Below are 144179 nucleotides of genomic sequence, written 5' to 3'. Positions count from 1 at the left end.
TGCCGTTTGAAAGTTGTCTGACTTGATCGAGTGAGCTGATAGAAAACAGTCATTGAGATTGTTTTTTCATTAATATCACACATCACTCATGGGAATTAGGTTGAGAAATGGTGGTTGAAGTCATGTCAACCAGCATTCACTGTGGTGGATGGCATTTGCAGTTTTAATTCTGCTTTTCTAGATTGAGTGCAAAATTCCACTCTGAAGAAGGAGATTATGAAGAAAACGTACATACATAGAAAAATATACTGATGCTAAAGAGAACATGCAGAAATAATTTCTATGATGCTTTGCTATTCCAAAGAAAATAATACACTAGAGTGATAAAATACAAGAAAAAGAAACATGGCCAAAAGCAACTGAGCATTACATTTTGTGGAGCCTCAGTCCATCACCACTGCAGGATGCATGACAATGATACACCATTTATTCCTTACCAAAAATTATCTTTACTCAGCAGGACATCTGTTGTGAATGAAACTCACATTAATACTCATGGAAGAGCCATGTATTTTGGCCTCCCAAGGCTGAGGCACTTTTGTCTCTCAACAATTTACTGACATGATTAGAATATTTCATGCATTTGCTGATGGTTTTGTGCCAGAGTTACTCTGATGTAACTCTTTACACACTGACCATTCTGATGCAGACTGATTTCCTGCAGAAAAAGTGGTGTGTTGTAAAATGAATTTATAGCATAGTGAGAACTCTTCGTTTAGATCACATACGGACGTCCTTTCTGGGCATGTAAGTCCCAGATTCCAGCTATTGATCATTTAGCTGTCTACATAATTTATTCCACTTTTAAAGAGAGACAACATGGGTGGAATGGGATAGATTCCCATAATAACCTAATACATATTTTCTCATGTAGACAAGCCTTCAGGCAGACAGAGTGGATGTGGAACAATGAATGAGAAATCCTGCGGGTGGATTTCATCCAGAATAAAGAGCTACCAGGTCTTCTTTCATAGGGAAACAAACAAAATATAGAAACAAAAAAACTTATCTTCAGAACAACTATTTGTCATTCTAACATTCTTAGAAACCTATGCCAAGGCCAGTTAGACTTGTAGCAAAGCCTGTACTTGGCTTGAGACTTGGCTTTGTTTTTCATTCAGTACTCAATTCACGTTTGCTAGAGTACATCTATGAAAAGTTGAACTAAGCAGTAACAATTTCCCATTCAAGATCCCCAAAAACTATTTTATGTTCTTTACCAAATTCTCAAAGCAGAAATAATAGAAAGCAGGTAGTTATTAGAATGTTCACCAGACAGCTAACCTGCCCCCATCTCAAAGCAGTTCAGTTAAACTTTTGATGTCCTATAAAAAATAGGAGCAAATTATAGGAAGATGAAATCCCATGCAGGTTATCCCCCTACCACTGTCTTTCTGCACCAGGTTGTTGCACAACTACAGAGCACAAAAACTGCTGTTTCAATGACTAATGTTATTAAAAACAGCAAGGAGATGGCTGTTTTGATTATTCTCTTGTTAAACATATATGAAAAGAAATCTAAATCAGAAAGCAGTATAGCACAAAGGTCAAACTGTCTTTCTTCCACTAGATATTGCATGGAATATTAAACAATGGAAAATTTAGATAATTTATGCTCAAGACAAAGGTTGTAACAAAAATGAGAAACTGAAGCAACTAATTCTTCATATGGGAAACAGTAAAATTATAATTCATTGTAACCACTGCCTTTAGATTATAATTTTCTGGTTCCCTTGGGTTCCACAGTAGGAGAAATGAAAGGAATATGTAGAAGGACTTTAAAAAAAAATTATATCAGTGAAAGAAATTAACTCATAAATAGTTATGGAATATATCATAAGTTCTTCAGCAGAGCTGCTGTAACCAAAGCAGAAAGTCTTGTCTAGCTTGTCAGATTTTTTTACACTTGGTCTTTTCAATTAAAAACTCAATAAATATATAATTGAAAACATTTTCAGTAAACAAACTTGTGTAAGGTGCTGATGAAAAAAAACACGCCAACACTTCTTGCATCCTATCAGTTTTACTCTCCAATTTTACGTAACTTTGATCCGATCTTTATCTGAAACAAGGAAACAGAAAGCATCACCAGCCCACCACTAGGAAGCACAGCATGTCATATGAAGTCTGGCTTCCTGCCTGCACAAAGCAGGAACACTGCCCTGTCAATGTCCAGCAGTTACACCACAGAAAGCTTATATGTTCTGCCCTTTCTCTCCAAAATGTAGTTCGTAATGATGGCAGGAGAGACCATGGAGCCAGATAGATTTTTGAACTTGCAATTCGGGTAGAATTTTTGTGTTCATGCACACAAAAGTCACACTTGGTCTGCGATTGGTGGCTGTGGATGAAGGGAAGGAAGTGAAAAGAAGTGAGTGACACAACACCTTTGAATTCCTAACACTGCAAAATAACACCATTTTTCAACTTCACCCTTTCTATCGTCTTCCCTGCACTAAAAAGTAAAGACTATTTGGCAAAAGCTGCTTTGGTTGTTGAAGTCAATTTCCCAAGAACAATCTGCAGTTTTGAAGCCAAATGAATCATCATTCACCTCAATGAGCATCCTTTTTACTCGTAGGCAAGACGGTTGCCTTTCAAAGCACTTGGCAGCATCCCAAGGAAATTCAGAATAGACACTGTGTAATTCAAAGTCTTGCTATGGGGGCAGAACTCACAAGTGCTCTGCCATGAAATGCTGCTTTGCTGCTTGCAGGGGGTCTGGTTTCATCAGAAGGCAGTGGGAAAGACACTTTTGTTTTATTCATATACAGAGCAGGATTCATTAACATTTTTAGCCAAAAAAAAAAAAAAAAAAAAAAGAGAGAGAGAGAGAGAGAGAGAGAGAGAGAGAGAGAGATTTTAGTAAAAATCAATTCCGTTTCATTACTTATTACCAAAGCTCATTAATTAAATACCTGTTCACTCCTGGGGAACAACATGGAAGTTGTTTGGCCTGAAAGGGCTGCAATCTCTAAGGAAAGCCATGCACAGTCAGAACGAAGATGAGCATGCTCAGAAGCACACTCTCCCAGAAGTCTCCCAATGCCTTGGACTGCATGCCATGGTCTTCTCCACAATTAACAAAATAGATTCATGAAAAGAAGAGACAGCAGGTTTGCTTTGGGTACCATCAGTGTCAGAGCAGGATGACTGCCCTCAGGAAGGAATGGAGTATTAAATACCTATGTTGAGAGGGAGCAGCATCCAGCTTCTTCTCTTTCTAATAAAGTCAGATTTTCAGTTAAGAATCTACATAACACATTTCTGCTCTGCCATCCAAAATGTTCCTAACGACATCCATTCTGTCCTTAACACCCATGAAATGAAAGGAAATATTTGAGCTTCTACTGCAGTATGCTCTAATAGCAGTTTATCAGCTCCTTAGCCAGCAGAAAGGAGAAAGGCATCCAGGTGGTCTGAAGCCTTCCTGTTCCACGTTTCCTTTTCATTGCAGCCCACCTTAGTTTGTCTGACAGGCAGACACCTATTGCACCAGCCAGCACAGCTGATGAAAACAAAGCCATCCAGAAGCACTTGAGAGAATGTGTAAATGCATTCTATTTGCTGAGCAGAGAGAAAGATGGTTGTTGTTGGGAGGGTAGATTTCTGGATTAAAAATGTGTTTTTCTCTCTCATGCTTGAGCTAGCGGGGAAAATGGAAAAAAAAATCATTTAGCTCTGTCTTTACTGGTTGGTTTTTTTTTTTTCTTTTCACTGCAGATTCTTGATCATGCTTTGCTGAAACTGGTTTTTTAGCAAATCTGTCTAATAAACAGTAGTAGAGTAGTTTTTATATCATCTCTTTGTGTGTGTGTGTGTATGCATTGGATAAAATCACATTTTATGCAATTTCAAACAACTCCACAAAACTGAACTCATCTTTCTGTACTTTTACTTTACTGTATAGCAACTCCATGTAGCATATAGCGGGCTGCCTAGGTGACTTAAAACCAGGTAGGTCTCCCTGATTCCATCCTGTTACCCCATGACACAGCTGGGCTGAGCAGAGCACCATTGAATCACAAAATCACAGAATTTCCTGAGCTGGAAGGGGATCCACAAGTGTGGAGTCCAACTCCCATCCCCTCACAGGATCACCAAAACCCCAAACCCTATGTCTGAGAGCAGTGACCCAATGCTCTGTGACCTCTGGCAGCTCAGGGCCTGGGAGCCTGCTCCGTGCTCACCACCCTCTGGTGCAGATCTTTTTCCCAATGCACACCCTGATGCAGCTCCATGCTATAGTTCTATGCAGTTTTCTCTCTCTCTGCAAGAAGCTACAGAGCTTGTTTCCCTCCCTGTATCAATCACTGCAGCAAACCATAATTTGCATCAAGTTCAAATGAACAATATTGTTTATTCCACAATATTGTTTCACTTTAAAGATGTACATATTTAATAATTATCATAGCATTAAAAAAGCCATGAAAGTAAATTCATGCTCTTTTCCAAAATATTGTGGCATGTTTATCTCTGTCAACACATTGCAACATTATAGTCAGTTCTTAACCTGCAGTATTGTCTGTTGCCCAGCATGAGTGTTACCTGATAAGTTGTAGGCAAAAACTATTTATTTTTATGCATAGAGAGGATAGTTTGTATTCAGATGTGGACTTCTAGACACTTCATCTCTGAGGCTAAATATTAGCACCAAGAAAAAAGGATGGAACCAATACACAAGACTATACACCTTCTTGAAAAATCATCCCGATTAGGTAATCATTTACTGCTACCCATAGACAGATTGGAGTTATTTTCTATAATACAGTACATAGTGGAGTTATTTTCTATAATACAGTACATAGAAAAGAAGTTTCTTTTTCATGTTTCAATTTGCACTGATATAAGGATACATCTTTGTTTTAAAAAAAAACCTTATTTTCCTACTTCAAACAAATCCTTTTATCTAAGGGTGAGCCCAGGTTGTTACTTGAGATTGTTTGCATAAAATCTCATTAGCCTATTGATTCTACTTCTAACACCTAAGGTAATACTTCATTACCATGCAAATAAAGACAGACTTTTTACTTGTAGCTTAATACGGGACTGATTGTTCTCTTTTACATAGCTGAACAACAAAGCACTGTTAATGAAAGTCATCAATAATTGTTCAACAGGTGGAAAAGATTAGAGTCAAACAGAACCTTTCTTAACAGCAGGAACTTCCCTTTCCCCTCTAAAATACAAATTCTGTTGATTACCACCCTTCAGAAACTGCATGACTCAAAGTTTCATCTTTTTTCTCCCCCAGACAGATGCACTGCTCTAACAGCATTAGATATTCTAAAATTCACAAAGTGAAATCCCGACCCCAGTGAAGGCAGTGAGATTCTCAGCTCCAAGTTACTCCTCAAAATCCCAGCCTTTCAGTCTAGGTATGGCTCTATACACCACTTTTGCTTCTAATTTAGAGGTTTTTGATGTGGAAGGTCACTGCTTTAATGCAGCACACAGTCACAGAATTACATTGCCTGCGTACTCACAAAGTCTTGTGATTTAGTCTATAATAATAATAGCCAAACAGTCTGTTACAGAGATTTTGAGTCCTTACAAATAAAATTACCATGTGACTCAGAGCAGAGAGCATGTCCAGAGAAATGAGAAGAGGCTGAGATTTTGGATAGCGTGCTACAAATCTTATTTTATATAGGAAGTCTTCAGATACTCTAGGGATAATGCCTTTAACAATGTTATCTATTTACTTCTCTATTTATTTACTCTTTTTACACAATCTGGTAAATGCTAAGGAGAGAGCAAAGCCTATAACAGACTATTGCTTCTCTTCTGAGAAAAGACAGGCAGGGAGAGAGCTGCAAAATAGGGACATTTTAACTACTTAAAATTACGTGCATGTGAAGCTAAACTGTTAAATGGTAACTTAACATTTGTGCTGTTAACACACAGACCTTGACGGAGATCTTCCACTGCCCCTGTCCTATAAAAAGGTATTTCCTATACTGTAGGATCCTAAGCTATATTAAATTTAAGCATAACTACCCTCCAGGAGGTAATCAAAATGTCACTGTGGCACCCCTTGAGACACATATTGTGAGTGCACGAGCACATAAGGAGAACAGATGAGGGCAAAAGTCTCCTTTCAGATCACATGAGCAAAGGTGTTTCTGCAAGCAGGCTTGCTCAAACTAAACCAGCTGTTCTTCAGAAAGCCTTCAACACAGATCCTGCAGTTAGCAGGAAAGAAACCAGACTGGAATGGCAGTAAAATACAACTGGGTTCAGTGGAGCAAAAATGTCTGGAGAGAAAACCCTGCACAAAGTGTGTAAACTGCTAGATCTGCTCAAGAGGTAACTTTATTGCTTTCTCTTTGGTGTGAATGGACATGAGAGAAACACGCTGCCATTTCAGACACAACAAACAGGATTAATAGGGATGGACGCTGTTAATGAGATAAAATGTGAGCAAAGCTAAAGTCTAAAATCTCTTCAATTCTCCATCTGCATAAGGAACCACAGGTAGATGGCTACAAAAAGAAAAAAAAAAAAAGCAAAAAAAAAAAGCAGTTGGACCCACACCACAAAGCTTACATGTGAACAAGGTCAAGTAGAAGCAGAGGTACATGGAGAAGAAAAGTAGGTGCCCAACAAAAATGCTAGAAGTAGCTTCCAGCAAGTTTCTGGTATCCTGTACAAATGCATGCACAAAGCAGAGACAGACTGCAGCAGTACCAGCATGGGAAACGTGGTCATAAGAGATAGTAAAAGGGACTTCTTTTTGAGCAGAATGCTAACTGGGAAAAGAAAAGGAAAAATAAAGAAGGAGAAAAAAAAAAAGAAAAAACACTCCCTAGCTATTTTTTGTGAAGTTAAAGGCAACCGTACCTCCTGAGTAAGCAGACAGGACCTGCTATCAGTTTCTCTTGCAAAACCATATTCAAAGTAGAAAACATCAAACAATTGGACAAATCAAAAAGAGAAAACAATTTTGGCCTCATAGTTATCCACTGTATTTTGTTGTTGGTGTTTTTGTGTTGTTTTTTTTCTAACAAGTGCAATACATTGTTCATTATATCTACTTCTTATTACCCCTGGAAATGTAATCTAAGGAACAGCAAGATGTTGGCACTTATTGTATTTGTTTGTGCACTCTCCATCCCACCTAGTTCTTCTTCAATCTCCTGCAGCCCAGCAGAAATTCTAGTAATTACCTGATTTTCAGGATGAACTTGTCCTTTAATTAAGGATAAGAGACACACAGTATTTTGGGAATAAGTTTATGAAAGAAAAAAAAATGAAGGAAATTTCAATTAGATGTACATACAGTGTATAATGAGTTGAGCTCAATTTCTGTAGCAATTGCTAGCTGAAAGCCAAGGCTTTATTATAATTCAGGTTGATTACTGTTGTTGATTTCTTTTTCATTACTTTTTTCAAAAGAGACAGTTTCTATTTAGAAGCAGCAGCAAAAGCTAAGAACTGATTATCCGAAAGTACAGCAAAGGGGAAGGACTGAATCCATGAAATAACAAAAAAGTTGAGTCTTTTGAGCAGAATCTCCTGCTTGAAAGAAAAGGATTTTACTGTACAGGCAAATGGTGCTTAATTGACTAGAAATAACAAGCAAAAGGGTAAAAAAGAAATATGAAAGAAAGGCTGTTCTGCGCAGTTAAAAGCAAAGCCAATCAATTGTGTAAGTATTTATAAAATACTGATATTATACAGCTCAAGCAAAAGCAGCTAATGAATGCCACTGACTACAAATGCCTAGTTCAGCCATTAGCATTCCAGTCACAGCCACCACTACTTCCACTTACACAGTCAGAAAACAGAGAAGGCATTGAAAAAATCCACATCTTAGTAATGCATGTATCATATTTACTAATCACCAAAATTCATAAAGATTTAAGTATTCATATGCCTTGCAATACCAAGTATCATCTGCAAGGTTTTAATATGCTTGAAGACCCTTACTGTCCTTTGCCTTTGCCTTGAAAATGTTATAGACAGGATTATGTTTTCTTGTTGGTTTTTTTTTCCCCACAAAAACTATAATAATATAATAACATATTAATGTAATATGTTAATATATATAATAGCATATAATATGTAACAATAATACTGGATGATGAACACAGATCAGAGATGAGCAATAACATTACTGCTGCAAAATCAGCATGCAATTCCTATATAAGATAGGAAAGAAATGTTGCATTCCTTCTATTATAAAGCGACTGGCTGCAGTTTATGTATTCTGTCTGTCATACATTACACCTGATTGATAGACATCAAAGAACACGCACCACTCTCTTTAATAAAAGAGATGCTAATGTTTTTATCATTAATAAATCCTGACCCCACATCATCCAAACATAAATTTGCTCTGCTGCTGATTCAAGCAGACGCTGCTGTTCGTCTCAGCCAACCTTCTCCATACTCACCTCTTTGATGCACATTAGCAAACAAGAAAAAACAAGCAAACAGATGAAAAATGCAGTTCTAGAGGTTATTGCAAAAGGTGGGGAGGCTCTTGTTGTTTTAATTTGTTTTCTATTTTTTCAGAGCTGCAACTCGTGTATTTTTATTTGATTAGTCAAAACCCAACTCATATTTTTGAATATTGTTACCAAAGGGTCACAGAATCCCAGAATCACAGGGGTTGGAAGGGACCTCAAGAGATCATTAAGTCCAACCTCCCTGCTAAAGCAGGTTCCCTACAGCAGATCACATAGGTAGGTGTCCAGATGGGTCTTGAATATCTTCATAGGAGACTCCACCATCTGTCTGGGCAGCCTGTTCAGTGCTCTGTCACCCTGACTGTAATGAAGTTCATCTGCATGTTAGTATGGAACTTCCTGTGTTCAAGGTTTAGGCCATTATTCCTTGTCACTACACACCACTGAGAAAGGCCTGGCCTCATCCTTTTGCCTCCCACCTCTTTTTAGATATCTACCAACACTGATCAGATCCTCTCTCAGTCTTCTTTTCTCTGAGCTGAACAGACCCAGGTTACTCAGCCTTTCCTCACACAGGAGGTGCTCCAGGCCCTTCATCATCTTTGTGTCTCTCCACTGGACTCCTTCTTGGAGGTCCCTGTCTGTTTTGTACAGGGGAGCCCAGAACTGGATGCAGTAGTCTAACTGTGGCCTCACCAGGACAGAGCAGAGGGGGAGAATCACCTCCCTCAACCTGCTGGCCACGCTCTTTTTAATGCCCCCAGCCTGTACTGATACATGTGATTATTCCTTCCCAGGTACAAAACTCTACACTTGCTCTTCATCTGGTTCCACCCTGCCAGCACTCCAGTCTGTCCAGGTCTTCTTGAATGATAGTACAGCCTCTTTTTGATGGAAAGAAAGGAAAAAGGAGCCCACAGATTCCGATAGCTGAAGGTAGTTCCTTGTCTTTGTAAGTGTAATAGTCCTCTCTTGGTGCAACTAGGTGTATGGTAAGCTTAGTTGTTTCTTTTACATGTCACTTTTGAAGCTATTAGGCTAAACCAAATCACTACAAATTGTGAGACAATTTGCATTCCTGTTTAAAAAAATCTATAGTCTGAGTAAATCACCCTCTCATTTAAACTAAAATATAAGACAACAGTAAAGAGCAAAACTTATCTGTTGACAGCAGTGATAGACCATCTTTGCTTAAAACACATTGTTTAATTAAAAACAAATGGAGTTAACATGAATTAAACCTACCAGTGCAAGTACAATCAACAGTCAAGTCAATCTAAGAATGGTCTGACCTTTAAAAGAGAATGTTTTCACTCTTCAAACACATTGCTGACTTTTTGGAAAGAAACAAAGTGGTGGAAAAGAAGGAGAGTAGAGAATGTTAATAGGCTGTTAGAAAAGAATCTAAAGAAATGTAGCCTTACATTTTGTGTTTCTGAGTTAAGGCAAAGAACTATACTTTTAATGAATATTTTGTGTATGCTTTCACTTATCTCCTCTCTAGGTGAAGAAAAAACAAGAAGAGCTTAACAAAAATGCAGATAAAGTACTATTATCCATATGGACAGCACAACTGCTAAGAAAAAAAGAAAATTGGGGAACATTAATAAGAAAATCAGATCCAACCAAGCTAGAAAGTCTCACTTTCCTGTGTAAAATGGGAATGTTGCTGCTCAGGACTCTCAGAGGCATTTAGTGATAGGCTGAACTAGAAAGTAATTTTCCACCCTGCGAGGCTCCATGTCAGAAGAATTAGCAAACGAGCTCCATTCCTCTGCACCAACACCTACTGACACCCTGGAGCTGAGCTCGGAGTACAGCAGGAAAATGTTCCTGGAGCAGGGTGCAAAGGTGTCCTACAGACCAGCTCTGACTCCCCTCAGACACCACCACCTGACCTGAAGCAGAGCAGCAAGTGCTAGTCCACTCTAGGTGTGCAGGCATGCTACTTCTTTATTTCTGCTATTCTATTTCATTTTGTGGAAAAGAAGTGGTGTCCCTGTAAAGTATCGTTCCTATCTTTATTTCACTCCCCAAGCTTTTTTTTTGTTTTAAATCTTTCTTTGCCCCCATGACCTGCTGAAGAGTGGAGACTGAGAGGGCAGGTCAGTGAGCACCTTGCCGCACCACACACCATTTAGCCTCAATAATTCCAAAATGCCTGGAAGAAGGCTATTTCCCTCCTTTCTGAGAACTGCTAATAAAAGAGCCAAACAGAGACATGGTTCTGCCCATTTGGGAACTCTTGTTAGGACCAAGACAAAGGTCTTTGAGAATCTTCCCATGCAGTGAATAGAATTATAATATTGATCTCTGCAGAAAAGTTATCTTTTGTTTTAGAACTGTCTTGACTGCTTTTCCCTATCACTGTTACAAAGTCATTCCAGGACCTCATTTCCTCTATCTGTGAGCAAACTTCCAAAGTCCAGCTTGAATTTATGAGTTTGAAACCACTCATTCTTATGCTAACATTTTCCTATAACTTTCTCCATTTATTACATTTTTCTCTCAAGTACTTCTAAAGAGAAAGTATATCACCTGTCAACCTTAATTTCACAAGGTATCATCATATAAAATAGATCTCTATTTCTTTGGTCAATCTAATCACTTTAGAAAAATATGAGGCATTTTGCAAGATAAATGTTGGAGAGTTAGGATTTAATGTGAGTAATAGGGCTTTGAGTCAGAGAGCCTGGAGGCAGGAGGCCTTTTTGTCCTCAGTCCCTCTCTCTCCCTTCTTAAAGTGATATCTCCACGTGATACTTTAATGAGCCCGAAATATGCAGCAGCACTGTACATGTCACCTACAAATAAAATAAAGTGGGAGATGTCCCCACTAACCCAGGAATTTTCATGAGGCTGAAGTGTACAATTCTTTCATCGTAGTTTCAATAGCTTCTGCCCCCACTTTTTACTTCTTTTTTTCACTCTTCCTACATTTGAACTTGCTCTCAAATATTTGAACATGGGCAAAAAGTCTCATCCAGCTTTCTTGATGAAATTCTACTCTCCAGAGTACCCTTGCTACCTTTAGCAAGATCATCTTAGTTGCAGATAGAAAGTCATCTTTCCCTTTCCCAGAAAGTACATGGGCTACCCCAAGTACAGCAGCCAAAACAAGGGTATATGTGCATTTTTCCTTTCTCTGTTAAAGAATAACTCAAGATTGTTTTCCAAGGAATACGAAAGGCTTCAAGGTTAATTTTCTCTAAAATATTAATATATTTGTCAGCAACATGGACAGTGAGACTCAGCAAGTTTACAGACAGCACCAAACTGAGTGGTGTGGTAGACATGCTGAAAGGAAATGGTTGCCATCCAGAGAGACCTAGACAGGCATGAGGTGGGTCTGAGCAAACGCCATTAATCTGGTTTGCACAGCTTTATGAAATGCATGCACTTGGCCAAGTGCAAGGTCAGGACAGTCTGGGTAAGGACAATCCCTAGCATAAATACAAGACAGGTGGAGAGTGCATTGAGAGGAGTGCCCTCTACTTTGCCCTCATGAGAGTCCTCAGTACTGTGTGTAGGCCTGGACCTCCCAGCACAAGGAAGACATGGAGCTGTTCAAGTAGGTCCAGAGGAGGGCCATGAAAATGCTCAGAGAGCTAGAGCACCTCTCCAATGACAAAAGGTTGAGGGAGCTGAGCTTGATTAGCTTGGAAAAGGATGGTTCAGGAGAGGTCTCACTGCAGCCTTCCAGTACTTACACGGAACTTATAAACAGGAGGGAGAACAATGTTTTACACAGTCTGATAGTGAAAGGGCAAGGAATGGATTTATACTAAAAGTGGGAAGATTTAGGTTAGATGTTAAGAAGAAATTCTTTACTCAAAGGGCAGTGAGGCCCTGAAGAAGCAGCAGATGCTCCATCCCTGCAGGTGCTCAAGGCTAGGTTGGATGTGCTCCTGGGCAGCCTGATTCAGTCTGGATGGCAACCAGCCAACAGCAGGGCTGGATGGGCTTTGAGGTCCCTTCCAACCCAAACCATTCTATAATTCTATTCTTCTCAGGAAAGTTCCCAAAGTCACGGACTGAAAATTGAATGAGCTAAGTCAGACTGATCAGTCTCAGTTCCCAAAGCAAGAAAAAAAAGAAGGAGAAAGAGTACTCTGTCTACACAGTATAGAGGGGGAAAAAGAAAAAAAAAGAAAAAAAAAATCATTTATGTACAACTTCAGAAGACAAGCGTGTAAAAAGAAGGTCTGATTAATACACAAAGAATTCTAGGAAAAATTACTGACTCTAAAATGCTAAACAGATTTCGATGAGGCATAGATTTTTCCATGTATTTTTTTCATTTATTTTGTATTCCTTTCCTATGTCTGGTTTCTATGAAGAAGGTTCAAATTAAAAATAGAAAACAAAACCATAATCCTACACATTTGCAGGATCCTACCAGCAACTTTTGTGCTCTTGAACCTGGAACACACTGAAAACACAGTTCCATACCTTCCCACCAAAGGTAACATGCTGGTCCTATGGAGTGCACAAAGGCTCATGATTATGATATTAGGGGATGAATGAGACAAGAACAGCAGCTCCACACATATGGACTGCTTTGGAAAACTACAGAACTCTCCAACTGAAGCTAACATTGAAAAAAATACATTTCACAAGTGCTTTGGAGCTGCAGTAAAACAAGGGAAACAGTGAGTAGTGTAGTGTCTCATGGATGGTCACACAAGTTTGTGACAGATGAGAATACAAACCATTTCTTCCAGGTCACAGAAACAAGGCCATTCTTCCTTCTCTTCTTCTGCTTCTCCATATGAAACTCATTTACCTAATCATGTCCTACTTCTAGACAGAGATCATTTTCTCAATCATTTGTTCAAAATTAGATTCAAGTTAGACAATGAGGCTGCACAAACTGTTCCCTTGGAGGTACTCGGTGATTCAGTGTCTTCTAAATTCTCCCTGATGCGAGGAGCTAGAATTCATTTACTGTCTTGCCTGGTGTAAACTAAGTATAAACTAGAGTGTTTGGTATGACCTGAAATGTGCTACTTTCCCTTCCATCTTTTTTTTTTTTCAGGCATGTATTATATGTTTCAGAGAAATAATATTGAGGAAGAAAGCCACAAAGTGACACAAAGAATAGCTTACTCAACCAGAGGGATTCACATCTCCCTTGATTTTAACACAACAACAGTAGCTTTCACTGCCTATAAAAAGAAAACCAAGGAGCTCAGCACTATACAATGGCCAGGTTTAAAGCTCTCTGTAGATGCTTGCAGTTTCTTTGAAGAGAGTATGTGAAAAGAAAGCAAGCAACTGCATTGAGTCAGGACCAGGAGCCAGAGATTTAACAGAAACTACCAAAAGGAATAAATAAGCACCAAATACTCCTGTGTGGAGTCAGAGTTGAAATAAGGAATTTAAAAGAAGCACTTGCTGCTGACAGTTTCAACAAATCTGACAGGACAGCTCTGCTGAACCTGGGGCTCAGCTGGACTTTGGGGCACCAGGAGGAAATCCAGGCTCCTAAAACCAGCCTGCCTACCTTCCCCTTCCTGCTTTGAAAATGTTTTGAAGCACTTACTTCACTGAGGTGCTTGGCTCTGAACTGCTTCCCCAACAAGCATCTCCCACAGCTGGGAGAGCTTCTACCCTTTGTGAGTATTGCGGTTAGCAGTGGTGCTCATTAACCTTCTCTCTGCCAGGAGAAGAGGAGGAGGAAAACAACATCTGAGAGTGTTGGTCAGCACAGCACAGGGGAAGATCATACTTTGAATTGAATACAGGCCTGTTTTGCAAGGTCAGATGTGTACTGAGATTCCCTCTAGAGACCAGCAGTGTCAGCAGCAGCAGCCTGCCGTCTCCCACAACTCTCTCATAACAAAGAAAATGGCATGTGATTTACTGGTGTTATTGTTTTTGCCCTGAGCACTGATAAAAAGTTAGCCAGGAAACAGTATCAGTAAAGGAAATAGAAATAAAATATTATGGGTGTTTTTATTATCATCACCCTTATTTTAAAGGAAGTCAAGAGAGAGATCTTCCACAAAACACTGGCTTTGTTAAAGACCTACTGATATCATATTGAAACTACATCAAATCATCACCACTATGAGACTACAAAGAAAGCAAGGGGTGTAAGGAAATTGCGGCACTCATGGACACTTCAGCTTTACTGTTACAACCTTCTCATCAGGTAGGAAGGAAATGCTTGGTTTTCTGGTCATTGCTCTCACAGCACTAATGCAGGAAAAACTTGCAGGAAAAGTCAATGTCTCTGGTATTACTGGGACAAAAAGTGCTTTAAGGATGATCTTGTGTATAGCGTGGGATTACATACTTTCCTTTGGCAAGTTGGAAGTCTACTAAATTGGTGGAAGAATATGTGCCTGGCGTGTTGTCATTACTAATCCTCACTTTAGTGAACTAGCTTAGTCTATAGGTAATACAGGATGAGTGGAAACAGAGTGCAAACGCTCGCACCTTCCTGCTACTCAATAACAGAATTAATAAAATCTGTTACAGGGGCAAAGAGGACAACTGAACAGCAAAATCTTAATTTGTTACACCAAGGTCTTGACGCCCTAACACAAACCTTTTCCCAAAGAATATCTTGCACCAGAGAAAAATAAAACAGAATTTCAAATAAGATGGGGAAAACACTGTGTTTAAAGCCTATTTAATGCATTGGTAACAGGGCTTTGTGATGGAGTAGCCATAGCAACATAATGTACTAGAGCTGTTATAAGGAAAACAACATGAAATATCACATAAGTCTGGATAAAGGCTGGCACTCTTTTACAGGACTGGGATGTCAGGAGGCTCTGGTGCCACTCGCTGAGTATATTCCATTTGAAAACGTGTCCACCTAAATGCATATTTTAATTTTTAGTATTTTAAATAATCAAATAATAGTTTGATCACAAGTATGAATATTCCAGCTTAATGCATGTAAATGAATTAACACTGAACTTGTCTACGTGTACACAGAGTAAGCATTATCTATGTTACACATGAGACAACTAGTTAGCAAACTGCTTTCCTTCTGTGAGTAATAATTTCTGTCACTGTACTTCCCAGATCAATGCAAGGAAACTGTAGCCAAATCAGAAGCTCTCCAAATCATAAAGGATATAATTAATATTAGTTCATAGCTAATCAATATTAGCTTGCCCGGAATGCAGACAGAAGCTTGCTGAAATAGTGTGATCTGTTGTAGATATGTATTTTGTAACACTGTGAAGATGTAGCCAGGCACAAAACATAAGAATCTGAGCAATGTGACCATGGAAAGTGTAAAGAGATGGGTGCAGCTGCAAACCTTGTTGGGAGAAGGACAGGAGGTGCACAGGGGGGATTCAAACTGCTGAATGCGAACAAGGATGACTGACAATACAGCAGATAAGCTGCATCAGCAGCATGTTCTCCTTTGCAGGAGGAAAAATGTAGCATAAACACATCGGGTGTAAGCAAGGAAAAGGGGAGAACAAAGACAAGTCACTGTAGTTTGGCCTTTCCTCTTGGGTGAGCGCTCCGGCCTGCTGGCCTAGACCTCAGCCACCAGCACCAGCAGGCATCATGGCCGCCAGCGCAAGAGAGCACTGCCTCCTGCTCCTTTGTAATCACAGCCAGCTCAGAGATTAATTGTGAAGACGTGGCTTTGTCTGCATAGCACTAACAGTTAATGTTGTTCAAAAAAGTGACTGCTAGCCAGGAATGTGCATTTAATGAACGAATTTAGTAATGTCCTGCTTTGTCAGTGTTTGAAGCAGTAATCCCTAATTGCCTAATTTAAATCTGTGTGCAACAAAAGTTGTTGATCTCTTACCAAAACACTGTACTTAGGAAATATTTTGCACTCAGTCCCTCCCTACCTCCTTCCTCCTCTCCACAGTGAGGAGTAAAGAATCTCCATTTTTCCACTGCTCGTACATCTCATCCATTTTGATTTGAACTTTTTCTTACAAAGTGTGTGCTAGCCACAGTGCTTTTGAGTTGAATATGCAAAATAGTCATGCTGAAGTAGCAGCCCAGTGTAATTTCAATATACCACTGAAATTAGAGTTAATAGACAGTAGGAGTCCTTCTGAGGCAGCTTAGAAACTCCATCTAAGAAATGACAATGGGATATTATTATCTCTTGGTAAAGATAAAAGCCGGGCTCATGCTGTGGTCATCATAAAATCTTTCTCTCTTTTGGTTTCTGATGTTATTCCACACATTTCTAAAGAAATTTTCTAACAGTTTTTCATCTCTCAGTTTCCTCTTGGTTTCCTCTCCAAGTTTTATTTATCTAAATTTTATCACAGAGGGACATGAATGACATTTCTAGCTGAGTAGCAATCTTTCTGGATACGTGCTGCCAGATAAATGAGCACATAAATGTGCTCTCTGAGGCTGCTGAAAATCCAGGTGAATTCCTCATGGGTAATTTGCACATGCATCACAGAGTGACATGCTGGAGGTGCATCTAAAGCCGTATTTAAGAGTAAGAAAGGAGCTGGTAGACCACCTACGGAAACAGTGGCAAGCAATTTAAATGCTAGTGCCTGCAGCTTGTTGAGGAAACTTTCAATTAAAACAGTTGTAATAAAATGATGTTCTTTACTTCAAGACTAAATAAAATATCATACTAAGACTTACAAAATCAGCTGCAGAATGTAGGCCTATGTCATCTGTTTCTTTCAGTGAAAAAGTTATGTCTGTGTTTTGCAGTATAGTCTGAAAATCTGTAGAGTGTCTGAAAATAGTAGAGTGACATCAGCTTGTGCAAGAGTGTGCATCCAGATGCACTCATGGTCTAGAAATCCATCCATGAAAGGGATGGCTATTGGCAAAGAACAATATATAAAAACCATCATAGAAAAAAGAGTTGAGATGTCATGTTTGAAGGCCACTACATTTCTCACTGCAACTTTCTGACATCCTTTACAGTGACATTTATTTGACTGTAGTGCCCCGCTCCCCAGTTCTGTCTGTATGGCCTGGTAGGAAACAAACTTCCCATGCATGCAAGAGAAAGGTCAAATCAACTACTGCATATGAAGTTATGTTCATAATTGCAGCATTTTTGAAGGAGCTGGAGGTCTGAGAACTTGTCAAAGACAAACCTACCTGACAAGAGCAGGTGATTTGTGTAGTGAAAATTGTCACCTGTTTAAACGTAATTATGGCCCACTAAAAAGAAGCTTCAAAGTCAAACCACCCTCCAGTGGAGTAAACTGGAGTGATTAAAACAGATTTATTGCCTATTTATACTGACTCCAGCACTAGCTGTCAAAAAAATAAAAGCAGAGGTGGTGGAACGATGTAATTTCGCAAAAAGCAGTTCATTAATAGTGATGTGTTGAGAGTGAAATATCTAATTATCCGGTGGTGTAGTTACCTCCTTGCTCACAAGAGGTCAGAGTGTGAAAGGGAAGCAGCACATCCGGCACAGTGAGATGTTCCCTGAGCCCTTATCAATGTGGAATGTTATCAGCTGCCTCTAGCAGACAACATTTCAGTTTGCTGTGAAGGTTCTGCTCTGTAAAAATCCCCAGAAATGTTAACCAGAGGTTTCTGCAGCAAAACTATGTAATGGCAGAAATATTTTAGAGCAGGGAAAAACAGAAAGAGCTTCAGCTGCTTGAGCACAAGTTAAGATAACCCAAAACCCAAGGTAACCCAGACTGCTGAGATGAGGAAGCTCTAACTCAATCGCCTCTCCTGTGTCCAGACTCCAATACACTGAATCTTAAGTAATCTTTCTCTTCCTGTATTTCCTGAGGGAAAAGAATTTTGACTTTGTGTGCTAAAAGTCATTCACAAGAACCTGGGATTACCTTAACTGGTCAAGACATAGGCCTTGTCAATTTCTTGACTATTAGCAACAATTCTATAATTCCAATATTTTATTGAGATTTGAGGACAGGACTTGATGTAGGTTTTTTTGTTGTTTTTTTTTTTTTAATTAAACAAGCAGACAATCTGCCCTTACTCTGTAATTTCTGCCTACTGGCTTTGTATTACAATTGCTTCTTCCAGTTTTCTCCAATTTGCCTGTGAACCCAAAGCTGACTTTCCTTTATTGCTGACAAAGTGAACTTGAGCAGTGGGAGGCCAGTAAATCTCTAACAGCAGTGACGCTTTATGTACCTTAAGTACTGCAAGATTAAAAATGTGTTTTTATCACAGTATGATACCAATGTTAATAACTAGTCTGGAGCAAAAATTCAAGAATTCAAAGCTTTCAATATTCTGTAATTGAAAGTAACATGGCTGCAGCTGGATCCTAGCATTGAAGCTGCTCAGATCTTTGCCAGTATTTCATGTAAGCACCAACCCTGAGCAGGGCAGTGAAGCCTCCCATCCCTCAGCTGTGTGTTATCAGCACCAGCACACCAAACTTGGCTCTTGCTTTTGCCAGTGAAGCTACATGCAAGTGACAGTCTGACACCGTCTGATTACAAAGAAAGTCAGGCATACAGAAAGAATTATTCATGCCACTTGGTGAAAGCAGAGCAAGAACTAAAATTCTATAATTTCAGCCCTCCAACCATGATCTTACCTAGAGTTACATCATCAGTTGTCATAGTACTGAGCAATTCTTTTCTTTCAGCTCCTTTATTGTTTCTCCTTTCCGATATGTTTTTGTTAAAGACAATAATTTCATAAATGTTAATTGTTGTTTCATTTTAAATTTTGACTGAAATAAAGAGCTAATAACTACACCGTGTTATGGACTGCCCATCCCTCACAGAAACAGATGCTGTGTATTGTGCTACGGAGCTGGCCTGCAGCTGAATTACTTGCATGTCTAATGCAAAGTGATCAGAGGAACGGGAGCAAGGGATACCTGAAAAACCATGCAGTAAGACAAAGGCCACCTGCCTCATGTGTACACACGGCCAGGCAAGCTTGAGGAGGAAATATAGCCCCTGTGTGCAGGCACAGAACTGTAGCACCAGCAAAACAACAGGGACAGGCTAGAATATTGTGAGAGGTGGACCAGCTTATCAGTGAAGGGGTGATGAGAAAGGGAAGGAGTTCTGGCCCCACCACACTGTACAACATCCATACGAATGGCACTGGTATTGTGTCTCTTTTTAAGAAACTGCTGTTACTAAATTCAGTACAAAAGAGCATCTGAAATGATTTCCACAAAAACAACATTTTGGTTTCTGCCTGTAATTGCATTAAATTGTAGCCACTTTCAGTGATGGAGACTGCAAGTTAATTCTTTTCTTTTTTGCTTAATTCCCTAACAGGTTGCAGCTAGAAAACAAGCTGTTCTCCACATGCCTTGTGTGCTGTGCTCAGCAGCATGCTCACGCTACTGTTCCAAAAACACTATCTCAGCCTGGCACATGTTTCTTCTTCAGACTTTTCTGGAACTCATACTGCTGTCATACATCTTTTGCTTCTTCCTCATTCTCTAGTTCTTGTGCTATAGGAGGAGAAATGAATCTCTTTTTATTTTTAAGGATTAACTAAAACAATTGGGAATCTAAACACTGTTATTTTGCAGCTGCAACCATCCGGAAGCTGTTGATTCTCTTTAAAAATCTCCTGTTGCGAACTATCACCATTTTGATTTTGTAAATCATCGATGCTTATGAACCTGTGTAAATGGCTCTGTGCACACACACTTCACTCCCCACATGGTTTTTCTGGTACTCCATTGCATTCGGTCAGAGAAGACTAAATGTGTGCTCTTGTTGCACATCAGTCTGCAGAGGAACAGGATGCAGACAGGAGAGCTTCAGCACAGAGGGGAAAAAGCAATTCAGTCTGCCCTCCTGAACTGTGATGAAACGAGACAGTTATAATGCAACAGAAACTCAGACAAATTCCAATATTTCTGACAAAAAAAAAAAGCCGAAGGGCATCAGCCAGAAATTTTCCAAAGATCCACAGCAATAAAAAATAAAAATAAAAGTCAACTTATGCAGACAGTTAGACTTCTTTTAAAATTCTGTAAAAATATTTAAACGAAGTGGGCAAAAGTCCTAAGGTGGAATTACAGGAATATCATCATTCAGCCATTATTTGAATACAGAGTCTCTCAGCTTTCATTTTACAGCTGCTGGAAATATCTTCAAACCAAAATACTACACACCATTTCTAGCTGTACGTGTTTATGGTTTATAGTTACTTTATCCTGAGGAATTGCCATAGATATAAAAAAAAGCAGTACTTTCAATTTCAAAACTGTTTAAGAGTTTATTCTCATTTTCTGTTAGAAGCATTTGACTTGGTTTATGAAAAGGCAGATGGAAAATTTTCAATCCTTTATGGGCAGGAAAAATATCTTCCTGAGTAGTTTTAGACCATGCGATAGATAATATTCAAAGCTTGGAATACCACTTCCATACAAAAGAACTGACTGTAGATGACACATGAAGTTCTAATGAACTCTGCAGCCTGCAGCAGGCTCACCTTTAGGGCAGATCGGGTTGGGCAAAATGTGGTCTCCTGGACCACAGATTCCAGAGGAATCCTTTCCTGCATGAACATCTCTTGGGAAGCTGCACGAGTTTTCAGCTTTCATTCTGCCCTCAGCCTCTGGCAGGCTCCTCCTCACAGCCACATTTTCCTTTCCAATGGTTAATATCTTTTCTTATGTCCATTTGAGATAACAATTCCCAACAGGGGTTGTGAGGAAAGGCGAACACATGTTCCAGACAAAATCTTTCTTCTTTAATAATGCTGATGGTTGTATAGATATTGAAGGCAGCTTCTGTGCGTTCAACAACAACAAAAAACTGATATGAAATCTTAGAAACATTCTCAGGTACTTTTACTACTGTACATTACACTTAGAGATCAACGTGTTTGCAAAGTAGACATAAAGAAATAACAGTCACGGTCACTCCTGCAAAAGAAAGCGAGAAGGATGGTGTAAAGCTCTCACCTGCTGGACTAAAAGGGAAAGCATTTAGTCAGCATGGCTGAAACATACAGATTTGTAGAAAAGCACAGGTACAGCAGATGAACTTGAATTTAGGTCAAGTTTAGCAGTTAGCTCTTTTGCTAAATCCACAGCACACCTGCTGTTAGTGCAGGTCAGGAGTCTGGAAAAGTTGCAAGGTATTGTCACAAAACAGTTCAGTCTGTGTTATTTGACCATTTTACGGCCTTAAAAGTTAAGAGAACTCAAAGCTATTTTACTTCCCTTTGCTCTTTCCTTTCAGAAATGCAACAATTAATTAAAGCTTTGAGTGAGTGGAAGTAAGAAAGAACAGAATCTCTCTGACCATCAATAAAACGCTTCCAAAATGTTAAAAAATGGCTCCTAATTCCTTATTATAGTTTGCCTGTGACCAAGTCCAGGGGTTAGCTACCTGCTGAGAGTGAGAGGCCAGGAGTACCTGGAACTGTCTATATATTCTCCATCTTTTTAAATGAAAGCACAGCAACCAAATCCAACAAGCCACTGATGCTATTTAGTGAGCAGTGTGGTATTATATATACATATATATAATTAAAAAAAAAAACAAAAGAACAACATGAAAAACAGAGCTGGATTTTTTTATTTGCCCACTGGAAAAAATAGGCTTGCTATCAAAATTAAACATCAGTCTTATTAAAAAACAAAACAAAACAAAACCAGGATGCTTAAAAATCCATCCCAGCTGCAAGGAGTATTCTCATCTCTCAACTCAGCATTGCATGGAAAAAAGATAAAATAAAATAACACAATCCTATCTCAGTACATCCTTAAATATGTAGCCCCTGACAGAACCAGCTGTGCTAGTGAGGTTACCACCTTTTGCTCTCCCCATCCCAACCTCCTGCAGGTGAAGAACAGTATCTCCAACACACAGACTTCTCACAATGGAGAGCTGCACTACAGATGATCCCACATTGAGAACAAGGTTGAAAAGTCACCTCCTCCTGTTTAAGCCATTAACTTGAAAATCAGCATCAAAATCAAATGACGCATGGCACAATTTGTGCAGGTATGGAAGGTACTGCCCTTGCAGTCATGAAGAAAGATGGCCCCCTCAAATACTGGTAGATAAAAGAATCCGGAAAAATATTTATAGATAATCTGCTTGTTTGTTTATTTGTTTGTTTTTGTAAGCAGTGACACTGTACACTACATTCTCATCATCTAAAAAACTGGAGAGAGAAATAAGGAACTTCTGCATTGCATGAAAGGAGAGAGTATTTTTCTAAGATTCTTCTTTAAATTGCTTTACTTTTAATGCACTGGGCTAAAATTAAAAAGCAAAATGTACGCTTGGAGAAGTATTTCATGAGCTTGAGGGATCTACTCTTTGACAGGTATAGCTTGGCTATTTGGAGAGGGGAGATGAAAAAGCGCTGAAGTGAAAAAGTTATTCTGACACTTTCTTCACTCGTTTTTGACAGTAGAATTCTTAAAGGACACAGGAAAAACTCAAATCCATAGTAATTTTGAAAGCCTGCAAGTCTCTGCAAACAGGCAGCAGTTACATACTTTAATATTATGGGTAAACTTTTAGCTTGTAGAAACCTGTAGCTTAGTAGGATTTCAAAGGCTATGTTGCACCTAAAGCCAAGGACAAATACTATAACCCATGGATTATAGCACTCTCACCAAAAATCCTCCTTTGTTAGAAAGTGCAGCCCTTCCTCTCCCATTCCTTGGGCACAACACTCAACACACATATTCCCACCTCACCAGTTTTGCACACTCACATATTATGGCATAAATATGCTGGGGAGGGAGACAAGGAAATAACCCCTCCCACTGAATGATCCAGAGACCTGCAGAAATCATTCATTTGGATTTCTTTTTTAATAAAACTGGAAACACTTGTGTTTTTATTACTTGCTTTCTGTTGCTGTCACTGCCAAGACAAACTTTCAGGGCTATCACCGCCAAAATACATCTGCCAACATTTAATCACAGTCACTTAATTGACAAAAAAAATCAAGATTTTAGAGACTAAGTCTAACATAGAATAAATTGAAGTAAACTTGCAAATATGGTTGGGCAAAAGGTACAGTTTGTCTCTTTATCCTACTTACATGTTTCTGGCATTTTCTGCACTGTTTCAATTACTGTTTTATGAGATGAGAAGCCAGCCATCAGAATCGTAATATAATTGCAGAATTTAAAGGTTACCATGCAAGTGTATTTTCATTTATCCTGTTTAACTTTGAAGGATACCACAAAGTTGCTAATATCTAATAATCCATTTATAGAAGCTGAATGTTATCTGTAAAAATTAGATTGTTTACAGTCACTATGTCATAAAGTAAATATAAATATCCATTATTTAAAATGTATGCCTCTTCACAGCGGATTTATATCGCTGCAAATTTTGTGTTTTCCCTGCTCAGCTGTGGCTAACCAATGCCGCAGACACATCAGCACCATCTTTTGGTTAAACTGTATCCAGGCCTACATTTATATCTTTTTATTACAAAATGACTTAGAAATAGGGTTTTTGTACGGGGCGGGAGTAGGAGTCTGCATACAAATTCTTGTTGCTGCCACAAGCATTTAGTAAGACTTGTGGAAAACTCTGGTAGCAAAGGTCCGTGTTTTCTCTCTTAATGGAGGATTTAACCTGGGCCTTGAAACAAGGAATGGTGTGGGAACAGCTATTTACCATAAAACCATCGGTATTTCCACCGGGATTATCTTTTGAACATGGAGAAGAGCCAAAATGAAAGGTGGAGCTGTTCTTTGTGGCATTGACCATTACGAAGCACTCCACTGAACCTCAGTGGGGAGCAATCCCCTCTTAGGAGGATCTCCAAAAACACCTAGGATTGTCTAAAGGATAATTTTTGTATAAATGGAAATCAGGTCCGCTTAATCAGATACGGATCCTTCCTTGTATCATATAATTTTCATAAACCACGTAATGTGGGCCTACTCTTGTGATTTGCTGTTAGTTTGCCATTCACTTCGCATTCCCTATTAATTAGTATGAATATGTCTAAATTCACACTTATAAAGCTGACTTATAAAAGCTGACTTATAAAAACTACTTTTCCTTCCATATTGTTATCTGCTGCTTAAAAAAAGTGTTTATGGAAATCGGTTAAAAAGGGAAATGAAAACATTTCCTATTTCAACAGAAAACTCCTGTCTTATATTAATATCATCTTTTTCTCAACATATCACATTATGAAAATGATCTGTAATATGTGATATCTCACTGACGGATCTATATCACATAACAGAATGGATACCTACTTGATAATGCACAATTTCAGGACTCTGGGACACTGTGCATGTGGAAATGATGGAATTTGCTATATTTTTTGAGCATATTCCAAAAGAGAGAAAATAAATGACTATTTTTAAAACAGTTTTTCCTCTTCCATACCTGGAGCGATTCTGGACAACATGCATTTTCCCAGCTCTAAAACTTAGAACTTCTGTAACAAAGACTGAAAAGCACAAAGAACATCATAAAATGCAAAATCTCCTTGCTGTCATGAAGGCAGAGAGCCGTCCCAGTCCAATCCTGGTATATCATCAGTGAGATGTAGCTTCTCATTCTGATGTGTTACCTGGAGTTTGCTCAGTGTAAAAATGTGTGGGCTAATCTGAACCTGCAAAACACAAGAATGGCTAAGGTCCTTAACTGCTTGATAAGGCTTGAAGAGTTCTATTCTCTGTATGTAGATGGAAAGAGTCCCTTATTCATCACCACATATCACCACATATACTCAACCAAATGTACCGCCTTTTGTGCGGAGGGAAGCACAATTTTAGAGCAAGGCACAGGCTATGAACTGCAAACATAGTTGATTTCTGGATAGACAAAGACAGAATTTGGCTTAGTGTTCTGCTGAGTTCATGTCATCTGCAGAGCCATTTATGCCATCAGAATCCCCTTTACCTCGCCTGCAAAAACAATATTCTCCCCGGGCAAAACAACATTAAGTGTTATGTCTTTTTACTATGATACTTTATATTCCAACTACTGCAATATGTAATCAATCTGGCATTCTGCTTTGCAAAGCAGTCATCATTCATTGCCATGCTGATCTGTGAGTGTAGATAAATCACGATTTGCCCATGGCATCAAGTATTGCAGCTTTGTTAATTTATAGCAGAAAGATAACTTAATGCATGACAGCAGAAATACCAGTGCAAAGCTTAAAATAAAAGTGATAGCACTTTGAGAATAAAACATGCTACTTATATATTTAATATGGCCCTATTAAGCATATACATTTGCCAGCATCTCTCACTGGCGCAAGGTCAGATTCTGGCAGCAGTGCTACTTGGGATTAGTGCCTTACCTCACTAAGGTAGACTAAATTGGACTTTTTATGCTGAATCATTGCAGTGAAATTGTTCTTTGTATGTTACTAATTGCAAGTCAAAGCATAGTCGTTGCCTAGGCAGCTTTGCCCCAGTCTGCAACATGGCTATGTTCGCAGTGAAGAACCATTTTACGTAAAACTGTCCAAAGCTGTCCAATCTAAAGGCACTTTACTTTCTCTAAGTTCTTCCTTTGGAGTTATTTAGAGACAATAATACAAAAATACAAGAAAAACAGTACATAATTTGGGAAATTATAAGCCTTGTGTATAACCATGCAATTTGATAATCTCCTTTACTTCTTTGGTCTTTTATAGGTGTGCTTGGAGGCAGTTACTGTAACCAAGCACAACAGAATAGGCAGGAAGCCTAGACAAGGGTTCTGTATTCAGTAAGGAGACTTAATAAATGCTGATAATTTTGCCACCACCAGCTGTCTGCTAATATATGAATAACAAGTACTTAGAAAGCTATTCTATGTATAATGACTCTATGTGGTACATATCTATAAAATACAACATATTTATATCAGAAGACAATCTTTTACCTCTGTTATATAATTCCATTTTTCAGGGCTAGGAAGTCTGGGGGACCTGAAACAAGAATGTACCCATGAACAAGAATGTTTTAAGGACGTATGGAACCACATTCGGAAAACCTAATAATGTAACTATACCTTAAAATAACATCAACTTGTATTGGAACAATAATATGTCAAAATGTATAGTTCACAGACAGACTGTCTAAGAAAAGGCACATTGATGGACAGTATCTTGAATGGATACGCTATCTGGGAGTTTTCTATAGCAAACCAGCTAATTGTGTAGGGAATCACATAAGAGCAAGTCCAAGACTGCTTCATGAGGTTGAATGTGTACAAATCCATGGGGCTGGAGGACACGTCCTAGGGTCCTGAAGTAACAGGCTGATGTGGTTGTCAAGACACTCTACATTATATTTGAAAAGTCGTGGCTGTCAAGTAGTGACTGTGAAGTCCCTCCTGTCTGGGAAAAGGGGAAACATCATTCTCACTTTCAAGAAAGGGAAAAAAGGAAAATCCAAGAAACCACACACCAAGAAGCCTCACATCTGTGCCCAGGAAGATCGTGAAGCAGATCCTCCTGGAAATTATGTTAAAGCACATGTGAGACAAGGAGGTGATCCAAGACAGTCACTGTGCCTCACCAAGGGCACTTCATGCCTGACCAATATGATGGCCTTCTATAAGTGATGTCGTTGATGGACAAACAAAGGATAACAGAAGTCGTCTACCTGGACTTGAGCAAGGCCTTTGACATGGTCCTGCTCCGCATACTTATTTCTAAATTGAAGAAACTTGTATTTGAAGGCTAAAGATAAAGAACTGGTGGATAAAGAATTGGTGTATCCTCAGCAAATTTGCTGACACCAAGCTGAATGGTGTGGTTGGCGCAACAGAAGGCAGGGATGCCATTCAGAGGGAACAGGACAGGCTTGAAAAGTGGGCCCATGAGAACCTAATGAAGTTCAACAAGGTCAAGTGCAAGGTGTTGCAGCTGGGTCAGGGCAGTCTCAGATCTTTGTACACACTGGGTTAAGAATTTCTTGAAAGCAACCTTGCAGAGGAGGACCTGGTTCTGGTGGATAAAAAGCAGGATATGAGCCAGCACTGCACTTGCAGCCCAGAAGGCCAATGGTATCCTGGGCTGCATCTAAAGAGAAATGGCCAGCAGGGAGAGGGAGGGAATTGTCCCTGTCTACTCTGCCCTTGTCAGGCCTCATCTGCAGTACTGCATCCAGTTCTGGGACCCCCAGCACAGGAAAGATGCGGGGCTGTTGGAGCAGGTCCAAAAGAGGGCCACAAAGATGATCAAAGGGCTGGAGCACCTCTCCTGTGACAAAAGGTTTTGAAAGTTGAGCTTGTTCAGCTTAGAGAAGAGAAGGCTCTGGGGAGATCTTGCTACAGCCTTCCAATTCTTAAGGGAGCTATTAAGCAGGAGGGAGACCAACTTTTTCCATGGGCAGACAGTGACAGGGCAAGAGAGGATGGCTTTAAACTAGCACAGGCTGCCCAGAGAAGCTATGGAAGCCCCATCCCTGAAAGTGTTCAAAGCCAGGTTGGATGGGGCTCTGGGTAGCTTGATTTTGTATAGGTGGTATCCCTGTCCGTGGCAAGGTATTGTAACTAGATGATCCTTCAGGTCTAACTTGTTTTCACAGAGTTGGAGAGGCAGAAGGGGTGACAAAGCTATCTCACACCAGTATGCATGTAAGTACTGCCTTGCAATGGAAATTTAAGTGAAATATATGTTGTTTTCCTGCATATGTATAGACTGCTTGTATGGTCTGGTTGCCATTTGGTGAGGCCATTAGATCTGGATGCTACAAGGAACTGTTCAGTCTTACCAAAGCCTGGCATCAGCCTTCTGTTTTTTGAGAACTTACATGAATTATCTGCAAGTGTGATACCAGGAGTGAAGCAGAAAGCAGACAAATCAGCAAGCTTGTTTCATTCTATCTGGCAGCAATTAAATTAATTGGGAATTGTAAAATACCATAACTAGAGATTAAGAGGATAAAAAAAAGAGTTTAATTTGAAATCCTAAAGGTGGAGGAGTTTTGATCTCCCATTATTCAGTAAATAAGGGCAAAGGGTGGCTACAGAGCCAGACTGTGTATATGCTTATGTTGCTTTTGTTTTTCACTAAAGAAAAAAAAAAAACTTCAACAGACAAGTAGCTTTCTGCTTGCCTGTTAAAGAACCAGCATACTGTAACTTTGCATCATTGACTCAAAATACAGTGTTCATAAAATGGTTATCAGGGGACCCAAACTAGCTGAATCTCATTCTAGTTTCTTTCAGCCACATCTAACAGAAAAGCTGCCCTAAAAACATACACAAATAATAAAATCCACCACTGCAAAATTTTATGTTAGAGAAGAACAAAAGTGAAGAAAAACGTTTATCATTATATGGCCAACATAGAGGCAAGACCTGAAATCACTTGAGGTGAGATAAAGCTGCTAGAAGTGAAAAATCAGGTTTTTCTGTGAATTTTGCAAGCCTCTAAATCTTTCATGATATACTGGTGAAACCACTTTATTGGAAGGTCTCCTTAAAATTGAGTGGAGTGGCATCTGGCATTTGAGAGCTAAAGCAGCATAGAGTAAAGCAAAGGCTTATTTATGTGAGAATGCTTAAGGAGAGATTTTGGAGAAATAAAAAGACATATTAAAACATACATGTTTAACGGTGCCACAAGTTGTTGCAAATAACTTAAATTGATTTAGAAACAGCTTTACTACATTAAAAAAAAAAAAAGATTTTATGTAGAAATATGCTGGAGTGAAGAGGAGAAATATTGTGAACTTACAGGAGAGATTTTCTTTCTCTGTTGCACTGACTTTACTGGTTATTTTTGAAAACTTCTGTGAGGCTTCTAAACCTATAGCTGTTAAATTTTTGTGTGAAAGCTTTGAAGGTACAAAACAGAACCTTTTTCACCTTCCCAGTTAATATTTGATAATTGGCTATGAAAGCATATATTTGAACCAAATCCAGGCAATCTCAAGTACTTTGGGTATCAGCACAAAAAGCAGTATTGTTTTGCAACTTAGAAATGGCAATTTTCCAATGCCAACAGCAAACTATTTTTAACAGTCATTTGGCACAGTGTGTCGGCTGTATCATTATCGTGGTAAATGTTTTGTTTATTGAAAACCCACTCTCTGAGAACAAGTAAGCCAGCTAATATTAGGAATTAAATAGCACTCTTTACATTGGTCCCTGAGCATTTGCTATTGCACTAATGTATTCAAATAGATAATTGCAAGCAGCAGAATATTTGCTACTGCCAAGCAGTTAAGTGTTCTTAAACCATCTCTGAGTATCTTGCAGGAGCTGTCCTGCCTGAAAAATGTGATGTCACTATTACTGTTGAGATGACGTGTCATTGCCACTGTCTCAAGGCCTAGAGAGACACAAAGCAAAGTCTGTGATTTGAGGTGCCACAGCTCTCTAAGAGTACACAGCCTTCAGCTGAGAGGGGCATTAATACAGAGGACTGACTTCATCCTCTGCTCACCATCATCCTTCCCAGACGCATTCAGCAAGAGAGAAAGATGGGAGAGGGAACTTATCTTTCCGGATAAGACAGAGGATTTTTCTTGTGCAGTGAGGGAGAGCTGGAAGAAGAGTTTGTCCTTCTACTACATTCTCGTCCATCAAAAGGACTGGAAAACCTTTAAAAAAAAACCCACAGGAATTGCTGCTTCCCTTCAGGCAAAAAGATCATTACAAACATCCCTACCAGACATGTTTCACCGCTGAACACTGGTTTTCTTACCATATAAAACCATCAACACAGTTCAGTGAAGACCTGTGAAAAGATGAAATACTAAGTGGGATGAGCTCTCCCAGCTTTTAAAAATCAAACTAAACATGAAGAAAGATATCAAACTGCTCACAACTCTGCATTTCACAGGCTTAAATGATAAATGTATTCAACCAAGACGGTCTTTGAAACTTTTCATTTAGCTCCGTGAAGATAAAGAGCAGATCAGCATTTTCATTAAAAAAAAATGTCATGGCTCATTCCTTTCTGTTATTGAAGAGGATGCAGCAACATCTTTCAAAACTCAAGAGAGAAACATATGTTTATAATAAAAAATACATAAAAATGTGATTGTTGTTCCATTAAATGTTTCAGTCTGTGATTATAATTACTTGCTCATTGGGAAGAATTCCCATGTTAAAAGCCTTCTGTAATAACAGGTAGAGTAGATCAAAAGAGAAATGACAGAGAACAGCCAGGGGTTGCTTGCCTAGAAAAGCTGCAGGAAAGGAAACTTAACTGCTCTTTACATGCTCTTTTTTCACAGCATCATATAATGGTTGAGGTTGGAAAGAACCTCTGGGAGATCATCTGGTCCACCCACCCACCAAGCAGGGACACTTGGAGCATGTTGCCTAGGACCGTGTCCAGGCAACACATTTTTATTTAAACTGTGCAACTGGAGACAATTTCATCCCCTGGAATATCTCCATGCTCCCTCTTCAGTCCACAACATTTAGCAAACTTGCAACAAAGCTACAAAGCTACGGATGGAGGCTGAAGAGAAAGTCCTTACACAGTAGGACTGACCAATACAGTGGACTCTTCAACTGGTTCAGTGGCACCAAAAATATCTCTTTCTGCCGACATCAGCAACAAACAGGTTGGAATGACTCAAAGATGAACAAGTCATCATCCACAAAGAAAACCATGTCAGAAAACAGGAGGCAGTGTCCCTGCAGCCCAGACACAGAGCTGTTTTGGAAGGCAGCATCCTGTGATTAAAAGCTACTAATATAAACAATGGAGCAAATCTAGGTTGAAGAAAATTTTAGGCTTTTTTGCTAAATGTATCATTTCACTGCACATTATTTGAGATCCCCTTCATTGGAAGGTGTAAGTTGCAAAGAATTTGCCTTGATGAAAAATGACCAATTCAAAGGGAGGACTGATAGAGAAAATGTAGGAAGGGGAAGGACAAAGCCTCCAGCAGCACCACATCTAGTTTTTTTTTTATCATGACTCCAAACTATAAGACATATGAAACATGAAAAGCAGGAAGTGTAGCACTCTGCCTCACAGATGACATATAACTGTTCCTCCGGTGTCCAGGGCAGGAAAACATAAAAGGGGATGTGGACAGATGGATTCAGCTTCCTTTCCCCACCCAGTCTCCAAAATGCAACCCCATGGGGTTTAGCAGCAGCAAATCTCTGTGCTGGTTGTCCAACACAGCCCAGGGCTGAAGAAGCACTTTGAGCTGCTGGATATCAAGTTGGACACTTTTGTTTCGCTTATTCAGAATGAAACACAGGGTCAAACAGCCAGGACTGATGGTCCACCTGGAAGCTATACAGAAGCTCCTAGTTGTGTGAGGTGTCACTAGAACAAGTCGGGAGGTACTGAAAGGAAACAGAAACCACAGCTTTAGATCGCTGGGAGGGAGAGGAGCAGTGGGACTATGATAGGTATTAGATGGAAGACTGAAAATAAACTCTCCGCTTGTTAAATCCGGCTTCTCAGAAAGCAGGACTCCTGGGAATTTGGGAATTCAAAACACACAGGAAATGTCTCAGTTTTTCTATCACTGAATGGATGCTCCCTGCTGAAACAAAGCCATCCAAATTCCTGTTCTTGAAAAGAAGTAAAACAGACGCTGGTTACTGATCAAGTACTGCAAAACTGGGATCATTCAGAGCAATCTCAAACCAGAAGGAAGTTTCTAGAGTCCGTAGTTTCTCACTGCTGCCCAAGGCTTCTTGCCCAAATAGTATATTTGCAGTTAAAAGCAGAAAGTATTAGTTATCTTCAGAAAGCCTCTTTTTGCAGGAGTTGGAGCCCACATTTGCAAAGCAAAGAGAAGGCATAAAAGAGTTTGGGATGTTTACAAAGGATTGTCCTCCAGCTCGTTAGTACAACAATGTAGCACAGTAGTAATTTAACATAAATATACAAATGTAAATAAAAGGTATCCACAGCGACACTCAAATAGCATTCAAAAAACTTAAAGACAAGGTATTGGAAACCTCTGGTGTTGATCATGACTGCTTTCTTTGTGTTAGCTTTAAAATAGTAATGACTTTCTTTTATCTTAAATACACGAACAATGAAATAAAACAATGTCAAGTCAGATGAGAAAATCCTGTCACTTCAAACAATTGAGATCTGATGCACGCTGTAAAGTACTGTTCTGCTTTCAACAGATTAGACTTTAAAGGACTCTCAGATCTATTTTTTGTCCTAGTCAAAGGAAGACACACTGCGTAAAACATCAGGGGGCTTTCTTTGATCAGATACATATCTTTACATTTCATGTTAAACAGTTATAAAAATAAAAAAACTTAGAGGTGTAAACTCAGGATACTTATACTTTCAGAATGGCATCTCAGTCGTGCTCTGGAATTTAGTACCACTCTCAATATGTGAAAATATTTAATTGTACAGTAAGTTTGGAGTTGAATCTCTAGAGGAGATAAAGAAATAATCAGCCGCTCTGTGCAAAACAAGGTCCACCTGGAAAGGGTCGTTACCTTCCTTGAAATAAACCTCTCAGTATCACTGGATTAGAATAGTGAGAGTTTCTGAGCATTAACAGGGCCTTTTTGTGCCACTCTGGAAGTTCACAGGAATGATAAAACTGTCTTAATTAAGCCTAAAGATTTCCTCGGCATAAGGGATTATCCCTCTGAGAGGCAGTCAAATAGTTCTTTGTCTTGTACAATTAGATCAGATCTTAGCTATGAACAGCAAAGCCCAGAACAGGAGCTTCTAAAAATAAAGCATGACAAGGATGGGGTGGATTTCATCCTTAGCCTATAGCCTCATTTATCATCTTTTTAAGGTTTTCCAAAACTAAGATTGAATTTGAGCCTTCAGGTTTTTTTCAACTGATTTTTCTCTGCAATATAAAAAAAGGTTAATCAACTGTTAAGCAATTGGAAAGAGATTAACCATAGAAAAGGACTTATAATACAAAGGAAAATGGGGCTGTAAAGACCATAATGCCTACACTGAGTTGAAGTATCTTGCTGCTTCATAGACCTCAGCACCCAGAAAATAAATCTAGCCACATAATGAAAGGCTGCCTTTCCTTGAACTGTATTTGTTTGTCAGAGCACTGAGTTACATGGAGCACCACAAATGCATCATAACAGTTTTCTTTTTCTGTGTTACCTAGGCAACTTAGTTTTAACAGCCAGTGGAAAGTGGAAAGAATCTCCTTAAAACATCAATCAAATAACATTCTAATAGATTAAAGAACTTTTATCCTCATTTATCTAAACTACTTGTCAGAGTACTTAAAGAGATGATGTAGGTCAGCTTGCTTTTCTGTCCTTTATTGAGTCATATCTGAAACCATGACAGCACCATCTCTTTGAACAGCATCTTCCCCATGTCTGCTTGTCAGTCCCGCCCCTCATCTTAGCAATTACATCTCTTAGCATTTGAGACATTTACAGATTTTTCATGAGGGCCCTAGTTTTTGTTTTAAAAGTGCTTTTCTTTCTTTCAACAGCAAGATGCTGACCACCAGATAGCACAGCTAAGGGCTTGATTTTTCAAGAAAATGCCTACTCCCTATGCAGCTCAAAAGCATACATTCTGGGTTGACAAAAAACAGAGAAATATATATCAATAAAAAATTTGTTCAGACTGCAGAAAGCAATTTTGTCATGATTTGAAAGACCACAGGTAAGAGCTATGTAGCTTCATTATGTTGGTCAACTCCCTGCATAATTTCTGCCTCTGTGTTAACATGTGTGAAAACATAATATCAGACCTATATGTTAGAAAAATTCCAAATATACATGTAGAGAAACTGCATACATGGACCACATACATGTAGTACAGCTAAAGCAATGCTGGAATTTTCAGATTTTCTTGAATTGACTGCAACTTCTGTACCTCAGGTAGGATTTCTATTAAGCTCATGTAAGAAGTAAGAAATTATTCCAGGTTGACTGTATGTGGCCATTATTCTCCATATCACTATAGGGCTGGAATTTGTACAGTCTACTAAAATTCACAGAGATATTGAATAGCCATAGGAAGATATTTTTTCTGTGCAGGTGAAGCTTTGAACTCTTAACCAAGGCTGTGGGTGGTCAGTTCATAGCATACATTGCTGTATATTTGTGTGTGTTATAAGGTGAAAATTTCATAAATGCCCACTGATACTTTTGATTCATCTTCCAATTGCATTTCAAGCATTTAATGGTAAGCAAATGCCTTCAGAAGCACAGCTTGGGAAAAAAAGCAGCTTCATCATTACAACGTCCAATATTAGACATTCTGTTTTCTCCACCTTTGTCCAAAATAATCTGCAAATACCAGGTACAAGGAGTAGAGGTGAATGATGAGGAAAACTCTTTTTTGCATTCATAGGCTTCAGTGTATTCTTTTCAAGTAGTTCAACATGGCTATGTGTTAAAATGCTAATGCCAACCATTTGCATATTCTTCTCTGAATAATAAATAGCAGAGACTCACTGAATAAGAATCAAAGAGTAAATTCCTTGTTTGCACAGACACGCCATTGATACTGCAGTTTCCTATGCCAATTTCAGGATATTTTGTTGTTTCTTCTCCTTCAAAAACCGTGAGTGATATTTTGCTTCTAATTTAATTCTTCTGTATCACGATATATTCCTTTCTGCAATGACTCCCACTACCTGTGTTTGCCTTGGAAAACGTTTTTCCATTCACTATGCCTTGATTTTCACACTGGGTTTGAGAGTTCTTTTACGAATCTCTGAAACAGTTCCATTTTTAAGTAGCAATAACTGCCCAAAGAAGAAATTCTGTCCAACACAGCCAGTGACCTCTGGAGGACACGAGGAAGAGCTGCCCTGCATCTTATGGGAATGCACGCATCCAGAGTGACAAATGAGAGCATTCTGGCAAATCATCCCATATTTGGACACAATAATTGTTTATAGCTAGTTCCCATTTTTGCCTGTTGGCTTTTTGGGACAGCTTTTTGACTACTTAGATCAAGGAAGTAGTCTAATCAGTTCTTCAATTACACAAAAACAAATCTTCACAGAAAAGTGAGTTTCCCTCTGGCTCCAATTTTGATGTCAGAATAAAATGATATGAAACCACGGTGGAGACAGAAAACCTAACATTATTTTGGAGGGATTTGAGGGTAAAAGAACTGCCTTTAGGATGATTAACATTTTATAGTTGCCTGTTTTCCAAACTAGCTGCTTTTGAGGCAATGCAAAATAAGAGTGCAAGGAAAGCAAATTGCACAGTGCTTTATTTTAGGTGCACCTTCAGTTTGTGCCCAGCCTCCAGTCCTGCACAATGCACATGGACACTCCTCGCACAGGAGGAGCCTGCCTGATTTCTGCAGGGCTTGTGGGATGTGGTCTCTCATAGCACCCTGCCAGAGGACATGCTGTTTTGCAGTGCTGGGCTTCTATCATGGAGAATCAGATTTCAGGAACACATTACAGGTCAGATACAAATTTGGGTCTCAACAGAAAAAACCTCACAGCTGCAACCACATAGCATAACCCAGAGCCAATTTAACTGTACTAATTACAGCTAATGAAGCAACTCAGATAAAAATCATTTAGACAACTGTTACACATACACACCCTCCAGCAAATCTTTGCATAAAGACTGAAACACAGTCTTAAATCTACAGCACAGCCTTCATAGATGTGAGTAAACCAGGACAGGGTATCATCCTGAATCTTTAGTCTTCACATCAAAAATATCATTGCAAAGTAAAGCTTGTGTCATGCCTCAAAACTATAGGAAGTATTGCTGCTCTGGAGGTTTTGTGGGGTGGAGAACTCCTTATTTTCTAAAGACAGTTCTTGTGTATGTCCACCAGCTTAGAGGAAGTTGTGGCCTCTAATCCAGGCTGATCAGCTCTCATTCCACTGATTATATATCAGAGAGTATGAAAGCACAGAAATAGGGATCTAAATTTAAGCAGAAAAAGAAGGAAAACAAAGAATGGAAATATTGAATTGTGAGGGTATTAAGTAGGAAGATTTAAAAAACATTTTTTTTTTTTGACTGGGAAATGAGACTGGACTCAAGAGGCTGAACATCCTGCTCCCACCTGCACACAGACTTCCCCTGCACTCAGACATCTTATCCTCAGCTTCCTCTTATCTGAAACTCAGCTGGCAATATTTATGCACTCCATAGGAGTGCTGGAAAATGCATTTGTAACTGAAGTATCCACATATTTCCCTTATCAGAAAGTTTTGATTAAGTACCACGTATGGCTTGATAAAGTAACTAGTACTACACAAAAATCACCACGCCAGCTGCCACATCACTACCTGGCAGCCCTTGAAATATGCCTTTAAAGGGGGAAGGACACTGAATTGAGCAGGAATGTTTTCAGCAGAATCCCACAAGGATGAATTCTTGCTTTTCATGTTTTTTAATAGTGATAGTGATTAGATTCACCAGTAGTATGATGAGAAGCCCTTACATCAAACCACTACAAGCATTTTCAGGAGAAATAAAGAACAGGATTGGGGGAAATCACTGAAGAGGAACAGTTACAGATAAAGAATGACTTTACAGGGTGAAACTCACAAGAAATGCTGTTCTTTCCTATTAAAAAATGTGGCTTATCTAACCTGGAGGTTGCAAATCTACTACTGTCACCATCTAAAATATTTTAAATATAAATATCCTCAAATTTTCCCTTTAAAATATGAGCAGGAATAGCAAGCTAGCCAAGACCATCAAGATACTTCAAAAGTGTTCTAAATGCAGAGCCAAGAGCTGCTGAAGTTTGCAGTCAAAGGTTTTAACTTCGGATGAGCTCAAGAAGAGGTGTCAGTAAAACCTAAACTGCTCATTTCAGGCAGAAACTGAGTTGTTATAAAAAGAAGGGGAAAGAAAATATAATAACACCTTGACTGACATTCAGATTGAACCCTAGTTAATTTATACACAGAGATATTACCTTTCAGAGGATATAAAAGTTATTTCTGACACTGACACATCAGAGCCAAATGTGCACACAAATCCCAAAACTGATAGGATGCTCAATATTGCCTGAATGAGGGAACAGAAATTACAAATGGCCAACACCTGCTATATCACTGATTTGGATTCTCCTCTAAGCCTGTGGGAATAATTTGAAATTTCAGTTCCATTTATTCTAGACAAAAATTTTCTGTCAAGGCACCATCTGCAGCGATGAAATTTTCATCCAATTCCAATTCCTAACACAAACCAAACCAAAGGAAAATTATATTTGTAAAACAGCTAGATGACAGTACACAACTTCAAAATGTCAAAATCCTTTCTCGTAAACAGAACATTATTCATCAGATCTTGTATTTACCCTGAATAAAATGCCCTCTGAGATTATTTGGAACAGCCACTTGCAGTAAAATCCTCCATTAAAGCCAAAGAAGAACAGTCTCCCATTCTGCATTCCCAAGGCACTGTCTCCAAAATATATATTTACCTTTGGGAGCAATTATGAATCTATTGGTCACTTCAGCAACTGTGAGACAAACAATTAGAGGATAAGACAAAAAAAAATTTCTGATGTAAAAGAGCATCTCTGACTTGTTCTCCTTCATTTTCTTCCATGATTTTCTGGAGGAAGTAAATGACTGCTGATGATGGGAATGAGATCCAGAAGTGCTGCATAGATTTTTCCTGGGAGCATTCAGAAAGGAACTGGATTCCCAGGCAGGTGACAAAACAGGAATGACTGTCTTAGCAAGGAAGAAATTGAAGGGCTTTCAACACTTTCCTTATTTTAAGAGGGAGCAAGGCATACCACAGGGTGGTGCCTAAACATAAAGTATAAGCAAAGAAACTTCCTCACATTTTTGGTTCTTGCTTATAGTGTTATGGTAGTAAGGAAGGAAAGATGTTATAACATGAATCTGAGTTCCTGTTGTGCAATGTTTCACTACAGGGCTGGAACCAGGAAGGGCTCTAACCAGAAGGGTCAGCTCAGTGCTCTCTCATCCAAGTAAATATTAAATATTTAGGGCTGGTAAGCCATTTGCATGTGCATCTTTCTGATGTTTTAAAAAGAATTCAAGAACTTAAATGCATATGAAATCGCCATGCTGGTGAACATTAGCTAATATTCATTTTCAGCTTCCAAGAAGAGAAGAGAGAAACAATGTACCAGTGTAGGCACTACTGCTCTTGGAAGCATGAGAACCTTTCAGATAGAAGAGGATGCTCTATGCATGTCTCCTGCACACCAGAGGAGCATGAATCCTCACACGTTTTTACACTGGATAAGTTCTACAGGAAAGAGATCCCACAGACCTCTCATAGCCAGACAGTTTAAGATTACGGTGCTGCTGTGACCCTTCCCTGCCCAGCACTGTGTAAGTGTTCCCAAGATGCTCCGCTTGCCTTCTACCTCTATCGTGGCCTCCACAGCCAAGACCAACCTGCCAAACCATCTGTCAGTTACCCCACACCCAATGTTTCCAGACATTATGTAGTTTCTGGTAAAGATACAGTTGTCTCGGTCAAGGCAATTTATTGGAATGTTAGTACAGATAGTGAAAAATGATGAGCAGCTTTGGATTAATTACATCGTTAGTAGACACCTTAAAATAAGGTGCACGGAAAAGAAATAATCACAGAATCACAGAATGGCCAGGGTTGGAAGGGACCTCAAGGATGATGAATCTCCAATCCTCCTGCCACAGGCAGGGCCACCAACCTCCTCATTTAATACTAGACCAGGCTGCCCAGGGCCCCATCCAACCTGGCCTTGAACACTTCCAGGGACGGGGCATCCACAGCCTCTCTGGGCAGCCTGTTCCAGCACCTCACCACTCTCTCTGTAATAAAATAACTAGGAATTGGAACAAAAGCCTCTAGAATTTTTCGTGAGTTATAAAGTTTTCTGTGGAAAGCATATACTAGGGACCCCAGGCTTTGCACCACATATATGTCATGGCTACTCTGAGAGTTTTTGTGGCTTTTGTTCTAAGTTGCTCTGAAACAACCACGATTCTCTGAAGACATGAATGAAGGTTTGGTGTACATGCCTTCTCTGGCCTTTGAAAAGAACATTCAAATTTGTGCAGAACCAGCTCTTGCACAACACAGGTTGTCTATCAATAATTAACACTGGTACCATGCTCAGTTGAGCACACAGGACTGTTTCCCTGGTGATAATGACACAGACAGGCTGGCACAGTGATTAACAAGAGAGTCTGGGCAAGCCTGAGGGCTGACACAGGAGTGCAATGCAGGCTGTAAGCAGTCAGACTGAGGCCAGCATCTCTCTGCACATCGAGGCCTGGAACAAGATGAGAACCCACTGCTGTGCCTTAGTGCTTTGGTTACAGAGCTAACCACGGATTTGTGATGCAAGTATGGGCAGTGCAACATCACTTTCCTGAGTTTGCAGAGAGCCAGAGCCCACCTCTGGGCTATTAAACAGGCTACGTGGAGAGATGATCCTTCCTAACACTTAACTGCAGTAGCAGTTTCACCGTGTTTCACTGAATAACTCCTGACCAGATAACTGGGTAAAAGTAAAGTTTGTGATGTAAGACTCAGGAAATAGGGTGAGATGGCTGAGCTGTCAGTATAGCGAGAACAGGCCCACTGCTTCCACCTTGCTCCTGGAGCTCCTTCCTGCTATTCCCAAGCATCGGCATTTCTTGGAGGCCAGGGGAGGACAAAATCCCACAGGAGGTGGGAGTTGGGATTCTGTCCCCCACCTCTGACTGTTTGTCTCATAACAAATTTCACTTCTTCAACAGAAAAATAGGGATAGGGTTGTTGGGTTTTTTTGTCTAGATTTGCAGAGTATTTTTCTTTCTTTGTATCGGGGTTGGTTTTGTTGTTTGGATTTTTTTAAGTGCTGTATTAATGAGTGAAGGATTGAAGCTGATGGAGTGTTGAGGCATGTCTGCACTGCAGTAAGTGGATAGGCTTGCACTAGCACTGCTCATGTGGCCATATTCTTACATGAGGAGAGAAAAGGAAATAAACACTGAAGAAAAGATAAAAAGACAAAAAGATAAAAAGATAAAAAGACAATTTTTTTTTTAAAAAAACAATTCTCCTAAGTTTCCTAACCAAACAAACAAACAAAAATTGCAAAATGTGATTATTTTTGACTTTTGATTGTCATGTTTTCAACTTTATATTTATTTCCCTACACCCTGTACTAATACAGAATTTAGTGATTTTTAGTAATCCTTTGCAGGATTGAAGCCACGGAGGAGTTAAAAAAGATATACTTAGTTTTTGTTGTTTTGCTCCTTAAAGCACTGCCATGTACTGGTTGCCTTTAATGTGCTTAGAAAAAGGGCAAAAAGGGTCTCCACAAGTAGGAGATTTAGAAGGAAATTGTCACTTTCTACTCTTAAGTGACAATTTTGTAAATTCTAGATGTGACAGTAACAATTGGAAAAGTAAATTATGGATGGGGAAGAGGTTGTAGGTGATGGGTAAAGGTTTGGTACAGAAAAAGCTACTCACATACAGTTACAGAGGTTGCTCAGGAATTTAGCAACTTATGTAATGTACTTCTACAGAGCAACAGTAGCATCTAGTGGACGTGGGGGAAACTTCCCCCAGCAGAATATTGCAGCTCTGCTCTCACCATTAGGAGTGGAAACAGAGTTAAGAAGAAACTCAGGCTATGCCCTTTTCCAGTTTTCCTTTTTCTTTTCCTTCTTCTTTTTTTTCCCTCTTTTCTCTTTCCTTTCTTCTCCTGCAAATACCACAGCATCTGGAGAAAGGACTGTGTCATCCTCAAATACTGTATGGAAAATGGGCAACATGACAGACCCTGGGACAAGCCCCTGCATTTGCTCCAAACTCTGCAACAAGCCCTGCAGCTGCTCCAAGTCCTGTGAAGGACCTGCAGGTGATCCAGTCCTTTTATGAACCCTGCTGTTGCTCTAAACCTTCTGACAGGCCCTGTAGTTGTTCAAAGCCTTGTAACAGGCTCTGTAGGCACTGTGACAAGTTCCACAGTTCACCAGAGAAGCAACCAGTGCTGGTACCACTTGCCCCTCTATACAAGAGGGACAGAATTGCTGCAAAATTCAGATTATTTAGAAAGGAAATAAACTCCTACTAAGATGGAAGAAAATGATGAAGTAGACAAAGCAGGATCATCACAAGAAAAGAAGGAGGGAGATTCAGAATTCAGAAAGGAGACAGAAACCATCTGACCACTAACCATGTGTAAGCTGCAAAATGTGCACAAAGTCATCAGCAGTCATCCAGGCACAGTGTCACCAGGCTGCTATGATGGTGGGACAGGTATCCAGTAGCTGTATGTGCATATCAAAAAGCTAGATAGGTGGTGATAATTAATGGGATTGTACAGGAAATTGTGGGATCTGAGCATGATGTAAAAGATGTGGAATAAGAGGTGGGTATTATCCTGGTTTCAGCTGGCATAGAGTTGCTTTTTCTTGTAGGAGACAGACAACATTGGTAACACACCGATGTTTCTAGTGGTTGCTGAGCAGTGCTGCATAGACACAAGCATGTGTCAGTTTTCTCAGCTTCCCCTACTGCCCTGGCAGTGAGGGGTCTGCAGAGCACAAGGAGCTGGGAGAGGACAGAACCAGGATGGATGACCCAAGCTGGCCAAAGGGAATATTCCATCCCATGTGGCGTCGTGCAAAAGAAACTTGAAAACGTTGGGGGAGTTGGCCAGTGCAGGCATTGAGTTGGTGGGTGGTGACCAACTGTTTGCGTATCAGTTATTTTGTATGCATACATATATACACATATAAATACATAAATATATATATTGTCCTTTTCTTCTTCCTTTTTCTGTCTTAGTAAGTTTTGTTTTTTTTTTTTAATCTCTGAATCTCTGAAAAATCTCTAAACCTCTTTTTATTCTCCTTTGTTTTTTGTTGGCTTTTTTGTTTGTTTTTTCTCAACAATCTCCCCACCCCACTGGGAGTGGGAGAGTGAGCAAATGATTGTGTGGTGCTCAGCTAGATGCCAGGTTAAACCACAACAAGTGCATATATACATATACCTATTGAAAGAATGCAAATCAATTCTCACTGCAGATTTACCAAAAGCAAATGGAAGAAACTGGCATTTCTGCTGGCAACAGAAATGAATTACCTACACACACACCAAACCAAAATGCAAACCCTACATCATCTGTATGATGACTGTATGCTTCAGGACAAGAGAGTTCAGAGGAGATGCTAAAATCAGTTCATTTACTACTATTAAGCATTACAAAACAAGATCATGGCTGCCACAACGCACAGCTAGGTGAACAGAATCACTCAGTCTTGCTCTGAGCTGCCATGACCCTATTGTGAAAACCAGCTAAACATCTCATTGTGTGAGCCAAAGGAACACGGTTGATAGGCAGGGCCAAGAATTTATTGATAGTCTAATTAAAGTCTTGACACTCTAATCTAAGATTTATTATTAGCACAATTACAAGGATATGAACCTTTATAGTAAAAAAAATCCAATTATAATGTCTCTTTTAGAATAATGATATGATTAAAACTGATACACACAAAGCTTTCAGATAGCTATCCCTTTCTTGATGCTATGCCTACCCTTCACCAAATGTTGTTAAATTTCCATCAGCATTCCATGCTCCTCTCACCAGTACAATTAGAAAGCTGATAATGAGATTTCTTCCTCTTCACTCTTGGATCTGCATCATTTATTTTTATGCCTTTCCTAGCATGGTTTTCTCAAGAGGAGTCACATAATGCACATTGGCACATAAATCCTATGTTATAACAAGAGATAGGCAGAGATACCTTGTGTAGGAAACTTGTTCTTCGCTATACCTAAAATCAGCTTTACCCAGTGTTCATGGTTACATCCTTTAAGGAACATTTATGACCTCTTATGGCATGTTTATAACTGTCAACATATGATGATAACATGTTTATAACTAGTTATCATCCTGTGCCACTCACTCTCAAGGCCTCTGTAGCATCTTGTGCCTGCATTTTTGGGGCCCTCTGCCATAGTCTCCTTTTTTTTCTTTTTTTTTTCCCACATCTAGTTAGTTTTCTTAGCACAAGCTACATACATATACGGCCTTGCTCACCTCATTTTTCAGACATAGGGTGGTGAGGCACTGGAACAGTTGCCCAAGGAGGCTGTGGATGCCCCATCCCTGGAGGCATTCAAGGCCAGGCTGGATGTGGGCAGTCAACTGATTTTGTCAGGAGTCAGTTTGTAGTTGGGATGTGTTACTTACTGGTAGTTTCTCACTGGAGAAGTTAGACCTCTGTATCCAGTGTCCCCTACAAGACTTCTAGGCAAGTGGACTGTCTAGAAAGCCAACAAAGGACATGCCACCAAATCCTTAACTTGTTCTCTCCTTACAATAGCAGTCTGAGGTCTGATGAGCTATTTGGGCTGGTTTTAATCAATGGGTAGTTTTCTCTCCTCCATTTTGCTTGAATTGAAAGCAATGAGAATGAAGACCAAAGGCACTTCACCCATTTACTTGACTTGTATCCTAGCAACTCCAGAATCCGATTTTTCTTTTGGACCAGGAAAATTTCATCTTTTTTTTTTTTTTTTTTTTTGCCTCTACATTTCCTTTCTGTGACAAAATGAACGCATTATCAACATTTTAGATAGTTCATCATACCTTCACTCTGATGCTTTCTACATAAATAACGTATTAAGTATCATCCCTTTCCCTTTGCTCTCTCCCTGCAAATATAGTAAACTAGCTCTGAATAAACTATTACTATTTTTTAAAATTTCCCAAGGGGGAAAAAAAACTCATTAAGTTGGCCATAAGGATTTTAACATCGGGATAAACAGGAAGTGGCATTCAGAAATAGCAATCAGCTGTGTCAGCAAGCAGGCCTTCAGGGAAAGTCCTGCTGTCATCCCAGCGTAATGTACTTGGTCACCATGTGTCTAGGAACACAAATGTTCCAGTCCTGGCAAGCTTCTGGGGACTGAGCTACCAAAAAAAGAGGTCAAGAACATCACTAAAGACTACCTGCAGTGAGAGACACCCAGAAGAGTCTGCACAGTCTTAGTTTCCACAGAAAAATCATGCTGCTGTGTGTTAGCCAAGGAAATTGCAACTAAATATGTTCCTATTGGGAATTTCTCTATAGCTCCATCAACTGGGAAAGTCATAAAACTTTATATCACCTTGGAGGCAGCCCCAGGTACTTCATGAAAACTTGGGCCTGACTGATAGTACGGCCTTGAAAGTAAAATTCCCTAACACTCTATTTGAGGACCATCCAACTTAATATTCAAAGGTTCTTCAGCTAAAACGCTCTAAAGCCCTGAAGGATAACGATGTGTCACATTTTACTCCTTTAGCTTTACAGATCGATGTGCTATCTAGGATAGGCTAAATTTTCATGCAGTGCAAGACCAATTTAGCAATCTGAAGGGCTCTGTGCAAATAAGAACTCCAATGGCATCAATATCCCAGTATTCAGGGCAGGCTTGAGAGGCCCCAGAGTGACATATTAGCATCATTCCCATCTCAGTCCCTCTGCCTCTGTCTACCTTCAAGAAATAAAAATTTTAAACAAGATGTTATGAATTGACATTACTGATAAAAAGTTCCTAAAAACAAGTCCTGATATTTGTTCCTCGTAAATATTTTATAATTATATAAACTCCATGCACTGTTCAAGAATGTGGCAATATATAGTCATCAATATGTTCATCAATATTCAATAATAAAAAAATTAAATTCATAAAGGTGGACAGTGTTCCCTTCAAACACGTCTGTGTTGATGAAAACCAGTCTGCAATCTATTCCTCAACGTTCAACACCAAACATAATCCATTCTCAGCAATTTTGCTTTTTACCAATGGAACAAATATGGTTGCTTAAATTATGACTGAATTGCAACAAAATGAATAAGATGGTTATAGAGTTCTTAGAACTTGAAATAATCCCTGTGCATGTTTGCAGAGGGAACAGGGACAGAGCACTGCTTTTCATTTCTTAAAGAAAAAAAATAGGATGAAAAATCAGAACTTTTCACTTTATTCCCCAGTGTTTTGATCTTACCGTGGTGGTGCTGCTGTACTACTTAGTTCAGGTAGTAATGAGAATAAATGATCAATAGACAGATGTACTGATTTCTGACTTTTTCTTTCTTAATGGCTGCGCTTTCTGGGCATACACTGAGTGAAGTGTATGGGTTCTGCTAAGCGCATTCTGAAAGAGAAATATCCCAGAAAGCATGGCTGTCACTGAATCACTGAATCACTGAATCACAGAGTGGCCAGGGTTGGAAGGGTCCTCAAGGATCAAGAATCTCCAACCCCCCTGCCACAGGCAGGGCCACCAACCTCCCCATTTAATACTAGACCAGGCTGCCCAGGGCCCCATCCAACCTGGCCTTGAACACCTGTTTGTAGGCTCCCTTTAGGTACTGAAATGCTGCAATGAGGTCACCCCGCAGCCTTCTTTTCTCCAGGCTGAACAAGCCCAGCTCCCTCCGCCTGTCCTCATAGGGGAGGTGCTCCAGTCCCCTGATCATCTTCGTGGCCCTCCTCTGGACCCTCTCCAACAGCTCCCTGTCTTTCTTGTACTGGGGGCTCCAGACCTGGACACAGTACTGCAGATGGGGCCTCACAGGAGCAGAGTAGAGAGGGACAATCACCTCCCTGTCCCTGCTGGCCACCCCTCTTCTGATGGAGCCCAGGATCCCATTTGCTTTCTGAGCTGCAAGAGCACACTGCTGGCTCATGTTTAGCTTTTCATCTGTTAGGACCCCCAGCTCCCTCTCTGCAGGGCTGCTCTCAAGGACCGCTCCTTCACTGCAAACCATGTATGTAGTGGTGGTCTGCTGCTGTGACATCCTGGCCCATTCTCAGGTGTGACAGGTGCTTAGACCTACCTCTGAGGAGAATGATGACTGCATGGGGACGAGGAACCTTTAAACTAGAATTTCACTGGTGGGTACTTCCTAATCCTGTTTTTTTTGCCTGTACTTTCCAACCTGCCTTTCAAAAATATGTCGGTCTTGCTCCAGGCATTTTGAGGTTTCTCTTGGTTCTTTTGATGTTTCTGTTAAGAAAGTCTGATGTGAAGGCATATCTGCGTGCTTATCCAAACCAACCCACTATCCCCTAGACTCATGTAGTTATTAGTTAAGGTGTTCTCACTTTACCTCCTGGCAATTAATATTGTCCCACACAGCTAGAGCCAAACTGCAAATAAAGAGGAGCATTAAAATGTCAAAGTCCTATTTATAACAAAATGCAATGTTGGCACCCCTTGTTACTGCAATTTATGGACTGCTTTTTATTTTTATCGTTTTATCTTCCTTTAATGGCAAAATCAGTTAATCCTGGGTGGCATCGTAAAATTCACAAACAGAGGCAGCCTGTAAGTCAACAAGTCATTTCTAGAGCTCTGCAGCACAAATCCCTGCTGTAAAAAGCAGCAACAGTTAACTCCTTCCATTTCTCTTGCTCTTTCAAGGCTGCAAAACTGTTATTTACCTAATTAGCACCACTGACAGTGCTGCAACCCCTGCTGCTGCGCCCTTCAATGGAGGAAAATGGTCTAAAGGCACAGGTCCCTTAATTAGTAAGGTAAGTGTGTTTCTTTTTAGAATGTGGAGGTGAAAATATTTGATGAGAAACTCAATGGCTCAGATCCTGTGACAGCTTGGATGCAGGGTTCTTATAAAACTAAAATAATTGTATGGCGTATAGTCCACCTTGCTGTAATTGTGGAGAATTCCTTCATTCGCAGTGCCTCATATAATGCCATGAAAATCACTCAAACACTCCACAGCAAGGAACTAACAAATGCGATTTTCATCCACATGCCATCATAGGGCCCCACGGGAAAGACACCTCCATCTGCTTTGCGTTCGCTCCACACGCCACCAGGGGCTCTCAGGCCCTTGTAGAAACGTTCAAACACACACCGTGATGGTGTGTTTCCATTTTCACAGCTCTGATTCTTCCACAGCTGCTGTATCGAAGCTTTTCTGAGCACAGATGAAGGACGCAACAAGATTAACCCCAATTAACAGCACAGGAAACATCCTGTAAACCCACCCCATGATTTTATCAAGGGAAAGGAGCTTAGGCTGAAGCAATTTTTGATAACTTTATTAAGCTTTTTTTGTCCTAATTCATAGCAGTCTTCCTGATCACTGTTTCATCCTGAAATAAATGAAAAAATGGAGGGTTCGCTGTATTTAAACATGCTTCTGAGCTAATCTCCAAAATTTCATCCTGTACAGAGCCCAGTGGACCATCTTCTCTTGGAGATCTATTTCCCTTGAAAAAAGAAAAAGAGCCCTAAAGGTTCCATGCTATATACACCTGCTTTAAAGCTGTGTTCCATCTGGAGTGCTGCAAGAGCTTTAATTAAGCTATTTTCATGGTATAATCGTAAGACAACAGCAGTGAAGCCAAATACAGCTTCTCTGTCTCCTTGCTCTTCAGATAATTCATATAATGCCTATAGTTTCTTTATAACCCCCAGCATAGTCTTTTTCTTTGTCTGCATGACATACATTTTTTTTCTTCCTTCTTCCCTTCTTTTGCTCTCTACTTAACAGCAGGACGGCAAGAGACTCAAAAGCCATTAGCATGGCAGGCAATCTTCTTGTGACTGTGGTAAAAACCAACACAGATATAAGTAGCTGCTTTGCCAGCAAGGTGCTGATTTAACTAGAAACTCTGCAAGCTAAAGAATATATTCATTCTTCCCATGAAGCTGGAAAATGCAGTTGAATTATTTAGCTTAAAGAGAGTCTTCAATGCATATATTAATACAGTTACAGCTTTTATATTATTCTATTCTTTATAGCATACTTTTTGGCTTATGTCTAAAGTCACCTCAAGCTGCTTTTGTAATTTGCTTGATCTTCTTACTGGTAAGCAAGTAAGTAAGAGTGGAAAACTCTGTTGCTTTTTATGCCTTCTACGTTTTTCTCCTAAGCATAAATTACTTCAGAAGAGCACTTTCCATCTTCACTATGAGATTTCAAGCACAGGAAAATTAGCCTCTCATACAACATAGTGCATGTTCTGTATTTATTTACACCATGTATTGTGAGTGCCGAGCAGTGCAGCAGATAAACAAATTTTTTCAAAGTACTTGCAGAAGTGACATTTGAATTTAAATGCTTCACCTACCAAGATAAAGAGTCTTTAGAGAGGCTTGAGTGATGGTGTTTCACCCTACAGAACCACCCCCATCTGTATTTCAGGGTCTGCCTTGTTTTTCCTATTACAGTGATTTAGATGACAACATCCAGTGGAGAGTAGAACACTTATGGAAAGGTCAACGGGATGGATTTTGGAGCTACATAGTATGACTGAATTATTTCGTTTAAGAGGAAAAGGAGCAAAATGGATGCACTGCTGCAAACACAGCATCTAGCAGAACTTACAAAGGAAAGAGAGTGAAAAAGTTGGACCTCTGGATAGATTTTCATTTCCACAGTGATGAACTACTTCAAGTGGGACTACATATGGCATGAGTAGCTGTTGGGAAAGCAGCAGTCTGCCCCCATGCAGCCCAAAAGAGGGGAAAGACCTGGGGCTCCAATCAGTGATATAGCAGCAACCCTTGTCTCATGAGATATAGGGCATGGCCCCAAATTCACCATGGGTCTAATCCCACTGATCTCTTGTTCCGTCCTCAACAAAAAATGATGAACAACACTTACAGGAGATGGTGACTTCTTTGCTAACCACAGGATCACAGAATGGTAGGGGTTGGAAAGGACCTCCAGAGGTCATTGAGTCCGACCTCTCTGCAGACTCCCTGCAGTCGGTTGTGCAGGTAAGCATCCAGATCAGTCCTGAATATTTCCATAGAAGGAGACTCCACAGCCTCCCTGGGCAGCCTGTTCCAGTGCTCTGTACTCAGACAGTGAAGAAGTTCTCCCTCATGTTAGTATGGAACTTCCTGTGTTCCAGTTTCTGCCAATGTTCCAGTGTCTCACCACCCACACAATGAAGAATTCCTTACTGGTGTCTAGTCTAAATCTACCCTCTTCCAGATTAAAACCACTTCCCCTCACCCTGTCACTACATGCTCTTTTAAAAAGTCTCATCCCAGGTTTCCTGCAGGCCCCTTCAGGTACTGAAAGGTCACTATAATTTCTCCTTGGAGCCTCCTCTTCTCCAGGATGAAAGCCTCTCTCAGCCTGTCCCCATAGGGGAGATGGTCTTGCCCTTTGATCATCTTCGTGGACCTCCTCTGGACCCACTCCAACAACTCCATGTCCTTCTCTTGAGTTGGAGGCTCCAGAACTGAATGCCTTCAAAGATGTTAGATAACACCAATCCCAACAACAATCCCTGAGAAACACCACTCAATACCTGCCTCCACTTGGACACTGAGATGTTGACCACAACTGAGTTTGACTGTCCAGCCAATTCCTTATCCAGTGAGTGGTCCATCCTGGACCATCAAATCCATTTTTCTCCAATTTGGCAATCAGGATGACAGTGTCAAATGCTTTGCACAAGTCAAGGTAGATGACATCTGTTGCTCTTCCTTTACCCACTGACTCTGTAACACCATCATAAAAGGCCACCAAGTTTGTCATGCATGATTTACCCCTGGTGAAGCTATGCTGGTTACCACCAATCACCTCATCTTTATTTTCCAAGTGCCTTGGTAGGGTCTTCAGGAGGATCTGCTCCATGATTTTACCAGACACAGAGGTGAGACTGAATGGCCTGTAGTTCTCTGGATCTTCTATTTTTTCCCTTCTTGAAAATGGGGGTTATGTTTCCCCTTTTCCAGTCAGTGGGGACTTTACCAGACTGCCATGACCTTTCAAATGTGATGGAAAGTGGCTTGGCAGTTTCATTCACCAGTTCCCTCAAAACCTGTGGATGAATCTCTTTGGATCCCATGGACTTGTTCACCTTCAGGTTCTTTAGATCATCTTATTCAGTGTATTCCAAAACAAATCAGGCTATTAAGACAAACAGTTTTGCATAGAAATACAGATCCCAGCGTGACTATCCTTGAACAGAAATCCAGATGAAAATGAGCTACAGTTTGATAGATATTTTATTGTCCTGCAGCCTCAGGATTTTGTAATTCATTGTCAGAAGGAGAAAATATAAGCAGGATACTATTACAAGACACCCTGGGAAATAATCACTGGCTTATTTTCATGGGTAAATATTAACTAAGAAGGAAGTGAACGTCTGTTTGGTTTTGGGTTGGAGACCTAAAACAATGCTATACACACCTGGAAATAACTTGATGGCAAATTAGTATTCCTGCTTGGCTGAGGAATTTTGATTTTGAAAGTGTTACTAGGTAGCAACCAGAAAAATATAGCAGGATTACTTTCTTTAGTTTTTCGGTGGACGTCCAGATACTGTAGATACTTAGGCAGGTACACAGACCAGTGAATATCCAAACACAGCACTTCATTCCTGTACGCACACATGTACCCTATGAAGTGTCCATGCAGGGCTTGAACAGCACTGAGTTAGGTTTGCTGCTGAAGAAACCTCTGCCTTATAAAGGGAGTTAAGGAGAACCACAGCAGCCAAATCCAGTCTGAAACTGAGCAGAAATCAGCTCTGTTTGAAGACAATATTTTCTAAGTTCTTTTACTCCTGTTTATGCCAGCTTGTTCCATATCCCTCTCATGATGTGCCAACAGGCTTATGGCAAAGCCTTGGTCATTTGGCCAACAGCTTGCTCCCCATACATGTGTGCTGCAACACGGTGACTAAATCCATGGCAGTTGTGCTGCCTGCTCACCTCACCACGGCCGGTGCTGTGGGAGCTGTTCTTGACATGCACCATGATAAGGAAATGCAACACCGGTAGACAGTCTTTGTGAACAGATGATCTGGTAACAGTCCATAATAGTGGATAATCCTTAAAGAATTCAGTAACAGTGATGTAGGATATGAATGCTTTTGTTTCTCAAAGCTACTGAATTTTACCTGAAATCTATTCTCCTTTGCTTGGTTGAAGTCCTTTGTTACAACTCTTCCTCCATCCTTGCATCTGTATGACTTACATCATTATGAGATTTGAAAAAAATAGAGATTTAACTAGATATTTCCTCCCATGGCTTATAAAATGTGAACTTTTCCAGAGGCCAGTAAGTGGTGTATTCAGTTTTCATAGCTGTGATGAGATTAGGAGCAGAAGAAGGTATACACAGAGAAAAGATGAGAAGAAAAATACTGGCTGGAATTTTTATTGCTGGTAAATAATAGTTTGGGATCAATCTTCCCATCTTATTAAAGGCATGTGCATTTCATAAAATCATAGAATTGTTTGCATTGGAAGGGGCCTTTAAAGGTCATCTAGTCCAACCCCCCTGTGATGAACAGGGACACAGTTGGACCAGGTGCTCAGAGCCCCATCCAGCCTGGCCTTGAATGTCTCCAAGGATGAGGCATCCACCACCTCACTGGGCAACATGTGCCAGTGCCTCACCATCATCTAATCTACACTTGAACTGCATCAACTGTCTTTTTTTTCCTTTCTTTTTTTTTTTTTTTTTTTTTTTTTACAACAAACCTATGAATTTTTTGTATGCAAATATGGCATGTCAGTGACTGCAGTTGAGGCTGTCACAAGCTGCAGTAAGATCATGCCCAAAAAGTATTGCTTGGGACACAAGTCAAAGAGCACAAATATCTGAGGATCTCTCCACCATCTGATATTTAATGTGACACACCTTGAATAGTGTTGGATCTATCCTTTCTAAAGAACATTTGCTATGTTTATATGAGTTTGCATGCATGTATATATATATATATATATATATATATATATATATAAACATAAAATTGCTATGGGTAAAAATTAACGAGTCCAGCTACCACCTCATTTTCTTTTTTGCCCACTCAAAAAGGAGTGATACCTAATAATGTATTTGCAATCTGGTAGTTCTTTACTGAAGATGAAAGACCTAAAAGCAAGAAAAGTGATAGGACACAAACCAAAATAGTAGCATGCCAGTGAAGGAAATCCTATTCTGCATGGTCTTGTTCCCCATTCATAACTTTTAAGATCAAATCCTCACTGGGGACTGATCATAGTAGTTGATTCGCTTGATGTACGGATGCCCCACATTTTTTTTTATTTTGTTGCCTATGGCTTAAATTCACCCTAAACTACTATACATAACAATGGCAGTGGCCTAAGAGTTTAGTAGACCTAAAACACCAGCACAAACCCCACATGATACAAATATCCTTCAGTAGCCTACACACAGATGTGGCAGAAACCTCAGACACGTGTACACTGACAGTCTCTAGGGAAAAAACACACAAGTGCCACAGGCTGCAGTTACCAACAGCACAGCCAAGGCCACGCTCCCATATGGACACCAACTCATCCTAGAGAAGAAAAACAGCTCACAGTTCTCCTTGATTTGTCAGTGCTGCAAAAAAATCTGAATTTTTCTACCTTTGTAGACAGAGGCTTATTGGGGTTTTCATTTCTTTTTTTTTTACATGCAGTTTTCCGTGAGTTATAGGATGACAGTATTTTTTTTTTACAGCTACTGACCACTAATGAAGCAAGTGGATTGACGTGTAAATTACTTGGCAAATAACTATAACTAACTAACTAGATAAACTATCTCCAACAGTTTTGGAGGTGGTAGAACATGGCTAAACTCAGAGTCTCAGTTTGTGGAGGCATTGTGAGTATCTTCTCCTTAAGCACATTTGAATTAGAAAAAAAACCCAAACACTGTTCAATAATTCATTCATGAATATCTCATACCTATGTAATAATCAGCCACACAAATAACTGGACTTATTGGAATTATTGTGATACCACTAAGAAGCACAAAATTTGAGGGGATAAGATTCCTGTAAAGGCAAGATGTGCCCTGCCATAGAAAGATGGAAAGCTGTTCGTTCTTTACTCTGAAATCATTTCTATTCCAAGAATAATTTTTCCCAGCTTCATGGATTGGCTGTGTGGCAGCCTGTTCTGGTGTCACAAGAAGGGCCCACTTGGGTACAGCAGGTTATTTCCTCCATACCTGAAGTGAACAGATCACTTGGAGGCAGTCAGCATTAATATCCTGCAGAAGTGTGTTTGTGCATCAAGGAGAAATTAAATCTTCATGTACCGAGCTAACAAATGACAGCACCTCATTCTGCCTATGGTTCCCTGCCTGGGGAAGGACTCCACCATGTCTGGATGGACAGACCTGCCAGGGATGTCCTCACCTTGTCACTCCCAGGATGGCCTCATCGTGCTGAGCGATATTGCTCTGCTGAAACCCTCAGCCCACAGCTGTGAGGAGAGGACACTGTAGTGATACAAACACCAAGGGAGTCGAAGATGGACTTGCAAAAGCACTCGAGCACTGTTTCCTCCTTCTGCTGGGAGCTGAAGTCTAGATTTCTATTACTTTCTTTTTCCTAAACTTTATCTAGCAGGACATCATTTGGGCATTACCTCTGGCCTTACGAGACAAAGTTTTGCATTTCACAAGACCTTTCCTCACTGTCCTGGCACACAGAGAACATGGGAATTATTAGCAAGGGATATTTTTCGCTGTGGTTTGCCATCAGAAAGTGGTGATTCAATTGCATCACATTTTGCTAAGCACATCTTTCAACATCACAGGCAATTATACAAAGACATTCTAGTGAAGTTGAATTTTTCATTCTGACATCTATTCAATTACACAACATAGTTGAAAAGCTGGCTTCCATCTTATTGTAACACATGAATGTTGAAATTTCTCATTTGAGTGCAATGTTAAAACTTTACCATTGGGAATGATTTAGTATTTCAGCTCCTGGAATCTGAATTCTCATTCTGATTTGAGAGAAAACCAAATCTAAAACATCAAATTCCCTTTTAGCTTTAGGTGCAGGATCAAGTTAGCAGCTCTCTGTGCATAGTTCTCATATTTTTCCTATTTAGCAGTCATACATTTTTGCAAGAACAATTTCCCCTCTTTCCATGCATGGAAGGAACTGATATGTTTTAATCTTCTTGTTGTTTGCTGTTTTGTGTTTTATTTTCTTGTATTTTTTTTTTATTATTTTGTTTTGTTTTGGTTCATTTGTTTGTTTGTTTTTGCATTCATTCCTTTGTGCTAACTCCTGTTTGAGGAAATAAGACAATGCCTGGCAAAAATTTAGATGACATACATTCCCTGATGACCAAATTGTGCTAATTGGTTGATTAAAGGTATGGACCTATGTTTTCTGGCAAGTTACATGCCCTCATGCACACATCAAACCCAGGCTGAAGATGAAAAACCATAGATCAAACACTGCTTTCGAGTTCTCATTTAAATTGAATGAAATTTGGATAGGCAGCCAGTTACAGTTGCTCATAAGGAAAACAGCTAAGGTACAGCATATGCTGTACAAAGCAGCTGAGGTTGCATATTCAGAGATGCTTTCTGCCTTGTTTTCCTGCATGAAACTGGCATAAGAAAAATCAATATTTCTGTTTACCTGTTTTTAACGTCATTTCAGTTTTAGCACTTTATTCAAACTAAAGCACAGTTTTCATCATATTTTGCTGCTCTTTTCACTACTGGTGCAGTATCAAATGATGCACAAGCAAAAAGCCAGACCCTGATCTCATCACTGCCACCTGCGTGAATGCACCAATGGGGCAATGATCATTTTCATTTTTAATGTTGCTTTTAGCTGAAACATGCTGTGTTCCATAGGTATGAGAAGTAAGCTTTGTTTGCTTCTGATCAACAGTTCAGTAAGTTGAATATAAATTTTAAATGTATATGTTTATTGGTACAAAAGTGCATCTCCTTTCTTCATCTAGGAGACAGTATTTCTTGACCAGATGGTAGAAGCCTATTTAGGATATCTTCTTGCTTCACTGCAGCTGAGTATAAAGGGAAAATTTCTATTATTCTGACATGGCTTAAAAGAAACAAATAAGTTGGGAAGAAATTGGATTTCCAAAAAATTCTCTTGCCCTCCGTGATGATTTACCTACCACCTTTTTCTCTCTGTTATTTATACTTGCTGATACGAATCTGCTTTTTCTTTTACACTTGGATGGAACTTTTGTCCATTGGTGACTTCACAAATCTTACTAATTACACAAATTTCACCGATCTAGGTGTCACTTCTATATCTAGTCTCAAAAGTGCCTAGAAAAGGAGTGAGGTAGAAAGAGTACAAATTTTACCCTTGGGGAACCAAGACCACCCAACACTCAGGAGCAGCCTCTGTATCTTGCTGTGCACAGCCCTGATGTGCCATCCTCCTGCCACTGCCATGCCATCATTCTGGAGCCACTGCCTGCTTTCTGCTGAGCAGCATTTACTGGACTTTGCACATGAAACACGGCTCAGCTCCAAAAGAGCAGTAATGCAGAGCATTATGCAAAGTACACTCAGAAAAAGAGCACTGAGCTCCAGTGCCAAAGTAAAGGAAGAGAAAGAAATGTCTGATACAGGTGTGCTCTGAACACCGGCCACCAAATGATTATCTGTCTGGCATTTGGCAGTCCCTTGTCACCTGAAAAAAGAAACCACAGAATGGGCACACAATAAGCGAAAGCAGTCTCTGGTGCAGTGGTTATTCAAACCTGCCTGAGGCCTGCTAGCATGAGGTGCACAGGCACTGCTGGCTCCTTGCTCCATGGCTTTGGATGGGGCTCAGACACGTTTTGCTTGCTCCCCTGGGGCTGCCAACAGCAGCATGTAGCCAAACAGCTGGACATTCATGTCTGTGTGTGCCAGCACAGAGGTTCTATCTTAGCCATGCAGGCTGTATCTATTTCTGCTGGCATCTAGCATCATTGATGGTTGGACTGGATGATCTTGTAGGTCTTTTCCAACCTTGGCGTGTTTCTGTGATCAGTTAAGTTAGTGTCATAAACAGTATTTGTCCGTAAGACATAAACGTCCTGCAGTAAATCCCCGGGATTTGGCAAAACTGGACCAGAAGGAAGCACTTGTATTAAATCTGAGCAGCTGCAAAGCATCAGTGTTTCTAGTTCCCAACCACACTGGCAAGATACTTGCCTCAATTTCTTTTAATGTCATCATCTCAATTCCACCTCATGCTTTCCATAACACACCCTAAACAATGAATTGGCAAACAAATGCTTGAACGTGTGATGGGGAACATGCCTCAGACATTACATCATCATCCCGAATGCTTACCAATCTGCCACGCTGCAGGGACAGGTGTTTGTGTTCCCATGGAGCAGGCGATGCCCCACCAACTGGTCCCATTAAACATCAGGTTAGGAACAGATACAGTGATAATGTAGAAAATGGGAAGAAGGAAACTGCAAAACTTCTGTATTCTGCAATGGTAGAAATTATTGTTTCATAGTGGATAAAAACATTGTCTCCTATTTTTCCCTGCTCAATCACCTAAATATATGTATCTGGTTGAGAATGAGAGGAACAGAAAAGCCAAAAATCATTCCAAAGTACTTGTGTTTCTGTTTCCAGCTCAGCCACAAGCTTCAAGGACATGGCACCAGAGAACTGCTCTGACACAGGGTGGCAGATTTTTAAGCAGCACGTTGTATCAGCATCTGTTCCCCAAGAAAATGGAAGAGCCTAAGGAAAACAAAGGCATGACAGCTTGATGCCGCTCTTTCCATCTCTTCTTCTGTTCCAACATTTCTTCTAACAAGACCTAGAGGGAGCAGGAGTCTTTTGGAACAGGCCTCCATCCCTAATTTCTGCTTGAGCCAAAATCGCAGCACAGGGATTAAATGGTTGCATAAGAAATTGCCAATTCTATTGCACTGAAAATTGTTGTTTTTTTGCTTAGCCAGAGGGGAATGGGTCACTCTGCCAACTGTATCTTTTCACTGCCTTTTCTTTGCATGCAAGCAATCTCGTGTTTTTGTTGTCATGGGGAATTCTTTGCTATGATGATCTTTTACCTAGCGTGAGAAGAGCCCGTGTATAACAGCTTAATTGGGTGAGTCAGATTAATACACAAATCTAACCCGCATGTGAAGTGAAAAGCATTAAGAGCAATGGTGAATTTACAGCTTCAGGAAATGTCTACATGCTTTTGGTTTGAGTGAGTATCAGCAAACATGTGGTATGTAAATGTCTGGTTGCACAACCTGCTTCTCCTTGCTGTTAAAATCATATCCATTTGTTTGTGCAGAACAGTTGAACCTCAGAAACAAGCCTGCTGGTCCTCCAAAAGCTGAGATCTGTGGGTGATCCAGTCTGTTAGAGAATCCCAGGCCCTGTTTACACTTCTCAAGTTGCAGCCTACAGACAAAATAAGCTGGATCAAAACAACGTATTTGCTGTGGCCCGGTTCCTTGCCAAAACTCATTTTCCCTTTGCTGGTGCAAACAATCTTGAGGTCAACATCTTTGCATCCTCATGCTTTCCACATGAATAGGATTTTTTTCTGAGCATTCACTTCCGTTGCTAAAAAGAATTAAAAAAGAAACTTTCCAGTGCCATTCCTCAAAATCACAGAACCACTAAATGGTTTGTGTTGGAAGGGACCTTCAAGATCACCCAGTTCCAACCCTCTACTATAGGCAGGGACACCTCCTATCAGACCAGGTTGCTCACAGCCCCATCCAGCCTGGCCTTGAGTGCTTCCAAGGAGGAGGCATCCACAACTCACTGGGCATCCTGTTCCAGTGCCTCACCACCCTCACAGTAAGGACTATCTTCCTAATACCTAGTCTAAATCTACCCTCTTCTTGTTTAAAGCCATTTCCCCTTGTCCTGTCACTACCTGTCCTTATAAAAAGTCCCTCCCCAGCTTCCCATCAGGTACTGGAAGACCACTAAAATGTCCCTCTGGAGCCTTCTCTTCTCCAGGATGAACCACCCCAACTCTCTCAGCCCGGGAATGTTTTTTTCCTCATTCTACAATCTAACGTCCACAGTTTTCTCAGTAGTTTTTGAGAGTCTGCCTCCAAACATACATACATTTGAGAAGAACCTCCTCCAAACACATACAGGAGTGCGAGGAAGAACAAGAAAGGCTTCTACAGGTACCTCGACAAGAAAAGGAAAGTCCAGGAAGGCGTAGCTCCACGGTGAGTGACACAGGCAAGCTGGTAATGATAGACAAGAAGGCTGAGGTACTCAACAACTTTTTTGCCTCTGTCTCTGGTAACTGCACATCTCACAGCCCTCGAAGGATTGGAAGGAGAGGATTGGGGAAGCCACATCCCTCTCAGAGTGAGCAAGGTCAGGTTCATGACCACTTTAGGAACCTGAACACATATCAATCTATGGGTCCGGATGAGATGCATCCCAGAGTCCTGAGGGAACTGGCTGATGTAGTCACCAAGCCACTCTCAGTGATATTTGAAAAGTCATGGCAATCAGGTGAAGTTCCTGGTGACTAGGAAAAAGGCAGCATCTTTTTTTTTTTTTTAAGAAGGTAAAAAGGATGATACTGGGAACTACTGACCTGTCAGTCTCACCTCTGTGCCAGGGAAGATCATGGAACGGATCCTCCTGGAAGCTATTGTAAGGCACATAGAAGGCAGGGAAGAGAAACAGGAAAGCCAGTTGAGTGCCCTTCTATGATAGTGTAACTGCATCAGTGGAGAAGAAAAGAGCTGCTGATGTTATCTAACTGGACTGCAGTAAGGCCTTTAAGACAGTACCTCACGACATCCTTCTCTCCAAATTGGAAAGACACGTATTTGATGGGAGGACTGTTCGATGAATGAAAAACCGGTTGCAGGATTGAGTCAGTGGTCAATGACTCCATGTTTGGATGGAGATCAGTGACGAGTGGTGTCCCCCAGGGGTCAGTGCTGGGATTGATACTCTTTAATATCTTCATCAGTGACATTGACAGTGGGGTCAAGTGCACCTTCAGTAAGTTTGCACATGACACCAAGCTGTGGGGTGCAGTCAACATGCCTGAGAGACAGGATGGCATCCAGAGAGACCTAGACAGTCTGACCAGTGGGCCAAAGAGTACCTCATGAACTTCCATAAATCCAAGTCTTGCACCTGGGTTGTAGCAACCCCCACTATCAGTACAAGTTGGGGGATGAAAGAACTGAGTCCTTTTTGACTTCCAAAAAGGACTTGGAGGTACTGGTGGAAGGCAGCTGGACATGAGCCAGCAATGTACCCTCACAGTCCAGAAAGCCAACCATATCCTGGGCTGCATCAGAAGAAGTGCGGCCAGTAGGGCGAGGGAGGTGATCCTGCCCCTCTGCTCTGCACTGTGAAACCTCACCTGGAGCACTGCATCCAGATGTGGACTCCTCAATACAGGAGAGATGTAGACCTGTTGGAGTGCATCCAGAGGAGGACCACAAAAATGATCCAAGGGATGGAACACCTCAGCTATGAGGACAGGCCAAGATAGCTGGGGCTGTTCAGCCTGGAGAAGGCTCCAGGGAGACCTGAGAGCAGCCTGTCAGTATCTAAAGGGGAGCTACAGGAAAGAAGTGGACAGAATCTTTAGCAGAGTCTGTGATGACAGGACAAGGGGAAATGGCTTCAAGCTTAAAGAAGAGAGATTTGATTAAAGGAAAAAGTCTTTTACAGTGATGGTGGTAAGGCACTGACGCAGGTTGCCCAGAGATGTGGTGAGAGCCCCATACCTGGAGACTTTCAAGGCCAGGCTAGACCACATTCTGAGCACCTGATGGAGCTGTGGAAGCTTCTGTTCATTGCAGGGGAGTTGGATGAAATGACCTTTAAAGATCCCTTCCAAGTATCACAGGGCTAAAACAGATCAAGAAGAGTTAGGAGAAGGAAGGGGAAGTGGCAAACAACTACACTTTTAGGGTAAGCAAAAAGTTGCATATGTTCTTGGTTTCACATCACTTGTCAGAAGTGGAAGAATTTTGTATGGTTTATTTTTTCACTTCTATTCCCCCTTCACATAATTTTTAATGTGCTGGGTAAAACTAGAAGTCTTATCTGTCTGCTGTACAGCTGACCTGAAATAGGTTTCAATCTGTAAACTGCTCATCATACCATGATGGATTTTTCTACTTGAAGTTTATGGGCATAAAATTAAAAGAGGTTTTATTGAGACTGCTGTGAAATTACAATTATGAACTTGGCTATGAGCTTCTGGGGAGTCAAAGACACTTCAAATGTTCGAAAATGTTGGAACAAGGGTTTGTTCTGATGACTTTAGGTTCAGCAGAGGCAGAGAAACCACCATCTTTGCAGGCAGACAACACGATCCCCAGTGAGAAAACAGTGTCCTTGTGTTTGTGAAGTACCTGCAGGTGAGGTGAGGTGCTCTCAGCTTTCAGCAAACAGAAGCAACAAACCAACAGCTATTTGATCTGACCAGGCTTGAAGGAATAAACATGTTGACTTTTGCCTGTTTTTTAAGGAATCTGAGATTAAAGACAGCAGAAATGCAGCATCCAAATCCATGCTGCAATCAAATATGCACACAACAGCACAAACTATCCAGTATTGTGGTGGTAGCAGAAACCAGCAGTAGGAAAACGATTGAAATGCTGTTTTTGCACATGGGACTGCTTGAGGAAGTTGTGTTTTTAACATAACTGAAAAGAAAGACTTAACAAGCAAAGCCTTGAATTTCTTGCATGTGAGCTATTCCAGGAGCTTCCAGATACAGAGCTGTTCCATAACCTTCACCAAAAAATAAAGTGAAAGCACCACATAAATGATCAAAGTCAAAACAGCAGGCGCCAAATACAGTTAAGTGTTACTTTTTGTCTGATAACACTGCAATAACATAAACCGTATAACGCGTGATAAAACACTGCCATAAAAACAGAGAATGTACATACTGTAAAATACAGAGTATAAAAACTATCATGTTAACAGAAGGAAAAAAATGCAATGAAAATATTACAATAAAAGCATGGTACCAGTTTCTTCCCGTCCTGCAAAATTTATTGGAAAAATGTTTAAATTATGCACTAAGATAAGTTACTTTTATTTTTGTTCTTGATTTTAAACATGCATTAACTCAAACAGAAACAAAACCTATTAATCAATGCAGAAAATGTTATTAATCACCAAGCATCGCACGCAGATTTAAGGAGGGATGATGCAGTACCTATTACACGTTATAATTACTTCCCTTCTCACAGGCTTAGAAATTTTAGCAATTAAAAAATCTCAGCTATTCACAATAAAATGAGCAGTCACTGAATTAGCACAAATTTTGATATATGAGCAGTTACTGTAAAAGCTGTTTTGTCAGAAAACTATCAAACAAGATCAGACCTGCTTCAAATAGTCTTTACTCAAAGTGATGCTATTCCTTGTGACAACTGCCTCTGTGTCTGCTAGGATACTGAAGGTCCTCTTAGAATGATAAGAGAGTCTGTTAGTGTCAACAGAAATCTTGAGATCAAAATCTCCCTCAAAGCTCTTGCAAGGAAACACTCGTGCCTTCTGACCACACTCTGCAAACAACTTCAATTACGTGCCTTGTTTTCACTGCAGTGAAATTCCTAAAGAGTGCTTTTCTTCTCCATCTGCTGATGGTCAAGCAACTCACAGCATAACTGAGGATGGTTTTTGTCGAAATCTCTAGAAATATCTTTTTATGTTCTTCACTAAGTCTCAGAGACAGTAAGTCCACCTTTAACCACACTGTTCAGTCCCTGTCACCTTCTCCAAACTCCACAAAAGAACAGCTGACAAAAAATTGCTGGGACTGCCAGGTACATCTGTTGAGTGTTAATCCCATGAAATTTAAGGAAAAAAGAGAAGCCAGCCAAGCACTCCTCAAATGCGCAGCTCTCGCTTCTTGCTCCCATACGTGCCACCAGTGGCCCCATCAGCTCCTTCTGCTCTTTTCTTTGTTACATACAAGCTGATTACATTATTTCGAAGGAGGCTGGAAGTCTTTCAAGTGTGACTCTATTTTTCTCTATATTTGCTTTTCAACTACAGTTACCAGGAAGACTTTCATCACTTTTTTAGATTGTACTCAAATAACCTATATCTAACTTGCAGTCTTTCATTATTGAAAAAACTAAAAATAGACTTTAAAACACATCCCTTAGCAGATTAACTACTTCACATTCTTACCTAGGAATATTTTATTTATCCCTAGTAAACATTGCCACTGTTCCCTTGCAGAAATGTTATGCTTTTAATCATGACATGCAAAATCATTTTTAATTTATCTGGAAACAATTTGTGCAGAAATATGTGAACTAACAACTACCTAACACACAGGTGCTACCAGCTAAAAAAACCTCAAGCAATGTAATTTTGTGGAACAAGAGAGAAAAAGGAAATGTAAAAAGCAGGCTTTTTTTTTCCCTTTCCTTGATGGATGCATATATTCTTAAATGTCAGTCAAGCAGACTTTGATTTTTGTGAACACATATGCAACTCAAAGATTCAAGAGCAGATCCTTTTAAATAACCCTTACAAAAGCTCTACTAACATTAATAACCAGCTGAACACCCTACTTATAATCTCAAAGTTGTATAGATCTTGCTTTTTTTGATAGGCATTTGTTATCAAATGTTTGCTGTTTGCCACTCAGTCAAGAAAAGCAACACATGAAAAACAGCTTGATGAGACGGAGTTTTGGCTACATCAACACATCCAATAACCATTGGATGGGTAAGCAAAACTCCTTCTAGCACAAGAAATCAATCTTAACAGTGATAACAAGCAGCCAGTTGACTTACATTCAAGAGAAGTGCACTGAATAGTAGTAGTAATTATTGACTTTTCAATGTAAAGCTGAAGGAAATCTCACTGATGCAATCTGAATGGAATCAGGGTCCATGGTAAGGAATTCATCTGTATTATCTCTGCTAGTAAACTTTTATTCTGTTGTGTTTCTAATTCCATCTCACATTTCAGGAGATGCCAGTTTATATCAATTAAAAATGAGACAATTGTCCTACTAAGAGAGACCAGTGTTTACACTTTCCTAAGATAAAAAATAAAGACAATAAACTCAGTGACTTTGTAGTCATACCAACCTAAGTACATAGCTTTTAAAATACGGATATCAATATACTGAAATGCTTTGAATGTTTAAAAAAAAAAAAAAAAAAGGAAATACAAAATAATATTGAAAATTCACAAGAAAATGTTTTCAGGAGTTGAGCACAGCCCTTTTTTTCAAGAGCAGTGTTGCTCTCATAATGTCTTTGTGAATCCAGTTATAAAGATAGAATCAGTTTCTTGAAGCAGCAGACCTACAATGCATTCTCTACGTATGGTTGTTGTTAAGATTGTTCTTGTTAAAGAATCTCCTTGCTTCAACACTGCTAAGTGACACAGAGCAGCGAGACGGGTTTTCCTTTCTGTATTCAATGCTTTCCATCATAGCCTGCTTGATCACCTGGAAAACATTTAACAACATGTCATTCAGGAAAATAACTAAGTTTCAATGATTTACTAATCGATAAATTTCATAGAAAAGACCTCTTCAGATCTTAATGTCTGCTACTCTGAATTTCATCTCTGCTCTAAATTTCAACAAAGTGATTGCTGAGTATCATTATGAATTCAATTTCTTTATTGCATAACACACTGATTGAAATGTAATTTATAGATCAAGCTACGATAGCATACCACCAATGTCAAAGAAGTCACTTAGGAACAAAAACCATTTGAAGTGAGTGTCAAAACAACCTTGAAGGGGAAATCAAAACAATGCAAAAATTCATTAAATAATGCATGAAATCATGATTATCTTGAAAGATTATATCCTTGCTTTTGCTTTCTTGGTCCCAACGTAGCAAGGTTTGCTCCCTACACTGAAAAAAAAATAATCCTTTCTTTACCACAGATGATACACCTGTGAGTATGGAAAGCTACTCTACAGAAAATGTGGGAATTGGGTTACCATTCATGATCCCATGTTACAGCTAGTATCAATTAAAAAGTATAATTAATTGCTGCCAAGTTAACTGGGAAATAAATTTCTTTACAAAAGAAGTTTCATGTCCTCCCCTTTTTTTTTTTTTTTTTTTTTTGAAAAACACTATACATAAAGGCCTAGGTAAAAAAATCTTGAACATAATACTGCATATCCTACACAATCACCTTTGCTCAGCTACCCTGCAGGGCTTTTGATCTTCAAATTACAAAAACATCACAGAAACCAAAGTAGAATGGAACATGAAGGGGAACAGCCTGACAAGCACAGGGTCAAGCGCACAGACTACACTTCAGAAGTTCTGTTTGGAAGACAGTCACGATATTAGGTTCACCTTCCTAGGCCTGAAATATTTAGACTTTTTTTATCTGCTTGCCAGCACCTCCTGACCTTTTCAGCAGCATATTTGCTTCACAGTTTATGAACAGAGGGTCATATACGGTAATGCTTCCTATAAAATTGGTAATTACAGTACTTCAGAAATAGAGGTCAGGTGAGAAGACCAAATTCCACTCATCCTGTTCTCACTATGCATCCCATCCAACTTTCTTCATGTAATTCCAGTCACTGTATTACCTACAGTGACCTGATTCTCCACTTTCCTTCTCATGCTAGAAGGACACAAGTCAATCATACCATAATTTGTTGTGTGTGCACCCATAATCAGAGCATTTCTACACAAGTTCACAACCTACCTTGAGTTTAGTCCAGCCCCCACTGGCTATAACGGGCTTTGATCCAGCCTCAATTTTGAGAATAACAAGGGGCACAACTAAATAGAGAAAGCACCTTATACGTCAAAATTATCCGATAAATACAGAAATAAAACCTTCAGTATGGCTGATAAAGGGCTTTACTCAGATCATCTGTTCCCTTCTTTCAACAATCTAGATTCCTTACGATCTTTCAACACTGGTATACATACATCTAAGTTATTGAGGGTGTTGAACTCCATTAAATCGTGAAGCCTCTTGAAAGCCTCATTGGGATACTGGAAGTTGAAGGTAGAGAATGGTGTATTAGGATCATCAAAAATGTCAAAGTCAGCAAAGTCCTTCTCTTCCTTTGTCTCTCTTGGAAGACCTGCATACAGAAGCAAAACACAAACACAATCTAAGACTTACCATCTTACTTTTTAAGGGTTCTTTTGAAATTCCTAACCATTAGCAGAATTAGGAGACATTTCAAAGACAAAAAATTTCAGGTCTAAAATCACTTTGTCATTAAACATTTTTAATGGAAAGCTAGATACAGCATCCCAAACTATTTGCTCACCTGGAGCTTTGTACTTTCGGAAGTTGATGTTTGCCAGTACAAAATGGATTATGGTTGGGCAATCCTTCTCTGAAGAGGTATCCTTTGGTTTAAAAACATAGCACTCCTTCAAGCCCTCTCGATCAAATACATTTGGATCTATTTTTGGGAAAGGAAGCTTGTTCATTTTGGCCCATTTTTCAGCAAGTAAAATTTCCTGAAAAGAAACAAGATGCATATAAGCACTCATTGAAAACTAGGATTTTTCTTTGGAAGGATACAGTTCAACAAGATGTCAGTACTAGAAACAATTTTTTTAACTCATACTTCTTTACTGGAGAAGAACTGATCAAGCTGATCTTTGCACAGAAGACTCAGTACAGCAAACTGAGCAACTAATTCAGTCTGCCCAATCTTCATCACCTGGGATGATTCACAGGAAGGAAAGAATTGGTCTGTCAAATAAATCTTCATGTGAATTTACAGAGTTGACAGGTAGAAAAAAAACATTTGTGATTTTACTCGCAATCTGAATATCAGCACTATGGAAACCAATGAGAGTTAATAAACACAAGTCCACGCATTGTTATGTTCCCAGTCACATCACAACACAGGGGAGCATTTGAAAGTATGCTAAGCAAAAGAATCTAGAAAACAGTCTTTTTTTCCTTCTAACAAGTCAGTAAACAAAATAATTTGCAAATAATGACTCAAAAGCATTTAATGAGGGTGTGCGAAAGGGAGGGGAAGGAAAGTCAACATATTCAATCTTGGTTTTAAATGAAATAGGACCTTTCTTGGAGCAAATGTTTTGGATACACAAGAGATTAAGAGATAGTGGGTATAAAATGATAAAATGATAAAACAAGTGTGGAGCCATTTGCCTTCAGCTGGCTGGTTTTCCAGTGTGGTAGAGTACTAAAAGTGTATCAGAGTGCTACTATAGACAGAACAAGCCCAACTGTTGAACTGACATCTCCTCTTTGTAGCACTATGCACAGCCAGTAAACAAAACTGGTTTCTGTCCTTTAGCCCATTATCATACAACCTCTGCCTGTGGGCCATACGTGCTTAACTAGAGGTACATCACTATTTTTATTATACACATATTTGTGCGTCAGGAACAAATGAACCATTCCCTTCAACGGTGGCTTTACAAAATCCCAAGGCATCATTTAATTTTCTCACCATCCTTTCTTGTGTAAAATGAGTTCGCCTTTTCAAACTTAGAGTTTATAGAAAAACTTTCAGGACACCATCCAGATATGTTCACCAAAATGGCACAGAAAACTGCAACGGATTGAGATAGAAAGTATAGGAAGAGTAATAGAAACAACTACGTATAGCCTTCTACATAGACCCCATGTGCGGAACATAAAAAAGAGTGTAATAAATGTTTCAGAGGAGAGGACAGAATTGTATCGGTAAATCCAGCTGACATGGAAGGTAGTCATGACAAAAAAGGAAAAAAAATTTTAAATGAATAAAAACTTAAGAGGAAGAAAGATGACTCTGGGATTGAATCAAGGAAAGATGAAAGGTCCTGGCACTACTCCAGTTCCTCTCTGTGAGTTCTACTCTTCTCAGCAGCCCCCAAGAGACCTGGAGATTATGGAAGTTATTCTTTTCTAGTCCTCTTGCTTTTCTTTGCATTTGAAAACAGTGATCTGGATTTCATTTTGCTACAGATGTTATTTTTTAATGTTGTTTTCAGGCTTTGTTCCTTGATAGTCAGAAGGAAAAATAAAGCTCTTTCTTTGTTCTAACTGAAAGTTACCTGTAAACCAACAAAGAACACCAGGTGTTTCTCAATTAGCATGCTTTCTTGGTTTCCTTAAAAATTATTTATTAAAATTCACTCAGGTTTCAAATAAATGTTCCCTCTTCTTTAAGAGCCTCACAATAGACTATGAAGTGCTACTATTTCTTTATCAGCTACCAAATCATTCAACATCAATCTTTTTTGATCAGCTGGAGCTGTCTGGATGCAGAACTTGTACAGACTGCGTGACCTAAGAGCCGTGCTTTCTACACCTGCTAAAGAAAGTAAGCAGATCATTTAATCTGTATTTTTCTGTGGTTTTTGCTTTGGCATGAACACATTTAGGAATACTACTTAAAACAGCACAGGGATTATCCTAAAGAGATGGAAATGAATGGTTAGTTTCATTTATAAAATGTTATATATTTAGCGATACCAGAGTAGCTGAGTGAAAACCTGTTTCGACAAGGCAATGACAGAAGAACATTAGTTTGTATCACAGAAGAGAACAGCTGTACAGAGCTAAAAGCACAACAGTAAACTTAACTATTAACTATTGATATAAAATCTGCAATTCAGCGTGACAGCAAGACTTTCATAAAAAGCAACACAGCTACTACTCTAAATAGTGGTTTGCAGAGATGCAAATTACATTCTTCTACTTTGTGTCACTTGTCTTGTGTGAGTCACGTAAACAGGAACTGAGGCAGAGTGGAATATTCTGCCTTGGTGTGGAAACAAGTTGTTTCAGTGCTGTAGACAGACAGAATGGCCAACTGTAACCATTAAGTGTGCAACCAGTCCAACTGGAAAAATAAAATTTAACTTAAATTTATTAATGCAAATAAGAGAATACCTTATCTTACTTACTTTGAAAGGTGGACTGGAATCACTTGGCCTTGCTGAAAAATCAAAAGAGATGATGAGATCAACTCCTCTTTGAGGTCTTAGGATAAGTGGATATGGAAGGTTAAATGTAAGACCACTGTCCACAATGTGAATCTTTTTGCTCTTCACATCTAGTGGCTCATATATCCTCTCAAACTCATCAGGATCTATGCAGAACAAATGAAAAGAAAACAAAACAGGAACACATCAATTAGAAACTGCAATTTTGATGGAGTTTTTAATGTTTCCCCAAGTAATGAAGAATCTACAAATTTTAAAATGCTCAGTATTCCAGCTAACCATTAAAAGAACACAAATATAATCTTAAATCTCATCTTAACAACTAGAGAAGGAGAAAAAGAAACAGAGGTGGGATGGGCCCAGTAGGTCACTTACAGCAACACCCTGCCTCAAGGCAGAAGCAGAAGTGGCTCAAGGTATAACTGATGAGGACATGCCCAGCTTTAACCCTGGCCTTACTAGCTTTATCCCTTAACCTGACAACAAAGACACAAAGGAAAGTGTTTGTGGGATGCCAAGATAGAATCCTAACCTACATCCCGTGCCCGACAATCCCTGCCTAACCTTCTCCCCAAGTTTCTCACCTAAACCTTCTGTTCTTCCCAGCTCCCCTTCACCCAAATAACTGGGATTCTCCCACAGAGCTTCGAAGTGGATCTGCTCTGGGGCACTGCTTGTCTATGTCTGTTCCTGACTGTTCGGGCTAACAAGTCAAACAACTTGCTTTTCAACCCACTCCAAACCTCATGACCTCATTACTGTAACCCATATTCACATTAAGCAGTGGACAGAATTAGCTACTTACTGTCATTATAAAATAGTTCCTATGCCTAATGTTTTCAAACTAGACGACCTAATTTAAGATTCCTTCCGAGTCAAGTCATTCCATCAATGTCCAAATGGAGGGCTGAGGAAGATGATATTTTCCTTTCAATCCCAATATTCCCTGGGTGCAACTCAGGAAAAATCAAATGAGTTTTGGTGAGTGTTTTTGTGTTTATCCAATCTCTGGATAATGTTAAACTATTTAAGTAGTTAAAAATTTGCTCCTGACAATTATTTCTAGCTCCAGATTTTAAGAATATTTCTGATTCCTGGTTTAGCTTTTTGACTAAAACCAAATGATAATATCTATAGAGGGCAGTGTAATCTAAGCAATGCTGAATAGAATGCTGTAACTATTTCTTGTATGATTAAATTCACTATCATCTACTTATTAGTGGTAGAAATTACCTGAAAGAAAGATATTTTAACTTGAAAAAAGAAGACAAATACTGATTCAAATTCCAGTTTGAAAGAACAAACTTCTTTCTTCATTTCAGGATCCATGAAAAAAACATACTGTTACGAGCAGCAAAACATCTCTGATCATATATTTTGTTAGTTCTGCTATTATTATTCACTAAACTGCACTTGGATAAAAAGATAAGAAATGATCCACCAGTTTCCTAATATTTGCTCCGATTCCTATAAGAAACATTTTCAAATTACTGCTTGGTGCTCAAAAGCTAAGTAAGAGACTTACTTTAAAAACAGGTGTATTTCATACCTGTCAATTAGCATAAATCAATGAAAATATATTAGCATTTATCAGATTCCTTATAATCAAAAATCTGCCATTAAAAAGATACACCTACTACACATACCTCTAGCACAATTAAAAAAGATCTGATCTCCCCCTCCTTTTTTCAAGACTGTATTTCAAACAATCTATTATTTATTTTAAACCTTTGTTCTTGATAGAATTTCCAAAAATTGAAAAAACATCTTTGGTCAAATTTTGTATTAGATTTCTTTATAAAACTTGAATTTGAGGCCAAAGTCAAATTAACAGTGATCTTTTAAATTAAGTTTGTACCACCTCTTGTATTTTTTATGCTACTGCATACATAAATCTACCAAAAATAAAACAGCTCTATGGAGACAGCGTTCATGATTCTATCTTCCAACTTATCATAACATAATTGTTAAGATACTTAATAGGATAAAGCATTGTAATATCATCATTGAATTTACAATGACCACATGGGTTGTCATCATCATTCATGGACTCCTGTAATAACAGGAGAAATTCAATTTTAGAGCTTTTTCTTTTTATCACAGAATCTTTTAGAAGTACATTTTGTTTTTGAACTGAGAAGAAAAGTTCCAAAACATAACCTACATCCATGTTGTGTGTCCAGAATTAAAAACGCAGTGAAGATTATCCAGTAGTTAGTTATTTTAACGTCCTGAACTTAAGTGCAGACTCAGCATGTAGTTTGGTTGGATTTACACAATGGAGATGGAGGCCAGCAGTAGAACCAGTGAGATAGAACAAGCAGCCAGACTGAACCATGCTGAATGAAGCACTGCTTACTTTATACCCTATGCTGCAGTTATTTTAAAGGGCTGGGTAAGAAACCTTTATTCTTTTTATATTTTACAACACATGCTCCCAGGACAATCACACTACATACTCCTGTAGCCTCACTATGTCAGCCTACCATTATGCACCAGAGTGAAGGCTGAAAGGAATGTTTATGTTTTGAGAGCCTGGGATGTGTATATTCAGATTAGGCAGATTGCTCTTCTGAAAGATGTATCTGTATGAAGAGAAGCTTTCAGATCATGGAACAGCCAACAGAGAGAAGCACGAAATGCTTGCCTGGTCTGCAGCAATCAGATACACAGCCAGCTTGGAAATAAACAAGAGCTGCTTGGAAATAAAAAAAGACTGTTCTAGAGACCAAACTTTGTCACAGATGGCAGCTTCAATGAAAGTAAGGGGGATGAAAAGGGCATTTGCTACTGACGTGCATCTACTATAGCAGAGTTTCCATAAATAATGAAGCAAGGAAGTGGAGATTATAAGTAAGGAAGTGGAGATTGTAAGTTGTTTTTTTTTTTTTTTTTCCTATTGTTATTCATATGGCATTTTCTCAAGGAATTTTGGTGTGTTGTAATATTAAGGCACAGAAATAAAACAATTCTGAGTTCACAATGAAACTGCTCAAGAAATGTAAACTTTTAAAGCATATTTGAAGTCAGTTAAGAAAACTCTCAGCACAAATGGAATCCATAGCAAAATGATGCCAAGTATTTTCATTATATAAGCTGGGAATGTATGCACCAACGAGACAGAATTCCCACACTACAGCACACACATGAAAAAAAACAAAATCACAATACAGTTCAAATACAGATGCTAGACTGGCATTTTCACCAATTTACAGCTCTTAATGAGCCCACTGCAAGAGCAGTTTTCTCATGTACACTCTCTGCTTCATTGCTTAAGGAGTTCGATGCTGGCCCTCTGACTTAGGCAGCAGTAATCCCACTGGTTGTCAGAAGAACAGAATCATCTGGTCTGTAGGAGTGTTTCCTTCCAAGCAGACTGCACACCCATGCTGAACTCCCAGAGCATGATTTGTGTCTGTGAAAGGTTTGAGATTACTGGAGATGTAAAACATTACTTATATCCATTTTAATTCATTTACTTTTCTGTTTGGGGTCTGCTAATAAAAGCAAAGTCCAAGTAATCCAGACTTCTTTCAAGCTGCTAGGAAAATTCTTACTGATAGGAATAAATATGCAGTGCTTAAATGCATCCAGTGCCATGGTAATACATGGTATTTCAAATTTATACCTAAGTTTCCTTTCTATCTATTTCTCTGGATTCCCAGGTTCTTACATCTATTAGCAAAATTCACCAGCAGCATTAAAATGTGGACACATTCTGCACTACTGAATGATTGATCTTTAGATTAACTGCTGACATTTTGTGCTTTGTTTTGGCTTTTTACTACTTCTGGCTACATTGGGGCCATTCACAGCTGTTAGATTTTAGTTGTCAATTCAGGTTTATGAGTCTGGGCTCCCAAAAACACTAAAAACTTGCAGCTATAGCAAACTTCCACCAGACATTTTAGCCCAAGAATTTTCAGGTGACAGACGGTCAAGTAATTGCCTCAGAGGAACAGACTCATTCTGTCAAGCCTGCATTTTACTTCAACTGAAATTAAAATCCAGGAAGCTGATAGTTGATGTTGAAGATTATCCACGTGTCTTAATTATGCAAAATTCTCCTTAACTGTCACTTTTTCCAACCATAAATTTACTACCCGCTTTCCTGCTTCTTTTAGAACCACTATAAATATTAAGATTACCCAGTTGTAAACACCTCTGAGATGGTAAAAATATTTAGAAAGTGGAGCACAGATGGAAATTACTATACAACCACTCAAAGGGATTTGTTACATTAACAAATACACATTAGACAGCGCCTGCTCCTTAAGCTTTTAAACGACATCTGGTATTTACTATTGCTTAATGACTGACTGGAACAATCTATTTCCTCTGGATAGAAAATAGGGGCTGAAGTGACTGCTAGAACATGGTAAGGTTGACAGTGCTGTGCTGCCACACAAGAACATGGAAGGAACAGAGAATGGCAGCTCCTTGACTTGAAAGGTGTCAACAATAATCCACAAGCATTGCAGTTTGTACTGCAAAAACTCCACACTGTATCTTGACTGTGACTTAATGTCTCTATAGGGAAAACCACATCCATAACGCAGTGCTCTGTTGTCTACTAAGGAAGAAAAAAGTGCACCAGAGACAAAAGGAAACTCAGAAATTCAGAGGCTTTCACTGAGCAGAGTGTAATTAACACTGCCTATAGGAAGTCTTCGAAATGCTAATTAAATGTGATACCTAATTCTCTGCACCTACTGTCCTGTTCACCACGCAGTTCATGCAGGGGGGTGGGGAAAGGCACTGAACAACTTCTGCAAATTGTTTTTTTTCTTAAATTCAAGTTTGCCACCAGCATGCTTGCTTCCCGCTTATGACAAGATGAAATTGGGCAGGAAGGACCCTAATGAGGTTTAACAAAAGCAAGCGTAGAGTCTTGCACCTGGGAAGGAATAATCACATGTATCAGTACAGGCTGGGGGCTGACCTGCTGGAGAGGAGCTCTGGAGAAGGGGCTGGGTGTCCTGCTGGACAACACGTTGGCCATGAGCCAGCAGTGTGCCCTGGTGGCCAAGAAGGCCAATGCTATCCTGCACTGCATTAAAAAGAGTGTGGCCAGCAGGTTGAGGGAGGTGATTCTCCCCCTCTGCTCTGTCCTGATGAGGACTACTGCGTCCAGGTCTGGGCTCCCCTCTACAAAATAGGGACCTCCGAGGAGTCTAGTAGAGCGCCACAAAGATGATGAAGGGCCTGGAGCATCTCTCCTGTGTGAGGAAATTCTGAAAGACTGGGGTCTGTTTAGCAAGGGGAAAAGAAGATTGGGGGGTGGGATCAGATGAATGTTAATAAATATCTAAAGGGAAGTGGAAGGAAAATGGATGAGGCCAGGCTCTTCTCAGTGGTGTGTAGTGATAGGACAAAGAGTAATGGCCTAAACCTTGAACTTGAAAGTTCTGTACTAACATGCAGACAAACTTCTTTGCAGTGATGGAGCACTGGAACTGGCTGCCCAGAGAGGTTGTGGAGTCTCCTTCTATGAAGCCCCTTCTATTCCAGCCCCATCTGGATGCTGACCTGTACCACCTATTGTAGGGTGCCTGTTTAGCAAGGGGTTTGGACTCTTGTGATCTCTTGAGGTCCCTTCCAACCCCTGTGATTCTCTGAAATGCAGATGCGTCTGGCAGATCAGTCACACTGGGAGGAACATGGAGTCAGGAAAGCAAGGATGTTCAACTAAAGAAGTACACTGCCTCGACAGGATTGTCAGAGGAAAACAGAGGTGTCAGAGAAGCTACAGAAAAGCACTGTAGAAGGATAAGGAGAGGTTCTATTTCCATCCAAAGGCTTAGAACATAGACCATCCCTCAGAGCAGCCCAAGTGAGTGAGAAGCAGCCTTAATGAAGGGTGCCATACACAAAAGCGGCTTGATCACCTCTGTCAGCATCTCCTTGAAAACAAAGCCAAAACGGTAGCCCTTGTGCTGTAGAGCTTGTCAGAGGATTCAGGAAGTAGGCAGTAGGCAGAAACTGATGTGCAGTGCCTTTTGTGACTCCCAGTCATCTGACAATCTTCAGTGCTGGTCAGTACTCATGATTGCTTATAGAGAAATGTTGTCCCACCTTTGTTCAAGAGCAGCTGTAAGCTTTGTAGTTTGAGTAAATGTTACCACACTGAGGGACACAGTTTAACCAATGAACATGCAGCAACACAGGCTTTCTGCAAACTAACCTGCAACAGCTGCATCTAGCTCATCTTCTTCCACAGATTCCTGAGTCAGGAGGTCTGCCAGAGGAGACAGTGGGTAACAGCTGTTGAGGTTCAATCCCAGCATGAAGTTGTGTACTTTCCCAGCACGCCCTTCCCTGGTATTGAAAAGGGCACTATCACCCACCAAAGCCATCAGCATTCGCTGCACCCAGCTTTCTTGGTTGCTGTTCTGATACTCTTCATTTGCCTCTGAATTTTCAGTGCCTTTAGAGGATGAAGAAAAAAATTCAGTGGTGAGATAATTAACATGTGAAGTATTAAACCAAAATTTCTGGGTCTTTTGAAATAAAAGACCAATTAAAATAAACAGAACTAGGCCATTGCCTTCTTTCAAAGAGCCACAGATTGAATGAAGGAGCTCTGCTGCAACAATTTTATGGAGAGAATAGATAGAAATCATCCTCTCACCATCACAAGCCAGCAAATAGCAGTATGGATATGTCCAACAGGAAAACATGCTGGGACTATGTTAGATGACCTGAGTTAGATTTTAGCTAGTCTGGATGGCAAAGGCAATGAAAACATGACTTTATCTGTCCTAGACTCAGGTGAGAAACTTGAGTCACCAATATCTGTATACTGTGGACTCAAATTCATTTGGATTTATACTGACATCCTCTCCTTCATCCTTTGCTGAGTGCTAGAAATCCACCTTTCCTTAAGGAACCAGAGCTAGGCCTCTGAATCTTCATAAAATCTTTGTTTGGTTCTCCTTAGCACATCCCCTTACTGTATCCTTGAAAAATACCACATTTAGATGGAGATACAGTATTTACACTGGCTCTGGGTGGCCTCTGCTTAAAAAGAGGTCATTCCTATTTTACTTAACTGCAGACAATCACAGAGTTAGATGTATTCTTCACAGTCATAGTGGATACAGAATTATGCATAAAGTTGTAGATATTAAATTCTGTGATATCTGCATAAATGAGAATGCTATCACACAGAAATTCTAAAACATTTGAAACATATAACTTCACTAGAGACAATAATCAATATTTAATTTTAATTAAGTAGGACAATAAAATGTCCAAACTTAGATATCTACAACTAGATGTTATAAACACTAAAATGACTTGGAGTGGTGTGACCATTTATAACCTGCCAAAACACAGCTTTTCCATTGCTTTATACATTGAGATAGCTCAAGCTCAGGCTCTTTATACAAGTAGAGAGAGAACAAACATCAAACACCATGGAGTTCTGAGGTCCAATACCCATAGAAAAATATCCTACAGAAGATAAGCAAGTGCACACAGAACAGATCTGTAGGTTGTCCTCCATTATGGCTACACTCTGTGAAAGAAATGTAGTGTTTCTTGCTGGCTTAAACAGAGCTTCTAGTACTTAAACAGGAAATCTGCAGCATAAAAAGTGGTATCACCCCTCCCTCCCAGGTTATTTTACATATAAGGGAAATGAAGAAGCAATCATTCAGCTCAGCTAATGACCCGATCAAAGGCTCATTTCACAAGATTTTCTTTTCTTCCTGCAGACTTTAAAATTACAAATGAGCACACAGAGACGCATTCCCATCCTTGCCTAAGTTATTAAAAAAAACTGAATTTTTCAGATGAAAATCACTATTATCCCTAAAAGTATCATCATGTACAGAAAATGTTATTAGGATGAGACCGGAACGTGGACTGAAATATCATACATCCTCAGGTGGTTCAGATGCCTGAATTTTTTCAGTAGGATCTTTTCTTACCACATGTGGTTGTGCCTGTTCTGGGAAACAGGATTTGGGCACTGTTTAAAGCACTACGCCAACCACTAGGAATTTCCTGTATCAGATATTGTTTGTACAGGTGCTGGAAGATATCTATGAATACTGGAAACACAAAGTAAACCATTCTCAAGTAAATATTTGATAAGGAGTCCTTCATAACAATGGGTAGTGCTAGTTTGCTATGCTGATAACAATTCAAGCACGCCTCTGAGCTGAGTAGCTTGCTGAACTTCAGGAGATCACTGGCTCAGAAAGTCTGATTTTTGGATGTATGTGAAAGTGCAGATCATTGTGAAGCCATGCTGGGTGGATGCTAAGACTGAAAGCATGCAAGAGAGTCGCTTACTCACTGATTTGAGCAGGAGACACAAGGTCAAGCCAAAGGCCTACCAAGGGCTTTCAATCAAGATATCTCTGTTTTCCTGAGTCACTGGCTCCTTTAAAACCCTTCTGCTAAATAGTTAAGTTTTACCACTGCTATCACTAGCAAGAGTGATAAGACTAAGGAAAATGGGATTTGACAACATCCACTAAATTTGAACATGTTACAAGAAAGCTGATCAAGAAAGTAAAGTATGAAATAAAATGTGGTGATTTCCTTACCTTTTGGATGCTGTGATTCATCTTCACTGTCAGAGCTGTCATTACTTACAAGGTGCTTTAGCCTAATATTTTCTGTTAAAAGAAATACAAAATTACTTTGAACTACTACAGCTTAATTGTCAGGATAGCTAAGAATTTCAAACCAATTTGAGGCATAAAACTTTGATATTTTTCATAATAGAGAACACAGCTAAGAGATTTAATCTGTTGTGGACATCTCTATGTTCAGAATCTGATCAGAATATATTGACGTTAGCTTGTAATTTTTGCCAAGCTCCTGAAATAAGCAGATTAACCAAAAGGTTGGAAAAAAAAAAAAAAACAACAAAAGGAAAACCTAAAGCAGTACACACTACCTGCTACTGCATCACACTTGACACATCTCATTCACCTGAAGTAAAATTCAGATGTATAGCCTCTATTGTCTCAGTAACTCCTACCAAACTAGGAAGATAACAGGAGATCCTTTAATCCACTGTTAATATTCAAACAGAGGAACACTGCTGCAGCTCAAAGAGCACCGGGACACTGCTCTCAGATGTAGGGTTTGGGTTTTGGGTGGTTCTGCGTGAAGCCAATGGTTGGACTCTGTGATCTGTGGGGGTCACTTCCAACTTGGAGTATTCTATCATCATATTCTATGATGGTACATTCATCTTTTAGGTTGTCATTTCCATCATATGTCGTATTAAAGCAATGGCAATATCACTCTGTTATTTTAGTTCAAGGTTAAAATCTCTTTCCTATAAGTGGATAGACTGAAAGGAGAGAGATTTACTGTAATGTCAACTGTAAAAACAGCTTTATTAATCTCTGTAAAGAATAACAAATACAGATGACTACCATTGTTGCTTTTTCTGAAGATATATATAGCTATATAAAATCACTTAACAAAACAAAAGAGCTCTTGTCATCATGTTTTTTTCCTTAAAGACTTTTTAATACTCAGGGATCCTCAATCACTATCCAAAAAATACCAATAACATACACACACATACCAAAGACAAACATTCTAATTCTAAAGCCATGTCATAGAAAACAGTTGAAAATTAACATCAGCAATCAAAAAGGAAGATAACAGAAATAACAAATCCAGTTTTAGGACATTACATCATCTCTTTAAAGCAAACCTTAAGAATAATTGCTTGTTTGCTGCTGCTAAGTATGACTAACAGATTCTCTGTACAACTCTGGCTCTTCTGATGCCCACTGGCATTTAGCCACACACTTTAGTGGTACTGAGATTTTACTGGGACATCTGCAGCTCTGGTAACAGATTGTGGTTCTCCTCTAATCAATATTTTAACATCTTAGAGTACACTTTTTAAATTACAGGTGAAATAAATACAGACATTAGCCAGGGATAAGAGATAAAAATCTGTATCTCAACATCATAAGCAATTACATAAACCCTTCTACTAGCTAATTTATTAACAGATACCCCCCATGGGTGTTAACACTCATGAGGGGTACAAGGTATATGAACCTGAAGCACAGGTCCCATTTTCTTTCATAAAGAAGTACAGTATCAAACAGCTGAGTAACATCTATTAGAAAAGAGACACAGCTGAGGGGCTTAAGGATTTGGTTTTTAATCATCTTCATCTGCATTCTAAAAAAAATCATCTCAATCATTCTCAAATAAAACACAGCAGTCTAACCCAAGCAAACTACAACTCATTTACAGTTATTTTGCCCTTTGTACATTAGGAATGGAAACAAAATCACCAAATTATTAAGCGAAGGATCAGAAACCAGCAGCTGAACTGTGATTAGAAATAAGTAGTCTAACAATTCAGAAATGATAAAATTTATGTTTACTTGACTAATTTCTAGAATAATACAGCACTGTGTCAAGAGATTATAAAAGTAACTAAAAAAAAAAAACTAAAAAAACATTTGTCATCTTTCAATCTGTAAAAACTAGCATAAGAAAGAGTGGTAGAATCTTACACCTCTATGAAAATATTAGGTAGATATATGCATGTGAGTTCATCTGATACTGGTCAGAAAAGAAAGAAAAGTTCTAGTTTTCTTTCCCTACCCCTACTAGGACCTAGCAATGTCAGCAGTTCAAATTGCTTGCATTACACATTCTTACAGTCACTACCAACAAAGTGCCATCTTTCAACAGAGAGTCCAGTGAATGTTGTTGGGAATTGTTCTGCTTAATAGTATAATTATTTACTAAAGTTACCTAGTTCTTCTTCCATAGTGGGACCTTTGTTTTGAGAATTGGAGACACCAAGCACCCTGTTAAATAATATAGAAAACGCGCTGCCCCAGACACCTGTAAAGTGAAAATAAAAAATGAATGGATGCTGGTAGAAGAAAAAAGAAATAATAAAAACAAAAACTAACCACATACTACAATATTTTAAATAGTTGCTTTCATTCTGAACAGACTTGTGATTATGGAACACGTCATGTCAAATTCAGATTTACCAGAAACCCAAAGCTAGGAAATGACAATCCATGTCTGTGAAATCTTCCAAATGTTTGTCTTCTCACCAACTAAAATGCTACTTCTTGCTTCCCATATTTTGTGCTTGTCTTTATAAGCACCTGTTAATGAACTATTAAAATTAGTTTCAAGTTTCCTTCCATCACATACTTACCCATTAAGAAATGCAAAGGATTTTCATTGTACTTCTTCACCACTGTTCCCATAAAAAATTTGCTTCCAAATAAATCAGGAGACATAAAAGTGCCATACTTTGCCATACCGATCTCATAGGGACTGAATTCCACCCAGTCTGCAAAATAAGAAATTTGCATTGCAATCTCAATCTGAATAGAAACAGAGGAAGTTCACACATCAATGGCTGAGGATCCCATCCAAGGAAATAAATATGAATTAAATTGGTTCTAAACCAACAGTAATGTCTCTTACATCGTGCAGACTTGAACATTTTGTTTGCAAATACAGAACAGCCTTACATCACAGCAAAGGAAGAACTGTCATTTCCATTCCCTCATCACAACAACATTTGGAGGAGAAATATAAGAACAAAAGGAAAAAAAACAGCAAACACAAACAAGAAAAACAAAATGACATCTTGTTTTCATCTCACGGCCCCATATGATTCCTTGTTACACAAAGCACCAATATGGGTCTTAGTTCTAGGTTAATTTTTCTTCACTCCCACCAAATATGCTATCCAAATTGTGGATAACAGCAACAAAGGCAGCAGAAAAATTATTTAACATGGCAAGAAAGAGTGTGATGTTGTGAAGGATTATAGCAGAGGCATTAAGGTTACACCAAAAATGTTTCCTGAGAAATGCAACAAGATAAGTCAAAGCTGAGAGGCACTTCAGAAAGTTATTAGTACCAAACTATGTTAATATATTTTTTAATGTACACACTAGCTTGACAAATAGAAAATTCATTCAAACACAAAGCAAAATATTCTAATGCATTTTCTGACCTCAGAAGAAAATTCCAGAAGTGATTTACATTCTACAGCTTATGTCTGTAGAAAATGTATTTTAGCTGATTTTGAACTACTGTTTTTCTACAAGTGGAACTGTTTCTACTAGAGAATTTCCTTCATCTTTGAGCAAAAGTGAATAAAAAATATCCTACATTTTCACTACTTTAGTCATCTGCTTTATCTTCCAGATTTTTAATATGACCGATTTGGCCACTTATGTAACTATAGATTAGAAATAACCCCGAAGCAAAAAGTCAAAAGAAAGAGTTTTCAGAAATCCCCACAGATCACAGGATGCCATCCACTCATGCAGGTATTCAACGTTTCATTTGAAACAGTAAGAGGAAAGTTAACCATCTGTCCCAAAATGGAAAGATTTAATCATGACTGCTATGAGTTTCATTTCATGGGGCAATGCTTAACTACATGAGTCAAATACAACATCCTACTTTCCAAATAAACCACCCACAAATAAATTTTCAGTTATTAGAACAGAAGGAAATTCCTTTAAAGATCCAGTCCAGGAAACTTAAACCTATTTGCCTTTTGTGTCATCAAAAGCTTTGGCAGGTACATATTTTAGAATCATGCTGATAGTGAAACAATTTAGAATTAGAATTAACTTAAATTTGTGATTGCCTGCTTTCATTTTTCTATTTGCACTAATGATAATGATTTCTGAAAACATACTCTATTCACAGAAATAAGGCAGCTGTCTTAAATGAAAGGACTTCTGCCTTAGCTTCTGCCATTCCTGAAGTTCCCTGAAACAGTAGCCATTCAAATCAGTGTCCCAAGAGAGGAGCCTCACACTGAAAGACAGAGTGAGAATGGAACCTTATACCATGCGAAACACTGAAGTGTTTCTAGGAGTTTCCATCCCTGTCAAGAGGGTTAGTTCCTCATCTGTGGCTTGTTCCAAAATGTACCAATGTCAGAAGTCTCTCCTCTCCTCTCTGGATATCACTCGATATCAGTATCTTTTTATCATTTAGGAAGATATCTTAACAAAAAAAATAGTAATAAAAAGTAATTTAAGAAGCAGTCTTCAACTAGAAGATTGTAATTATGTTCAGTTACAGCGATTACTGCAGTTCTGGGTACAGCCAGCGCCGCCAGGGTCAGGAGTACTGGCAAAGCATGCAGAGCCTGGGGCATGAGGGCAATTAGCAGCTGCAGGAAATCTTGCACCATCACTCCTCCAAGGAACGTTACCTGATGTAACTAATGCATCTCAACTCTGACACATGAAAGATCTCACCTATGTCTATAATCTAGTAAATAAGAAAGCAAAAATATTTTAGCTCAAAGCCTGCTCAGTTCTAAAAAGAGAAAGGAATCTTAGAATGGAAACAATCAAGATCATCCTCTACGATGACAAAGATGATAGTCTCAATAAAGGAAAAACAAGATCCACTGACAGAGGTAGTATTTTTTCTAACCTAATTAGGAAGGCTGGAGAAATCAACCAGCTGAGAAGGCTGCTCTTAATGAAAGATCATTTTATTTTTAGAAACAGTAAAGAAGAAACCAAACCAAAACTCCTCATAAAACAGAAAGTCATCAGAAAACAGAACACTTGTATGTTAAACTGATGAGCTTTCAAGTTTTTGAGGAGAAAAGCAGAAATTCTCCTATGAAAACTGTAAAGTTACAACCTCATTTTCTATTATGAACAAATTTTTGACAGTGAGTTTTCCAAATGCTTTTTGGGAAATGTGGATATAATGTCACTTCTAAACCTCTGCCAAGTCACTCAGGGCTTCCTTTCTCAGTCATGTAGGTACCTAGGCACAGACATCCCTTTACTTGTACAGCAGCTAGTGCCAGCAGACTTTCTCTCATATCAGGCTACAAGATGGGCCAAGAAGCTATGAATAAAAGTAAAAGCCTCTTTTAAGTCACCAACAGTACCATATACCATACAAGAAATAAAAAGGAGTACCTCTGTTGGAATAACTTTGCCTGACTGAAAATGTTTCCCTCTACCTTTTTGGAATTCCAATGTTGAGTGGCATTCTGCTGATGGAGAACCACCAGCTTTTACCTTGACTCCTTAAACTACTGAGCTACTACATGGATAAGTGATGTTCTTTTCAATTGGCAGGAAATCTTTTCTTTCTTTTTTTTTTTTTTTTTCTGCAGGAGATAGAGAACAGAATTTATGATTCCATAGAAGCCTGAAACAGTGGTAGAATTAATTCCATGGAACGAAAAAAAAAAAAGCAGTTGATTTAAAACTCACTCTATTTGTCTTTCTGATTTACTTGGTAATAGGGACAGGAAAAGATGCACCATAAAAGACAAGCAAAAGCTCAGCTCCAGGCTATGCCATGAGGAATAGAAGTATTCAACATCTCTTTTCAAAACTGCTTTGCTCTGATAGACTGCGTCCACATACTGCCCCAACCAACCAAGTGCACACATAAGGACGTGCTCACTGATCCTTGAAACATCTTGCAGATTCTACTGTCAGACTCCCAGCAGCCACTGAGCACAAACATGACTATTTCCTCATCATCTTTCCAAACAGTCAGAACTGTTTTGCTTTGGTACATTCTTTATCGCAGGTTTCTATTCTTGTTTTAAATGAGAGCTCCTTTTAGTCAGTTCATAGCACTGTGAATTTTGATAAACTCAGAAGAATGTTTAATAAAACGCCAGGTTCTTACCTAGTCCTTGCCACAAGGAAAATGAAGTGTAGTCAAGTTACACGACACAATTATTCTCAGAGGTTAGAAAAAAAAAAACAACAGGCTTTTCGTCTTTTCAATCATGCACTTCTCATTCCTTTTCACAAATGATTCCGCAGACAGATTGAAAACATACCTGCAAACATAAGCTCTGAGACATCTGGTTTGACATGGAGACATGTAAAGAGCGGAAGAGCACACTGTGCTTCATTGACTTTCTCCTTCATGTCACTCAGAGTGGTGTCCATTCTCTGTGTGAAAAGAAAGAAGTTACATCCAAAGAGATCCTGTGACAGCCTGCTGATACTTTGGAGACTACAAATTTCTCTCAAAAATGGACAAAATAATTCCAATAAAACAGAAGAACTTGTAAAAGGAAGCAATTTGAATGCCTTTTATCTGCACAACACAGAATCACAGAATAGCCCAGGTTGGAAGGGACCTCAAGGATCATGAATCTCCAACCCCCTTGCCACAGGCAGGGCCACCAACCTTCACATTTAATACTAGACCAGGCTACCCAGGGCCTGGCCTTGAACACCTCCAGGGATGGGGCATCCACAGCCTCTCTGGGCAGCCTGTTCCAGTACCTCACCACTCTCTCTTTAAAGAGCTTCCCCCTGACATCCAACCTAAATCTTCCCTCCCTCAATTCAAAAACATTTCCTCTTGTCCTGCTGTTATCTACCCTTTCAAAGAGTTGATAACTCAGGAGGGAAGGGATGGACAAAGAGTTGAAAGAAAGGTGATACAAGCATGAATTATATGAGGGCTACTCTGAAAGTAATGCCTCCTATGTTATGCTGTTGGTCCATCACATCAGATGAAGATGTTGGTGGGATGGCAATAGAGGTTGAACCTTCACACCAAAATCCTGTTATATGTTGTTGCTGTGTGACAGATGGCAGCAGAGAGGCAGTCTGACAGAATGGTGCCTGACATGGATGTATGTATGAAGCAAAGGAATGGAATTGAACTCCTCCATGCAGAAAAAAATGGCATCCACTGACATTCACTGACACTTGTGAACGTTTATGAAGACCAAACAGTGGATGTGAGCACAGTGAAGTGGTGGTGATAGAGACGTGAAAGATAAGTCATGTTCCAGACAGCCATGCAGATTTTTACCACTGTGGCACAGAGGCATCATTTCATCACTGGTAAAAATGCACAATAGTGGTGACATGCTGAAAAAGAGTGCTTTGTAGCTGAGAATTTGCTTGTCAAACAGTGCCATTGTGCTCTTTGTATCTGTTATAGATTCCTTGGAAATAAATAGGAGGCTTTAGTTTCACTGCAGTCTATGCAGAATCCAAGATAACATAATCACAAAGGAAACAGTATTGTTGGTCAATGCAGGCTCTTCCCCGCTGCTGCTGCAAACCATTAAATGAAAAACCCTCACTCAGAACAGACATTAACAATCATGTAATGTTTTTCAGTCTGTGCTGTTCCTAGGAACTCAGGAAAAGCTAGGAAAAGCAAACGGACCATTAAGAGGTTAACTAAGGGCCTGCATCTCCCCCAGACAGTATTCTGGAGACTGCGATCAAGAAAAGAATGAAAATAGTTATGGCACAATAGGATTAGGACTTGTTACCTGCAAAAAACCAAGAGCTTTATATTCTCTACTCAGATTTCAGCTAAACATCTGTGCATTTGCTTAACTCCTTAGCATACAAGGACTTCTAACCAGCCTCACAGGATCATCAACATTCCTTTGTTGTGTTGCCTGTTTTTCAGTATTTTAGTGTTTAAAACTAGCATATATACTTATGAAATGAACATGTGCATTAAAAAGTCTGCTAATCTATTAACACATTTCAATCTTACGATAAGATCAAATTCAAATTCTGCTTACTTGACTCATTTCAACTTGAAGTCTGTGCCTGATTCAGTCAAATAGGATTTGTCAATAATAAAATGCAACAGTATGAAACACTGCTATTGTCTCACTTCTCAGAAAAACAATTAGTATTAGAGATGTGGATCTGGTCTTTCACATTGAAAATAATATTTTGTTAAGTAACTGCTGCTTCTCTCATAGCAGAATATGTGCAAAGATGTTGAAACATTGTGTAACTGTTTGTTGAAAATGGTTGATCAGCAACTTTTATGGATGATATGCATGCTAAGAGCATGCTGCAATTATCCAGCAGTTGAGTTCATTTCCGTTGCACATGAATGTATGTTTTCCTAGCTCTTACTGAAATGAGAACCATTCCAAACATACCCCAGAGCACAGAAAGCATTTTACAATCTTCTTACCCAGTGTCTGTTCAGCAGTCACTTTGAATATTCCTACTGCTAAATATGCTTTGCAAAAAGTTACCACTGTCATTTAAAACAAACAAACAAACAAAAACAAAACAGCAACAGATCAAACGAGCAATAGTTTCACAGCTTTAATATTCATTAAAAAAAATGCACTCACATTATGAATAAGCGTTTCTCCTATTAACATTCCAAAGATATCAGTAAAGGTGACTGGCTGCCCTGAGCTTTTTTTATTCCACAGTGCTTCAATGTAGCGTTTGACTTTCTGAGGAGTGAGCAGCAGAAGGGGGTTGTGACTGACGGAGTTCATCAATTCTTGATTAATCTCCTTTGGTCCTTTTTCTGGAAAATCCGGGTGTGAATATAAAGTTGACATGTACCTGCAATGGAAAACAGTCTCTGTCAGTGCCAAATCCTTGTTCACTTGCTGATTACTTTACTCACTGTAAATCTTTTTGTTTTTTCTCCAAAGTATAGAAAGCTACACAATTTGTTGTAAGTGGAAACATACAAGCAAGTACTCAACAAACACTTCCATGATATTTACGATGTAAAATTCTAATGTGTTTATCATTTACCTGCTTAAGGGATACCGGAAAGAATTGTGGAAGACTGAAAAACAGGAGGACTGGATATTCTATGAGTATACACAGATTCAAAAAACCCTGAAATATACTAGTGTACTAGCATACTTTCCAGGACGTAGATGTTTTCATAATAGGGTGAAGCATAATAACTACAACCTGAGCAGGGATTTAACTGGGGATTTAATAAAGGCCTATCGGGCAAATTGTAATTTTGTCATTGAGTAACTCTGGAAACTGAGGTTTTGTTTACTCAAAACAAAGTTTAGATTCAGATGTAGACAACTGCGGTTTTTGCTTGGCTGGCTCAATTAAAACTATGGTTGAAGACTCTACATATGCCATCCAAACCTAGTAGAAGCTCCTTTCACTATTATTTATTCAATTAGCTAGATTATATATACATACCATGCTTCACGCATACTTCTGCATAGCAGTTTCACACACACTGTGTAATCTTGGCCCTGAGGTCACTACTCTGCAATTTAGCTGACGGCATGTTGAACTTCGTCACATGCAAGATGTAAGAACTTGATTCACTAAGCCCTTGTGCAGTCTCTAAAGCTCAGCATGCACGTCAGCCCGTGGGTGGAAGAAATATAGCAGCAAGCTTCCATCCGAGCAGAGAAAGGAAAACGCAGGATGAAGAATTCAGCACAAGGTTGAAGCAAGAAGACAGATGAAACAGTCAAGTAGGTAAATGCATTGCTCCAAGGTTCGTCACGCATCTGAGTAAACAAGCGAAAATCTGACACTCCGTCTAGGAAAGGGATACTCCACCCTTCAAGAAATACAGAAAGAAAAGAGCATTATTGCAAACTACCAGAATGCATGGAAAAAAAAGCATAGAAAGTGTGCCAAAGTGTCAATTTATTTATTCATCAAGCAAGGAAATTCTGAATAGGTGACATCACAAAGACAGCAAAAGCAAAATTGTTTAAATACAATTGCTTTCAAATATGGTTCTGACTGAATCAGTTCAGTAATCCTGCTATTTTAAAACATGTTCTATAGGTTTATATTGGGTGACCTTTGTATTCACAACTGGCTTTTCTAGAGAAAGGACCACATGCCCAGCTGCACACACAGTTCAACTGTTCGTCATACAGTCAAAGGAGACCTTCCCTTTTGCTGCAAATTGGAAAAGGTACATCCAGATCATTTAACAGAGATCAGTAATCTTTCACATCAACCAGAAAATCTAGCAGAAACAAATTCCAGCCTCTTACAGTTAAATCTGAATCACAAATTCTAATTTTTAGTTCAGAATCTGTTCTGGCATTTAAAAAGATTCAGAAACTTCCTGTATAATATGGGAGTGGGTTCAAGCTTCACCCCAAAGTTGAAAATAATTGAAAAAAATAACAAGAAATAGAACAAATTATTAATTATTTCAAATAGCAACTTTAAAAGTGTTTCCTTAGAACGTGTAACCAAAATTCATGTACTTGCTTAGAGTTAGACAAGTAGATAATCACAGAATCACCAAGGTTGGAAAAGAACTTCAAGATCACCCAGTCCAACCATCCACCTATCGCCAATAGATTGCACTAACCCATGTCCCTCAACACAAAATCCAAACGTTCCTTGAACACCTCCAGGGTCGGTGACTCCACCACCTCCCTGGGCAGCCCATTCCACTGCCTGACCATTCTTTCAGAGAAGTAGTATTTCCTAACGTCCAGCCTAAGTCCCTCCTGGTGCAGCTTGAAGCCATTCCCTCTAGTTCTATCACTGTTACACAAGAGAAGAGGCAGACCCCCAGCTCACTACAACCTCTTTTCAGGTAGTAATAGAGAACACTAAGGTCTCCCGTTAGCCTTCTCTTCAAATCTCATCTCAGATACGTCTCCCACTATTCCAAAAATAGCCATTTCCCCTCAGTCTTAAAGAAACAACTGGACATTCATATAATCGTGTGATTTAGACTGGAACTTTGAGGCCTCCAGTCCAAGCTTCTGCTCAATGCAGAGCCAGCTGAAAAGTCAGAGTCAAGTTGCTCATGGCTTTGTTCAGTCAAGTTGTCCTTCCACAGCAAGCATTCAGACATCCTGAGTCAGACATCCTATCCAGCCCAGTCAAGTAATGATGGAGCAATCCATTACATTGACCATTCTCACTGCAAAACAATTTTCCTAATAGCTAACAAAATTTCTCTTGCTGTAACTTACAGTCATTATTCTTGTTCCTCCTCTGTATCTCCAAAGAGCCTGTTTTCTTTACTCATTAGGTTGCTGAAGATAGCAGCAAGACCTCCCCATACCACTAACTTTGCCTTCCCTCCTCAAGTCTGAAAAAATCCATCCACCTCAGCTTTCCAAGAACTCGACTCCCCTAATTGCACAGGCAGTAATTTGGTGGAATTCATTTAACCTGTGGACACCTTTCTTATATTAGGTAGCCCTAAACTGATTCAGATTCAGTTCCAGTATTCAAAGTGGTACATACAAAAGGAACCAGTTATGTTAAAATAATTTATTGCAACATTTGGGATACTTCTTTGAAAAGTTCAAAATTTTCTTAAGATGCAACATCCTCTACTGCAAACTGACCAACTGACATTAAAACCGAGTTTTAGTTAGACAATAAAAAATGCAGTTTCCACTTAACAAAGAAAACGTAGTGCAAAGGAGGCCAAACAGTTAAGAAATTTGGCTTGTATTTGCCAGATGTCTTTGGCTGATGCAAATCACGCAGCCTTTTAAAATGTTACATCATTTCATTTAAGAAATGTGAAAACAAATAGTTTCAACATTTGTAATAAGTGTAATTTGGGATAACTTTTATAAAAGCCAAGAAGACAAAAGGCTGCAAATTCATAACACTGGTCAGGGAGAATAGCAACCCTCTTTTTAAGAAGACTGATCAAAGCAGAAGTAACACCAGGGTTCAAATTATTCTGCTGCCTAAAAAGCCCTGAGCCCATAACATCCAGAGAGTGCCTTTCATAGTGTTGTCAATCTGATTTTCTCCTGTTACTGGCATGAAGTATTCACTGAGTCAGAAGGACATCACAGCTACCTGATGAGGGCATTCTCAAATTGAGACATCTTGGAAGATCTTTTCTCCCGTCTGAATGACATATTTCGTTAAAAACAAAAAAACAAAAAAACACAACATATTTCCTGATACAATGCAATCAGTATCACCTGCAGCATGGCAAACTGTATCCTTTCCTAAAAGCTGAAATACATCTGCTCCGATTTCCTTATGCTATGAAATAATTCCCAATTAGGCGCAGGAAACACCAGTAACCACTATGAAAGAGAGCAGTGAGTCTAAAAATGGAGCAGAAGCCCTTTCAATGATTTTGAGAATTGCTGAGAAGTGCTCCAAGAGGATATTATATATATTTTATATATATATATTTTATATATATATATATATTTATATATATTTATATTATATATTATTTTTATATATTTATATTTATATATTTATATATATATATTATATATATATTTGGGGTTGAATGAGTTTTCATCTTCAAACTAAGATTTATTTTTATTTTTTTTCATTTAATCAGAGAAAGAAAACAAAAAATAAAATAGTTGGATTTATATCAACAGCATGAATTTTTTTTGTTCACCCATCAAGATGAAAAAAATTAGTTACACGGCTCTAATATATTCAGCATTGATGACAGATACAGAAATGTGGGTGCACATGTGTAGCACTTCTTTTCATCTGCTGCTGCTAGCAAAGCTCCCAGGAAGACCACCTGGAGACCAAGCTGTCTTTACCCTTCCAGGCATTCTGGAATACCTCCTCTAGAAGATCTGCTCTACTGACATGCTGACCTGTAAGACAATTGGCTCTGTGAGCCTCTTACCTTCTGATAGTGATGATTTGATACGAATAGCAGCCTTAGAAATAAGTTTACTTTCATGAAAATTTGTTCTCAAACTTCCTGAGGAAAAAAAGAAAAAGAAAAAGAAACATTTCTTACCACGTGGATCCAGAAAGACCAGCGATGTAAGTTGCACAGTCTAAAACTCCTGATTCATAAAGCGCTTTCATAACTCCAGCAAACCCAACCATGGCACGAAATCCACCTCCTGAACCCAATACTGCTATCACTGGTACCTGCAGAGATTAAAAGAGTAGTCTGTCATCACATCAGCTCAGTTACAGACTTAAGTAGTAAATAAATGTTATTCACTAATCACCAGCCAAACATCGTAACTTTGTGCAATTAATAAAGTCACCACACAGTAAACCTCACAGCAGACACAAGACCTACACTTATCTGTGTGTAACAAGTTCTAACAAGACAAATAGAAAGTATTTTGCAGTTTCTTAGTGGCACATGTGTAAGAGAGTGGAAAACAACTTTACTAAAGCGCTCTGAGATATGACATTTAAATAGGAAGAGTGCCACGAGTGCACCATGAGGCTGCCTACCTTCGCATTACCGGGATGAGGAGTGATGTACAGCTTTTGTACATAGTTTGCTTAGTCCTTCTGCTTCACCAAGAACTGTACAGCAGAAGTACTTACAGACTGCAGCACAAGTAAGAGCAACCAGGAATCAACCAGCAGCAAAAGATTCGAGGTTCTGCCATGGTGAAAACCTCATGCAAGGGCAGATTTCCTTTCAGTTTCCTATTTACCTGGTACCAAGGGACCACTGGTAACCAGGAGGCGCATGAAAGGCACCACCTGGTATGAAGGGATGTAAAAGGAGGCTACTTGGGCCTAGCTCCCAGGTGAGCAAGAAGACACAACTAAGGCAACACAAGGGTAGGAAGGAAGCTTGAGCTTCCAGATTGGCCAGTAGCAAACCTGCTACTTCAGGTGGTGAGGGAAATCCCCCGTCACCTCCAGCCCTTCGCCTTAGTTCAGACCTCTAGTGACAGAGAGGGATGAACAAATGCTGTCAGGGAGGATTTTGGACTGGTTACTCTCTTAGAAACAAGGTTACAAAGTTCCAAGCAGCTGGTTACTCCCTCCTCTCAGGGACACAGGCCAACCCGACAGCCAGACCAGCTTGTACAGGGGGGTCTGCTGCTCATTCTGACTCAGGATCCAGGACACATGCAGAGAAGGCCGGGTTTCATTTGGCCTTCCAGTTCCTCACCACTCACCCATGTGGCATTACTGATATAGATGAAGATGAGAAGGGCTTTGACTCCTCTTTAAAGAAGAATAAGGGGCACATGGCCCCAAGCCTGTGGCCTGTGGACTTGATCTTTTCAGTCTGGAAGAGGAATAGCTCAGGCTGATCTTGTCACACACAGGTGGTATCACAGAATGCCCCTGATTTTCTCTGTTGACAGATGAGTGAGTGTTTGCAATGTATCCATCCAAGCACAACTGAACTAGCTGATCTTCAGAGGTTCCTTCCAAGTAGTAACTCTGCAATTATTACATCTTAATTCTTATTCACTACTTGCTGACGGAGGGCAATATTATCACTATGCAAAATTCTTAATTTTAGGTTCCTTACTGGCACGGAAGGTGCCTGACTTTTCTGATTTCTTGGGTCAAACAGTAAAATAAGGTATGCATAGTGAAAGTCAAATACTACTGTTACAAGCCTCCTTCACTAATACAGACTCAAAGTACAATCAGTACATCTACAGACTGCCTGAATAAACCAAGGTAGGTCTTGGCAACGGTAAGCTGGTGGACCCACAATATCCTGTTACTTAGAACACTAATTGCCCAATATCTTAATAATCAGAATTTATTTGAAGAAGCCTCCACTTTTAGCAAGAATTTTTAATAAAAATATACTCCAAATTTCTTTAGACTGTTGGTTCTGATTTTGTATAAGCCAGGAAAATAAACAAAACAGAAAAGACATTAAATGCAGTTATTCAGTAACTTCTTAGTCACAAAGCCACAGAAATTTTTGAAGCAATCTGAAGAGCAGCTCTAATCCAAATGACATCTAAGTGACAGAGCCAAAGGCAGGAAGAGCTACTAATAAGAACCAGAAGACAAACAAATAATATTTTGGTTAGGAGATTAAAACCACATTTGATAATAATAAAATAAAAAAAAAAAAGAAAAAAAAAGATATTGCTACATAGCATGAAGCCAGTCTCAAATTTACACCAACCTTACAAAAGCTACTGGTGAGATAAGGAGAATTTATAGGCATCTCTTTACCTAATTAGCTACTGCATAGCTTCCCACAGTATTTGGAAAGCAGATAGAATAGAACACAAGCACAATTGCTACCAGTATCAAGAATTTTAGACTAAGCAAAAGTCCCACCTGGCTCCCGCTTTTAGAAATCTAGAATTTTCCACTGTTCAGTGTGATTAGGCAACTTCTTGGCTATTACTAAGTGTAAAAAACTCACACAGCTGAGTAGAAAGACTGTATCTGATCAAACTGGTAATCAGTCAGAAATGTCACTGAAACTCAAGCTGCCAATGGATGGGATGAGTTATAAGAAACAGAACCACGTGACTACTGAGTTCGGTTTCTTTCTGTAGACTCCATATTCCACGTAGTGAAGCTTCTGTTCAGAACAAAACTGTATAGCCCCATGGAAATGATCATGCATAATGACCAGTAAGTTGAGACATTTCCTGAGGCTTACATTCTGCAAAAACTACTTATTCCTGATGCAACCAGACTGTTCGATCATCTTCTTTGTAAGTGTTAAGTTTTAGTAATATAAACCACAGGTATTTACTGGCATCAGCATTCATCATGCACATCCACAGATAGCTATCTACCCAAAAATGACAAAGCAAAGGTAAAGATTTAGGACATGCCTTGTTTTGTTAAGCCAACACCTCAGTAACGGAGCATTAGCTTTGAACAGAAGAGCCATATTACTAATCAGAAATTTAATAACGTACGTTAGGCTTTGAAAGCTCTTTACAAACACTACCTAATTAACCTACATAGACAAATCCTGACAGGATAAAGAGGGTGGTTTGCAGGTGCAAGGCTGGAAAAAAGTATGTGAGGATACTTTCAAAGCACCACTGTTCAACAATCTATTCATCAGTAAAGTGGCAAGAGGACAAGGGAAAATTTGAGCTTCCTTCAGAATGCAGAGAAGTCTGCAAGTAGGATCAACAAAGAATGTCAAGAAGAGTCACTAGCATCTGAATGCAAATGTTTATATATACTTAATACACAGACATCCCGAGAATCAGAGTTACCTATACTGGAGAAAGAGGGGTATGCAAAGAGGTATGTGTCTGTATTGGAATCTCAATTTTCAATCAAAGCAGAACATGAAGAACTGAATTTACTACTTTATTTCCAGAAATGCACTGAAAGAGCTCTAGAGCAGAGGGCAATAGCTGAAGCAAGTGTCCCATGGTGAACAACTACTACAACAACTTACTACTAGTAAGAAGGTTTGTTAAAGCACCATTTCAGTTGGAATTCAGTTTCTAACAGGTTTAAGGGTAAGAAAGAAATGGCAAAATCTGAAATCACTTACAGCCATCCTACAAGTTCCACTCTAAGATAAGTAGGGCAGAAGCAGGGTCAAAGTAGCTGCAGACAGAGGACAAAGGGTGAAGAAGATGCCACCTCAGCACTGAGAAAGAACAGAGGAGACCAAGGCATGCATACACCTCCATGCACACAGACCGTTGCTAAGCACTCTGCTCTTTTGAGGGACTCTGTTCAAGCAAATCAGCAACCTAAACCAAAAAGGCAGGGGACTCACAAGGATGTCATGCAGTGAGACAATGGCAACATTGTGAAATCAAGAGTCCTGTTAACAAAAGCCCCTTACTCTGATCTTTGGCCATACTGCCACATCTACTTAGAATCACATGGCTTGGGTGGAAGGGACCTTAAAGATCACTGAGCTCCAACCCCCCTGTTGTGAGCAGGGTTGTCACCCACCAGATCAGGCTGCCCACGCCCCATCCAACCTGATCTTGAACGTCTACTTCTATAAGGTTGCACACTTCTCTGAACAAGCAAAAAGCTATACTGACTTGGGTTTCTTTTTCTTATTGTTGGTCTGCATGGCACCAAGCTAGTGCTGAAAAAAATTATATCATCCAAACTCCACTGAACAGGACTTCACAACTTTGATAAAGAGTTTCATCAATACACTCTTACTGCTTGTAGGAACCAGGTAGCAGCATGAAATGTGAACAGGCTCAGTGCAAAACTTCAATCACCAGGAATCTCATTTCAACAAGTGCTGGCTACTTTATCTCCTTAACTGGTCAAGAAAATGAAAAAGATCTGGGAAACTAGATATGATTTCAGGAAAACAAGCTCTGAAAAGGACCATCTCAGTCATATTTTTCAGTAACCTCGCAAAAAAAAAAAAAAAAGCTAAAATATTAAATATTAAATTATGTTTTGAGAATGACTGCTGCAGATGTTCTCATTCAACTGCCCTTGAAACACAGTGCACAAAGCCTGGACATAAAGGTCTGAAGTGTAAAAGTACTTGCTATGAGGTACACTGATGATTATTAAAAATTGTTCTGAAAATTTAGTCTCAGAATTATATTCCTTCTCTGATTTTGATATTTTTAGAAAACTGTTTAAGTGAAAACTATAAAAATAAGAAATAACACAGGTATGAGAAATCTCATCTTCTGTGTTTTTTGAATGTGCTTCTGAATTAACTAAGGAAACCTGGAAGTACACAATTATCTTCCATCCAGGGTGGTATAATTATTTCACAGGTATTCAAGTCTCCTAGCATCCTTGCAAAGCACATGTTGCCATTGACAGATGAAGAAACTTACATGAACTCTAAGTAGGTGAGTTGTTTAAAACCATAGGCAGCTAAGAACACACGTCTCTTGATTCCTGAAGCCATGTTAAGACTTCAAATACACCATAAATCCTCCTGCTATCTCATATTTCTAGCAATAGAAAGAGAAATGGCAAGCTATAAGGGCACAACTGTATTTTAATTTGAACAAAAATGATTTTTCATCCCTGGAAGCAGCTATAATATTTGACATGTCAGCTGAGAAATACATACTTGACAAATGAAAAGGAGGGTGACTGCATTACCTCAGTCCTTCTAGGGCTGATAAGAACACAAATACTCTTTGGTCTTGGTAGATGCAGCTTAACTGATGAACTTTGAGACAGCGAGGAATACCAAGGAAAGATGACAATAAAAAGAATATGAAAGCTTACCTAGCTTTTTCAGTAATGAGATTAACTTATGCACATATGCCACCTGCATAGAACTGATACTTCAGGCACTAGGCTTCGCTCCAATTTTACCTGGAACTTGGCAGAACATTTTTACATATTTTCTGACAAATATATGCCTGCTATAGAAGACCAGACCAATATCATTCATAGGTATCTACCCTGGTATGTGTGAACAGTAAAATAACTGCACCTCATTTAAAACAAAATAAAAATCCCATGTAATAAAAATATATTCCTATACTAAGTGTATGATATATATCACTACAAATAAAATATGCACAACACTTTCACATTTTCATCCTACTCAGTAAAATCATGCAAGCACACTTTGCTAAGTAAGAACAAGTTCAAAGCTATACATCAATAACACAGTCACTCCCTACTCAAAACTTCACAAAAATTTAGAAGGAAATTCTTCTGCATTGGTTCTGGTTTCTGCAAAATACTGTCACATTCTGCTTCTACTAAACAGCACAAATGGAATCAATATTTTAAAGTCAGATAAATTTACCAGTTCTGTTCATCATCATATTGCAAGCCTGGAAGCAAAACAGGACAGGGAACAAGCAGGGAAGAATGAAGAGTACGGATAAGCCAGAACAACGCAAATAACTGAATGTGTACTGAATATATCCTTCATTAACTGAAAATAAAGCACTGTTAAACAGAATCACAGTAAGGAGTGGTAAGATTCAGCACACTTTATATCTTCCATGTGACCCAAACCACCATCAATCCAACCAATCCATCTAGCTCTGCCCAGCTCACTTTTCTACTGGGCTCACTAGCACAGAGCACTAGTGAGTTAATGAAAGCTGCAGCTTCCATACTCTCAAAGAATTAAACTCCGTAAGTCCAGCTCTACAGAACAGGCTACAGTAAAAGAAAGAAACCATTTATAAACGCACTCTAACATTAACACCACTCTTTTTCTGCCTAGTCCTTTACACACAAAGGCCATAGAGCCAAGGCCAACTTAAGAGAGTGAAATGAAACGCACTGATACGTCTCCTCCTTTGCCCAATTCTAACCCAGACATTGCTTTCAAAAATTAAAACCAAGAACCAGGTTGGAACTCACACTGGATTTTTTAAGGTACACAGATAAAAAGCTGTGATTTCTACCCTAAAACAGCATTTCTGCAGTCCTGTCCTTTTGCATACAATTTTATTCAAGTGCAACTTCATTTTGGCACAGGATTTTGTCTCCTTAAACTTTTATCTATAAACTTAGGGCATGAGAAAAATCACTCCTCATCCTAAGCACAGAGGGAAAACAATTGTTTTGCTTTTGTCATCTCTCATTACATTGGACCATTCTACCTAATGCGTGTCACTCCTTCAACTGAGACACAAATACAGGACTCCACAGGGGATATTTATTTTTATGTGGATTCTGCAAACTTACGTCACGGGAAGTGGTCAAGTTCTTGCTGTTTTCCTCTCCTAGGAATGACTTCATACTCTGCATGATATTATCCTTCCGCTGCTGCCGGAATTTCTTCTCCTCGTCACACAGAGCCATGCTGAACCGGAGGTCAGTTGAAGAGCTGTTTATCAGAACAGACAGGAATTAGCGAAAACCCCTATTCAGAACAGAACTCTGAAGACCACCTATGAGATCAAAATAAAATAAAACAGAATAAAATAAACATATAGTCATGCAACAGCTGCATAACATGATTTGACACAGTGATGGAAGCACAAAACAATGACATCGTGTCGCTGAGATATGTATTTCATATAGAAACCTCACTGTTCACATTCTAGAATAAAAGAAGGCACAAAATAAGCAGCTTTTAGGGGTGTAGTCTCAGAAAGTAACATTAAGTTAATAAATGTGAGTGATGAAGCAACTACAAATCTTTAGTCTAGAAGTTTGAATTCTCTATTTATCCACCAAAAAAAAAAAACAACTACAGTGAAAAAACGTTCATATGTGCTACTGTATACTATTAAGGGGAGGAGAGGGCAATTTTGATGCCATATCCATACAGTCTTACTATCAAAGGCTGTATGGATCTCAGCAGAGATTGTACTGAATGGAGACAGAAAAAACAAAACCTCTTTTTCCAGCTGTTTTCCTACCCCACATGATCACAAGCATGCTCAGGGCTGTGTGAAGACCTCAATACCCTATCTGAATAACAGCCACAGCTTCAGCTCCCACTTCTCATTTCAGATAACAAGGCAGGAACTGAGTCAGCGTGCTACCCCATGGGTCTAAACTACAGCACTGCCAGTCTTCAGAGCCTGACAGACTTTTTCTCCCTTTAGAAAAAGGTCTTCAGAAAAAGCCTCACTACTGCCAGCCCAGAAGCCATCTCCTGCTTAAGCAGGATCCCTCTCATACACGGCCATGCGGGTGAGTGACAGACACTTGCACAGGAGCGACCTGCTGCAACACTGCCTCTGCCAGGTAGCAGTGAGGGTAAGCACAAAGATTCTTTCTTGCAGTTGCCTCAACGAAATTCCCATATTTTTGAAAAAAGGACTGTTTACAAGCCACATCCCATGAAAGTATATGACACCATGAACTGGAGAGCCCCACAGAACCCAAAGTCCGTGTGACTGTCAGTGCATAGCAGAGTAGAACTCAACTGGATCCTTCTGCTTTACTACTTCAGTGTCTACTGCCAATGCAACAGCCAGACACAGTCAAGCATCTTACGTTCATTTAAGTCTGAGATAATGAAATACTCGTAATTAAGAGCTCTGAATGTTTTAGGGGTGGTCTCAAGAACCACCCACATATCCACCTCTATTAGCATCAAATGACGAACAAAAATGATCCCTGGGGGCTGTCTGTCAGCCTTCAGAGTCATTACATACATTTAGTTACAGGCTCAGCACTGTTATTTATAGTTCCAGAAAAAAAAAAAAAAGACTCTTTAAACACCTTGTTCTCAGAAATTCATTTCTAGACTTAAAAGACATTTTTCTGATTATGCCTCAAGGTGATTTTTTGTCTTTCACCTGGATAGACCAAGATAGAGGGATAAAGACACTGAAAGAAAGAAGATTAAAATAAAACAAAAAAGCAGGTATCTGCTCAGCTTCATGGGAAATCCTAGCCAGAATGAGATATTCCATTTTTACCTCAGTACTACACTGAGGTGCACTTCAGGGCAGCTTTGTAATGACTACATACTCATAATGAAAGCTACCATGAGATGCAAAGTCACTACAGAAAGTAAAACAACAAGCTGAATCTGATGCCTAAGAGTTCATTAGGGAGAGCTCTTGAAAAGGAAAGTACTTAACACGAGCCAACATGAGAAGGCCAATAGCCTTGGCCCTCAAACATTTGGAAAAGGAAAACCTATTCAGAAAAGTAACACTGTTCAAGTCAATGAGACAACTGCTGTTCGAAAATAACCTTCAATTTTCAAGTCTTTGATTTACTTAGTCCTTGGTATTTCAATGTTAAAACTAAGAATTATTGTACTCTACATGGCATATCTAAAAGAAAACTACAACAAATGGAACAAATTTTAAATAAAGGTTTTTGTTGCTAGTATATTTTCCTTTTATTTATTTATTTCTGGGTTTCGATAGGAGATACTTACCACACTTCAAGAGACAGCTCCAAAGTCATTTCTGTAACCTACACAAAAGAGATTTAATTCAAATTACAACACTTTCAGCAGGAAAAAAACCCACACAGGCACCTGGAATACAAAATCACTAGTCTTAAGGGCTTTTTTAGATCACTTCATTGAAAAAAGAAGAAATTGCTAAAATGTGTCAGTGAGTTTACTTTTGGCATAGCACCAAAAACACAAGAAAATGCTGCTAGGTCAGCTAGGTGCTGGCTTTCACTGGTTAGATGGCATTATCTTCCATTTTTTCAATAACAATCACTTTTTGACAGTTACTCATGTTTGACCTAAAGGTATCTGATTCTTTTCATACACTGAAGATGTGGCCACGGTTTGTTTTTTAGCAAATGTAATAGCCCTGGCAATAACCAGCTGATCAGCTGCACATGCAGAAGATAGTATTCACACAGTGAGGGACAGGAATCTTGCAGCACTGCTGCAGGCTACATGGATCTACCTGGACATAGCTATAGCTTGGTTCTCTCTGCCTCCTTCATAGAGCACTTAAGAGGGTTCCCTGCAAGCAGAAGTTTACAAAAAGATGGTTAAAGCACTGATCACACTCATTAGCACCAATCCCAGAGTACAAGGTTGCCAGAAAAAGGACAGAGATAAGCACGTTCATCTCCCCAAGACCTTGCAGGAAATGGCTGCTGACACACCAGCACAGCCCTGCAGGCGTGTAACACACACTGTCTTCCTTCACTCTGCCTCTCGCTATATGTGGATTCTCCTCCCCATGTGCAGTATGTGATCAGAGCACAGGGCTAGAAGAGGATGAACGGCCCTGCTGAGTGCAGAGCAGGTATGGATGGGGCACACTCTGCTGCCTCCCACACCAGCACTGCACGCAGGGAGGGAGGCACAGCAGCAGGGCTGGAGAAAGGAAAGGCAGAGGGAGAACATGAGAGAACAGTGCGAAGAGTCATTTGTGGAAACACATCAAAGGCAGAGTAGCAATTACGTAATTCCAGCACCTGACATTATTAATTTAGAAAGCACTTCAGAAAACATGCAATGATTCAATGGTTGAAGAAATGTATGCACACAGTACTACATAAACCCTTGAAGAGAAATGTTCCAGCAGGGAAAGAGCGTGTCTTTTTTACCTTACACAGACTGCCCAGGAAATCTCAGGGATATGTGCTGTGGATGCAAACTGTCTGCACAGGACTCAGCCTGACCTGATGTTCCCTTCCCATTTGCTTCAGAGTTTCTTAAGGCAACCCTTAGTTAAACTCTAAGGTTTGTGCATAGAACTCCCTGCTTCCCAACAAACGGGCTTTAATTGTTTATTTGCTGTAACCAAACCTACTGTTAAAGTTGTATCAGGCTGAAAATAGCAGAGCAGTCACAAATCAGGAGCTCTGACCATGTTACGATCATAGCCCCAAGCAGGAATGCATACAGTATTGATAACACATATAATATATGCACATGGTATATAAAAAGATGAGCAGATGTGAGGGATATAATCACAACTGATGAATTATGTTCAGAATGGCCTCCAATACTGTGATACTGTAATCCATGTAGAACAAATTAAATTATTTACAGATTTAACAACGATTTCCAGGAGTTACTATGCAGACAGGCAATCCTTGTTAAACTGACACCATTTGTTTTGTATACGAGTTTAAAGAAAATAATCAAACTAGAACTTGTCTTTTCTTTTTTTTTCCAGCACCATATGCAGTAATGCATCATTAATGTTAACTAGGGCTATGTTACAACAAGCCATTCATTACAACTGCAATGCACACTAATAAAAGAATTTCTGTTAGCTTTCTGGAAGTCACAAGCTTCAAGTAGTAGAGATAATATACAGCACAATAAAATCCATATAACAAAGACCATTAAACAAAATTGAACCAAGTGGTGCAGAAACCTGTTTGATATTAGACTTGTACAGAGAATTGCCTCAGAAAGAAAAGCATTCAGTGTTACTCTGTTTCTTCATTATCTTCTCAGCAGTACTGGAAAGAGAGAAACACAGTGCCAGCAGACAGCCCAGTGCTTAACTGTGGCCAACAGTGAATGCTCAGGAAACCAGCTTCAGGACTAGGTGTGCAAACCTCAGCTGAGATTTCCCCCCACCCCCAAAGCCTCCAAAGATGTAGCTATTTCCTGACCTACAGATTACCATTACCCAATGAGGGATATAATGCCTCATTTTCTATTTTAAATTCAAAACTATGTTGATAAAACAAGCCAGAAATAGCAACGAAGAAGCCTTGGATTTTTAATCTGGGTTGCAAGTGTAGGCTAAATGTTTTTCTTATGAAGTGACTAAGGGTAAACTCCGCTTAGCATCAGACTCAGTGAGATTCCTTAGGAAACATCACTCAGGCTTTCTAAGCACCAACTTCAACATGACTTGTGAAGAAGCTGTATCTAACCATGTATATCCACATTACACAGTGGTTTAGGTGCTCTCAGTTCAGGCACTGATTACATTGATTACAAACTTCCCAACAGATTCACAGCCACACAGCAAAGGCAAAGCCACAAATGTTGCAACTCACATTGTTGAAAGTTAATTGGACCTCCTTCTTCTCTCCCAGTTTCAGAGAGGATATAGGAAATGTTGCTGTACCAAGAGTCTCATCCATAACGTAGTTGGCATCCATCAAAGTAACCTAAAAAGATAAATGGCATTCAATTCAACAATGGCATTTTAGGTCCACACAGATTATGTCTAAAGTAACTTTTAAAAAGGGATATGGAAAAGAATGTAACTAACCCAACATAGTCAACACCCAAGGATATGCTCTTTAGGCAGGATAAGCTAGCATACAGAGTAGGTGGCTTTTTTAAGGCATTCAGTGGAGTGAGTACAACAGTATCATTCATAAAGCATTTTTCATTTGTGCATGTTTTCTGTCAGTAAATCCGAACAGATTTCTGTCACAATTCTAAACAGATGCAATTACTTCAAATTATATGAATTATATATATAATTATTTCAGTTTCTAGCAAGTAAATCTTCTCTGTGGAGAAGACAATAGCATTTTAAGCATCATATGCCAAAAACCATAATGCAACTTTTCAGCTAAGATGGAATCCATATGTCCTAATCTTCCATTCACAGACCAAGAATTTCATAGCAAGAAAGCACAGCATTCCAAACGACACAAAGCTTTTCCCTGTATCAAACCAGACCTTCAAGTCTCTTCTCATCTTCCATATCAGAGCATATACCTTTTCAAATGCAATACTATCCAAGCATTGATGAAAATAGCAGAGAACACTGTCCAGTGCATTTGCCCTAATTCTCCTGTGCCTATATCTAGCTGTCTTTTTTTCTCAGAGGCAGCCTTTCAAGTAAGTTACTCTCAAGTAAGATGCTCAAAAAGAGTTTCAAATTACTGTTTTCGTGGTTTCTAGTAAATGAGTTACCCAAATTCATTTGGCTTATGATTTTTTTCCACTTTGTGGATTAGTTTCTTCTGAAATACCATGTTTGTGGCTTGAAGCATATATTTTGCGTAAAACAAATGCAATCAAGACACAGACATTTGCATGACTATTTGTTAAATCTGAGCTCAACCTCTGCTCAGCTATAGAGAATTTGTCTCATCCTGTGCCACTACTGATTCTTTGAAATGAACTGTATTTTAGTGACATCGGTATTCTAACATCATCTGCATTCTTCTGTTTCCTCACAGAACTTGATGCTCATTGCTGTAACCTCTGAGGGCTGATTTATGAAACCAGCAGCAACAGTAAGAACTTTATAGCAGGATTTTAGAGAGCTTCTTGCACTTCAAAGTAAAAACTGCACTTGGGACACTATTAAACATTTAAACAACTTGAGGAGTAGAAGGGATTGTGGAGTCTGCGTGAGCCTGGGAATTCACAAAATAAGCTTTAGGTGGATTTTGCTGATTTGAATTCTGATGCCGTCCTCCGCGCAGAATCCAAAGGCTCTGCTATGGACTCTGTGTGTGTACCACAATGGCAGAACAAAAATACCAGCCTTAACCTAAAGAACATGTTTTTCATGGGGAAGAGAAGGTTTACCACAAACAGTACATATTTGTTTATGCAGACATAAATCAAACAGGTCCAAAATTAACCATTACTACATGGTATCGCAGGCAATTTCCATAACATTTTATAGCACTTGCCTCATAAAACAGCAACAATCTTTAGTTATTTTAAAGACACATTTCCAAATTCTACTTCCAATGAAATCTGCTGCCTTCTCTTACAGCATGGCTGTCCTTTTGGCTTGCCTGGGCCATGCTGCGTGAAAATGAGTTGTCTTGGGCAACACATACATAAGTCTCTCCAAAAGTAATGCCTCCTATTTATTTCCATGGAAATCATAACACATACAAAAAGTACAATAACACTATTTGATAGAGCAGATTCTCAGCTACAAAAAGTAGTTTTTAACACAGTCACCACTACTAGCTATGCACTTTCACCAGCAATGAACAAGAGCCTGAATGCTATGCTGGTAAAAATCTGCACCAGTGGAGGTGATCCACTGTTGCCGTCACCACTGCTGAAACGAACCACCCACCCCTCACTGTGCTCACATCCACTGTTTGGTCTCCATCAACATTCAGCATGTGCTGATGAAAGTCAGTGGGTGTAATTTTTTTTCTGCATGAAGGAATTCAGTTCCACACCTCTGCTTCATACGCACTTCCACTTCAGACGTCACTCTGTCAGACTGCCCCTTTGCTGCCATCTGTCACACTGCAACAACATGTAACGGAATGTAGGCAGGAAGGTTCACCCTCTATTGCCATCCCACCAACATCCACCTCTAATATTGTAGGCCGACACAATAAAATATGAGGCATTACTTTTGGAGCAGCCCTCATAAAACATATACAGCAACAAAGGCAGGTTGATGAACCCAAATTCTTACTTTCTTCTATTTCTCCAAATGATCACTGCATTTCTCTTTCTAAGTCCTGATTACTATTCACCTATATTTTCATGAAAAAATAACAACTAAGTTAAAGATTCCAACCTTTTCCCTGGTTTCACTTGGCCAGGCTGCATGTCTAAGACCAAAACATTTAGTGGGAATCAACTCAGGTGACTGCTGCACAAGATAAAATGTCAGAAGCTGTTTTGCATAATCTCTTTTCTGCAAAACGATTGTGAAGTTACTCTGACTTCCCTGAAGTTATTGCCACATAGGTAGGATGGACATGAAAGTTCTTTGTGCTCCAGTAGGCTGACCACTTGATTCTTCTTCCTTGAACAGCAAATCTGATCCTCACCCCAGGAGCAGAGAGAGCATTGTTGGAAGCACAACACAATTTTAGGATCTTGATCCCTTTAGCCTCAAGAGGTTATAGTTACTAGGTCAACAAATAGCTTTCCAGGCTTTATCTTCTGCCCTTGCTGTCCATTTAATTTAGGCTGAAAACCTGTATGCTTACGTCAGAGCAATTTACATGTCAGGGCCATGTCCTTTGAAGAACCAAGCTAACACAGCACCACAGAAGAACTTACATTCTTACTGTATGGACTGGTAAAATAATTACATATAATACTCACCTTTGGTACACAACCCAGGAAGGCTTAACATACTGATATTAGACAATGGCTCAGACAGCAAGCCTGCACATAGACTAAATGTTCCAAAACATCACTGTGTGTGCACTGAGGATAAAGCAGAACCACACTTCTGCATTTTGACTCCTGAGGGAAAAGCAGGGAATGAATGGGCAGAGGGCCTGACTTTACATTCCCCATGTATTCACTGCCCATAATAGCAGAATCAGTGAAGGAAGCAATGAGAAAATAATTTATGGCTGATGTGATCTTACAATGACTCTTAAGGCTACTCACTGAATACAATACTCTTACCTAGCACCATGACTAAAGGCAAAATCCAGCCTTTAATGTTAAATAATAAAAAACAACATCACCACCACAAAATGTCAACACAACAGATGAACAAAGTACTGTTATTTTAAACTTCCAGACATTTTTTGACTTCCATTTCCACAAGCAGCTCAGTCACTTTATTTACCTCAAGAACATTCTCCTGGTTGGGGTCCAGAATGAACTCGAAGGTCTCATTCCACACAGGATTCACATCATTATTGAAATGTTTAGTTCTCTTCCTGCAGTCAGGAGTGGAAGGGATGAACAGTTTCACATAGGGGTCTGGAGTGTCAACTACAGAGACAAACAATGCAGGATTCCATGTAACTCAACTCTGAGTTGTAACTGTTATGTGAAAACGCTATTATCTCACGATCTATGGCAGAAATATATTTAAACGTAACGATACAAATTCTACAAATATAATGAAATAAGTGATAAAACAATATTACTAGTATCTCAGAAGGAAACAGAAGTTATGCTGTTAGGTGAAGAGAGACTTGAACAAGCAGAAGGGCACTGGGAAAGATTGATGCTTATTGGAAACATGTATACTTCTACCTAGCAGTGGTAATTATTTTCAAAAGCTCTTACCCCTTCCTCATCCTAGTGTCACGGCACTGACACAAGAACATTCCACAACACGGTCCTCAATTAAAAATGAAGACAAGCAATGGGGTGTCTAGCTTTGGATCCCCTTTCACCTGTTTGACTTTGTGGAGGACACCACAGAACCAAGACCTTGCTAGCACGTTATATTTAAAGAACAACTGCAGAACCCTGACTGAAAATACAGTAACATATGACAACTTTATCTAATCAGAATTATTAGTGGGAGAAAAAGTACACCTTGAAAAAAATTCACCTAACGTTCAATAAAAGCCATTCCCTCCTGAAAGCAAAGAATGCATTGTTGGCAGCCCAACATTTCCAATCCATTAAAGCCAGTAATTTTCTTCTGACAGATGAGATTTTTCACTCAAAGGAGATTATTTTTTGGCTGACATTTAACCATCACCAGTGTCAAAGTCACTATTATGAATGACAGTTCATTCCTAAATGAGAAATTTCAGTTGTCATGATCCTTGAATAGCATCACATTGTAACTGCAGAAGAGATTCTATCATGTTTTCACATTTAAGTTCAACTCATAAAAGATAGAGGGCACTGTGGAAATAGAACGTCACTAGCGTGTTTTATCAACAGAAGAAATTCAGCCAACCTGTTACAGAAAGCAGTAGGTATGATTAGAAGTACATGCACTGTCAGCATCACTACCTTTCTCTGACTTATTTTTTTCTAACTCCATATTAGTTTATTTTGCTTCAAACATATATTCAGTAGTAGCATGGATTTCCCTTTTCTTCATCTCACCACTGTCAATCAAGGTTTAACAGATAGTATTTTTTGCAACAATTTATTATCCTACAAATACAAGAAACAGGCTGGTGTTGACCTTTCCATATAAAGCCACCAGCTGTAACATGGTAAAACACACACACCTCCCCAGCCTCTCTGCAAAGGTTGTCCTCTGCTCTTGGGAAATACTTTAAAGGAAACATTCTGCTCACTATAAACAAGAATCCTTCTATTAAAGATGTCTTTAGGAAAGAGATTAAAATCCATCACTAGGTCAAACAGGTCTGAACATCCCTCCTTGTATAAACTTCAAATCTAAAGATACTTTTTTCAACAAAGCCAGATGCGCTCAGAGGTTCCTGATTTGAATACTTTATCAGAGTGTGCTGAAGCCAAGAGCCAAGGGGTCCCTACAGCCAGGAGAAAGAATAAACAACAAAGTATATATCAATACTTTCAGGACTCAATCTCCTTTTGGAAAACACAAAAGAAGCCTTTCTGAAAAGTAGGTTTCACAAAAAGGAGGTTTTGTGTACCTAGGCAGAATGGAGTCAGAACATTCCGGCCTCCTGCCACTGCTACTTGGGAACATCGGCTGGAGCTAATGTGACTTCTGACACTACCAACAGAGAAAGTACTGAACTTGCACAAAAAAGTACTTACAATCCCTGTGGAGAAGCAGAACAACATACAAGACTCAGACAGATTTTTATGTCGTGCTCTGCATCTGTGGGTCTCAGCTAATTGCTACAACTTGGCAGGTCACACAGTTACCTGTTAATTAACGAGGAGCTATTTAAAGCTAGGGAATGGTGTGGCAAGCCTTTAGTAAGCACTCTTCATTAGCTCCTGAGAATTTTTGTCTTAGCTTGTCTCTTAGTCAGGGGAAGAGATGGGATCAATCCCCAGGTGTATTTTACATCTTTCTTTTTCCACTGACGGATGTAACTAATTGCCAACTTCTACTGGCTGCTACCTCTCTTGAATTACAACACAAATCTGTGCCTAAAGGCAGGGAATTCAAAGCCCCATGAGTCTGCACAGCAAAACACCTACTGCAGTGAGCAGTGACAAGATCTCATCTGTAAGTCTGGACATCGAGCAATACCTAGGCAACAAACCCTACAGATGCACAGTGCCAAGAGGCTGAGCGTGCCCCCAGAAGCTTGGTTTATAATAAAAATACCAACACTAAGCAACATGCTGAACAAAACTTTGATGCCTCTCCTTCCGTTCAATTTATATGTGACTTTGGGATCGGCTCTAACTGGAAGTTACAAAACTTTGATTTTTGTTTTAAACACAAAAAGCCAATGGCTCCCCATCTGTATTCCAAACCCCAAAGCATGTGGAAAACTCAGGCCTCAGCACAGCTGGCAGCCAGCTGCCATTACTGACTCCTCAGCAGAGAGAATGTAAGTGAGCACTGAAGCAGAACCTAAACCAAGGCACAGAGCAGATAAACTTAGAAAATCAGCAACTAAAATAAATAAAAGAAATATCTTGGTAACTGAGCAATGCCAAGCCTCCCCCTCACTCCCTGCCTTTATTATGTTTTTTAACCCGAGGCTAGGAGTTAATCATCCGCCCTTTCATGTTTTAAAGTTTATTTTGTGCTATTTTCAATTAAGAAAATGAAAATCTATTCTTTTCAAACTTCCTTCTTCTGCTGAAGAGGAAAAATACTGGAAGACTGTGTGCTCTGATTAAGATATTGCTACGAGCCATGCTATATACATAAAAATTGTACTCCTTTTTATCACCTGGGGATGGCATTCACAAAGTAGCTACCAGCAATCTGGCAAGTAATGCAAAGTTGCTTAATGTATTTAATGTGCAGGTAAAATAGATGGTGTGTGCATCTCTTTGCACAGATCTATTTATACCTGTACATGTTTTTGCCCGCTGATTTCCTAGGTATGTTTAAAAAAAAAAAAAAGAATCTCAAAAAATGAAAAACAGCTTGATCATTGCTGTTATCTTTGTGTTTTGATATTAAAAAAAAACAACATTATAATGAAATGGCTGGTGGGTCAAAAGCTGTTGCTTTAAAACTGTAATCATTGTAAGAGAACTAAGTTCGCATATGTAGGGACAACACAGTTGGAGAATTGTTGCTTGACTGAAGTGAAGCAAAACTGGAAAGAAACACAGCTAACATTGAAGACTCCCCACGAGAGGCAATCTCTAAGTATTCACACTTCTTCCTCAGGACACTTCTGCAGAAAGCAGCATTTCTATGCAGCTCCAATGGACTCTGGGCTGTTCTCAGCTTCCTGCATGTCTCCTTTGTAATTTGTTGGTTAGCAATCTGCCCTGCATCTTAATTTTTTCATGCAGCTGAAATGCTTGCAAAGGTTCCAAATGATAGACCTATGGACACATGAACTATTGGTAGACAGTGACTGTAGTGTATGACTTCATATTCCTCCCTTCCTGGCACTGTGACTCTATACTGTAAAAGCCTCAGTATTTGCAGATAATTAACACAAGACACTTCCAGAAGCAGCTAAGAGCTGCACACACAGTGACACAGACGTGCTACAGAACAGAGGCACCAGACACTAGTAGCATTCATCAGAGAAAAAAGGAAGATAACTAACAAACAAACGTAGCCAAAAATCCACCTTTACACAAAGTATAAAATTAGTTTCAGCATTGATTTCAATAGGTCCTACAATTATTAGCTTAGAGGTCGATGAATTATAAAGGTGGTTAACAAAATGTTTATAATACACATTCTGAAAGATTTACAGCATCTGCCATTTCCCAAGGGTTTGGAGAGATCCAATACAAAAGCAGAGTCAGCGTATAAAGGTGCTGTTGATTTGTTTTTTTAACAAACTTATAAACAAACTGTCTTAACAAATGGCCAAGAGGTAGGAAGTAAGGTTTTAATGACTTCTATCTCCACATATATGATTCCTATAGAATCCTACCTCTGAACAACAAAATGAATCATAAAGCGAAACACACAATGGACATTAATTACAACCAATCATTCTCACGTGAAAAATGAAGCAATATACTAAAGAAAACTGTATAATTCTCTACAATGACTGGAAACCTTGTTTTGTACTATCCATTTGGCAGGATGGCTGCGATCAGGCCTCCATGTTAACATAATTAACAGTATATATTTCAGTCATTCCAACTTCAATTATTTCAATACTATAACAGACCCAGAATTTACAGAAAACTTGTTCAAATCTAAACCAGAAGGGATAAAGCCACCTGTATTATACATTAAAATTCATCTAATTGGTTTATCAAAGCATGAAAGAAATGCAAAGCTCTTGAAGCATTCAAAAATCCAATTTGTTACTGAAGAATCCGTCTTCTTTATCCTACTTTTTATAAGCTTATTATAAATACTTGTTATCATTGGATAATAATCTTGGATTTTTAAACAAACTATTAATGGATTATTAAATAAAACTGGTGAGGCCACACTTAGACTACTGCGTCCAGTTCTGGGCTCTCCTGTTCAACATAGACAGGGATCTCCTAGAAGGAGTCCAGCGGAGGGCCACAAAGACTATTAAGGGCCTGCAGCACCTCCTGTGTGAAGAAAGGCTGAGTAAACTCAGTCTGTTCAGCCTGGGGAAAAGAAGACTGGGGGGGAGGGGTCTGATAATGTTGATAAATATCTAAGGGGAGGTGGGAGGAAAATGGATGAGGCCAGGCTCTTCTCAGTGGTGCACAGTGATAGAACAAGGAGTAACGGCCTAAGCCTTGAACAAAGAAAGTTCTGTACTAACACGAGGAAGAACTTCTTTACAGTAAGGGTGCCAAGCACTGGAACAGGCTGCTCAGAGAGGTGGTGGAGTCTACTTCTATGGAGATGAATAGACCTTCTGGACATGTGCAACCTACTGCAGGGTGCCTGCTTTAGCAGGGGATTGGACTGAGTGATCCCTTGAGGTCCCTTCCAACCCCTGCAATTCTGGGATTCTGTGAAAACTATATTAACATTAATTTTGGTTGATATACACCTAGCATTACAGAAAGCAAATCTGGATCCAGACACTTTGGACCCATGACTTCCAGGCACCATACCTATGTACTTACAGGAATATTTTAGCAAGTGTATTGCAGAACTACTTTAAAGAATTTTGTTGGTTTGGTTGACTGAAGTTTTTTCACCTTCTGGGTAACCAACATCCTCTATGATTATGTGCTACCACGTTCATAATTATCATGAGGTCCCAAATTACCATCTTAGTCTACCTTCCACCCATTTTTTGGCTCACAGTACTGCATTAAGATCGAAGCTCTAACTAATCTTCGTCACATCTCATTCTTCTTTAAGTACGAACAGTGAGGATGAAATGAATTAACATGAATTAATACAAGCTTCTCCTCACTTCACAGATACCATTCAATCTACCTTCCCAATTTCCATTATTCTTTCCTCACATGATACCAAGAACATCAAGGCCAACTCCCCCCTTTGCCACTTACTGTGTCAATACTTGGATCTCAAAGGTAACGGCACAAATTTAAGGGCAACCTGAGCACAGCCAGTGGTAGGATCATAGAATGACATGGGTTGAAAAGGACCTCAAGGATCATTAAGTTCCAACTTCCCTGCCACTGGCAGGGTTGCCAAACACTAGATCAAATACTAGATGAGGTTCCCCAGGGCCTCATCCGATCTGGCCTTGAACACCCCCAGGGACAGGGCAACCACAACATCTCTGGGCAGCCTGTTCCAGCATCTCACTATACCTGGTGAAAAACATCCCTGACATCTATCTGCTGTCTCCCCTCTCCTCCCTTTGGAGGAAGGAAATAGAAGCCATGCCTTAGGAGCAAGCAGCTCTTACTGTGGAAGGGAGTAGAGGAGGCTGTGCAGCAGGAATGTATGACAGAAGGGTCTGGAAGCTACTGAACCTGCTGTTTCCTTACTGGATCCTAAGCAAGGTGCTTCAACAAGTTGAACATTAATTAGCATTGATTGCTCAAACCAGCATCATGCAAGCTATGTGAATCTCTTTGCAGGCCAGAAGCATAGCTTTGATAGTCACATTCTTGTTTTATTGGTGAATTTTGTTGGGTTCACTTCACAATGTGCTTTACAGTGGCATGGAAATATGAGTTGTTATCCCTATCACAGTCAAGTGAAAATGTCTTTTACCATTTTCATGAATAAAAAGACTGTTTATCAACAACTGTCCATCATGAGTAATTGCCAAATAACAAATGTTCCCCAAAGTATTACTAAGTATTTGTATCACTAGATTTGTCTTGCCCTCGCTCTGCTGAAATTAATGAAACAGGTTAATGCAAGGCCTGACAATGTCTGTCCAGGAGAACAGAGGCACCATTAACTACTTACTTGCAAGTAGCCAGGGAGGAATGGAAATGTCAGAGCTGACAGGTCCCACACAGAGTCCCAGCAGTGCCACTTGGGCACATGAACAGCGGCAGTGAGCACCCTGACTTGGTTGCCTGGTGCTCTGGGTAAGACACTTGGATGTCTCTCCCTGCAGCGGGCAACAATTAAGCATGCCCTGTCATCCATAAAATCATAGAAACACAGAATCAAAGAATGGCTTGGGTTAGAAGGGACCTCAAAGATCATGTAGTTCCAACCTCCTGCCACGGCTGGGTGCCATCCACTAGATCAGGCTGCCCAGGGCCCAATCCAACCTGGCATTCAATGCCTCCAAGGATGGGGCACCCATAACATCTCTGGACAGCCTGTGCCAGTGCATCGCCACCCTCTGAGTGAAGAATTTCTTTCTAGCATCTAACCTACATCTCCTCTCTTTTAGTTTAAAGACTCTACCCCTTGTCCTATCATTATCAGACCATGTAAAAAGTCAGTCTCCTGTTTATAAACTACCCTCAAGTACTGGTAGGCCACAGTAAGGCTCCTAGAAGCCTTCTCTAAGGTGAACAAGCCCAACTCATTCAACCTTTCTTCATAAAAAAGGATTGAAGGGCTGGAGCACATCCTTGTGGCACTCCACCAGACAAATTCCAACAGCTCCGCATCATTCCCATGCTGGGAGCCCCAGGCCTGGATGCAGTACTCCAGTCGGGGCTGCAGCAGGGCAGAAGAGAGGGGGCAATGACCTCCCTCTCCCTGCTGCCACCCCTTTTTCAATGCAGCCCAGGATACCACTGGCCTTCTAGGCTGCAAGTGCACACTGCTGGCTCATGTCCAGCTTTATGTTCTGCAGGACCCCCAGGTCCTTCGCTGCAGGGCCATTCAATGAGTTCTTCCCCCAGCCTGTACTCTGGGATTGTCCCAACTCAAGTGCAGCACTTTGCACTTGACCTTGCTGAACCTCATTTGATTCACATGGGCTGGAGGTGCAACTCCGGAAACCAAACAGTTCTTCTCCTACTTGGGTAGGTGGAGCCAGGAACACAATGCAGCAGAACTGGCTGTGTCAGGCTGCAACACAAAGAAGCATCTTATGACTCTATTGGGTAATCTTTACATTAAAATCTCCAGCAGCCAACAGCAGAATCTGAAAAGCAGCTAGGCCATGATCTGTCTTCTCAAGTTTGTTCTGAATTTCCACTTATCAAGAGGACTGTGGCTTAGTGCACTCCTCCCAGGTTAGCAGTGGTGGCCTCCAACCCCTGTGTCACCCATACTTTATATGAGACTGTTTCAGCTATTTTAGCTTTTTTAAATTGGCTGATTTGAACTTATAAAATAAATACAATTAACCTGCAAAGCATATTAGCTAAGTTTAATTAAATCCCTACATAGGCTGTCTCATAAATCAATTTAACTTCAGTGATGCCAATTCTGAAAGAGTATTCACAACAGGTACTAATGCAGTCTAATTACTACATTTAAATTCAATCTTCCCATTAATTTGGAGCAATTGCTTCTGAGAGCCTTTGAACAAATTAATGGTCTGCCAGCAAGGGGCCACAAGTAGGAGGCATGAGGTTATTTGCTGCATGTGTTCCAGGTACCATAAGCACTGCCAAGGTTTCTGGCCTCATCAGACAGATGATGAAAAGAGGATGATGCAGGACTAGATTCCATTTGTGGAAAGTGACTGCAAGTGAGGTGACACTGCTCCCAAAACAGCAGCTTTGCTTTGAGAAATTCCGTCACTGAGTAACTGATTTGTTAGAGATTATTACTGCCTTGTATTACAATGCTTTTCAGCTCTGGCACTCTTTAGGTGAAGAAAAGGACTGTGCTCCCAGCTCAGGGAGTGCATTACAACCTATTTCACTGGCAGAAGGGACACCACCACCAGCTTTCCTGATGCAGGTTTGACAAAAAAAGTAAAATAACATTGCCAACTGAGCCCTTTAATAGGTTCACAACAGATATATCAAACTGCCAAGAGAAAAAATTCCCTTCTCTAGGTTCTCTCTCCAGCTTTTGTAGAGACAGAGGGAAAAACAACTAAAACATCAGTTTGTAATGGTCCAGAGAAAAATCCATTTTTCTGGTGGTACAGTAGAATTCAAGGTGTTTGTTTTTTCCTTCTTCAATTGAAATGCTTAGCTCTTATGAGCACTGTTAGTGCCACAACTATGAACCCTTTCCCTCTGTCACTGCCATATGCCCCATGCAGCTGTGGGTCCATGCTGATGCCAGGTCTGGGCAGCGACAACTGGGGCTGATGTAGGCTTAGGTATATCATCACATTCCTGGTAAATTACTCAAGCCCACAGTGTAACTTCTACATGCTGATAAGTACAGCTTAGTTCTAGTCTGGCATAAAGTCTGCTAATGCTAACTGAAACTGTCAACGTTTTCTGAATCCGCAGAACAAGTTTATACTGGATCTGTGCTTGGTATCATGGGGCTTTAGAGGTTTTGGTCTTTTACCAGTGGCTACAGAGCTCCATGTGATGCTGAAGCACAGCCTAAGAACTGAGGCTCTTCCTCTGGCTTCCTCCTCTGATTCTGACAGCTGTTGTCAGTGGGACTTCAAGAGCCTGGAACTGCCCAAATCCAGCAGGACCACAGATGAGTGCAGGCTGAGGTTGGTTACATAAACCTCATGCTTCAATAAAACCACAAGAAGAGAAGAAAGTAGGAAAAAAATCAAGCTTCTACAGAGGACAAGCAAGAAAAGGAGGGAGACCCATTCCTAAAAGAGAAAGGCTCAAAATGTAGAAAGAATGGTGTCTTCAGCTCCATGAAGAGACTCCCAAGAGTCCCACTGTGATGTTTCACCAGGAAACATCCATCTGGAATCAGTATAGGGATCAATGCCCTTCAATATCTTCATCAGTAACATCAACAGTGGGATTGTCATCAGTGTCATCAGCAAGTTTGCATGGGATAGGATGTTATCCATGGGATAGGATGTTATCCAAAGTGACCTAGACAGTCTGAGCAGTGGGCGCAGAAAGCCAAGGTTCATGAGGTTCATGAAAGCCAAGTGCAAGGTTCTGCAGCTCGGTGATGGCAACCCCTGCTATCAGTACAAGTTAGGGGATGCGATGACTGAGCACAACCTTGCCAAAAAGGTCCTGGGGGTACTGCTAGATGGCAGCTGAATGTGAGCCAGCAATGTGCCCTCACAGAAGGCCAACCGTACCCTGGGCTACATCAAAAGCAGAGAGGCCAGCAGGTAGAGGGAGAGGATCTGCCCCTCTGCTCTGCAATTTGAGACCTCACCTGGAGTACTGCATCCAGATGTGGAGTCTTCAGTACAGGAGACACATGGACCTATTGGAGGGCATCCAGAGGAAGGACACAAAAATGACCCAAGGAATGGAACACCTCCAGGCTGAAAGAGCTGTCAAGAATGAGCTAGTGTACCTTAGCTACTCAAATGCTGGTATGATCCAGATTCAGATCTGATTGCCAGTATTTGTCAGATCACTCTATAAAGATTTTAAAGCTTACAGAGACAATGGTAAATCTCAGTGAGAAAAACAAAAAAGAGGGCCTGAAGCTATCCTCCAATTTTCTCTGTTGCTCCAGTCAGCAGGAAACAAAGCATATATCTTGAGTCAGCAATGCTGCATATGAACTGTTCACACAAGGAAACAGCCTGTGGAAGTTGCAGTATACATCCATACTGAGTTTTAAGGATGACACATCAATTTATACTCTTCATTAATGAAGTGTTCAGGACAACTTGAAAAGTCTGCTTAAAATTCTGCACATCTCTCCAGCCTAGGCCTGGGAGGATAGAGGAGTGGATAGTATACCACACACTCTTGATGCCCAAGCACAGTCAGAACCCCATATACACCAGACACAAGGCTTCTTGGGCAGAGGTAGACCTCAGATCCTTATGGTAGGAATACAGCAAAGTAGTAAGTCCTTCCACAATAAACTTAAATCTACCCAGATCCTTCAACATTGTTCCAGAAAGCTGTCAGTCTCATAAAAGATGGCAAAGATGTAAAATGAATGATGTGGCTGCAAAGAACAGCAGCATAATGAAAAGCTGTTGGCCACCCATGCCTTCTAAGCCAGGGGATGAGAACCCCTTCAGAACCCAACACTTGACATCCTGAAGATACCAGCATTTAAGAAGCCCTTTCCAAAGAAGAGAGAGTTCCAGATTACAGCCTGAGAAACATAAATATAAATGAATTGAGAATTTTCTAGCAGGAGACTCTTAGCATCTGAGGCATTCACTCGTGACATGGGAAAAGGAAGAAAAGCATACCACTGATCTTCCCCAGAACCTCCATCACCATTACAAGTTAACTCTCTTAACTTATACAAATAGACTTATCTCATGTCACATAACACAGACATTCTCTCTGCTATCAAATCCTATATTTGAGGTCAGAAGCTGATGTAAATGTTCAGAAGTTCCTTCAACAAGTTATTTTTGACAAATCAAATGAAAAAAATGCTGACTGCCACAACCAACTGTGAAGGATCTGCACTACTCACAGCTTGCTGATACCAAATAAAGATGCACGAGGTTACAGATTTGATCAAATAGTTTCCAGGCTCCAATACACCAGGGTTTGTATATACATGGGAAATAGAAACATTTCCAAAACAGAAGCAGAAGCAATCACATGCCTTTTGCTGGTTTTTATTTCACTCTGGGGGATTTGCCAGGACTCCAAGAACAAGCCCGGGGAACATGAAAGCTCACTGAGGTGCACCAGGCTATGGAGTGTTGGCAGGTGCCTCAGACAGGAAACCAGGCAGGTTTCAGTAACCCCTGAGATAGTTCTGCCAGGTTGTATCCAAGTTTTTTATGAGTAAACATTCAATTTCAATAATTCAGTAAGTTTTCAGACTTACTGGATGGAAATACATTACTGATATCTGGAATTTATACCTTAGGACCACACCCTGGTCCTGGTGGTCTTCTGGTTTTCTTTTTAACATTTTCCATACTCTCTTTCATACTACCTATACTTCAAGCCAGCCATCCTTTCTTCTCTTCCCATCTCCCCACTCTCTTGTGCCAGGATCCTGTGTCCTTCCACTGAACCCATCTTCACCTACACGTAAATTTGTGAGGCCCTTGTTCTAGTCTTTACAGCACTTCTCCCATGCTTTTTGTTTTCTTTTAAGTGAAGACCCCACAGTAGATATCAGATTCCCAAGTCTTCCTCTGCCAAGGCTCCCTGCCATCACTCCCCACCTACCTGCCATGTTTAATATCAGTGCTGGCAACTAAGTACAGAAGAATCATTCACTTGCCAAAGCAAATCTGTGTATGAGAGCAGCTGCTGTTAGTCTGACCTGAAAGCAGCTTCCAAGAATGCGCTGGGAAAGAAATGACTGCCTCTCAAACAAGCCTGACCAAAGAGGAGAAGCAAGGTACTACCATGCTCCTCCTCCTCCTCAGATGCAGTTCCAGCCTAAGGGAAGAAGTGCCAGAGAAATGAGTGACAACCTGAGAGCCAAACACTCATAATAAAGGAAGCAGGAATACTCTTCTTACAGACTGAGCCAGTATATTATTATCTCCTTTCCTCCTTAAGAACAGGCAAGAGTTTTCATGGTTCTTTCCTGGTGGCTTCCTGTTCAGCTGCTAAGCCTGGAGACTCAGAAGTATAACAGAAAGGGGAAGAAGCAGTAGTGTCTTATGCAGCACTCCAACGTGAGATCTGCTTATTCTTTCCCCCCTTTCTTTTTCTATTGCGTTGACTCAGCAGAGCTCTAGGCTTCTTTCCTTTCAACTGTTAGTAACACCAAACCACAGCCTTTTGAAGATACAAGAGCCAGATTCACTATCCTCAGAACAGCACCTCTTACAAAGCCAAAAAAACTAAACATAGGTATGTTTGCTCGTAGGCAAATTGTTTACAACTCACTCATCTTCCCTGGATCAACAGAAAGAAGGAGCGACAAATCTGCTTTCTAATTTGAAATGAGCGAGCAACAAAATGGGTACGCTGCTCTCACTTTAACAAAACAGACAGAAAAGACAAAACACAACCAATCTTTTATTGCATGACAAGTGTGTTGTGGCACTCCCCCTTCCCCCCCCCGCCTATGGAACAGTCTCCTAGAAAAAAGAAGCAAAACAGAAAGAGGTATACTCACGCATGTCACCAATGGCTCCTTTTGTGACATTTGTGGCTTTCCTTACTGTCACAGTGAATATGTGTGAGTACTGGTGTTCCACCTAGAAGTCAGAGAGTTAAATTTGATTAAACTCCAGAACCAAAAAGCAGCTATTAGAAACACTTTTCACTTCATCTGAGAACTGAAAGAAAGAAATCTCCAAGTCAAAATGTAAAAAAAAATAATAATAATAAAAAAAAAAATGCATACTGGATAGAGCATCATAAAGCTGAACTGCACCCCGTAGCTTTACTGAAAGGTCAGACCTTATTCTGGGGTTGCTTGATTTTCCTGCAGCCACACCTACTGATCTCAGTGAATAATACTCCTCCTCTACAGAATCTGCTTTAAGGCATTTAGTCAGTCAAGGGCAACCTGGTATGATAAAAAAAAAAGATAGTGGGGGGTACTATTTTACCATATGCTCATTTTACAATTACTTTCTTCCAATAGAAATGGGTGCAAAAAAAGGATTAAAAAAAAAAAAATCAGTAAAACACGGTATAGCTTTTAGTACACACCAACACTCAAAGCACAAGTATCCCCAACAGAGTGGAGTAAATGTGAAAAGCAAGCTGTTACAATGCTCACAAGTAAACTGCACACAGTTTTTGGAGCTTCCTGTTTCCTGCAAAGACCAAGCAAAGGCAGGAACTGCCCTTCTAAGAGCAGCCGGAACGTATGTCCCAAATGAAATAGGGAAGTAAAAAAGGATGTGAAATTAAGAAACAAAAGTAAAAACCTCAAAGTAGAAGTAGACGTGAGCTCTTTTCATCATCTACGTAGTCACAGGTTTGAGCAACCCACTGAATGCCACTGAGAACCATCCTGGCACTGCCAGCAGGTGCCATGGCCTTCCTTCCACAGGAAGGGCTCAAGGGCTTGCAGGCAAGCTGCGAGCACCCAGCCCTGCAGCCAGGCACACCAACTGCTCCCAGTACTACACCTACACTGTCTGCTCGGTGCCCAGCCTTACCTGGGCTGTCTGACTGCCTACGCAGCATTGGTTCACCCAGTACAAGCTTGGTCTCCTGGCAAGAAATCTAGGCACGTCTTCAGCCCCGAGCTCTTCCATGCAGAGAGCACTGAGTCCCAGCTGCTGGGCTCTGCAGCCCGAGGCACCAAGGCTGCACAAGGCCCTGCACACCCCCTGGGGTCCTAGGTGCTCTCCTGAAACCACACTGACACACCTGTGCCCTGGGTCTCCACTTGGGGTATCCTTGTTATCTCCTCTTCAACGCCCACCAGCTTTGTGAAATATAGTAAGATAAACTGCTTATGAATCATTAAAACCTGAGCAATTACCCAGATTATCTTGCAAAGGTTTCCTATCAGAATTAAAAGAGGAACTATGGAAATCGGGAAATTCCTTGAAGCCTGTTTAAAATGACACACATTACTGCTGACATGGGATGTGCCCATTCAAGCTGTGTCTGGTGCTTTCCTGCTATGTTTTCTTCTGGACACATTAAAATAAAATAAATAAATAAATAAAAACATGTCTTTTTTTAAAGGAATAAGCTGAAGAGCCAAAAAAAAAGCTTACATGCAGACAGCCCAGTAACTTCATAATATCCACCTTCTGCACTGCAACTTGCATGAGCTGCATGAATGGGAAGGAGGATGGAACCTCTCCCTGAACACACTTTCCACCACAGCAGAGAAGAGGTGGGTTGGTGGGTAGCTGAGACTGCTGTGAGCTATGTGGAACTTCCCCAGCTCTGTCACTTATGTGGCTTTGTGAATTTTCAGATGCTCTGAATCTCCAGAAGGCAGCTTCTCTCATCACCCCGTTTCCAGTTCACTTTACGAGTGCTCAGGGCTGTTTTATTGCTGTGCGCCACGTCCACATGCAGGTCAGACTGCTGAAGGTTTCACAACGCAGCACCGGCCCAGTGTTTGCTCACACAAACTGGTGTTGTTGCTTTGTTATACACAACCTTATAATTAAAAAGAAATGTCCAAAGTGCAAACACACCGCCCTTCCCCTTGTTCTAACTGTTAGGAAAGATCCTGTCCTTACTTGAGACCTTGAACCGGAGATCACTGAGCATTTAGCAACAAAGAGGAGGATCGAGCTGTCATTCAGTTACAAGTACAGGACATCAGAGTGCTGGATTTAGTTCTCAGCTGTGCAGCTCAAGTGCAGTTCTGGTGCCCCACAGCGCTGCAAAGGTGCTCCCTTAGAGTGGGTGCTTCCCACTGGAAGGCAGCCTGCCTGCACCTTGGTCCTATTTATCAAACTCATATGCATCAATAAATTGCCCACTGTCAAATCACGGAATGGCTGGGTTGGAAGGGGCCTTTCAGCCTCAGCCCCTGCCATGGGATGGCTGCCCCCACCAGATTGGGCTGCAAACTGTTAGCTGCGGAATAACTTTCGGTACCCTCCAAAATGAATGTACATATAGCAATGGCAAAACAACATAAAGCATTATCTTCTTTCCCCACACCTCACCCAAAATAACAGTGAGGTTTATAATTATAGAGTTATTAATATCTGGCTATAATCACATGCTTAGGAGAGTTTTGCAACAACACAGTACTAAAATAAACTATCGCTTTCTTAGAAAAAAAATGTATACAGGGAAACACAGGAAGCTTGAAAGTCCAGCTCTTTTCTTATCCCAAAATGTTTTCGATGCAACTCAGTGCAATCAGAAGTAAAGGCGTTTTTCCACTTTGGATCCTGTTTCTAAGAGTAATAAATATCCACATTAACAGCTAGCACACCTTTGGGGATCACTTCTTTGTTGTCTTTTGGAAAGGCTAACTTCTACAGAAGCAAGAAGCGCTGAAAATACAACATATTGACTCTGAATACTTTTGTAAATCCAGCCCTTAATAATTTAGATGACAAAGCTTCATTTTCAAGTGATATATGTTCATCTTAAGTCTTGATAAAAATCTGTACATTGCCAACTTCTCAATTACTTCTGAAAAAAACAAGACTGCACACAAATCACTTAAGCATTGCAACACTGAGTGGAGCAATATCTGCATACCTTTAGAAACACAAGTCGGGTTAAAACTTCAGAAGATCACAGAACTCAAAAGCCTAAATACTCTCTCCTAATGAGGCCTGGCTTTAGGTATTTGTTTCATTTTATTTCCTCTTTATAAATAGGAAGAAGGAAGAAGTTAAAATAAAAATAACCTTCAGTATTCTCCAAAGATGGGTTTTCTGAATGAAGGACACTCCCATGTTTGATCTCCCCCTCTGAGATACAAGAACAAGGTTTTCCAAGTATGCTGAAGATCCACTGCTCAATATCTCCTGTCCTCACACAACTCTCAATCTGTTTTTTTTAAACCCCCCTCCTGCCTTCTTCCTTCCTCTTCCACCTTTAGCTGTTCTATCCTCCCCATAAACTTTCACTTGTTATCTAACTCCCTTTATTTTTCACCTATTGTTACATATTTGCGTAAAATCATTACTTTCCCATCACAGATGATGCTCTAAAAATATGCTGTAAGACAACCAGGTTTTGCATATGAACTTCCCACACTTACAAAGAAAGCATGGAATTTGCATGCATTGAATACAGTATTTTTTGTGCCCTAGAATGCTGAGTCACAAAATGTAACTCAATCTGGAGATACACACAAAATACAAACCAGGAAAGTCTGGTATACATTGTGTAATAAGGAATTACTGCTTTTACTTCCTCAACTTTATGCAGGACACCTGAGCTGACAATTGAGTTGGACAAAGGAAGATGTTTGCCTATTTTCTTAAATAACAGATATCCATGAAGACCACACTGTCCTTTCACATAGATGCTACAAATTAAGGAAGATAGTTCCGCATGTAAGTCTTGAAATAACTTTATCCATTATTTCAATATTTAACCCCAATAACAATTTAACAAGGTGCATTAACTCACAGCTATTTATTTATCTGACAGTATTTTTGGTGCAGTCAGATCTACCTGTCCCTGCGGTGACTTTGCGAGTGCCTGCTTTCATTCTCTCAGCTTTCATAAAACAGGGAAGGGAAAAGATAAAGAGAGCAGAAAAAACACAGTATTTAGCAGGACCTTTGGAAAACGCTGACTTCTGAGTCTTCTAATGTCAACTGTTATTAAAAACACATTGTTTTTGCCTGCTGCCCTGACTGTTCCAATTTTATCCTTGCAATTTAAATTCATATGAAAAGAAAAAGAAGAAAGTTTCTTGCATTAACAGTGCTCCTGTAACAACATTCCTCAATTAGAATTCAGCACTGCTATAATTACTTATACTTCTAAAGCTGAGTTTTCCTCACTATGGTGTCAAAAGAGATCTTTTAAATGAACGATGGGAATGCCTCAGACTGCTTCCACAGAGGTGCAGAGCAGAGCAAACATTCCATCCAGGAGAGGGCACTGACACAGAGAGGAATGAATTCATGTATTGTTTTAAATGCTATTAAATACAGGCATCAATGACCCTGAAGCCTGTCATTACAGTGGTCTTCACAGAGCTACGGATAAATTGAACATGAGTTTCACATCTGTTGGCTGCTAACTCATATAAAGGATGTGACTGTGTGGGGTGGAAACCACAAAACTGATAAGAGATCTTTTCAAGGAAGCACACGCTACATTTTTAGTAATGTAAGAAGTTCAACTTTATGACAAGTGTAGGAACTATCTTTAAGCATGTATCTAGTTTCCTGCCATGAGATTGTTATGAAAAATGGCTGATAAGAACAGACTCACTTGTTCCAAGATTTTGGTTGGGATAGGAATGGTAATATTTAATCTGGAAAGTCATTCAAGCAGCAACACACGAGAGCACATTACAGCCAGAAGTCCAGCCAGCAGCGAGCTGTCCTGCTGCCTTCCAGCACTCAGCAGGCAGTGCTGCTCCCATTTCCCATTTCCCATCTTAGCTCTTACTTCTCCACTGACACAGCCCATGCTCATGTAGTTCTGTGCTTCCCATGGCTTGGCCCTGACAATACACAACTGAACTTTTGCACTGGTTTTCTCCCAGTTCAGCAAGGTCAGGACTAGCTGTGCTTCTGACCTGCTATGGTGGGTGCAGGGAGAAGACTGGGAGGCTGAGGGAAGAAGGGAGCACAGTGGCATCGATGTGTTGTTGAGTGGCACAGGTCATCTGGATGACCACAGATTAGTGGATCCTTACCTGGAGCCTACAGGTAAGAGTCTCTGAACAAGAGTCTCATACTTTAGAGTCTCTGAGCAAACATCACTGACAGACACTGCTTTAGGACTTGTGCATCCAAAATTGCCAATTCATCTCTCTACCCACTTTCATGGGAAAACATTACTCTGATTATAGAATAGTATAGAAAAATTGTATTGGAAAGGAGAAAGATAGTAACACAATGTTACTTTTGTAGGATACAGTTCTGACTGCCAATTAGTTATGAAAAACCAGACAAATACAAGCATTTTGATGAAACGCTTCCAAGAGGCAGTTCCCTCAGAACACCATCACAGTGACATTGCACCCATTAGTTAAGTAGGACCCTGTGCTCTGCTGCAACTTATTCATGAAATCACTCTCCAAGTCACTGCCTGCTTTCGATAAGCTGGCTGCCTTTCATATTTCATTCAAACAAGTTTCCTCATAAATTTGCTCTATTCACACCTAACATTACTTAAACAAATTTAAGCTACTTCTAATGCAGTGTGTGTCTTCAGAATAACTTGTTACAGAATACATGGCACAAGACAGTATACAAGAAATTATATATAGAAGATTCATAGCTACTTACCACAATGTGTTGATAAGGATCTATGAAGGACATTTCTGTCTCAATTTTTATTCAAGACAACTGCCAAATGTCTTGTGCAATTCCACACCAAAGAGGCTTCTCAGTTACTCAAAGCAGAATTCAGTATGACCTGTAACTATTAAATAATAAAAAAATTAAAGTCAAATATTAAAATCCCTATGTTCCTTTTAAATTGTATGTTGTAACGGAACAAATGAGTTCCTTCATTTTAAAAAAGGTTCCCACAGTTCATTTGTTAAGCAGAATCTTAATTTCATACATGCTGAGAAGGTATATCTACTTGCCTGAACTAGAGAAATCTCTTGCACTTATTTGTTCTACTTCAGCGTAAGAGCACAAAAAAAGTATCTTGAATTCCAGACATCCAAGTGCTTCTGTCAGATCTACGGATAAACAAAAGAATAAAACAACTGTTTAAGCTCCATGCACTACAATACACGTAAAGAAGAAAAAAATCACTGCTTCATTAATTGCCTTTTTATTGTAATGATCCATTCTTGGTCCCTGTAGTTTACCTGCACACAGTCAGGGCACAGAGATAAAGCTCCTCTTTGTGCTCCCTCCCCTCCCACAGTGATGCACAAGGCTATGTCCTGCGCTCACACCGAGCTGCGAAATTCAGACTGAAAGGTTCAGGCATGGCAGGCAGCATCCTGCCTCACACCGCTCTGCTCAGCCTCCTCAATGCAGATCTGGGTGCTAATAGCCCAGGTGGCTTATCAAGCTGCTTTCGTTAAGTGATAAACCAGCAGCAACACTGCCCTCTGTACAGCTGCAGAGGCAGTTCCAGCAGAGCAGTGGCTCGGCCCTGAGCAGTCAGCAGCTGGCAGAGATCCACAGGCAGGCAGGCTGGGAACGAGGAGAAGAACAAAGCACCACATGGGAGGATTGGTCTCAAGGAAAAGCTGCCTTATCTTCCATTTGTAAAGGACAGCATAAGTCCTGAAGAACAATGACTTATGTCGTTCCCAGGAAAGTCACTCTCAAGCAACTATGTGCATGCTTTTCCATAAAACGTTTAGTAATTAGAATATATCACATCCATTCTTTGATCTTTTTGGCTCCAACAGGAGCGGGAGGCTAGAAATTACCCTGACTTTATTAACTTAATTTACTAATTGCAGTCTAAGAAAGTCTGAACAAAAACTTCACGGTGCCTTCAACTCACAGTTTTGATTCAAAGCATCTCAGCGTCAGGGTCAGGAACAAGTCACCTTCGTTACAGAGAGCAAAACAGCTCCTCAGACTTACAGGAAGCTCCCTAACACAAAAATGCCCTACTGTAACATTATTTTACCCCACTGTGATCACAACTGCAAGGACTAATTTTCATTAAAATTATTTCAGCCAAGTTCAGCAATGCTATAAACAGGCAGATGGGAGAGAAGCGTTTGCAAAAATATCATACAGTTGATTTGCAACAGTCAAGTTTATTCTGGCTGATGTCCTAGTTAGAGCAGGACACTGGAATCTTGATAAACAAGCCCTTCTGTATGGACTGCACAAGAAAGAGGAAAAGGGAACAGTGAGGAATACCCAGTCACTGTGATGCTGAAAAATCTGTAAGTCAATAAAACAGAAAATGTGCCTTTTCCCTAAGTGTCAGCTAAAGTTCCAGCAGGTTACCACGCTCGTTTTGGGAAGATCCACCAAGCAGTGGAGGCGGCTGCTGCCTGCAGGAGGGGAGGGCTGGACAGGCCAAGTTGAAAGGCTTGTCCTGGAGGCAGGGATCCAGCTCCCCAGATCATTACTCTGCTGTTCATCTGCCTTAGACATGAGATCATCCTCACTGCTCCTACAACCCCCTGCCTCATTTATTTCAACATCTGCAGGAAACATGTTTGGGATCCTACAAACAACAGCCTCTTTGAGTACTGCGCAACAATGACTTCCCAAGTGTCATCTGTCCTCCATGTTGAATGAGGCAAGGATCATGCAAACAGACAAATATGCAATCACGTAATTAGCAGCTCTATCAAAAACACAGACACACAAGACATGAGTTCAGGAAAAAAAAAAATGGATCATTAAAAGAGAGAAAACAACAGCCGTGAGCAAGCAGAGCCTGATGCGATACACAAAGTGGAAAAACGAACACAGCATCTTGATCAGACTACCATTTAGCATGGCCACATGAAACAGACAGCTTTCTGTTCAGCTCCTGAATCTCACTTGCACTCAAGTTGCTCTATTTTGTCAGCACAAGAGTAATCGTTAGGCACAGTTTCAGACATCGACAGTAACAAGCTATTACAGGGCAGGTGTTCTCCGGTTTAAAACAAGAATTTTTTGATCTTAGCCCATTTTCACATGAGGTAACAAACTGAAAAGGATAAGGAAAGCAACTATAATGACCAACAATAAACAGTGCCCTTCCCCAAAAAGAAGCTGACGCACACACAGATTATTACTGGAAGTGCTCTACTTCCCAGCGTTGATCCAGTAACACCACTTACCGCTACCTCACAGTTGTGCAGGATGAAACACATGAATAATGAGGTTTTCCTGCTCCATGCTGAGCACGAGGTTAGTGCACAGACAGAACTCCGAAGATGAGTAAATTACAACACAGCATAAATACTACCACCACATAAGTCCTCGAGATTCTAAGATGATCACAAAGGGACGCTGTTTATATCAAGTTGGCCAATTCTCTTTAAAATCAAAGTAAAAGATAGTGAATAAGTATGACTCACTAATACAGTCATTGATGCTCATTAATGATACGATAAAGGTACAGAGAAATTTCAATATTGTCTCAGGGTTTTGGAATGAATGTCACCATCCACTTTTATCAGATCAGACAGCAGAATTTTATTTGGTTACAGATTGATCTTGTGATTGTACAGTAGAAATAAATAATCTGTTTCTACATGATTTAGTCAAGCATCCTGGAAAATCACTGAAACGTTATTTCTTAATTTAGGTCTTCCCACACAAGAAAGGATTACCGTTTACTCTCTGCAGGGTACTCATCACTCGGTTTTCATCACAAGTAAAAAATTATATGCTTCAACATTTAACGAGCATTCTTCCCATGCCTTGCTGAGAGCATGGGTGGAAGGAAGGATCCTGACAGAAAAGCAAAAAGCTTGACCTCTGTGCCACATTTCTGGAGTATGCCATGGGGCAAAGTTTGGTAAGGAAGTTGACTGAAGAGGAGATTTTAAGATTGGGAAACCACATCTGACTTCCTGCTAGAGAGGACAGAGATGAAAGGATTTTGAATGTCTTTTTGAAAGATGACCTGGTGGCCTGTAAGCAATTACTAATGCTACAGGTAGCACCGAGAGCACCAGTGGAAGAAAGATGCCAAGCACACCAGAAGGGCTAAAACTCCTGAAACATCTCCAAAGACTTTAGCGAGGTAAATTTACACCTTATCTAGTGCTGGAGGCCACTTGAGAAGACAAGAGTGAGGATGGATGAACTGCTGTCAGGCTAGTTTTCTAGGTACAAGCTGCCCAGCATCTCCTGGAAGTCTCCAAGCTACAGGAACCTCCTGTAACAGGAGACAGGAACGGTGAGTCAGGGGGAAGTAGACACGCTCCTGTAACCAACTTAATTGGGCTGGGCTTAACCCAGCAGAAAAACTCGCTATGTTCAGCAAGCAAATACCTAGCCAACAAATACTCACTAGGCTGGAAACACTTCTGCCTGAATACCTGACACACATCACACGGCAGTCATAGGAGTTCCCAGTACATTTCCTTTCTAGCCAAATATTGCATTTTCTCCATGGTCACTAACTACAGGCCTGAGAGGAAGAGGTGACTGATTCAGTGCATTCTGGTTTATCCTACAATTATACCACTTACGCAAGGAAGGGTTAACAAGAAACACTCACTGCAACGGTTCACAAGAGGTTACGAAAAGAGCCATGTCATCATATGTGATTTTACTACACATCCAACTTACAGAGAAGTCAGAAAAAGGAACAGAACTGGATCTTCCTAGAACTTTAGGAATGAATTCAGGCTGAGAGTGAAAGATTGTCTTAACACATTTATGCAACTTTTCTCCAGCACTTTATATTTTAGTTCCAGTGAAACTGCACTACAAATAACAAACAAAAAACAGAACTCAGCCCTGAATATTACTAGATTCAGCTGATGGAAGCCAAGGAAAGAGGTAGAGATCACTGTCTTTTCTTGCAGATAGCCAAGCCACAAATTGCTTAAATCATTTCAGGGGGATCAGCTATGCAGACTATTTGTTATGAGCACATTTCAGTTCAAAAGCAGTGAGATTTAAAATGCCCAATGTTTTCGTACTTCAGGATTTGGGGATTTAGTTATCCTACAAATAAGCTTTTCACATATGTAACAGTTGTTCGTTTAGACATGTTCTCACTTTCAGAAGCCCAGCTTATGGCAATAAAGAACACGCGTTTCCACTTCAGTTTCCACATAAGGGTGCCCCAACTACACAGTATGTTTGAGATATGAAGGCAGGCTATCAGAAACAGAAAATTTAGTATCAGTCACAGCTTCGAAAGTGTTGCCAGAAATGCAAACTCTTAAAAAGTAACTTCTAAAATTAATTGATATTTTTGAATTTTTTTTTAATTAATTAGAATAATGAATTACAATGAGGAATTAGAGTTTGGTTCTTACATATCTATAATCTTTCTACACCTTCTTTCTCTTCCCCGCTGTAAAATAGGGATGGTTCAATACTAAAAGTTTAATTTTAAAACACTATTCTTATGTTCTCCATAAGTTTTTACATTTTGCCTCTGGGGAAGAGGTAATCTGTTGCACTGCAGGCAAAGCGCTCCAATGCTCTCAGGTTTCAATTGCCAAGGAAAGTGCCTCTGCACTACAGATATGCAGCGGTTACACACAAAAGAGCAACCGCAATAATAGCTAAAAATGCAAAGAGCCAGTGAAATTAACAGCTGGCTTCTGTCATGGTCAAAGATGTCAGCAGCAAAACAAATATAGCTGAAAGTCAGGCAAACACTTCAACTTCTTTTTGTGTCCAGAGTAAGTCTCCCAAACTGTCGGGTTTTTTTCCCCCCACTGATTTCCTAGCATTGGAGCGTAACAAATTGCAGTGCAGCCCACAAGGCAGCCTGGTGCCCCGCTGGCACGGCGCGACTGGAGCGGAGGCAAGGTGCACTTCGTCAGCATCACTCAGCACGGCTGCACATGACTCAACATTACAAGTGTCGCTCTCTGGCTTTGGACCATTTATTGAAAACACAAGCTCTGGCCACTGTCCGCAATAAAGGGGACAATTGTGTGGCATTTCCTCTGGTCTGCATGGTCATCACGTTCAAAGCATGACAAAGTAGTTAGGGTGCCTGATGGGTGTGCCCTCACGGAAATTGGTCAGGACTTTCTAGTAAAAGTACTTATGAATAAACTTCTGACGATGAGATTTCTCAGCAGCTTTTAAACTATGTGAGTAAAATTTATATGGAAATGTTTTATGATTTCTGCCAAGCTGGAGTCTGAATATTTAACAGAAATGTAGATCTCACACATGAACAGACAGAGGCATCCCTGCTGCACACTGTACTCTTAAAGAATCAGACAGGGCAGTGGGTGAATTTGTACTGTGAAAGATTCTTGGCTTGCAGTAGTTTTATCAGCAAACAACTGAAACGGAAAATGTACCAACATGCATGTTATTGATCTGCATCATGCGCATGGCTGTCACACAAAACCGAACAACACGAGTCAAAGCGTGCCTGACCCCATGCAGCTCAAAGTCTGGGCAGTTACAAAGGAGCTCCCAACTTACCAGCCGGTCTGAAGCCAGAGTTACATCAGCAATGCAAAATCACGATATCACTCATCCTGGAAAAGACCACAAAGATCATCCAGTCCAACCGTCAACCCACCACCACCATGCCCACTAAACCCCATCCTTACGTGCCACATCTCCACGTTTCTCAAACTTCCAAGGACAGCAACACTGCCACCTCTCTGGGCAGTCTGTTCCAGTGAATTGCCACTTCTTTTCAGAATAAACTTTCCTTAGTATTCCACTGAATACTAAGTATCCCCTGGCAGAACTTGAACCCATTACCTCTCATCCTAACACAGTTATGTGGGAGAAGAGGCTGAACCCCACCTGAAGAAAACCTCCTTTCAGGGAGTTATAGAGAGTGATAAGGTGTCCCCCAAGCCTCCTCTTAACCAAAGAAATTATTTACCCCAAGGTTTTGCTTTTCCGTGCACACTGAAAGGAGCCTGCCCCACACTTGTCCACTCAGCTGAGAAGCCACACACACATCTTCCTCCTGGACAACTACGCAAGGAAGTGGTACGTCCTTCCGCTCTTCCTCAGCTTCCTCTTTCTGCTCCATGCCTTTCAGAGCTCTGAGGCTCCTTCTGTTCCCTGGTCACTTACCACTTTCTCTCCCAGCTACCTCCCAGGGCTCTAGCAGTTGCAGAACTGCTTGCATTATTTGCTTCACCACTTCCACCAAGCTCAGAGGAACAACACTAAGAATGCTGATTTAAGAAAGCTTTGAACTGGGTCATGCCTGCTTCACTTTTAGACAACCGTCTCAAGTGCTACCATTAACAGTGCAGCCAAATCTTGAGAGGCTGAGAAGGAACCACCCTGAATGTGTGCACACCACCATCAACCAGGGCTTTGCATACAGATTAGAACTAAAAATAGTATTTTGATTTCATATGGATACTGGAAAGTTTCCTATTTATCATAAGCCATCATGAGATATGCCAGGCCTCACTGCAATTTGATTCTACCACTACTAAGAGGTTAGCAATGCCAGAGGTTTCAAAACAGAAATACAGAACTAACTGCTAGGTACCCAGACCTGAAACAGGGCTGGCCTACAGGAATGCGGTACTGCCTAATTCACTAAGGAGCCACAGATGATGACTAAAAAATAATTAAGAGCAATCAAACTCAGGAAGAAACGCCAAACCTACATATCCTCTTGTTAAAACTGCTTTGCAAAATCAGGGACACGAGAGGGACTTTCTTGTTTTACCTCTGATGCATCAAGATTGTTCAGTCAGAGAAAGTTCAGCAGAGTTTTGCATTAACTATGACTACACTCTTACAAATTTGCCTAAACAATTCATTTACTGTTTTCTTAAGACACCAGGGACTTAGAACTTCCCTCGCCAGCTCAATCCTCAGCGTATTAAAGCTGTCTGACGTGCCTACGTGGTACTGAAATGATAGCTACAAACTGTACAACAGGGAAATGAACACAGCAAAGATGTCCAAGCACTTTTCAGCAAAGAAGTTTTCGGTCAAAAAATGTCAACTTGCCAAAGCAAAAAGCTATCATTACCAGATCATTTTTTATAACGCTCCTTTTGGCAAGAGAGCATCACATGTCAGTCTCCCTCTGGCCATCAGTTATGGACGTGGAACAATGCCAAGAAATGAGATGGTCCCACAGCCAACCAAATAGCATACAGGAGCTCCAGGGACAAGTTTTTCAGCAGAACTTTGTGGCAAAGAGCCCGGGCACTGCCTTCATCCCCTCCACACCAAGCTGGCAGCCAGAGTTCTCCTCAGCTTCCTTCAGAAGCATCTCTCTGTGCTACAGCTGACCACAGACACACCTATGCACCATTTTAAAGAGAAGGGACTGGAGGGAAAAGCCAAGCTTGGTTCGTCTCAGCCTCCTTTTTTTCCCCGCAAGTAAACGTGAAGTAAATTTTGCAAGCAACAAAACCTGTCTTCCTTTACTTCAGCCATAGCAAACATTTTTTTTCACACTTTCCAATATTTCAGTTTCTAAGTCACAAAAGAATCTCAGTAACACAACAAAAAACAACAAAAACAGAAAGCCACACGTCGGTATAACACTACAGATCCAAACTTGACTTTAAGCAGGACGAAGTTACTTTGTTTTCGTATTACAAAAATTCCCTTATAAAAATGAAATCTACACTCACTCGGCCACAGGAGAGTTGAAGATCTCATTAAGTTCATAAATCTGGAATGCTTGGACCAAAGGGAATCCAAGTATGAAAAACAAAATTATTATGGCAGTATGTCCCAGCCAAATGCAATCAGCCTCTTACCAAGAAGGTCTGTGTGAGCATGTGCATTTCAAAGAGGAAAACGCCAGAAATCTAAGGGATGGGCAGATGTCTGCCATTAGAAAATAACTTTCCAGCTCTCCTTTCAGTCCTGCCAGCACACACACCACACCAGCTGCCCAGAGGAACCCTGCACCATGGCTGGCTTCATATTATATAGCAATCGTCCAGGTCAAGATACCATCGCTATTCCAGATGTTCATTTACATAGGCATCCATATTCATGAAACTTTTAAGAACAGAAGTGCATCAAAAGCCATCCCTTTACAATTCTCTATTGTGGACTATTTTTAAGAGATGGCACACAGGAGTACCAGCCAGAAGTGTTCTAATTAGTAGCGTTCCAAGGGTCCATAGAGTCACTTTCCTCCAGAAGTAGCATAGCTTCCACGCCTTTTTTCCAACAGGATGGCAACATTACACAGCAGCTGCTGATTCTGCATACACTTTTGCATACTGAGGCCAGCAGCACAATGTCTCTAACAGAGCATGCAAAACAATGGCTCCGGCCACAGCGAGAGTTTCTCCATGTCTGGCAGAAGTCACACAGGAGTGTTGTTTGCTTTCCCATTAAAGTTAAGGCCAAAGCCAAACATTCTACTCGAAACATTTGTTTTTACTGCACAACTGACAACACACTAAGTTAAATGAATGAAAAATACAGTTCTAGTAGTTAAGTCGCATTTACAATTTACATCCTGGAGACGCACATGGCCACAGAGTACACACAAAACAAACATACAAAACAAAACCACCCCACCAGGCTTTCCAAAAGCCAGATTTAACAGCCTGGCAAATTCAGTTAGCCAAGGGGAATGGCACAGCCCACACAGCTGCATTCATCACCCTTCTGACCCCATCTCCATTAGTGCAGTATCCCACTTCTTAGTCTTGTCTGCCATGCACATCTTCCAAAATGCAATCTTCTGAGGGCCACGATGGTCACTTCTTAAATAAACGCACTATCTTAAGATCCGTGTCCGTATGTGTGGACATGAATATGTATACACACAATGACTGTACAGTTTTGCATCAGAAACGGTGCTGCCAGCAGGAACAGGGAAGTGATTGTCCCCCTGTACTCAGCTCTGGTGAGGCTGCACCTCAAGTGCTGTGTCCACTTTTGGGCCCCTCACTGCTAGAAAGACATCGAGGTGCTGGAGCGGGTTCAAAGAAGGGCAACAAAGCTGGTGAGGGGTCTGGAGCACAGGCCTTATGAGGAGCGGCTGAGGGAGCTGGGATTGTTCAGTCTGGAGAAGAGGAGGCTCAGGGGAGACCTTATTGCTCTCTATTACTACCTGAAGAGAGGTTGTAGTGAGCTGGGGTCAGCTTCTTCTCTTGTGTAACTGGTGATAGGACTAGAGGGAATGGTTTCAAGCTGCACCAGGGGAGATTTAGGCTGGATGTTAGGAAATACTGCTTTTCTGGAAGAATGGTCAGGTAGTGGAATGGGCTGCCCAGGGAGGTGGTGGAGTCACCGACCCTGGAGGTGTTCAAGGAACATTTGGATGTTGTGTTGAGGGACACGGTTTAGTGGGAACTATTGGTGATGGGTGGATGGTTGGACTGGATGATCTTGTAGGTCTTTTCCAACCTTGGTGTTTCTGTGATTCTGTGTATGCAAGGATTAATTTATATATATACAAACACATATTTAAAAGTTAATAATCGTTGTATTTAAATATATAAGGATAGTTTATTAAATTGAGTGCACATTCCCTCAAATCTTAGCTAAGGATAAAAGCACAGTTAGATATTATTCACAGGAAAACAAATAGAAGTTTCAGTTTTATACTGAGATCATTTAACAAAAATACGAGATCAATATCAGCTTGAGTTTGATGGGTCCATTATCAGTTAACCACAGAAACACACAAAGTATGAGAGTCAAATTCAGAGTCAGTACAGCTCTGAACTTTCACATGTGGAGCTAAGTTTCTCCTTCATGAATCTGTACTTTTAGGGATGGGAGCTACAGAGCTACAGCAGTTCAGAGACAAAAAGAGAGAGAAGGAAAAAATGTGCTTTCACCATCACAAGGTGGTGAAAAATAACAATGAGTAACATTTAATTCAGTAATTAAGCCTAAAAATGCCCAACTAGTTTTGTTATCTAAGAGATAAAGAAACATGACATTCTTTGCTCTTAGTCCCAGCATGCAGCAGTGGCAATACTACCATCCATTCCATAGTGCTGTACATCAAAACTGAGAAACAAGGGCTCGCCTGCAGCACTGTGCAGTCTGCACGGGATTCCCCTCACCTAACTCCAAACGCCTGCCATGCACAAGTGTTCGTCTGCCCTTGGCCCACAGGGAGAAGCAGGCACTCATGGCACACAACTTGTGTGGATACCTGCTTTAGGATTACACCAGTTTTACCTAAATTGCATGTACTTCCTCCAGGGATTACCTGAAGAGCCTGGCCATCTCACTCACACATCAGCTCATATGTCTGTGTGTTTCCATCACAGTGCATGCCAGCATGAGCAGACAGGCTCCCACTCTGACCAACACCATAACCTTACTCGTACAGAAAACATCTCATGGAATGCAGTACCTGTAAGATGAATGACTCATTGATCTTTCTAAGCAAAGTCAACCAGCACTTCTGCAGCATCACCACAATCCTCTTCATTCATAAAACTCAAGATGAAGCTCAAATGTTGGTTAATCACTTCAACTTTCCCGACAACTGAGTAAGGATGAATTGTTTTGGGCCATGTATAAAACACACAATATAGCTAACGTATGTCATAAAACCTTTTTGTTTTTCGTATTTTTATTGAAACACTAAAGAAAGGGCAACAGAAACAGGTTGGCCATTCGTGGCATACAGCTCCTTGCTGCTGTTTGCCCCTGCCTTGCAAAGCACTGTCCGTGCCCTCGAGCCCACCGCCCATCCCTGCACCACAGGCTGAGTAATTCTGCTCCAGACATTGACACACAGGCTACTGGAAGTCCACACAGTCAGGAAATTCCTATCCTTTCTCTGAGGTAAGAAGCAAAGGAAAGCCCTCAGGAAAGTCTGAATAACAGTTTTAAGAAAGAAAAAAAAAAATAAACAAAGAGTTATTTTCAAAGCGTTCTGTTATTACATCACATTATTATAACCCAGATGAGCTCATTTCCATTACTAAAGCAGGTTCTGAATCTTGTTTTTCAGCCCGGAGAGATGAAGTTATATCACTGAGGGATAGGAAGCACAGAGGCAAAGTTCATTGCCTCATAGCATGATAGTCAATGCTGCCGTGGGCCAGGAAAGTAGAGAAAATTCCTTCCAGAGATGACAAGGAGCTCTTATTTATAAAGAAGAGAACAAAATAACAGCAGGCCAGCCCATAAACACAGTCTAAAAGCATGTCCGGTGATCAGCCCCCCAGTCTCTGCCTGGAAGCTTAAACACCAGTGTAACCAGAATTGTAGGAAAACACGCTTTGTCACTCTTCAGAATAACCATGGGAAACGTGGGCTTTCCCATCAGCACAAAGCGAGTGCTTAGACACAGCTTTGTTTCTATTCCCTCAAGGTCACCTCTGTTCTTCAGACACCGTCCCAAAGGATGAGAAGACCAATCCACCATGTTTTGTACCAGGTAGGAAATAAACATGAACACACGCTCCCATCTCAGCCCCAGTCCATGCTAAGGGTCAGTGCCTGGCAGCAAGTCACCACAGCCAAGAGGCAGCGGTGGACTTTGGCTCTGTGTGGGCTCGGAGCAAGCTGAGTACCTGCTGTATTGTGTGGACAGCTTTCCTATGCCTGCCTGGACACGTGCAGGATAGGATGTGCATCCTCCTCTGGCTGCTACACGAGCCTGCCCCCGATGCTCTCCAGCTCATGCTAGGCAGTGACCTGCTCTCAGCATGAGCTCAGTTCCTGATCACCAAGGGGCAGCTCCAGCCCCGTAGCAAAGACCATCTCCAGCTGGCTCACATGCAGTGACACTGCTTCCACAGCCACACACCAACTGGTGCCTTCACACACAGCCATCTCCGCTATCCCCGAGGTGTGTGCCTGGCAGGCATGGCCATGCAGGACTGGCTCCGCGAGGGAGCAGCAGGGCTCAGGGCCCGGGCTGCAGGCAGAGCTCAGGACTGGTGCAGCGCTCCGGACTGACATGTCCTAAGGCAAACAGCTGGGCTGCAGAACCTCGGTGTGGCAGTTTCAGGGCAGTGGGTAAAGCTGCATACAGCACTGAGAAAATACAGGAGGGGCATCTTAGGATAACTGTGCTAAGAAAAAAAAAAGTTCAGAAGCGAAGTATGCAGTCTCAATGAAGCAATAACATCGGAATTCTTTCCCCTTTTGTCTGTTTCAACAGGCAGCAGGCAGCACCGCCGCCAGGAGATGGAGTGGCGCGATTCAGGTGTGACTGAGCGTTTCCACGTCTCTCCTGCTACGTGTCTTCAAACACGACCGCGGCAAGACGGCGGTACACGGACACGGCAAATGAGCGCCTCACGCCGCGCACACACACACACACACCCCACACGCAGCCGTTCCCTAACGGACGGATGAGCCGAGCGCACGGCCCCGGGCCGGCCGCAGGGGGTGGGGCGGCACAGCACGCAGGCGGCGACGCCTCCGTGCAGCGGGCGCGCTGCTCGCGGGCAGCTCGCATCTCCGTGCCGCCCGCACCTCCGCGCAGCGGGCGCGCTACTCGCCGTCAGCGCGGCAGCGCTCGGTGCAGCCTTCGCCGCGGGCAGCGCCGGGACAGCTGCGCGCCCACCCCGCGCCCCGGGGCCGCGTGAGCAACGAGCGTGACGCAGCTCCCGCTCTCCCTCCTCCCACGTGCGTGCGCACAGCCCCGCGGGGTCCCCCACCTCCGCTCCGCTCCGCCGCGCCAACGCGCTCCGCGCTCCGGGCGGAGGTCGCCCCGCTCGGCTCCGCGCCGCCCCCCGAGGCTTCAGATCCCGGGAGGGATCTCCTCCCCGGCGATTCACAGCGGCCCGAGCCCCGCGCTCCCCCTCGCCCGGCCCGAGGCGCTTACGGCTGCGCGAGGCCCCTCACGTTCGGCAGTCCCCGCCGGTCCGGGTGCCGTCGCGCTCCGCGTTGCGGGCATTCGGCACTTCGCAGCCGCGCGGCGGGGGAGGCGCCTGCCGTCAGCTGACCGCCGCTCTTAAGGAGGCGAGCCGAGCGCCGGGGCTGCGCGACGCGCGGAGCCGCGGCCTGCGGGAGCTTGGGCGCGTTGGAGCCGCGCGGACCGCCCGCACCGCCCGCCGGCGATGGCACCCGGGCTGCGGTCGGGCTCGCGTGGCTCCGTGCCAGGCTGCGTCCTGCCGGCTGCGTGGCGGGGCGCCCTGAAATCCCCGGGCTCCGTCTCTGCTGTGGAGCCCGGGTTTCACTGCCGCCAGCCCGAAACTCACGAGGACGAAGCGGCTCGCGCGCACGTAGAGTCCCTCCTCTTGATGCACGGCTCAGACTGCAGCTCCTCACGCTTCAGTACCGTTAAAAATTTGACTCTGAAATACACCCCGGTCGTGCCTTATCCAAACTACACCTCATCTGGCGCAGATCAAGCCCAGATCTCTACATTTTGGGTGTGTGCAATGGTCTTTCCTGGTGGAAGGAGAGGAAGAGCTTCGTGGAAGCAGCTGGCTGCTTTGGGCTGGTATTAATGGCAACGCACTGGTTTTCATTAATTCTATCACCTCTGCAAAGATCTAAAATGTCTTTAAGTTCCTCCTCCGCATTTGTTCTGTTTTTCTTTAAAGGATTTCAAAATGATGTATTATGAAGCATATTAACATACGTTTGTAAACAAGTATTTGCTGCATCATTATCATGAGATTAAAAATAAAGTCCCACTTGGGTTTGTGGACTCCATCGTGGGGCAGCAGGAGAACCTGCCGGGCTTCAGCTGCCGCTCACCCAGCCCTGGCCTCAGCGTACCCCATAAAGCTTGTTCTTCCTTAGGGGCCAAAAAACGAGAGTAGATTAAGGAAAAAACCGCCTTGAAAGTGCAGAACACCAAAGGGTAGGCTTCCACAAGTGAGAGGTAAGTAGGCAGCATTCAGATCCTATTAACAAGGTTCCTAGAAGTGTGGTAAGCTGGTAGCCACAATTAGGGGAGAATGAGCCACTCCTCCCTGCAAAGCAATGCCAGGCAGAAACCTCATTTTCTCCATAATTTTAGTAGTCTTCTGCTATGATGCACTGCAAGAGCTGAGCAACTCTGACCATTACTTTTAACTTCGTTTTCTGTCTCATCTTGTAAGGAAAAAAAAAGGCATGGTAGGAAAGTGCTGTCCTGTGGGCACTGTCACAAAAAAGGGCAAGGTTGTGTTTGGAAAGCAGCCTCTGGACTGCCAGCTCAGAAAGCACTTATTTGATGTGGACAGCCTCTTCAGCCATTTCTTCATTGTGCATATTTGAGGGAACATTAACCAGAAAAAGGCAGCAAACCCACTATGGTGTCATTATGTGGGTACTTCTGACTCCCGAGTCAACTGCTCTCCACTCAGTCTTTTGATAGGAAAGGACACTTCAGAATATGTCAGAAGAGCTCAGTTTTAAGACATGTAGAAATGACAGATGGCATGAATATGATTGCTCTTAGGAAACCTGTTACTTTCTTCCCTGCTGGCAAAGCTGAGGGTATGACCAGCTTTCCTCTTACCTACTTGCCCAAATTTTATTTCGAATTGCTGAAGAAACGTACCACATCCTGCAGAGTGTTGGAGAGGCAGCGTTCCCAGAAGCTGAGCCATCATCTCAGAGGTCACCATCTGCACCCATCACGTTGGGCATGAGCCAGCAGCGTTGTTTCCAAGGACCTGACTTGCTCCCCAACATCTCCACCCTGGCATGGTTTCGCTCTGCTTATACACAAGGTTCTGAAGCCACACGCTGCCCACAGGCTTCATTACCTGTCCCACAGCTGTGCCAAGCTCACATTTCATCTCCAATCTTGCATTTTAAATATATGCAAAATGTTATTGTCAGGGTATGGTTCTGGATATCAACAACAAATGGGGAATTCCAGTATTTCCATTGAAAATCCCCCATTTAGTTCTCAGTAGCAACACTGATTTTTCCCTGCCCAAGGAAGCAACACAGACTCTTGATAAGGAGCTGACTAATGAGGGGAGAAAAAATTCCTCTGCTTCTTCTGAGACAAGAAATGAAAAGCTTTCATTTACATTTTGACTGTTCCTGTTATTTCTCATAATATTATGAAAGTTATTTTTCGTCTTCATCCCATTTCTTCAAGAAAATTATGGGTAGTTTGTCATTTTTTTTTTCCTGTGACCAAACCAACTGAGCAGATGCCCTCCCTGCTCCCTTGCTCTACCCCCTACATGGTAGCCCATTACTCACCCCGCTACGTCCTTGTAATCTTTTGTGGGTGCCTGGCCAAACAATGTCTGAATTAACTGGGTTAGGAAACCTCCTTCCACTCTCTTTCATGTGAAGAGTATTGTTGGTTTTTATTTTGTTGTTTCAGACTACTTCAGCCCACTAACAACTACCTGCTGATGCTGCCATTCATTCTAGGACGCCCCACAAGGTCCTGCCCTCCCCGGCCTGACTCGTCTCTGTCTCTGGGAGGAGGGAGGTGTTTGGCCAAAGCCTTCAGACCCAGAGCCACCTTCTCGGCTTCTCCCTATGACGGTGGCAAATCAGCCGTTGGCGTGGCCAGCAGTGGAAACAAGCCATGAGCTGCAGTGAGGCAATTAGAGGGTGTGGGAATGGCATTGTGAAGTACCAAGCAGACAAAGGTCTTTTCTGAAGCAGACTTGTAAGGGAAGCTATGACAAATTACAGAGGGCATTTTAAGTGTGCTGCTCTTGAGCGTCAAGGCTCAGACAAAACTGTAGGCAAAACCACCGAAAAGCAAGACTGGTCATATCAGGACAAACAATCATCTAAGGAAACAAAAAGGGATATTTTGTCAGATGCTTAACACAAACCTGGAATTTTCTTTTAGTCACAAACACCTCACAGTGCATCAGAAAAAAAAAGAAAAAAAAAATCACTCTTTGGTTAGGTCTACAAACTCCAGCTATTGAAGGACTACCTTCAGTTCCACCTGCCCAGGACCTCTGCGACAAACGCTTGCCCATGCAGAGACAAAATGTGTCTTTTCTGAGGTAAAAATAGTTTCATCCATTATATAGAACACCAAAGGGGAGGGGAGGGGGAAATGTAACTCTTGGTTTTAAGATTGCCTGTAATGATAAATAGCCATTTGCTTATCAGTTGCACAATCTGAAGAGCTGGGTCCCTGGCTGAAGCTGAATTCACAGCTAAAAGCTGCCATCTCAGTGCCTCTTATCAAAGACATTCTGCAGAATACATGCACTCCAGGTTTCCAGTTGGCTCCTCTGAGGCAATTTATCAGACACATCATCACAGTGGAAAACTGAAATTTCTTCATTGCTCTGCACTCAGTCCCCCATATCCACACGCAAACATTCCTCCCCAACACTTAAAAAATAACTAATCATTCTGGCAGACTTTCCACTGCGAATGAGGAAAATTTGCACTCAAAGTGAATTCTGCTCAGGTGCCCGGTGCTTTGGCAGAGCCCTGCTTTCTGTCCCTTCTTCCACCTACATGGTGGTTTGCTCAGTCTGTGGCCGAGTCACCCATGGCAGTTAGGAAAACAAACACGAAGGGCTGAAATAACAGCAGGTCTTAGACACAATGCTGCAATCCCAAAATATCTTCTGAGAGCTTGAAGTTACAGCATGTTGGGTGAAACCTTCATATTTAGGAAGAAGTTAGTCTCTGTAATTGTCTGCTGTTATATCTGTAATGTCTGACCTCAGAAAATGGTAGGATTGCAGGATAACTCAGGCTGGAAAGAGATCTCAGGAGGATTCTGGTCCAAGCAGCTCAAAGCTGGGGAAGCTCTGTTATTCAGGCCAGGCTTCCCAGTGCTTGATCAAGTCAGGACTTGGAAACCTCCAAGGATGGAGGCAGCATAGCATCTCAGGCCCCCCCCTGCTGCTGCCAGCCTGCCCACGAGGGGAACTAGTTTCTCCAAATATCCACTCCGTACTGGGCTCAGGCCCATTGTCTGAGGTTTTCACGCCACACATCAGCTGTGTGAAGGGACTGGCTCTCTCTTTGATCCCCTCCCTGCACACACAGCTGCTGTGCTTCATGTTACACCCTGAGCTGCAGAACAGCCACATCTGCCACAAAGTGACATGGCACTTGGATTTCCTGCAAATTAGTGCAAAGCTGCCAAATAAAGCAGCTAAAGAATGAACAATTAAAGATGGATGTATAAACAATATTTTTATTAATATGGGACACTGGGATGTTTCATCAAGACAAACCAGCTCATTCCTGGCAGAAGGACACAGGATTGGGTGCTTGGAGAGGGAGTCGAGTGAATGAGAGCATGAGAAGAACAGCGGACAGACAGTATTTCTACTTTACTTTGAGGAATAATGAAGAGTGGTTTTGGTAACAAGAAAATCAAGTGTGCAAGTTATTAGAAATAGTAAAGAAGCGGAAATTAAAATAGAGCAGAATGGTACATACGCATGAGGTGCCTGCAGAGTTTGTCTTGTCTGTGGCAGAGCCCTGCACAGCAGCACTTGCAAAGGCTGCAGAAGAGAAAATCCCTTTGGGGAGAAACCACGTCTCTCAATGGCTGTTGCACCCTTCACTTTGGCACTTACAAACCCTGATCCTTCTTCTTTAGTTCTCACATGAACTGGCAGATTTCAACAAGCAGACAGTGCACAAATCCTAGCAAGCAGAACTCTTCTTGCTAAACAGCCAACTGGACTTGACAGCAACTTTAGCATCATTTCCATCAGTACCACCTCTAATTTGATGCCAAGAGCAACGAACTTGTGCTAGCATTACGCTCATCAGAACAGAACTGTGCTTCCTTGCTGGCTACCTCTTCTCTCCCTGCTCACATATCACGACTACATCTTATTCAATGAATGGAAAATTCTTCCCTGCTGCCTCTCCCCATGCAGAAATATCTTTGTGCACATCCCAAAACAAGCTCCCTGTGTAGAAGATGGTGCAAAACCTGTACAAAAACTTGCAGTAAATACTCCAGATAGCTCTGGTTCTGAATGAGACTTCTCAATGCATTTTTATTCCACTGTGTGTATATCTGATAGAGTGGAACAGTACCACCACCTGAAATGGCACCGAGGCTTTAAGAACTTCTGTTAAGGTCCAGTTTTAAATAAGCAGAAGCAGGAGGTGATGGAAGCTTTGCTAATCAGGACACCTCGTAAGCCCTGCTGAAGGCCCATTGACGTCAAGGAAACGTAAGCATATGCGTTGCTTTAATTGTATGCTTAAAGGCTGCTCTGAAATGGGTCATAGATGGCCAACTTCTGCGTTCATTAAAAATCTTACGGGGTCGTGCGTCTCCCCCAGGGGAACTAACTCTTGTATTCATGCAGAAGTTTATTCTACATTCTGTATGTGCAAACCATCTCAAGCCTAACCAGAAGAAATTTCTAAAGCTTGAATAACAATTCTCAGACATGACATTAAAACACTGTTTTTCTTATAATAAACTGTTAAAAACAAAACATTACTACTGTTAATGATTAACTTGCTAAGTCTTTGGTTTTAAGCTTTCCCTTAGGCTGCAAGCTACTCTTTCAGGCCATTAATTGTTTCAAACAACCAATTTCCTCAGTATATTTCCTTAGAATGTATTTTAATACCACCATCAGGTCAAGGTCACCGAACAAATTTGCCGGCCATTAGCCACTACTCCATTCTGCATCTTCCCAGTTTTGTTCTCAAACTTTCTGTTTTCTCTTCTGTTGGCCCATTAGGAATAAAATGCATTGCTACAGACCTGGAATATTATAATTTCTGAAATGACTCCCCAGTTAGTTGGTGCCATTGCAGATGTCTCTTGCTCTGACTGCTCTGGATGGGCATGCATCCCCTCTGGTCTCTTCACATTAGAGCATCTTACTGGATTCTTGCTACCAGTCACTTGAGAAAAGTCAATTAAGGTGTGTGTTGCTAACTAAAAGCCCACTGTCATTTGTATGGAATGCATGTTCTCAGCAGGACTGAGTGAATTCTCAGTCACTGAGATCAATCGTTCAAACATGCTGGGCCTGGAATAGCTCTTATAGATGGAGCCAGCACTGCGGGAAGCTGTCCTCCTGAAATCCACTACAGCACAGCAGTGGCAGGACCAGCCGGCCATGGCTATGCAGAGGAGAGAACAAGACATTGCTCCTCTTCTCCCTCTTCTGCCCCTCATTTGTGCCTGCTTTGCTTCTTGCTGCCACCTCCTCATCCCTTGTTCAACATCCTCAAGATCGTTTCCACTGCTTCCCATGGTGGCCTGTGAGAGATCACTGTTGGAGAGCCTCTCCTCTCATCCAGATGAAATGTTTCCTCTGTTACTTTGCCTGTTATTTTTAAAGACACCTGAAACTTCTCTGTCATCCTCCTGTATATGCCCTTCCAGTGTCTGCATACAGTTAGCTGTCCAGCGAGTTGTCATTTAGCCAAGTTATGCAGCATATTTACCTTTTTTTACATCATCTCATAACCCAAACCTTCCAGCCACTTATCTTTTTTATTTCTGGGTTCTCTCTCAAACTCTCCAAAGTGCATTCTGCTTAGAAGGGAATGCCACAATCTGGATATAATTGCATTAGCAACACTATGTTTCACTCTGGTACATAATGGGACCAACCTCAAAATCATACTGGGCTGTTCTGAGTAATTTTGACCAACTTGCTGTGAGTTTTTATACCAGAATTTCAATAGCATATTTTTTTCCCCATTCCTATCTTTCACTCTGGTTGGGTTCTTTTGTTGTTGTTTGTTTGTTTGTTTCAGATGATTTCCTTTTGGCTGCACATTTCTGCGGTTCCCATCCTGAATTTCATTTTGTATATATTTTTTTTCCCAACTAATTAGACTTCAGCTAATTAGTTACTGTATGTTTACTTTGGCGTCTTCTTGACCTAACAACTTCCTGCCACTTAATGTCATTTCACAGACATGTTTGTAACACTTCATCTATCTGAAGCCTAAAACAGTAAAGAATTAAAACATAATGAAGTATTACTACATCTTTAAAGACTATGACTTCTCCATATTGCCACAAATTTAAAAGAATACACTACCATCTTGTTGAAGCCACCACTAATAATTAGTTTCTTCATTTAAAAATATTCATAATCCTATTAAAGCATGACTTTTCTTATTTTGTAAATGTCCCAAATTTCATTAGCATTCACTTACAGATAATCAACTAACCCAATTTTAATTACAATTGACTGGATACTTGCTTTTGTAAGTAAATCATTATCATTGATTACCTTTTATTTACTACTGTACATAGCCCATTGTCAACCTACAGAAATTTCAAGTAGTTTTGAACTTGAGATGGCAGGATTTCAATTTTATTCCTTTTGACAGTGTTTTACTTAAGCTTTGATTTATTATGTGTTGCTGTCTCTTCAGCCACTAGCTTTGCAAAACTCCCTTAAGAAGGAATGTTGGAATTTTGGAGGGGCAGAGAGGGAAGTGGGAGGGGGGAAACCTACAGTCACACATGGATTCCTTTTCCTGGGTCTAAAGTGGAATAAACAACATCTGAATTTTTTAACATTTGATTCACTGCATAGATAGAGACAGAGATATAAAGACAGAGACAGATAACTTGGAGTAAGACTCTTTTTCCCTAAACTTAATTTTTTCAGACTCTTTTCCTTCAGCATACAACATCCAGAAGTTTAACTGTATCTAAGAACTGAGCAATGATTCAAAGATCTTTGATGCTCCAAATTCTCACATTTGAAATTCAGGTTAAGAATCCTTGCTTTTTATCTCAGAAAACACCAGTTGCCAAAGTGAACTCATTCCTGCTGACAAGCTCACTGAAATTAAGGAAAAGCTTGAGTGGAAGTAACCAACTCCTATTGTCCACACAGCACCCTTATTTCTCACTGGGATTAACTGTAATCAGTAGATTTATGAGATGTAATGCACAAAGTACATTTTAATCATCTTTCAGATGGGTGTAATGTATCGGAGAAAAAGTGCACTTAGCTGCCCGGAAGACATGGAAGGTTGTTAGCAAGGAAAGATTAGGATGAAAATCCTAACTGTTCCTTTCCTAATAATTACATGGAAGCAATATTTCCAGTTTAAATTTAGCACAGCGGTAAAAGCTGTACAGAATTACAAGAATGCCAAGGACACCTCAGTGTTTGCAATATGTCTTACTTAATAGGGAAGTGTTTGTTCAGCCAAGCATGCTGTTCCTCTTTGATGCCAACTTTAACAACACCGGAGCAGCTCTGTGTGCTGTTCTTGAAGATATGTAATGCCTCAGATTATGCTGCACACAGTGCACACACGTATAGTATTGAGCTTCCTTCCCAAATTACAGAAATACCTGTGCCATTTTCTCAGCCACAGATTAAGGTAATTGCACAGAAATGCAAGAGGAAAGGATGAGAAAGAAGGCCAGGAAACTCATCTGTCATCGCTGTTCTTGCCTTTTATGAGCACAATAAGTCCCAGGTGCGTGTGGGACTTCAGCAGGCACCCACAGTGTCTGAAACCAGCGGCACCACAGAGTCTCTTCATTCAC

At 40.5% G+C, this 144179-nt stretch overlaps 1 protein-coding gene across 5 annotated transcripts; it reads right to left on the bottom strand.

Moving 5' to 3' along the window:
* Positions 1 to 59992: 59992 nt before the first annotated feature.
* Positions 59993 to 135819, bottom strand: PLA2G4A (phospholipase A2 group IVA). Of its 5 annotated transcripts, XM_090145898.1 has the most exons (20): positions 128733 to 129142; positions 128318 to 128373; positions 122851 to 122949; positions 122546 to 122681; positions 116797 to 116878; positions 104110 to 104258; positions 100631 to 100744; positions 98073 to 98110; positions 95912 to 96053; positions 89334 to 89470; positions 84958 to 85180; positions 82660 to 82774; positions 79012 to 79149; positions 78591 to 78683; positions 76394 to 76465; positions 74020 to 74262; positions 67797 to 67981; positions 65186 to 65381; positions 64836 to 64993; positions 59997 to 63370 (listed from the first exon to the last, which is right to left on the bottom strand). In XM_090145898.1, exons 4-20 carry the CDS (start codon positions 122576 to 122578, stop codon positions 63239 to 63241), a joined length of 2250 nt encoding a protein of 749 aa, XP_090002024.1. In that variant the 5' UTR covers positions 122579 to 122681; positions 122851 to 122949; positions 128318 to 128373; positions 128733 to 129142; the 3' UTR covers positions 59997 to 63238. The 5 variants fall into 5 exon arrangements, with proteins under 5 accessions (XP_090002027.1, XP_090002026.1, XP_090002024.1 ...); XM_031608478.2 differs by lacking the exons at positions 128318 to 128373; positions 128733 to 129142 and adding an exon at positions 135603 to 135819; XM_090145899.1 differs by lacking the exons at positions 128318 to 128373; positions 128733 to 129142 and adding an exon at positions 135436 to 135575.
* Between the last annotated feature and the right edge of the window lie 8360 nt (positions 135820 to 144179).

This window comes from Phasianus colchicus, chromosome 9 (assembly GCF_987193195.1).
Source record: "Phasianus colchicus chromosome 9, bPhaCol1.hap1.1, whole genome shotgun sequence".
Taxonomy (NCBI): Eukaryota; Metazoa; Chordata; class Aves; order Galliformes; family Phasianidae; genus Phasianus; species Phasianus colchicus.
The sequence above is the reverse complement of the archived record's forward strand: the minus strand, read 5'-3'. Positions and strand labels throughout refer to the sequence as shown.

Bases quoted from the DNA above. Each gene is read 5' to 3' on its own strand.
- PLA2G4A (XM_031608478.2), bottom strand. From the start codon at position 122,578: ATGTCCTTCATAGATCCTTATCAACACATTGTG. The intron at 96,054-98,072 runs GTAAGTATCTCC...TCTGATAAACAG, and splicing joins GAGCTGTCTCTTGAAGTGTG to CTCTTCAACTGACCTCCGGT. The intron at 76,466-78,590 runs GTAACTTTAGTA...TTCTTTTAACAG, and splicing joins CACTATGGAAGAAGAACTAG to AAAATATTAGGCTAAAGCAC.